General features: G+C 43.7%; 1 protein-coding gene across 12 annotated transcripts; it reads right to left on the bottom strand.

The window, feature by feature from the left end:
• Positions 1-25,006: 25,006 nt before the first annotated feature.
• LRRC3B (leucine rich repeat containing 3B) lies at positions 25,007-107,409 on the bottom strand. 12 transcript variants are annotated; one of them, XM_072951654.1, is made up of 4 exons: positions 106,862-107,409; positions 80,319-80,486; positions 77,714-77,924; positions 25,007-26,274 (listed from the first exon to the last, which is right to left on the bottom strand). In XM_072951654.1, the coding sequence occupies exon 4, from the start codon at positions 26,108-26,110 to the stop codon at positions 25,331-25,333; it is 780 nt and encodes a 259-aa protein (XP_072807755.1). In that variant the 5' UTR covers positions 26,111-26,274; positions 77,714-77,924; positions 80,319-80,486; positions 106,862-107,409; the 3' UTR covers positions 25,007-25,330. The 12 variants fall into 12 exon arrangements, with proteins under 12 accessions (XP_072807755.1, XP_072807777.1, XP_072807740.1 ...); XM_072951676.1 differs by lacking the exon at positions 77,714-77,924; XM_072951639.1 differs by lacking the exons at positions 77,714-77,924; positions 80,319-80,486; positions 106,862-107,409 and adding exons at positions 70,232-70,293; positions 74,925-75,414.
• Between the last annotated feature and the right edge of the window lie 36,770 nt (positions 107,410-144,179).

Raw genomic sequence — 144,179 nt, 5'->3', positions numbered from 1 at the left:
CAGGGAAACCCACGTTTTAAGTCTTAGGAGAGTGAAGTAAAAATAAATTCTTGAAAAAAATATGCTTTGGAAAAATAAATCTGTGTATTTCTTTCAATATGCTTTGATTTAATTAAAATGGTTGCCTTCAGAATTTTTCAAGGTTTACGTCTTTGTTCATTCAGAATATCTTAATGGAGTGGCTGCTATGGGCAGGATGCAGAGTTGAGCAGCCCTTGTCAGAGAAGAGCCCTTTCAAAGAAGGGTGAGACAAAGATCATGTTAGGAAGACAGCAGGTGCCCAGATACTCCTGAAGTTTAGTCCTGGGTCTGTTGCTTGGATGTGATTTTTGCTCTGGCAATGGCAAAAGTTGCTAACTGAACTTTTTCTCGCTGACCCCGAGGACTACCTTGGAAATCTTTACAGCATCCTGCTCCAGATGGAACTTATCAATCACCAAGCACAAAAGCTGAGGCTTATCTGAGGGCCAGATTCACCAAATCTTGTCATCAGATTTGGTAAAGTGGAGACACACTCATAATTACAGAGCTGGACAGTGCTGATTTAGGACTAGAATTTGAATCTCTTGATCTCCATGCTTTTCCCTGGGAAATGTTAAATATTAATAAATAAAAAGTGAATGGTAGTGATACAGGACTTTAGAAGAGGAAAGACAAATGTGGGCCTGGAGATTGAGAAGTTGTCATGAATGGTATAGGGCTTGGAAAAAATGAGAGACAGAGAGAAAGCCATGCCAGGACTCAGAAAGTGCATGAAAATAGGACTGAGAACAATGGCAGAATCTGGGGGATACATGTATATAGGGACCTAGGAAATAAACCTCCAGGTGTCTCAGTAGACTCCCCTATCCTGCAGAAATGTGCTTGCTAACTACTGGTTTCGAAAATCAGCAATTTTAAGCTCTGTGCATCTCCACTTGATGAATAAATGACCCCGGGTGAAGCAGCACATTGAATTCTTCCATTTTACAAGCATTTATTGAGCACTTATAAAGGGCCAAGCTCGGGGCTGGCTTGGGCACTCAATGAAGGGAAAAAAAAAGGCTTCGTTCCTGGTAGGGACTTTGGAGGGGGGCAACAGTCATGTGAACCTCAGAGTGAGTGTGCTCATCGCTCGCCTTCTTTAGCATGAATGGATTGTGCGCTGGGTGTGGGTGGAGGGCAGGACATGAATATAAGTTGGGGTCAGGCTGTTGAGGGCATATCAAGCCAAGATGATAAATTTGAACTTTATTTCATAAACCACAGAAGGAAGACAGGGCTTGTGATAAGGGTCTCCATGACATCTGCTAAGGGAGGAGCCCCCAGCATGATCTTGCCCAAATCTGTGTTTTCAGTGAGGGAGCTACTTCACAGAGGAGGCAATGGCTGCCCGAGGCCATGCTGCTAACCAGTAGCTACAAGTAGGACTCAGGTCCTCTGGTTCCTGGGCTGGCTGATCCTACACCCTCCACATTACTTCCCGAACGTCTGATGGGTTGGTGCTAGGCTTACAGTGAGAAGCAATGTGTCCTAGCCATCGCTGGACCATGGCACCTCGCCATCAGTGTCAGCTTGCATTATTTGCTATCTTTGTTTCATCAGAGCCTTCACTGACTACAGCCAGCACATGGACTGACAAGTGAGCGAGCTGCCAAGGGACTGTCACCGCCACAGGGCGGCCCCTCAAACTCGACCTGCCATTTGCCTCAGAGGACTGTTCGGTGGGCAGCGTGCTGGGCCGGAGCTTGAAGTGATCCCGCGGGAGACACGTGATGACACTGTTTGTCGTTAATATCAAGAAGCTGCTCCCTCCTGGGGGCGGGGAGATGCTGCCCGGCACAGCGGTGCTGCCTTTCGGTGAGAGGGTGGTTCTCAGGGCCTCAGTCATTTCCGCTTGTCTGAAGGAAGACTTCTGTGGCCTGCAGAATGTGAGGTTCTTTCATTTCCCCTGGGGCTCTGGTCCCATGGATCACCCCCTTGAGAAGTGTATCTACTTCAGGAGAATGAATTAGAAACAGAATTTAGTGAAATCCCCACCTGAGACCTTCAGGAAAAATTGATAAATAGAAATGAGACGCAAGCATCTAATTAAAATAATTCAACCCAATTACACATTTCCTCCCTGAAAGAGAAGATTCCATTTTAAAGCGGTAGATGAATACTGATGTATAATTTGCGACCTAAGTATGTGTTAGCTTCAGTGAACTGAGTGTTAGAAGACCAAGAGTGAAGTCCAAATGGAAAGGATCACACTATAATCTTTCAGAACACCTGTCAGTGGCCAGAAGATGCAGGAATGGTGACAAAGGGCTTGATATGAATGGGGCAACTATGGAGTAGGGGGCTGACATCAGAGGGTGGCTTGCTTTTAACTCTGTCGCCATATGGAACCCAGATGTCACCCAGGCCCCATCTTTAAATGGATGGCACCCCTTTTATCCCTTCACAATAAAAAAGTCTCAGTAAGGCTTCCCTCAACTTTATTCCTTTTTTTAGAACCAACCTTTATTCAGAGCCTAGTTTGAGCCAGGCTCTGAGGTCGGCACTGGGGATATAAGAATAAGAGTCGGATTTTTATAGGATTAATGGAAATTCCTGAGGCGAAAGCGAGGGGATATCTCAAAGTGGCAGGATCAATGCGTTTAGTCCTTTACAGTCATGACTTTCGCTTGGTCCACAACACAACTATTCTGTCTTGCAAAGTTTCTTTCAATAATTCAGAAACATATTTGACTATGGAGGTGCCTTCTGGAGGGAGAGTGTGTTTTGATCTTTCTCCCGAAGATGCTTGCCTTGTAAAAGCCATGTCCCTTTGTCCATTAGGAAAGGATTTGTAACCATTAGTACAGATTTCAAGGTACTTGTGTCAAGGCACTGGGACCATTTAATATCTTCTTTCAATCACATGACTTAAAGAAACTGGTCACCTTTCCTCTGGCTGTGGGTCTGGGAAGCAAATGCTTGTAGATTCTTGAATAGTTTTTACGTGTTTTAAGAACCAAACCTACCAGTAAAAGGTTTGGCTTGGTTTGCTGTTTCATACATTTTGGGGCACAATTCATATATTTTCCTCTGTTTCCTGTTTGGTATTTAAGGTTTTTGAAACCAGTATGTTTATCTAGAATTCAAGCCAGCACAAAGCTCGAAAAGAAAATATTGTGTTTTTGTATCTAAAAATCAGGCACACTGATGGCCATGCGGACCTAGATTGTTTTTAAATAAACATCATTTCAAAAATTCTCAGGTGCATTTTCAGTAAACAGTATACGCTGTTTCTAACACTTGGATAAAAGATTTTTACCTTAAAAACACATTAATTTACTTCTTAGTTAGGTACTATAAAGAATTTTGGGAGAGGGGTTTCCCCAAACATCCATTGCCCCTTTTGTCTACCACAGTTACCCTAACCTCTTTTGGAATTCACCCATTCCATATTATGGGGAATGTGGCCCGGATAGATTTGATTATTCCAGACTCCAGAAGGAGGGTTCTGATTGGCCTGTGCTCAACAGCACATCTCATTTCACTACTCACACTTGACTGGTTCAGGGACTGGATGAAAGACTGAAACAGTCGAGGAGACTATCGCTTGGGCTTCTGGATACAGGGGCTTTTTTTTCTATTTCCTGAGAGGTGTTCTTTCTTTTTCAGAATACTATGTGTTAGTGTAGGAGGCTGCGGAGTTGCTGCACTCATTTGATGCCACAGCTGGAACGGAAGCTGTACCATGAAAGGCAGAGCGAAGAGACAAGGAAGCCAGGTGCTTGAAGACCAGATCAAGCTTCACCTGCAGCCAGATCTATTTGTAGATTGTTCAGATTTTCTTTATTTACACCAATTTGAGTTGCATTTTTCACTACTTGCCACATTAAAAAAAAAAGCCTAATTCATGCCAGTGTTTCCTACATACTTATTATGTGGCCACAAAGATAGATGTAACACTGTCTTTAATTTCAAATAGTGAGCCGCTAGTTGAAGGGGAGAGAAAAAAAGGTGGAGTGATGCTTACAATACAATGCTGTAATTGCTGGTGGAGAATTAATGTGTAATAGTTAGAAATACCTGGTTAATGTATTTATTTGACCAGAATAATTTCTTCCTATATGGTTCTGTAAAGCAGAGAGACTGGCTGTATCTTGACCCTGAACTGAGCTATGTAGTTCTTGACTAAATTGATGACAAAATGCCAGGTTCCATCTTGACGAGTCTCCCTGGAGCTGACCACTTGTTTTTCCTGGTGAATGACTCCAGTTGAGTTATGGCAATCTCCATCCTTTGGATACCCAGTCATTCTCCCAGAAGAATGCTGTAAGGATTCTAGAAACCTCTCATATGAAAGCAATTTGTTCTTGAAAGGACATATTTCTACAAGATTATCACAATTGCTGTAGATTTTTTTTTCTTTAGAAAGGAAGTGGATCAATCTTTGTCCTCCTTAAACTTTTAAAGTGATAAAAAAAAAGTCATCGACAAGCAGAGCTGTCAACTGAAACTTTCACAGATAAAAATAGAAACCTACCCGACAGTCACCAGCCTCCTTTCTCCCCCTTCGTCTCCAGATCCAAAGAGGCTGAGAAGCCTGGAAGCTGTCTTATAACCCAGACGCACGTTCCATTGCAAAAGAAGTAGGATTGCATAGAAGGAATCTGTCTCTTTGAAAATTCATGGAAAAACAGATACTTCTGTAGAAATTTCACTTGGACTATATGCTAGGTTGGCTCTGCACTGGGAAGCAAAGGGAGTAAAGGAAGGAAAGGCTGATGGAACAGAAAGTGAAGAATAAGAACAGAAAACAAAAAAGAAATGATAAGGACAAAGAAGGGAAGTAGGAGTGTAAGTAATTATAGGGATACGAAAATTTTTCAAACTGCACATACCTGTTATTTTTGCGACACCTTCCTTGATTGCGACACGATACCTTGATCTTATTTTTTAATGCAGCAATATTTTAAACAGGATAAAAACCACTTTAAATCATGTAGCGTGCTAGGCGTCTTCACAGAAGGCTTGCTTTTTGAGGAAGAGGCAGCAAAACATTTTGTGGCAAGGTGATGCTTTTATGAAAGATTTTCTTCGTGTTGATTGGGGTTTTGCAAGTCTGCCCCTAACAGAAGGATTTGCAATCGGATTATCCAGATCAACTCGCTGAACCAAGGAATGGTTTCTTATTTTATCCTGATTATTATTATTATTATTATTATTATTATTATTATTATTATTATTTTTGGTAGTCTACCTAATGTTTAAACCCAAATCCTAGAAAGTTCAAATAAAGTTTGTTGACTGGTGAGATAAGGAGAATTCAATCCTAGGACACAAAACTGGGCTCTAGGAAGGATTAAAAAAGGTTGGTGGAATGGGTGAGGGGTTCATTATTAATTCTAGCGAAAATAGTGCTGTTTCCAGAATAGTTTTAGAAAATTCCAAAGAAAGTAACTTTTTGCAAATGGTTCACAGCATCAGTAGAGACCCACATGTAATAATAATGAGAACTTAATAGGGAGTCGTTAGGAAACTAAACCTGAACTTCGCTTGTACAGACTGAGCGAAATGAGAAAATGACAGACAGGATGTTAAAGTTTAAAGCCCTTTCCCTTTTTGGGTCAGCAAGGGTGCTATTAATAAGACAAGGTATTTTAGAAATATGAGAAACCCTGCTTCCCCTTTCTCGCCCAGGCCAGTGCTGAGTGCTGTCCACTCTGGAGCCCACTGGCTGCGTGTGCGCTCTGGCTATCAGCCCAGGTGGTCAGGCTGAGATTCAGCAGGCCTGTGATTAACTAAAGGAGGGGCTCGCTGCAACTCGACACGATCCATGTCCTGGAAGGAGAGTCGGGAAACCAGTTGGTCACCTTTTCATGGAGCTGAAGCCCAGCGGGTAGGCCCAGGATCTGGGCTAAGGCAATGTGCCTGTTTTGCCAGAACCAGTGGGCATCTTTAAACACATGACTGGTAGCACATAAAGATGCCTGTGAAACTCTTAAGATTTCCCCAGTCTGATCCAAGTCATTTACCCGAATCCATCTTCCACACATCCTCATTTTCCAGTCTATTGATGCAGGGGGGACTGATCGTGTTTCCAAGGTGTTATTTTTGCCTCTTGTATTTTATTTTTCAACACTCACATGTGTCATAAATCTTACTTCCTATCGTCCTGCCTGCGATCATTTCCTGTCAGTGTGCTCTAAATGTCCAATGGGACACTTAGCCTCTAAGCCTCTTGTGAACCACTGCCAGTTGTACCCCAGTCTCCATTTGGGACCTTGAGCACGTTCAGACCCCGCCTCCTTTTAGATGTGCAGCTTTATAACCAAAAGAGGGTCTGAGAAATTTGAAGGCAACTTCAGATTATTCTTTTCATCGCAGGCAAGACAACGACCATGTAGCCCATGATGCACTCAAGAGTTTTCAGATTTGGGAGTTTCCTGAGCCTGTCGTCCTGTGCTCCTACCCACGGCTGATATCCTCCCTAGATCCTCCCTGACGAAGTGTCCTCTAGTGCCTGTGCACGGGCCCTGAGGGACGGGCACCCGCTCTGCACAGCGAGCACTCAGCGCGTGTGCGGCGCTCTCTGAGCAGGGCGCCCCCTCTGGTTCTGCTCTTTTCTGAGCCAGATCTGCTGCCTAGTAAGTAACACCCACTGGCGCTGAGCCAGCTTTCCAGAGCTTGACAAAATAAACTCCAATCCACTTGTCAATAATCACTCTTCCCGTATTTGAAAATCATAGCAAAATTTCTCCCAGGGTCCCCTGTTTTTCAAACATAGCTGTGTTTGTAGACTTGTTCTAATGACAGCCTCCGAAAGGCATGTGCTTTTGTCAATGTTCCTCTTACGTCATCTGTCGCAGAGATGAACATGCACCAGGTGAAAAGAAGAAATGGGCAAAGGTGGTTTTGATTCAACACTGTACTTATTTCTGCAGCCAATTACCTCAGCTACAACTTTCTCACCGCTAGATTATGCATTGATGAAGGCCAGAGAGCCTGTCTGACTTTCTGTATGCGTAAGGTTTAGCACTGGACATGACCTAGATTTTTTTGAATAATTGAATGAATAAGTGACAGCAACCTTAATTGACTTAATTTGTACTTGCGCTCAGATAAAATATGTACATATTTTGTATTCATTACTCCTATCATTTCAGATCTCCCCAATCACAACTTGTAAGTCAATTTCTTGGACCGAAGGTGTGGAATATTCCATTTATTATAATGCTGTTTATCATTTTAGATTTGATCTAATGCACTATGTGTCTTTTGGATCCAAATTCTCTAACACTTTTCAAATGGCTGGACAATTGTGAACCAGCTAATTTATGGTGTTCCTTTTCCCGCTCTCCCGTGGAAGGAAGCGGGACGTGATGTAGGTTATACTGGAGTGTGTTCCTGGGGAGCTCTGACAAATGCGGAACCTTGGATTGCCTTTTATTTTATTTTATTGACCACGTCTCCACTCTTGGGAATCCCACCCTTCCCTTGTGCTTTCTACGTGCACCGACAAACAGCGCCTTAAAGATGACTTGCAAACTCACGTCTCAGAGTTGTATGGTCGTGCAAAGGGAGACAGTTGCTCCCTTGGCCACTGCATAACTAGCAAAAGTGGTACCTAATACAAAAACGTCACAGGGACATGGACCACAAAATTGTGAGCATATTTTATCTCCTGTGAGCAGGGAATTTAGACTTGGTTATGAAAGAATGCGATATTACGAGGGTGCACAATTTCTTTCTCCAGTTTTACTGAGATATAATTGACGTATAACTTTGTCATAAAGTGTGCAACTTAATGGTTTTATAATGTGTATGTTGCAAAATGATAAGTTTCTGGTTTTTCTTCTCTCTCTCTCTCTCTCCTTCCCTCCCTCTGATCATTGGCAAGAGAACTGGGGCTCCTCTGAAACTCCTAAGGCAGCTGCTGATCTATATTTATGTCTCTGGTCGCTTTCTGAAGAGAAAATGGACTAAAGTCTTGCTACTCCACGTGTCATCCATGGGCCAGCAGCATCGGCATCACCGAGCTTGTTAGAAAGTTCTCATCCAGACTTACTCAGTCTTAGTCTTCATTTTATCAACATCCACTGGTGATTTCTCTGCATATAAAACTAAGAAACATTTGCAATATAGAAATGGGACTTGAAATAACCCTAGAAAGTAAAGAAATACTGATACATGTGTTCTGACCTATAAAATTCTGACTTAATTCATCTGGACTGTGACCTGGGCAGTACGATTAAAAAAAAAAATTTCACCAGGTGATGCTACTGTGCAGCTAAGTTTGAGAACCACTGTAGTCAACAGCATAGTTTCTGTAGATCTGCATGTTACCACGAGGGGTTCCCCAAACTGCCAAGCTGCTGGAATTGAATCTGTGCTTCCTGGTATCTTCCTGACATGAAAATGTACCATGATCTTGGCTGCACGTTGGAATCACCAGGGAAGCTTAAAAAAATTCTGATGCCTGGGTGCCACCCATCAAGCTGCTAAGCTAGTTGGTCCAGGCATGAACACCGGGACTTTTAAGGTTCCCTGGGGCAATTCTAATGTGCAGCCAAGACTGGGAATCTCCAGACCAGATTCTAAAGACCACAGAGCTCACATCATGCTGTCCTAGCTGCTCCTCCCTTCCTCCCTCTTACTCATCTCCATTCCTTGCTAAATTTTTGCAGGGGCTGCCATGACAAACCTGACTGAGGAAACTGCTACAGACTTTGTCTCCATCTGGAGCAAGCTGAGCGCCCGCTCTTCGAGACCTCGGCTCATGGGACGGGACGTGAGGCACCAGCTGCTGGGTGTGGATTTCCACCGGTTGGTTGACTTGTTGGTCATCCTACATATTGTGCCCAAATTGATTTTCTTTATTTACTCTTTCATGGTGACACCATCAGTTCCATAACCGCAAAACATAACTGGAATAATATAACCGAAGGAGAAACCCCTTCTCGCTCCTGATTTCCCTGCTTTTCTGCTCGCGGGCTGGCTCTCTAGCTGTGAGCTGTGGGATAAGGTGGCAGATTGCAGGGAGTCAATGTCCATGTGTTTCCCGCCAGGTAGTGGGTCTCAGATGCATGCTTCTCCTTGCCCTTTGTGTTGTTTGTCTAGGATGTTACGTTGGCCCATCAGGGGTCAGGAAGAAAAGGAGCATCTTCTTAACTCACTAGATTACTCAGAGGGCTTTCAAAGTCCTTAAGTGAAGGGGCTTGGGCGACTACCCCAAAGGAGCAGGGCACTTAGGTAAGAAGATGGAGTTAATGGCGACCCATCCGGTCCCCACTTCCAGGTGATGCGTGTGAAACAGGTATATCCTGGAAGGAAGTGTCAAGCATGACCTCTTTGTTACTTGTTTGCTTATATCTTCCTACTTCCTCAACTTTTCTCTCTAAACTTTTCCCACATTTTTTAATCCAAGTTGTTCATTTTTTTCTTTTCCGAACTACCAGATTCCAACAGATCATAGTCTCCGTCTGTCTCTTCTAACATCCTATACTTTAAAAAAAATTTTTTTACTGAAGTGTAGCTGATTTCCAATGTTAGTTTCAGGTGTACAGCAAAGTGATTTAATTATACATATACATACATATATATATGTTTTTTTCTTTTCATATTGTTTTCCATTGTGTTATAAGAAATTGAATGTGTGCTCTACAGTAGGTCCTTGTTGTTTATTTTGTATATAGTAATGTGTGGCTGTTAATCCTCAACCCCTCGTTTATCCTATACATTTTCGTAATCTTGGGCATCGATCGGCAGTGCAGTCCTTTTTAGTCTCTGCCTAGTTGTGCTGCTCTGGTCTTGGTGTCCAAGACTCGCACAGGAAGGGAGTTGGTCTAGGCTCCCATGCATTCTGGATGGGGAATTAGGGAAGTGGGGAGGGAAAGAATGAAAAGGATGTTCTCCAAGAAGTGGACGGTTCTCTCCAGGAATATCTAAATCCAAGCACATCACAGTGCTGCAAAATTTCATTTCCTTCCTGGATTCTCAAGTCTGGACAACCTGAAAAAAGCTATTCTTCGTATTAATTTAACTTTGACTTTCTTTCTTATGAGCTAATAGCTTGGCCTTATAATTACAAAGAAACCATTCACCACTTTCCCTGAGTTATATCAGAAGTATCTCACATCACCAGGTCAATGAGACTCTCTAAACCTAAATCACAAATCCCTAATCCCTGGAAAATGCTCAGGCAACACCACGCAATGTTAGTCATCTCGAGTTTCTAACTACAAGAAGGAATTACATGCTTCGGACTATTTGGAAATTGTGATATTGTGACAGAAACATATCAGGCATAAACAGATAGCATTGTCAGTTTGGCTTAAAAATGAAATTTCTATTCCAAAATAATAACTGAGGAACTCTGTGTGTGCATGTTAAAAATTGACACACAGAAGTTATTTACATCAGCCATAAAACATTTAAAAAGTATCAGTAAGTGGCCCATATCTTTTCTATCTACAATGGAGTTGGGATACTATCTCAGACTATAACCATTTATTTTACTTGAAATGTTAGCTGCTCTTTTTTGGTTGGTAATATGATTTTTGTTCATTAATCCAGCCTTTGAAGACTGTATTTCAACTTATAATTCTAATATTTTGACATAGAACCACACTCCTAGAGTAGCAGAGTAAGAATTTGGCTTGAAGTCTTTCCCTAAGAACATGACTCCTGGTTTCCTATTTCTATAATGGGACTTTGGGGGGCAAGTTGGAAGGTGCCATTATTTTCCTTTAGTGATAGCATTTTATGTCACATTTCCATTTCCACGCCTTAGATATTTGTCACATCAACATTGCTTTGTCAAATCTTCATTACACCATGGCTCCCTTTTTATTCTGTAGATAATGAAAAAAAAAATCAAGGGAAAACTGACACTTTTCATAAGTTTATTCTGAGGTGGGAATACATTTACATCATATCAACGATATTTTAGTGGTACACTGGGTACACTACATTTCAGATGAGAACATTCAAAATTGGTAATGTTGCTGTTCATAGAAAAGCCAAATGGGACGAAATTTCTGTGTCTTCCTTTTCACAAGAAATCCTTTGATTTAATTTGCATAACTTTGAGATGATGATTTGTTTGAAAGGTTCACAGGCATTTCCTGCAGCACAACACGTGCCTATTCAGCCACATTCTTGCTTCCTTCTGGAAACAGGGGGCAAGAGACAAGGAGGCCAGCCTCCAATGGGACAGCACAGGTGTCTATGCACCTGCCCATCTCCTGCTGCCTTCTGGTTTCTTATTCTCTTTTCAGACTCAGTTTTAATTCCCCGCCTTCTTCAAGGAGCCATCACCAACGCTTCCTTCCCACGGTGAGTTCCTCCTTGCTCTGCATGTTTCTGGTTATTGTCTTGTCAAATATACAGTGTCTCCTTCCGTTTAGGGACCTTGTTTTATAATTCTTATATTCTTATGGTGTATTAGGTACATAGTAAATTTAGTTGACTTTTAAATTCACTAATCAATAATTCATTCAACACGTGTTTGAGGAGAGTCCTCAAAATGTGAGCCATTACTCTAAGTGCAGCAAAGGCAACAGTGACCAACACGGTCGCTACACCTTATGTAATATAAAAAGAAGTATCCTTCAGGAAGTGGTAGCAACGAGCCACAGAGGATGTGCTAGCTCCACTTCTGTCCTCACGAGAACCCTCAGAGGTCCTGTTTACACTCCAGCCTCACTGCGGGCACAAGTCCAGGCTCGCAGGCCAGGAAGCTCCCGGGTTCTGAGACAGAGCCAGTGGCTCTGGGTGCCCTGGGGCGAACCTGTCAGGTCACAGTGGGGCCAGACACCCTAGAAACGTTGAGAGATTATAGTGGCTACAGAACCTGGCTTTTTATTCCTGTTTCCTTTACATTCTGGGTCACACCGAGGAGAAATCAATTGAGCAGATCCCTTGGTTTCTCCCCATTGGTGGTCCTCACTCCTCTCCCTTGTTCCCACATGTCAGCTCTGGGTAACAAAAGACAGAGGATGAACACCTGTACCTTAGGGAAAGGCAACTTTATTAAAGGGATTTCTAAGAGGCTGGAGAGCAATTTGTCTTGAAAATTATGACATCATTTACCGTTTATTATTTTCCATGTGCTCGGTATTTATTTTGAGCATCCCTCTTTACCACATTGTAGAGAGACGTTCCTGCATTATAGGGATGGCCACATAGAAGACATTCAACACTGGATGGATAAGATGGACAGCCATTTATTAGTTACCTAGACTCACAGCCCAGGGGAGAACACTGCAGGCCACACAGAGTTACCCAGGGGTGGCACTGAAGAACAGAGGGGGACAACAAGCTGGGGGAGACAGGCTTTGTCGTCCTGAGAGTGCACGGTAACTCCTGATTCCCAGAGGAGGATGTGATTGGCTTGTTTGGATAGTTCTGTGGGCTGGCAGGAAACTGAAGCCTGCTGTTCAGGGGTAAGCAAGGGCGGTGACTGGTCCCAGGAGGGATTGTGGACGGCTATTTGGCTGGGGAACTTACCCATCGGAGCAGAGTGGTGGGGAGGGGAATTCGTGGTTAACCCATTCATGCACCTCCCAATCTCACCAGATGTCCAAACAGCACATAATACTGTACGTACTCTTAGATCCTGTATCCAAGTGTCGCAGCATGGACTTGACACACAATACCTCACTGAACCTTTAAAATAATCCCAGGAAATAGTTATCATTACTTTGTTGTAAAGAAACTTAAGTCACTTCAGGTGACATCTCAGGAAATGAAAAATCCGAGATTCAGTGCTGAGCACCCCAGACAGTGGACAGAGCTTTGAGGGATTCTTTGCAAATAACACGAGGCCGCACTTCCAACCAACAATGCATTTTGACGCCAGGATGTGAACTGAAAACGTGAAGTGGAAATTCCTGATGCTTCTGCCACCTACATGATATCACCTCAGTGAGCAGCAGCTCCACTGATGGGAAGCCCACGGGCACAGTGAGCACCTTGGTCCTTAAGCGAAGTACTAATTGTCTTACAAAACCTCCACTCCAGTCCCCATGGACTGTGAGTCCATTGAGTCCCGTGAAGTTTTCAGGCCAACCTCAGGGAAACACTTTAAATTAAGATGTAGACACATGACTTGGACTGGCTCTAATCAATCTTATCTATGATGAATTTTGGACATGAGCTAAATATTCATACCTACAGTCATTTGTCTTTTTGTGAGAGTCAGGTTGGACACATGAGAGTGGCATTTTGGTATTGGTGAAGGGTTTGCCTGGAGGATTTTACAAAATAAGGCATGGGTGGTTTCTAGGTACGTCACATACATAGTTTATTTCCTCTTGAAATGAAGTGTTCCCTCTGGACTTCGAAAGCAAGAGCACTGATCTGTTTCTCCCCACTGGTCTTGGGGACCATTCACTTCTAGCAGCAGGTAGAATCCTTGAGGGCAAATTTGCTCATCCTTTACCTTCTGGTGTAGTTTTAGGGTCATTCTTATGGATTGTAATAGTCAGCTGTAGTGCCATGACACTGCATAACAAACAACCTGAACATCTCAATGCCTTAAAGGAGTGTTATGGGCTGAATTGTGTCCCCTTAAAATCCATGTGTAGAAACCCTAACCCTAACCTCTTGATGATATTGGGAGGTAGAGCCTTTGGGAAAAGATTAGGAGTAGATGGGAACACGAGGGCCAAGCCTTTGTGAATAGGATGAGTGCTGTTATAAGGATCCTGGGGATCCTGTTTCTCTCTGCTCTCTGCCCTCTGCCATGTGGGGATACAATGAGAAGACAGCTATCTGTGAACCAGGAAGGGGCTCCCACCAACACTGAACCTGCCAGCACCTCGATCTTGGACTTCCCAGACTCCAGAACTGTGAGAAATAAAGATCTGTCATTGCAGCCAACCTGTCTATGGTACTCTGTTAGAATAGCCCGAACAGACTAAGACAAGGAGAAAACCTCTCTTTCTCTTGCTCACAGTTCTGACAGTCAGCTGGGGTGACTACTTCAAGTACCAGATGATCTGTTTCAGGAAGGTGAGGAAGTTTGCTTCAGGACTCTGTCATCTTCCTCAGACCAGTGGCTACCTGAGCTATGTTCTTCTCATGACGAACAGCAGGAGCACAGGAGGGTGAGTGGAAGCATTTGACGCCTTGGATGAAATCTCTGCTGTACCTTGGAGAAGGTGTGACCTCAGGGAGGTGACTGCCCTCTCTGTGCTGCAGTTCCCTCATCTATAAAATGTGAACCATGATAGCATCTATTTCAGGAGGTTGCTCTAGAAAGCAACCAAGGAAAGCAGGAACGTGCTTAGCAGGATACCTAGCACATAGTAATTGCTTAATAAATGTTACCAGTTGACAGTGATTGTGTTGTTTTATGGCAGATGTTAAATTTCTACAACACAAAAGGGTCCCAGAGGGTCTCAATTTTAATGATATTGAGTCTTAAAAACATTGCACTTAATCTTATTTTTGACAACTAGACGTTAATCCTTTATAACATAACATTTTTGATGGGCCTTTTAGACTCCAAGCGATGGCGTTTGAGTGGCATGGGCTCAGATATTCCAGCTGTTCCCATCCACTCTAAAGAACATCTCCTTTTGTGAGCTCAAGGTCCAGGCATGTCACAGCCTAATCTCCTGAATGAAAGTACAGAGGTTGCCCAGGCCTCCAAAGAAACAGGTCCCCTCATGGGTGGAGATGTGGGAGGAGCTTTCAGACAGAGATTCCAGCTGATTCCAGGTCTCAGGGCAAGCATCAGGCGAGAAACTTAATGAGCTGCATTAACGTGGGCTCAGTCATCTCCCTGCACAGTGACAAGCAGTTAAAGTTTTTGATTTAAAGTTTTCATTAAAAACGGTCTTCGAATAAAATGAACTTCATCCTTTCATGACAACCAGAAGGGAAAATGTAAGACCATTTAATCTGTGATGCAGTTTAAATCAAACTTATCTGGGGCTACATCAGATTGAACTTGACAGTGAAATCATGTTGCCTGGCTGGAATAATTAGGTTGGTTTTATGAAGCCTCTTTATTGATCCTGATTTCCACGTATAGTCATTCAACTTTCGGGGTGGAACACCACCCCAACAATAGCAGCTGGGTCATGACGGTGACGACGAGGATGCTAGCAGCATCTACCACGTGTCTGATCGCATCTCCCAACTTCTCTCCAATTCACTTATGTTCCACGTCCACTGCCACCATCTCTGCCCAAGCCACCAGCTTTTCCCACCTGAGCTGGGGGCTCCTCATCTCCCATCATCCCCCTGGTCCTGGAGATTCATTCTGACCACTCCTGCCAGTTACCTTTCAGAAATGTGAAGCTGACTACACTCTCATCTCAGCCTGGAACTCTCCAAAGGACCCCAGGAGAGGCAGTGGGAGTTTCCAGGAACTTCAAGAGAGGAGAGGCAGACATCTGGTGAATGTGGGGGCTATAGAGGCAAGAGACCATTCTGGACAACTGGACAGAGTTGGTCAGGAAGGGACATGGTAGCCTGAAGGGGCCTGGCCTTGCCATTATTGGAGGGGAACAGGGAGTCATTAAATGTATCTGAACAATAGGCATATAATTAAAATAAATGAACAAACCAACCAACCAACCTAATTACCTCCCCCCAAAATAAAAATTTAAAACAAAAACAAAAACAAAAAAGATAGCATGTTCCTTTTATACGTGTGTGAACGGGGAGACAGGTCTACCAGAAAGCTGAACACACTAGCAGTAGTTCTGAGTGGTGGGGTTTGGAATAACTCACACTTTTTTCTTCATGTTCTTTAATATCACCCTCATTTTCTTCATGACTTTGTATTCGCCTATGTTTAAACCCAACCTATTTTGACTTTGTAATCCAAAGAAAACAAATCCTGTGCTCTTGTTTCTACACCACCAGCCACATTCGAACACTGCGCTCGCCGGACCCCTTTGCGCTCCTGACGCACAGGACCTGACTCTGTGGCACAACCGACTGTTTCCTCCTGAGTTTCCCAGTGTCTCTGGCTTCTAAATTTATCTTCTCTAGAAAAGTCTTTTGAATGTCTTAGCCGAGGGGAGCCAGCCGTGTGCACCATTCACCAAATGGCAGCCAGCCCTAGGGACAGCGTTCGCCTCGCTCTGCGCGAAGTTAGCATCCAGAGTCACCGCGGGGGAGTGCTGGCCGGGTTTCACAGCCCCGCCTCAGAGAAGTGCTCATCCAGGTTGTAAACTGAGCCAATGCACTGCGAGAATTGCTGGAAAAGAACTGATAAATAAAACCTTTCCATTTTAGTGTCCCTGCTCTCAAGGACGACTGTTTTCGTGGAGTGGTTGGGCTTCTCAGCTCTGAGGAAAACGCTTAATGAGGCTGGGCCAAGAGGAGGGCTGGGAATTCAGAGGCGATGAAACATGGCGCACCCAGATAATTATAGCATTCTTCCAATGAAGATGTTTTATTACCAAGGGCCATTCTCCCCTTTAAAAATAGTCTTTGTTTCCTAGAAATGAAACCAGCACAACCGGATCACTTACTCATTCTCTCTCCTGCTCTCAATACGGCTACACAGAAGTCTCATTTCTTGATTTTACTTACTTTTCAACCCTGGGGGATTTCCAGAGGACAGAGGTAGGTCCATTTCAAAACCAAAATTGTCCCTGAAAACTAAGGCTTTCACACAGAAAGATCCAGATATGTGATGGCATTAGTTAATTACTTGCATTTCCTGAAATGTTCTCATATTGCTTCTCAAGCAAACTTTCTAAAACACTCCATGGGAATCAAAGTTTAACATGATGTATTATCTGTGAGGGCTGCCATAACAAAAGATCACAGGCAGGGTGGCTTGGACAACAGATATATTTTCTCACAGCTCTGCAAGCCTAACTAATATCAAGATGCCAACAGGTTGGTTTCCTCTGACACCTCTCCTTGGCTGTAGCCAGTCACCATCTCGCCACGACCTCCTGTGGTCTTTCTCGGGGCACTGGCGTCCCTGGTGTCTCTGTGTGGTGCGCTCTAATCTCTTTTTCTTATAAGGACACCAGTCATACCGGGTTAGGACCCACCCTAAAGGCTTCATTTTAACTTAACTATATCTTTAAAGGCCCATCTCCAAATGCAGTCCCATTCTGAGATACTGGAGGTTAGGGTTTCAACACAAAACCTTTAAGGGGGCTACAACTCAGCTGATAACATATGGCATCAGTTAGAAAGAGCAAATGAAAAAAAAACAATAAAGGATTGAAGGTTTGCTTATCATCTTAGAATATCAGCAACAATAACTATGATCTGCCAGCTTTGAGTAGAGACGAATTTGGGATTTTTTTCCAACCCCCTCCCCAAAGCCAAGTATTCTCTCGAACCAGATCATTACCCTTCTCCTTCAAATGTGTTCATACTTCACAAATGAGAGGTGGATGGAGCTGGAGCTTTGGTGTCGTGGGAGCATCCTGCAAGTCCCGGCTCTCACCTATTACCTGGAGATGCCTTGGTGGGTCACTTAGCATCTCTGGATCTTGGTTCTCTCATTTGGAAAGTGATGCTCTCATACCCACTACCTCCTTCTTTCCAGGGAGGGTGAGGGACTCACATGAGCAAAATCCATTTGCGGGCTGTGGGACTGTGAGCCTTAAACTTGTGTTTGGTTCTGAATCTTATTGATTCAGGCATATGTAGTTTCACAGCAAAGGATGACTGGATATGAAATGTTTTTGGAACATGAAAGCTAGGGAAAAGAAATGGTAAGACCGCAGAACTTAAGCAAGACAGAATAAGAGATGAATCTAAAACAATCTATCCATTTGAGGGAAACATAAAAGTCAGCAAATAAACATAAATGTTTTCCCTGTTCAGTTACATAAAGGGTTTGAAGTATTACAAGAAAATATTTATAATAAAATAGAAACATGCAAATAATAAAAATCAGATTAACTGACAACTTATAGGAAACAACAGGTCAAAAGTAAAGGAAATGAAATGGTACTAAGATGGAGATCATATACAGTTACTAAATTAAACACATAGATTTTTTTTCCCCTTAATTTCCTGGCACGCGAAGTCGGAAGGGAAACTCTTATTATGAGCTCCTTTGATGCTCGCTCTCCATGAGAGGACCGTTCACTTGTTTATGGAAGCAAAGGTTTGCCAAGCTCAATGTTCGAGATGAAGTTTCTAGTACAAGCTGTCCTCTGAGTCAGCGTTACCACCCCGACTGATCTCCCTACATCTCCACGGAAGAAGGGAGTTGTCAGAAAATGCAGAGGAGCGACCCTGACTTCCAGGACTCCACTCGAGCAATTCTGGGTCAGCCAAAGGTATTCATATTGTTCAAGAGCTGTCTCAATCTGTCTGATCACAGCCAGATTTGGAAAGCACCGATGGGGGGACATACTCAGTTATCTTAGTGGGTTATTCCCATAAGCAGACTCTGAGACAAAGACCTGAGTGCAAAGTGTTTACTGGGAAGTAAGGAAACACCGGTACAGGAGTGGAAACGAGACAAGGGAGGGAGGCAGCAAAATTAGGGTCGTACTAAGCCTGTTGTCACAGGAGGCGACTGGAGGTTCATGGAGGGGGGGTGAGGAAACTCTGCAACCCAGAGCGGGTCCCAGCTGGGTTTGCACACCAAGTCCCAGGAGTCCTGGACTGCTGGCTGCTCCTGGAGGCTGGCCGCTCTTTGGTATCCCCAACCTACCTTCTGTGCAAGCGCACAGTACGCTGTGGAAGGCAGAGGACCCTGGGGGGAATGCATGCGGGAGCTGCCAGGGAACTTGAAGGGTGTGGACAGAAAGGGTAGGCCTGAGGGCAGATGTGGGTCCAGAAAGCAGTGCCCTGAGCACCACCCTCACCACCACCCCGGGCGCAGCTGTGGAACTGAGGTCAGGTTCCCAGGACTGAGAGCTACACATACATCTTTCCCACCAAGAACATGATTTGCTTTATGTGTGCAGGGAGTTTCAGGGCCAGCATAGTGGGATGGGTGTCAAAAGGGGAAGAACAGGTGTGGTCCTGGAACACGGGCTCTGCTAACTGGCTGAGTGAGCTAAAGCTTGTTTTCCTTCTTTTGAACTTCATTTCTCCTTTATGCAAATTAAAAAAAATATCTGGCTCTGTTCTCCTTTATTCACGTCATGAGCCTAAGATGAGACTTCAGAAAAGGGAAGGATGAAGCAAAACGAGGCGGCGTCGCTTAGGTGGAGCAAAGGCCTTTGCAGATGCTAGACCTGGGCTTCACTGTTGCACATCAGCCTTGTGATCCTGGGTCATGCTGGATCTTAGTCTCCCCATCTGTAAAATGGGAACACTGCTAATATGTCCTTGGCCAGACTGTTGTGAGAACTAGGGAAGGTACAAACAGAACCTGGTCCTTAGCCAGGTGAACGGTAACTGTATTGAGGGAAAAGCATCAAATACTCATTTGATGAAAGGTTCTTCTATTTTATAAAAGATTCTTTATCTGTGACTTACACACAGGGATTCCTTCATCCTTGTTTTAGTATTGTTACCCCAAAAGGTAAAGACTCCAGTTGTTGCATACCTGAAAGATAAGTTTACAGTCGGGAGACAGTGCGTTTTGTAGTGAAAGATTTTAAAAACTTTATTTTAAAGAAAGGAAAAGTACGGCTCCAAGAATGGGAAGCGGGCTGATCGAAGGGAGGAAAAGCAGCAGTTCTTGTCTCCCCTTTCTCTTAGACCCTCGCTTAGAGGTGGTCTCTTGATTGACAGCCCTTGTCCCTGGAGTGCTTAGTCATGTTTGTCCCCTTTGTGCACGTCCTTACCCATGATGCACACATAAAATCCCATGAAGGGGTGAGGGGAAGTGAGCCTGGGAGCCAGAAGCCTACCCAGTCCTCATTTGGAAGGGGCACCTGCGAAATCAAAGGCTCTTTTCAGAGCCACCCACCCTTTCAAATAAAGAGTTGTTGCAGTAGCAAACAATTAAAAAAAAAACCCCTAAACTGTAATGTTAATTATAATACAACGAGCATTGGTCCTGTCTGGTTAAGTCTTTGCGGCCACCGGGTTTTAACCGGTTTCTTGCTGCCACTCATTTAGAAGAAGTAAAGCCCCTTTATGCCGGAGGCGGGCATACTGCCATCTTCCGGACCATCCTCCCTCTCCTCCACCTTATCTGCCCTGGCCCCCATTTACTTAAGTACCTAACAATATGAAGATAAAAACGTCTTGTCAACAATCAATGGTCAATGTCAATTTTAGTTTGTTTCCCCAAAGCCTTGCTCCCGAGCATCACTTTCCGGAGCTTTTCTTCATTTCTCCTTCTCGTCACTGCTCGCTTCTCAGAGGATGAAAGACGGAGAGCAGATGAGCATCCTTCCCGTATCTTTCTGCCAGAAGAAATGCGGACAATCCTAAGGAAGCCGGATTTGTGTAAATTAGCGCCATGTTACTACCTAAGGATTATTTTATTTTAAAATCTATTCAACAAGCGATGCCATTAGTTCAATGGCCAGCTTGTTAATCTTTAGACCAACAGCCAGGTTTTAAATTGCCTTACATTTCTCCAAACACTTCTCTGAGGAAAAACATTAATGAAATATAAAAGAAAAAATGGAATTTTGGTCCCAACCCCAGAGAAATCCACCATGTATGCATTTCAGGCCCGTTTTCAAGATCAGATCTAGAAAACTTATGTCGGGTGGGAGCTCAAACAACCACAGGCAAAGGTACATGCATTGATTCTTGTTTGGAAGTAGTGAGCAAAATGCAGACTATCTGTCAGCAGCCAGAGAAAGATCACGGCTCCCAAACCTGATGGACTTGGTTGCCTTCATCACAAGTGTAGCTGTTCTCATTGAACTCGGGGACAGACCTGAAAATATATCTAATAATTTCTGAAAAACCCAAACCTGGGCCATCTCTAGACCAAATTACTGACAAATAGATTTTGTTTTCACTGTTCCCACCATCTCTTTTCCTGATGCTTTCAGGACCCAGTTCCCTGTATTACCCCAATGTGCATGTAGACACACACACACACACACACACACACACACACACACACACACACTTCTTAAACGATTCGCACTAGCTTCTGGTTCTTTTAATAGTGGAGAAGTTAGAGCCATAAAGAGAGATGGCTTTCCATTTACTGTCACTCATTCACAAAGCCCCTGCAAGGCAGGGCTCTATGTGGCCCTATGAAGTCTTGCAGCCTTACGGTAATAATTTCCCTGGGTGGGAAGGAAAAAGTCTGGGACCTTGAGTACTGCCCCTGCTGGGCCTATGGGACCCACTAGGCCATTTGGGACTATCCATGTAACGAGTAGGGGCAAATGTGGGATGAGGAAGTCAGACCTTCCTTTCCCCTAAATTCTGATTCCCCTATTTGGATTTAGAAAAGGGTTGGGGAGGACATTTACAGCTGTGTGAGAATCGAGTTTGCCTCCAGTTGGCTTTGTCTGGGTCCCATCCAGCCAATTTGATGAATGAGTGACAGCACGTTGGGAAGCCAGGCTGACGAGAGCTCTGGAAGCTAAGAACATCCTGTAAAGGCAGTCACTGCCCCCCAGCCCACAGGGTGGGTGGTCCTTGGCCCCTCAGGGTTCATGCTGCGACTCAAAGAAACAAATTCTCATCGTCTCTCCCTCCCCAGGACGTTGCATGGAGATCATTTCCTCCCTCTCTCCACCGGGAAGTCAGATCACACACAGCACTGAGCGTGCTACCAAGGGGCTATTTGTGAAAGGAAAACGAATCCTCCCATCACGTCTTGAAGGAACAAGCAGCTTTTTAGAATCATAGATATTCTTTATTACAACTCTGTGACAATGTAGGAACCTTAAGTGCCTTCTGAATCCTCAAAGAAACTGCTGCTGACAGCCAGCGCTGTTTTCATAGTGTATATTGTTACGTTGTTCAGTCTCTTTGAAGAAACTGGGCAACAGTTTCTCAGGAGAGGCAGCCTGTGTCCTATAAGGGACCCTGGATGGGGGGTGGAGCATGAGTGCTCATCGCCCAGCTCCCAAGGCTTTCAGTGCCAACACGTGACAGATCAGTGGATGAGATCACCTCTAGGACTCTCCCATCCCCGACATTCCAGGGGTCCACCTGAACCTGGAAGCAAGCAGCATTTGCCATTCTCCAACTGTGCCAGCCAGGTCAGAGGACTCACTGTATGAATCAAAAGTCTTGCGCCAGTAAGAAAAACCTACCCACATCCCAGACTGCCTTACGCTGGCTGATGTCAGAACAAGAATTATGGGGAAACAGAGAAGGACGTAAGAAAGAACAATGGCAGAGTTTGCAGATCAGTTCATTACAATTCGCCCAAGTGTTCTTGAAAGTTAGACCTTCCATTATGTAACTTCTTAAAATCACTTTCTTAAAGGTGTTCCAGCTGAGTTGGCATGTTTCATGATTTGCCTTGCTGCAGAGGTAAGTCCGTGGTCAACAATGAGACTACATTTTCCTGGTATTTTTTAACTTAAAAAGTTGAGGTTAGAAGAATGATACCAAAGAAAGAGAGTTGAGCAAAGAAGCTGTCATTTAGAGACTATTTAGAAGGTAAGAGGGGACGTGCCTCAGACAACAGTTAATTTCAAAAACCCTTACAGCCCTAAAATGGGTAGCTCTCCACGTATGTGAACGTGTGCAAGGGTTTGGGAAACGAAGTCGTGTGCCGGGACCAAAGCCAGGGCACGCACATTGAGCCTTCTTCTGTACAGCGAGCTGTGAGCTTCGGGAAGCTCTCCCCGCTCCCTGGCATCACGCTCGGTTGGTCTAGTGGGTGGAACAGCCCTATAAGTTGACGGGAAGAGCATTTCCTTTCAGTTCTGGTCATGAAGGGGTCCTGGAGCCTGTTTGTTTAAAAGCAAAAGAATTATTTTTCTCCTCCAGTGATTTATATACTCCAACTCATGACAATTTTAAAAGTTTTTTTTTTTCTTTTGAATTCACTTAAGGCACTATTAACTGAAAAATCTACAGGCAGGGAAAGCAATTAACCTAGGATGCAGGCTTAACTCTATGTGTGTGGAGGATTAGAAACTAAAATGTGGGTATTTACCTTTGATACATCTGAACAACCCTCTTTAGAGGTCTGTCCTTGGCAGTTACTTTCACTTGACTAATGTAATTGGTCTGCAGGAAAATAAACTCTTACTAGGAAGCATATAAAGATGATTTTGGAAGAAGCAACCGGAAATGGATTATATGATTTGTGAAAGCTTTTCTAAAAGGAACGTGACTCACACAGTCAAATAAACACACTCAATTTATTTAATATTTTAAAGGGTCATCTTAGCAAAGACTTGATTTCCATATTCTTTAGCGGGGGGGTGGGGGGGGGAAGTGTATTCAGTCAGGCATCTTTCTATGGTAATACTTACAGAGATACATTACAGCGTTGTCCTCCAGGGGGTGTTCAATCTTCAGCAGAGCTCCAGCACTGCCGAAAGGCATTCAAATCCAGTTAGCAGAACAGACAATCTGGCCTCCTCCTCCCTTGGATGCCCGAGTGCTCGGGCTCATATCCTGAATTTCACATCTCAGGCTCTTAGACTAGACCTTACACTTTTTAGTTAAGACCAACCGTTGCTCTGAATGCCCGATCACAAGTCTTGAGTTGGCTGACCCTCAGGGCTCACGTGGAACCCTTTTAGAGGCTATGGGTATGGCTAGGAACTGCAGTGCTTCCCAAGGGCAGAAATGTGAGTCCTGGAGGCCCAGAGATAACCCAGTACTTAACTGGAGATGGCTGTGTGGGGCGAAATAGCAAAGGATCCCTCTTTCCTACCTAAGGCCCCCAAAGGGCTGTTTTTTTGCTGTTATTTCTTAATGAAGCCATCACTTAGGAATCTGCAAACCTCTAGGTCTGGGGAACCAGCAACTTTAGGTGGTGAAGTCTACAACCGCAAAGCATATAGTCTGGCGGCCAAGAGGTCCAGAGTGACTCACTGGGTTTTGGCATCTGCTGTACTTCTTGTTAACTCCTGAATTAGTTGCTTAAACTCCTGTGTCTGATTCCTCATTCACAAAAGACTATCTCATAGGGGTAGCTGGAGGGTTAATTAAGACAACCCAAAGGAAGCACGTGGTCTTCAGTACGTGTTCCATAAACGTTATTAGTTACTTTTGTTCCTGAGTCTGGAGTCCAGGTCCCTGTGATGTGGCTCCAGCCTCGTCTCTCGCTTCCCCTTTATCCTACACACCTCCGTATACTTTTGTCCCTTTGTTCCCTGTTTTCTCCACCTTCCTTACCTACATCACCATCTAATGAGATCCCACCCAAGTTTCAGAGATGCCCTGTAACTGCAGCTGAAAACCAGAGAAACACAACTGCCCACTCCAAGAACCACGTGAGCCTTCTCCTATCTCTGAACAGTATCAGGGACACACTATCTTGATACACAGGTGCAGGCACTTGTCAAATGTATAGAGCTATCACTTAACATGCGGGGATTTTTAATATGTAAATTGTACTCTATAAGCCAACCCAGTAAGAATGCAATGAGAAGACTGATCAGTCTTTGGAGACCGGAAGCCTTGGTTCATTCAGATTTGCGTTCTGATACTTTCTACCTAGACCTTCATGCACAGCTTCCTCCTCTGCAGGTGAGGTGTCTGTCGCATTCTCCACTGGGAGGGAGCATTTGGAGACACAGTAATAGTACCCAAAGGGCTTGCACACAGTTGATGCCGTATGATTACTGGGACCTGCTTTTTGGCATAGCGACATCTATATTTGTCACACATCTCTGTCCACCAGCAGGTGATCTTGAGGACAGAATATGGGCTGTTTTTCTTTTCCATGTGTCTAATATAGAGTAGAAGTGGCGTGTTTAGCTGAACACACCGACTTCCGGATGGCAAACACCTAGAGGCAGCCCAGCTTCAGCCTCTGCGGGATGCCACACCATGTGTATCACCTGCGTTTGCTAAGGCTTAGTATTCTGAAGTCTGACAGATCTTTAACCTGGCTGGTAATCCAGCCACGGCTCCCCAGTGTACAGTAGAGCTTAATAACATCTTTCATTGTGATAGCTGTTAGGTTCACAAGGGTCATCTGTTCCTCTGTAAAGCAATGGAATGACCGTACTGTTCTCTTGACCAATAAGTCACTCTGTTTTCCATGGTTCAAAGTTAAGCTTTTATTTGGTTTCAAATTAAAAAAATAAATTTCATTATTAAATAGTGAGATGGATCTAACTAACGTCGAGAGAGAGTAGCTTACTCAGGAATATACCACCAGGGGTACAATTAAGGGGTGGGTCACCTAAACTAAAATGATTTGTTAGGTTGTCATGTTTGTTAAAAGTTCAACAGTGGCATAATTCGGAAGAAACCGAGAGACAAAGTTTTAAATGTTTACAATGGATGAGAGAATTAAACCACTTATTCTACTGCAGTTGCAAAGGGATTTCTTGGTCAGTGCCAGTCGGTGTGGACACTACACCACGGTGCTAATGTCATCGGGTTCATCTGCCTTCTTTTGCCTGCTCGGCAGGGATTTCAAGTACTCAAGGTGTCTTCGTGCATCCTCCTGGTTTTGCCTCACGTAATACACCACGTAGGAGATCACCATGGTGAACCAGCCAAACATGGTGACCAGCATGGCATAATCAGTCGTTTTTTTAGGGAGGTTACAGAGGTCAGCATCATTGGCAGCATTGAGGAATGGTCTGCCGGCGTGCTCGTCCAGCACGGAAGTCTTGCAGATCACGTTATGGGCGGTCTCGTGGTTGGACGCCATGCTCCTCAGAACCTGCTGCAGGGTACAGTCACAGTGCCAGGGGTTGTTAGCGATTCGGGCCCTGGCCTTCAAGTTATTGAAGGCATTTTTGTGCACGCTCTGAATCCGGTTGTCAGACAAGTCCAGAGTCTGCAGAGTTTCGGCGACTCCTTTGAAGGCGTGCTCGTCAATAAACTCAATGCCGTTCTTGGACAGGTTGAGAACCCTTAGCTGATGGAGGTCCTTAAAAATCTCATTGGGGATAGATGTGATCTGATTGGAGTCCAGATACAGTAAGACTGTTTCAGGAGGAAGATCTCTAGGTATTTCCTTGAGATTTGCATTGCTACAGGTGACATTTAAACCCCCAGAGGAAGAACAAAGACAGCCCTTGGGACACATACTGGCAGAATGGAAGCACAGTATCATAAGAACAAAACTTTGGAGGAGGAGACACATGGAGAGGGAACGGGTTAACCACAGGTCTACCAGATTCATGCTGGAATGTCAGCATAATCACAAGCCCATTCCTCATTTATTCCAACAGGCAAGCGTGGTGACGGCCCCAGCTCTGTCCACACTGTTGACTTCCTTCCCGCGTAGTTCACAGGGCTGCAGCTAACACACGCATCCCTTCATTATTCCTGTCCTCGCTTGGGTACCTAAAGGAAAGGGAAGCAGACGCAATCAGCTCTTTTGCAAAGGGAGGCACAGTGCAATTAAAAATGCTCTCAGGTATCTGGCATTGTGTGTGGGCAGGAGAGTTGGTTATGCAGGTAATTTCCACCCAAACCACTGGGAGTTACCTGTGCAATGGGAGTCTCCTGCTCAAATCCCAGATGTTGGAAGAGTGTCAATAAATGACAACATTTCCAAATTACGCCGCCTTGTTTTCAGTTGGGCAGAATTAGAGCAAAGAGTCTAGATTTCTCTTGTCTCTACTGGCCGTCGCCACATTCTGAACCCTTTATCTAAATTCTACAATAATAAAATGTAACTACCCTTCTTTCCTTCTTCCTACAATAACAGGCCCGTCAATGCAAGTGAGCCCTGCACTTGGGCAGCAATGAGAAATAATACTGATGCTTCACAGGTAATGGACCATGGATAACAGTATCTTTCCTAGCTTTTGAATGGATGTTCAATTTGGAGTACCTTCTCTAAAGAAATATCTTACTTGAATTGCAGAATAAATGAGCGCATTCCAACCTTCACAACAAAATGTTCTTGGGACCTACAGCCTGGAATCTCCAAGAGCGCTGCCTCCCTTGTGAAGTCTTGAGAGTACATTGTACCTGGAAGGATGTCCTTAACTGAGTGTCCAAAGGATTCTCTCCATTTTCTAAACAATGCATCATGTCCCCAGTAGGTCTTCAAGTAGGACATGCAGCTCCAAGCCATTTTTAAAAAAATATAATAGAGAATTTAGAAATACTAGCCTCTAAGACTTCCTCAATATCCTCTTTTTTCTTTCCAATCATAGACATATTATTAGTGTTGGAAACAGCCCCAGAAATTGCAAAAAATTAGTGACATGAGCAAGGTTATAAACTTACCCCAAAATAGAGATGTGAATATAAGTTAACATTCAAAACTACTCTCTCATACAAAAAGGACAGGCATCCTCACAGGCTAGGTGAGTGGATCTCAGAGAGATTAAGTGACTTGCCCAAGGTCAAGTAGCTTGTAGGTGGCAGAGGCAGGAACCAAGCCAAAGGCTTTGCTCTGACTCATTAATGCCATAACTCTTTCCACTACCGGACAGCTCTTTCCCAATTTCATCTGCTCCACTAGGACAGTCAGGGTCCAGGCACTGCTGTGACTTCTGATGCTGCTGTGTGGCAGATCAGTCCCAAACTGAGGACCCCATGGAGTCCAGTGAGGGGGCTCTCTGCACTGTGGAGGGAATCCATGCCTGACTTCAGAGGATTCTCTCTCAGGATCTGAGAAACAAGGAAAACATTATCCTCTTGCAGCAGTGAGCAACAGACTCACTCTTTGCGAACTTTTCTTTTCTAAAGATCTCAGATGGGCAAATACAGAGGAAAAATGACTCCAAGTGTTACCAAACTCACAGAAAAGATTAATGTGAGCTGAAAACATAATGAACAGGTTGTTGATCATGGAAAAAAAAAATAAGATTAGCAACAGCAGAATGAAGTGGATGTGCTTTTGGAATCTCGAGTCTCTCAAATGCCAGAGATGCTACAGAAGGACCCTAGGCTTACGAAGCCATCCATCAACAGCTCATTCCATCGGCAGTGAACGTTTACCTCCCTTTCATGTTTTCCTTCAAAACTTCATTGATGGCATTTGAGGACTGTAGACATTGTCTAGGTGGGAGAGAAAAAAATAAACAGGCGTGGAGGGGAGGACTCTCAGAGAAGAAGAAGGGCAGCAGAGGAACAAAGAAAAGGTTGCTTCAGAGGAGGACATAAGAAGGACATAGGAGATGGGAGAAATAAATGGATTAGAGAAAATACAGGAAGTCCATGTCCTCAAGCAACTGCCACTGGCTGAGTCTGTGCCAGCTGCCCGAGTCCTGCTGGGAGGTGGAAAGCCTTCTCGGGAGGACACTCCACTTCTCCAGAGGTGGATTCTGAGTCTGCCTGAAGAAAAGTGTTCTCTAAGTTAGACGATGAGCTCTGTGAAGGCAGGGAGTTGCTTCTGCCTCATGCAGAAACAACAGCAAACAATTAAGAAGTGGAAAGTACACTGGGTTTTATCTCAGCTTTAATCCCCATTAGCAGTGTGCTCCTAGGCAGCCTTACACCCCCTCATCTTCATACAGCGATGACAAAAGCACCAGGGACAATGCTGACTTGAGAATTACATGAAGATGCATGTCGGGTCTGTAGCACAATGCCTAATAGGTCGTAAGCACCCGATACGTGTTAGCGATGGCTGCTATGACTTTGCCAGATATATGCCCAACTCCTACCCTAGTGCTTGACATGTAGTAAGGACTAAGTAAGTATCTCTTGTATGAAGGAACCAATGAAGTATTGAAGAATCTAGCTACGCTTTTCCTTCTCTATGGTAATTATTTTTATTATGTTGAACATAAACATTGATTCATCAAATGCGTCTTGATTTTACACATCAAAATGGTGGCCTTTGAGAAAATCATGAGTGCAGACTCCTAGTTCATAGAAAGAAGAATAGAACGTCTTCTCAATACACATCTCTAGACTTAATCATTGTTTGTCCAGAATGATCAGTCCAAAGGTCATGGTCACAGATAAGAAGTGCTTAGGACACACGTTGAGTTTTCAACATCAGAGTGCAGTTTCTCTGGAGAGGAAATCCCACGCCCCAAACGGTCCGCTTATACACTGGATGGAATGCCCATTGGGAGCACAAACACTGAGTGGTCCTTGTACTCAAAGATGTTGGATTCAAATGAACTATTTCATTTTCTCTCTGAGATTGATAAAAAGGGAACAAAATCTCCCGGGACTGGCTAGATCGCTGGGCTGCTATGACTCAAACACTGGAGCCTCCACGCAGTCCAGGACAATGTGACAAAAGATGTAGAGATACGAGCCCTTGGATGTCCAAAGACATCACGCCGTGGTTACCTTCAGCAGGGAGGGGAGGAGAGCTGCCTCTCCACTCTGTTGTGCTGAGTTACTATTTTCCGAAGGGTTTATCAGCTTGGCAAAGCCTTAAACTACTGGATAGGTAAACAGTGGCTCCCAGAAAAGCAAGCCAGAGGGAGATGTGCCTCAGAGGCAAAAAAATGAGCATTCCTCTGACATCAGTTATCACCCAGCAGGGTACAGAGCTAAAGAGGAGACCGTAAACTTAAACTATTTCCTGCTCTGTTCCCAGTCAGGTCTACCCACAAATTCAAAGTAGCAAATAAGCCATCTTGCTAGGGAAAAAAAAAAGCCACCTTACTAACGTCAGGATGAGTGTGTAGAACACAAAGGCTTGGGGTCCCACTGGTGATGGCAATGACGACAGCAGCAGTCACTGTCTGTCCTCCTGATAAGGAGTAAGACCCACCGAAGGGACAGACCAAATTAAACAGCATCCTTCCTACCTGCTAACTCCCCGTCTGCAATTCTCAACCCATGAGACTCATTCCCTTTAAATGTGTCTGGCAATCAGGAAGCTACAGTGTTTCCAGATAGGCTGTTCTGGCCTGAGCTGTGCCCCCAAAGAGGATCAGTTTTCCCCTGTACCTATGCCTTGCTCACATTTTCCTTTCACAGAAGTTTCTGAGCTACACCAAGTAATGCTGAGATTAGGTGGCAAACATCAAACACTGTTTCCAGAAGAAAAGCAGAAATGCACTTCGCAGCCTGCCTGAGAAGACAGTTTTTTCAGTGGCTGATTTAAAAACTCTTATCTCGCTTCCTGTTTCTTTCTTATCATCATTAGGGGATACGCAGGGACACTCAGGGCTTCATGAACTCTTCTGAGATAACTGAACGCTCCAATTCAGAGAGAAACATCAGCCACAGCAACCTTCCAATTACATCCCGTGCAACGCTGCTACCAAACAGAAGGATTTGATTAAAACACACACAAAAAAATAGCAAAACAGGAAAGGCTTCCAATTCAGGACATAAAATTCAAATCAATACGACAAAAGATACATATAAGTACTTAAAATGAAGACTTCCGTACGGCAAACTTACAAAATGAAAGGGCCGATGATAAAATAAAGGGATGTTTTCTCTAATACACAAGGTCTTACAGAGGAGTAAGAACATGATTCAATAGTAAAATGGGCAGAAAAACAATATATATATATACATGGCCAACAAATTATATGAAAAGATTCTCGATCTCACTTATGGTGAAATAAATTCAAGTTTAAGTACCTCTCATCTTGGTTAAAATTAGGAAGAATGTCCAGTGTCAATGAAAGGGTGAAGCACGCAGCACTCTCAAACCCTGGGTGAGAGGATAGATGGGACACTTTTTTCTGAGGGAGAAATTTAGAATCACCTATTAAAAATTTAAAATTTAAGACGGGTTAGATTGACTATTGTAAAGATCTCCAAAGATGACCCCAAAAGCAGCTTGAAAAGAGAGTTAAAAAGGGATTATAGAGTAATGCTGATACAAGAAAATGTGGGGAGAGGATGGCCATGTCCCAGGGGTTGGTTGGGTCCCTGGGAGGCGCCCCACCAAGTGTGGGTCCTTGGCTTCACGCAGGAAAGAAGTCAAGAGCGAGCCACAGTTGAGTAAAGGTAGATTTATTCAGAGAGATACATACTCCATAGACAGAGTAGAGACTGTTTCAAAGGCAAGAGAAAGGCTAAGAGATGTGGGGGTTGGGTGCTCAGCTTAAAGTAAAAGTAGATACACCTTCCATAGACAGAGTGCGGGAGAGTGGCCATGAGGTGTGGGGGTTGTGAGCTTTTATGGGCTGGGTGACTTCATATGCTAACAAGTGGGAAGGCTATTCCAACTCCTTTGGGGAGGGGGCCTGGATTCCCAGGAACGGGGCCATCACTCCCCTCTGACCTTTCATGGTCAGCCTTGAAACTGTCCTGGCGCCTGTGGGAGGACCACTTAGCAGCTACTGTATTTCAGCGTGGGTATATTGAAGCTCAAGGTCTACTGGGAGCTGAACCTCCTACCATCTTGGTGCTAATTGCTGTGTCATTCTTTTAATGTCTGTGCCCTGCCCCCTTCCCTCCTGTCTCAAAACTACAAGGTGTAGTTTGCAGGCCCAAATTATCCAGGTCTTGATCGATAACTGCCAGCTTTCCCGCTTCCAATTTAGGACCAACCTGAGAAAACCGAATCTGCTGCTATAACCCATCACGTAGGAAGCCTGGGTTCCAGGGAGCCTGCCTCCAGCTTCCCCACGCCAAGGGCCTCCAGTCAAGGCATATTTGAAGCCTTTCTTTTTTCCCACTTTTTAAAGCTTTTACACACCCCTGCCTGCATTTGAATTTTTGCCAAACGCAAGGGATGGTGGCTAACTCCCTTGCTATAGAAAGCTTTGAATAAATAGCCTTTGCCTGTTCTTATTTGGGTAGTTTTCATTTATTTCCACAAAGACTGAAGTTTGGTGCATGATCTCTTCAATGCAATATTTACAAAATTAGCTTTACAGCCGATTACAGAAATGATATCCTGATTGCTCTACTTGCTCAGGTTTCCTATAAACTAAGTGTGGGTTGCATAAGCCATCAATCTGTATAATTCCTGACCAGAAAATTAGGGAAAAAGAACTGGGACCTGAGTAATTCAAGTGAATGAACTGTAGCGGTAATTTTCTCTGCTGGTGCTCTTTGAGATCATGCTTGTCAGTGCAACTCCTTAATTCCCATCTTTAGCACTGAGCCCTGCCGTGGATTTTACTTCTACGTTTTCATGCACAACCTCTGATCCCCAAGATTCCACCAGGGCTTCCAACCACGCATACCTAAAAGCAAGGTCATTTTCACCCTTCAGCCCCAGCCAGCCACCTTCCTCCTCTACCACAAACCACCTGCTCTTCCCTCCTGATTTCCTGAAAAGTTTTCCTTTTCATTCTCCCTTGTCTCTCTCTCTTCCTTTGCATTCCCACTGCCTCTTTGCCACTCAAACCTCCAACATCTTGCTCTGAAAGAAAGCAAAAGCCTCATTCCTGGGCTGGCTGTGCACAGTCTCTCTCTGCTTCCACTCTTCTCCGAATGTCTAGTTAAAGTAACTGACCCTGTCATCTCACTGGTCAAAAAGCTTTACTGACTCCCTGTTGCTGCTCGTAACGATCTTTCGTTTCCCATCTCATCTCCTCCCACACTTCCTTACACGGACACACAAAGCTGAACTCAATGAACATAGATCAATGGTTAGAAAGATATTGGTGAATGTCACTTCATCCCACACATATGAGATTTATCAGGAACCATCCCAACGGAAGACCTCCACAGCTTGGAATAGCTTTCCCGTTGGTTTCAATTCTGACTATGAAGATCTGGGCCCATGAGTCATTTAGCTGGTCCATTAATAACAGCAGCTATGCTCACTTAGCTAAGAATATGAGCTGGTAAGACAGACACAGGAAGAATTGGGAACGCTTATATTTAAAAGGAGTATGTTCCGCTTGCACATCCAGAATTCCGTGGTTCAGGGAGCTCCCGAAATCTCCAAACTCTCCCTTCTCTGGTATCCTAGCCTCTGCTACGTTATTTAGTATTTTCAACTCAAAGTTATTTATCTTAACTACTGCTTCTCTTAACTACTAGACCATGAGCCTTCAGCGTGTTGGTTGGGGTCTTACCCATTTTAACAACCTCATGCTGCCCATAGGGAGAAGGAGGGGCGAGGAGAAAAAAACCAAGCTGCCTACCACACTCCCTCCCTTCCCTTTCCCTTTGAGCATGAAACAAGGAAGGGAGGAAAATAACTGACTATGTAACGAAATTCAGAGTAATGATTGCTTTCTTGGACTAGATATTTAAATGATCACATTTACTTTTTACTGTGGCTTAAATTAATTGAGTTGGTGACTTAAAGTAATAGTAGGACAACCTAAACTAAGCGCAAGTTCTGGGGCTGACGGATGTTTTCATTCAGGGTCTAGAGGGCGATCACCTGCACAGAACAGGGATTAAAGGACTGGTGGGGGCAAAAAAGCAGCTGCATTTTATCCTGGATACACATGTATCACCTTATACAATCCTCACTACAACCCTGAGAGGGACCAATTACGACCTTTGTACAGATGAGCAAATTGAGGCATAAAGAGGTTATGTAACCTGCCTACTGTCCTAGCTGCTTAGCGATAGGGGCAAGATCTGGACTCACGTCCTTTGGCTTCCGGAGTCGGTGTGGTCAAACATGGCACCACACCCCCCTTTACAGATAAACTATCCATCATGATGATACAGGAAAAATGGGGCATGAGAGGACGGCCACGTCCCAGGTCCCAGATGAGTCCCTGGGGCGGGCCCCATCAAGTGAGGGCCCTTGGCTTTGCCCAGGAGAAAATTCAAGAGTGGGCCAGAGTAGCAGGAAGGTAGATTTATTCAGAGAGATGCATGCTCCATAGACAGAGTGTAGGTCGTCTCAGAGGCCAGAGAGTCCACGAGGCATGGGGGTGGTTAAAGCAAAAGTAGATTGACACACTCCATAGACAGAGTGCAGGCCATCTCAAAAGGCAAGAAAAAGACCTAGGAGATACTCCACAGATGGAATGTGGGCCCTTCTCAAAAGGGAAGAGGAAGGCAGAGAGAGAGAGCCCTCCAGCCCCTGGATGTGGAGTTGTGAACTTTTATGGGCTGGGTAGCTTCATATGCTACTAAGTGGGAGGGTTGTTCCAACTACTCTGGGGAAGAGGCTGGGGTTCCCAGGAACTGGGCCATCACTCACCCTTCGACCTTTCATGATCAGCCTGGAAACTGTCCTGGCGCCTGTGGAAGAGTCATTTAGCAGCTGCTGCATTACAATAAGGGTGTACTGAAGCTCAAGGTCTACTGGGAGCTGAATCTTCCACCATCGTGGTGCTAACTGCTGTGTCATTCTTTTAATGGTTCTGCCCTGCCTCCTTCCCTCCTGTCTCAGTAATTTTTTTTTTCTCTTTCTCAGCTGACTTCACTAAGATAAGGAACAAGGACCATGATGGATTTTACACTGAGGGGACAGCTGAGTGCTGCAAAGAAAGACTGGCAGGATGTGGGGAGGCCGGGAGAGAGGCTGAAGCCTCTTTTTCTAAGCCAAAAGCTCTAAAATTATACAATTGTCTTACATTTTTGAACTGTGATTAGATGCTTGTGGGGCAAGGCTATGGATGTACTTTCATTTAGTTACCCCTGAACAGCCCTGTGAGATTCACATGATGGACATCACTAGTCCTGCTTCAGTACTGCTGAGATCTCAGTGAATGGGGGCTGCTGGCAGGCACACAGCAGGTCAGTTGAAGGACAGAACGTGGGTCCCAGATGCTCAGCAGAACAGATCCCAGTCAACACCCATTAATTACATAGCTCCTCTACCAGCCACTTTTTGATATGGAGAATCTGTAAATACAAGTGCTGAGTTTCAAATGCTGAACCAGCCTTCTGTTGACCACTTCCTAACAAAGTTTGGGAAAGTCAATAACAGGAGAGGAAACTCTCTTTTCCCCTAAGGATCTCTTGAAGGCCATTTAGAAACAAAACTTTTATCAGAATGACATGAAATCCATTTGTTCCAATGTGTCAGTTCAGGCACTGCTTTTCCTCTTTTGAAACTTATTTCACAAAGTAAATTTCTAAGTAAACCTTTAGTTTATTGGGGCAAAAACTCCAAAAAACCGAAAACCTCTTTTGAATTCATTGCATCTTTCCTACATCATCTAATACCTGAAGATCTCCAGACAGGTTTTAAACCTTCTTCCCACCCATGAACCCACTGTAAAAACTAATGTAGACAAAAAAATTGTTGCCTGCCATTTTAGTAAACAAAGAATACTGTCTGCCGTCAGGCCATCAGCCAGTGCACCCACCCCCTGAAAAACCCCTAAAGGTGTGCCTTGAGGGAATTCAGGGAGGAGAGAAACAGGATACTGGTTCTACATAGTTCAGATTCACCTCTAAGGAATCACTTCAATGAGCCCAGGCTCTTGCATCTTCCCATACAAAGAAAAGCACTAAAATCACTAATCTGAGATGTCTGCTTTTCTGTGATTAGCAGTAAGCTTTCCATGTTGAACTACCTACTTGCTTCTCTTGTTGTTGTTGTTGTTTGTTGTTGTTTTTTTTCCCCAGCAAAAACTCCTCTGTCTCTTGGTTCTTCCCTTCCCTCCTTGGAGGAACTCCTCAGAGCTATCTGAGAGGCTGTCTCTCCTGGGCTATAGTCCTCAGTAAGGTCTCTGAAAAAAAACTTAACGGCAAACTTTCAGGTTGTGCATTTTTGTTCAGCCGACACTAACAAATAAACAACACCTTTATTTGGAACCTAGCATCCCTCCCTCTCTGGGTACTAAACAAAGAATAAAGATAAGATTGTGTCTTTGCGAACATCTGTATTTATTATTCAAAATGCTGCAAGTTTATAGAAAGACTAAGTGGGAACCCATCCATCTCAGTTTCTTTCTGCTTCTCTATTATTATTTCCTAGTAAGTGCCTATGGCATCTACAACAGTGAGAGCCTGGCAAACTCTTAACACATAATCTATACAAACGTAGGCTCCCAAAGACTCTCCAGGGTCCAGAGGCAACCTGAAAGCTGCTTTTAGAAAGCACTAATTTATGCTGAATTCAGTTGTACTTCTGAGTGGGATGAATGACTGTTACCATTTATTTTTTTAAACTTATCCTACTTAACCCTAGCCATTGACTTGGTGGGAAGTGTACAGGATTCAGATCCAAAATGAAGGTCCAGAAATTGGAATTTGAACTCCAGTTTCCTTGAATTCCAAGGAATTTAGCAAATCAATTACACTTCCATGCCTTCGTTGCCCTAGGACTGTGACCAATAATACCCACCTCCTTGGTCTCATGAGGATAAAATGAAATGAATATATATGAAATGTGCTTCAGAAACTGTCAATGACTTTTCAAAGATTATGCTCTATTATGGGTTTTAGCATTTAGTTGTTTTTTCTAAAATAGCAGACATTCTTTCTCCAGAACCTCACATTTCTTTTTAATCAACCATGAAATAGTTCTCACATCACCTATACAGTATTCATGCGAAAATACATTTAACCTGAATCTAGAACTTGAGACATTGTACAGGGTGATTAATCAGGACTCTTTAGCGTGCTTTAAGGAAAAAAAAAACAAGTAAACAAACAAACAGAAAGCAAAATCAAACAAGAACAAGCTGAAGAACTATTCTAGATTAAAAATAAGAGAAGTGACAACCAAAGATGTCACCAAATTTGTTGTCTGGAACCGCGCCGGGGTCTTAGCCCAGGCCAAGACCCCTTGTCTCAGCCCTGGAAGTTCTTTTTTCCATTGGATTCACACAGACAGGAACAAAACCAATGCTGAGGCTGGAACAGCAAAGGCTTTATTCATTGGCCAAGGAATGGAGAAGCAGGAACTTAGTTCATAAATCAACTTCTCAACCCAATGTGAATGGAAACACCATAGATGGGGAAGTAGGAGATAGGTAGGGTCAAGGTAAAAGGAGGGATTTGGAAAGAGTGGGAGGAATGTTGATGACTTATTCAAGAACAGAGGTGTGGTTTGGACCCAGAATTGAGGCAGTACTCCTTTTCAGTCCTTGTATGGGCTTTTCTGATTGTTGTTATGGCAATTGTCAACTGTCATGGTGGTGGTAAGCGTGTCATTTAGCATGCTAATGTATTACAGTGAGTGTACAATGAGGCTCAAGGTCCACTGGAAGTCAAGTCTTCTGCCATCTTGAGCCTAGCTGTTTCTAACCAGTTCTCATTTTCCTCTTTGCAGTCTCCTCCTGAAACTTAGGTGAGAATGATTGGTTTCCATTTGAAGGAGGGGCAGAAGGATGATTCTGGGGCAACATCCAAAAGTAATATGAAAGATTGATTTCTGGATTTGTAAAAAAAGATGCTAGAAAAGGGCATAACTGAAACAACTGGAGGGAATTTTGAATATAAAGTGAACATTAGATATTGTATCAAAGTTAAATTTATTGGGTTTTATTATGGTACAAATAGAAAGGAGATAGTCTTTGTTCTTTGAAAGTACAAGATTTGGGGGTAAAGTATCATGACAACTGCAACTTTCAGATTGTCCAGGGGAAAAAAAAAACTTTATCTATTTATTTGTATGTAGAAAGAGAGAGATAAAAGTGACAAAGATTAACAATTGGGTAAATAGAAAGTGATGAGATAAAAGTGTTCATTGTATCAATTTTTCAACTTATCTGAACATTTCAAATTTTTTCAAATGAAAATTTGGAGAGGGAACTCTACGTTTTAAAAATAAACAACAACAACAAATAACTTCAAGAATAGAAGAAATCCCTAGCTGGTAAAAGCAGAAGAACCTTAGGAATGCTGGTCAGAGTATGGCTTATCTCCTCAGAGATACACAAAATGGAAACCCAAGGTGAAATGAGCCATGGTTCTTTAAAATTGCATTTCATGAGCATCAAGACTAGAAAAAGGACTGGCACATTGACTTAGGACACACGTGTAAGGTGGACCTAGTTTGAATGGAACAATGTGGAGACCATGACTTGGCCCCTTGCTAATTATGTAACCTTTCTATCCCACAGTTAAGGGGGATATATTCAAAATATATAAAGATTTCATACAACTCAATGTCAAAAACAAGCAAATAAAAAATGGGAAGGAGACTTGAATAGACATTTTGCCAAAGGAGACATACAGATGGCCAACAGAGACATGGAAGGATGCTCAGAGTAACTAATCATCAGGGAAATGCAAATCAAAACTATAGTGAGATATCACTTCACACCTGTCAGAATGGCTGTTGTCAAAAAGACAACAAATAATAAATGTTGGCAAGGCTATAGAGAAAAGAAACCCTAGTACATTGTTGGGAATGTAAATTGGTGCAGCCACTATGGAGAACAGTATGGAGGTTCCTCACTTAACTAAAAACAGAATTAACACATGGTCCAGCAATTCCACTCCTGGGTGTATATTGGAAGAAAACAAAAACCCTAGTTCAAAAAGACACATGTATCCCAATGTTCACAGCAACATTATTTACAATAGACAAAGTATGGTAGCAACCTAAGTGTCCATAACAGATGAATGGATAAAGAAAATGCGATGTGTGGAGAGAGACAGAGAGAGAGAGGGAGGGAGACAGAGAGAGAATGGAATATTATTCAGCTATAAAAAGAATGAAATCTTGTCTTTTCCAACAACATAGATGGACCTGGAGGATATTATGATTAGTGAAGTAAGTCAGAGAAAAGACAAATACTTTATGTTTTCATTTATATGTGCAATCTAAAAAATTAAAACAAACAAATGAGTATAATAAAATGGAAACAGTATTACAGACACAGAAAACAAACTAGTGATTAACGGTGGGGAGAGGATTGGGGCAAAGGTTAAAACGGGAGAGTGGGATTAAGAGGTAACAAACTAGTAGGTATTAAAAAGTAAGATACGAGGAGTGATGTACAGCACGGGGATATAGCCAATATTTTATAATAACATTAATGGAATATAATCTATAAAAATGTAGCATCACTATATTGTATACCTGAAACTAGTATAATATTGTAAATCAACTAATTGTAACTACATGTGGTGATGGATGTTAACTAGACTTATTGCAGCAATTTTTTTGCAATATATACAAATATCAAATCAATGTTGTACACCTGAAACTAATATAAATGTTATACTTCAATTATATTTTTAATAAAAAGGATGTCAATTATATCTGAAGTGAAAAATGTACATATATGATCCCATTTGTGTAAGACAAAGAGAAGGATCTACACACACACACACACAGTTGTGTAAGTAAAAAGTAAGGGAAGAGCAATGGAAAATGGATCATAGTCTCACATTCAGAATATGGTTCTGGAGCTGTTGTTATGAAGGAGAATTTCTACTTTTTACCTTACACTCTTCTCCACTATTGCAACTTTTGCCGTGAGCATGATTGTAATACTTACTAGGTAATAAACAAATGGCCTGGCTAGTAGGCATTGACTGATAACCTATTTTCTGTTAGGAGCTACAGAGATTACAAAAGCATACAAGACGTGGTGTCTCTCTGACCAGCTGAGTCATCCTAAGAGATCACTTAAACTTTCTGAATCTCAGCAAAGTGTGCAAGAAACACCATGGGCCTGGAGTTAGACAAAACAAGGTCTGACTCTCAGCTGTGGTACCAGCTCGGGGATCTTGGCCAAAAATGGAACTGCTCTGAGTCTCAGTTTCCTCAACTGTAAGCAAGAATCATACCTATTTCATGGATTTCTGATATGGTTTCTAACATTGCCTCCCTCACAGCGGACGCCTGACAAACAATATTGACTCCAACTATACTTTCAAAGGGATCAGAATCAAGTTCAGATTTCCCAAGGCTTCTAGGAGCCTGAGAATTTCACCAAATGAATATTCTGCAATTACATAAATCGAAGAAACACCTTCTTTGAGGGTCACGATAGTCATCAGCTTATTAAAGATTCTGAAAAATCGCAGCCAAGTAACCTGTTAACTCAGAATTTCCCAAAGATAATTGGTCCCCCTGCCAAAGGCCTCCTCCTGCCCCATTATATTTATAGCATAACCACCCACAGACGATGGCATTTGCTAAATTCAGATCCAGGATGAAGAAGCTATAAGAAAAACGATAAAGAAGCTTTAATACTACCTCTACTACTGCAATTACTATTACCACTCTACTACTATTCCTCCTCCTCCTACTATTACGTTGCCCAGATATTCTGAAGGGATATGGTAACAGGCTTCGCAAATGAGAATTCTATATGCCGCTGATCCCTCCCGGGTCATATACTATTACCATACAGAAATATCCAACACCAATTAGTGTCTGTTGCAGGTAGAGATGAAAAAATGAATAATCCAGAGTGATCACTGAGGATCATTTTGTTTAATGAAAGAAATGTCCCTTGATTAAAATATTCATGCCTATAAATAAATTGCAAAGAATGGGCTATTATTATGTTTGAATTTCATCCTCTTCTATTGCCTCATCCTCAGAAATCATTTTCATGTTTGAAAAGATCATTAATAGTGTACTCTTTTATGGGAATGTAAATTAGTGAAGCCACTGTGGAAAACAGTAAGGAAGTTCCTTAGAAAAGTTCCTTAGAAGTTCCTTCCATATAAAAAGGAAAAAATCCCACTCCTGGGCATGTATCTGGAAAAGACAAAAACTCTTAATTCAAAAAGATACTCACATTCTGTTTTAGAAGCACTACTTACAATAGCCAAGACATGGAAGCAAACTAAGTGCTCATCAACAGTTGAATAGATTAAGAAGGTGTTGTGTATGCAATGGAATATTATTCAGCCATAAAAAGGAATGGAATAATGCCATTTGCTTCAACACGGGTAGACTTAGAGATCATCATACTAAGTGAAGTAAGTCAAACAGAGAAAGACAGCTATTATATGACATCACTTATATGTGGAATCTAAAAAATATATTACAAATGAACTTATTCACAAAACAGAAATAGACTCACAGACATAGAAAATGAACTTAAGTTTACCAATGGGGGAGGGATAAATTAGGAGTACAGGATTAACAGATAAACACTAACATACATAAAATAGATAAACAACAAGAATTGACTATATAGCACAGGGAACTATATTCAATATCTTGTTATAACCTATAATGGAAAAGAATCTGAAAAGTTTTTATATATATAGATACATATACATATATATATATATATATATATGTATATATATAACTGAATCACCTTGCTGTGCCCTGAAACTAACACAAGATTGTCGATCTACTATAATTCCATATAAAAAGGAAAAAAAAAACCAAACATGACCCTTAAAGGCCTTGAAAACCTTATGGAGTGGTATTTCAAAGAAAGAGCTTTGGAGTTCGACATACTTAAGCTTGTCTAACTTTGTCATTACTAATTAGTGCTAGTAACTTACTACTTATTAGTTTTATGATTCTGGGTCTTGTTATGTAGCAAAGAACCTCAACTTCTTCACCTATAAAATGGGTACGATAATACTCATTTTTCATGGTGTGGTAGATTGTTTTCAAAAATGTCTTCCATTATTCACCATCTTGTATTATCCATGCTTTTATGTAATGTAACCTTCAAGTTCCTCCCATCAAGAGGTGGAGTCTATTTCCCCACCACCCGAATCTAGGCTGGCTTTAGGATTTGCTTTGACCACAGATGAGGCAGAAGTTACATTATGCCAGTTCTAAGCTTAGGCCTTTTCAAGAGTCCAGACATGTTCTTGTTTTTGCTCTTGGAATCTCCCCAGCCACCGTATGAACAATCCCTAGCTATTTCGCTGATAATTAATGACCATAAAAGGAAGCCAGTTGTCCCAGCTGAGGCACTCCAGCCTAGAGCCAGCCACGCTCCCAACATGTGAGAAAGTCCAACCCGATCATCAGAGCCAGCTGCCTGACCCGTCGCTGACCATAGACTCATGAGTGAGCCCAGCCAAGACCAGAACCACCCAGCTAGTCGTGAGCTTGTAAGCAATAATAAATGCCACTGAGTTTGGGGACATTGTTACATAGCAAAAGCTAGCTGATGCACATGACCGTTTTAACAATTTAAGAAATTAATACATTTATGCTAATTATCACAAGGCCTCATTGATACTTGTTTACCATATTTACACTAACAATGAATAGAAAAGTATGCTTTTTAGTAAAGTATAATGGAGACCTCATTCAAGAATGCTGTAATTGCTCAGTGCTGAAGGACACCAGCAGTTACGTTATCTGTAGAAACCAAATTATTTAATTCTATCTGCTGACCATGATGGTCAATAATGTTCCAAATTCTTACGCTATCCTCCAAGTAGCCCAGAAAAAATGATACATAGATGACAGATACCCACGCGATTCCAAGGTCAGATCTGAATAATCTATTACATACTGGTTGCTCCCATGTCCCTCGTGCCTGGTGGAGTGCGCAGCCCGGGGTCAGGGCTCTGTCAGTGGAGCCCAGTGGCGAGGAGCGAGGGCTCAGGAGTCAGACTGTCGGGGGCTGAATCCCAGTTCTGTCCGTAACTTTGCCTTGCCTCAGCGCCCTGCCTTGTAAGTGAGGGTAACAGCAGTGCTTACTGCTTCTCTTTGTAGTAAGGACCAAGTGAGATCATGCAGGTAAAGGGCTTAAAACAGCACCTGCACAAAGTCAGTGTGCGGTAAATGCTAGTTATTTCTTTGTGGAGTGATGTTTGTTTTCAACATACTCTTGGGAACGAAGCCTGTGTGGTAGTTCTGGGCACAAGGAGACAGCCCTCCAGTGCTTGCCAGCTCTCTCAGGCTTTGGAAGATATCATGCCAACACAGAGACAAACATCAAAGACACAACTACAAAGAAAGTGAGGTTTCTAGAGGTTCAGTGATGAATTTAAATGTCAGGTCTTAGCAATCGTTATGAAAGAGAACTGAAATAAACAACATCTTATTAATTCAGAAGCTATTGTCAGCATGTAGATACTCGGAGGTTCTCATTTATTGCTCTGTTGGAAAAAGGTTCCCATCAAATGAAACCCACACCCCATTACATAGCCCTGAAAGTAGAACACCAAAGGACTGCTTTCTCCAATTTCATTTTGGCCATTAACCCGCCATCAAGCCCGCCCAGACCTACGACTTCATACAAGTTGTCACTGTATAATCCAGGCTGATAACCTGAGGCTGACACCTGGACTCTGATTTCAATTAAAGGTGAATAGATAACTCATTTGCACTCAGATTATCCTTCCTTCTAGAACCTCATAAATTTTCCTTTCCAGAACGACTGCCTGTCAAACCAAGTAAAATTGCTACCCCTCCAATCTGTTAGCAGAAACCAAGTGGTACTTAAATCATCCTCAATCTTCATGTGATTTGCCTTTGATTTCAGACTTAGATTCTTCATTCTGTTAAGTGCCCTAATGTACACTTTACAATTTCATCTTCTCAGTGATCACATGGGGGATCATATAAGATCAAAGTTTTCCTCGTTAATTTTATCCCGTGGCATACGTTTTTCAAAAAACTTAAGCCCTCCTTAAAGACGAAGTTAGAATGGAAAAACCAACCAATATCTGTAGAACTATAAAGTCATTCAAAGAACTTGCTTGGATGCTACAGATGACAATTTAATTCTAACAGAAGGATCATCAGACAGGCTGCCTCCTGTTTGTGAAATTATGCCAGTGGATGAATGAGGCAGCCCTTTTTAGATCAATGGGTTGGATACAGTCTAGAAATGTTCTTATCTTTTCCTGTTCTCCACGAGTCCTTTACCGTCTCAGTTAAACATAGGCTTCCCCCAAATACAAAAAAAGAAAAGAAAGAAAGAAAAAAAACTTCCTTTCAAAATAAGGAAACTCCAGAAAACAAACAAAAAAAAAGGAAATCAGAACTGAGTTCACTGAAGTTTCATAGGGAAATGTGGGGCCCTGTGTTGGCTCCTTTTCCCTCTGTGAATCACCGGAAAAATTAACAGCTACCCAGGGACTTAGGTTTTGTCAACAACAAACCAAATAAAACTTTCCAAACTCATTTAATTGTCTGCAGGATGCAATAAGATTTCCTCATCTCCTCAGATGTAAGATGTTAGTTTAAATAAAACTAAATTAGTATTCTCCACCCTACATTTTCTCTATCTTGGTGAACCAACCAGCCAGGTAAGAGAAGTAAAAAGGTAAGAATCCATCCAGGTGAAGATAAGAAAGAGAAAAGCATTCCCAGAAAAAGGTGAACTCCCGTCTTGTCTCCTCTAAATGTTTGTCCAATTTAAAAAATGTAAACCATCACAATATTAAGATGCAGGCACAAACCCCATTGCTTATAAGATGGTTTCAGGAATTATGACCAAATTACTATGCATTAAACCAAGCTTGATACCTATTCAGTTCAAATAATGTTTGGTCAGGTGACAGTGTGTTATTTCTACTCCACCTGTGGCTTTTTGCTTTTGTATGGTCTCAGGATGTGAGAATAGGAGGGAGGTGAGGCTGGGCTGGTCTCCCCGACTCCCTGATTCAGTTAACACTTGATCTAAGCATGAGTGTGCTCCCCCCCCACCCCAAGCACTTCTCTCCTTTTTGCTCTTTCCACTACAGCCATTCTTAAAGTAAATCCCACCTGCTGGTGGGACAGTTGGACAGAGCAGAGCAAAACACCCATGCATGGGGGTGGGGGTATGGCCATCCCTAGAGCTGTCTTGGGGTCAACGACACAGTCGGTGCTCAGGACCTGTTTGCTCAATGAAGGGCTGAATGGCTGCAAACAAAGTGGAAGCTTCCGAAGGACTTAAGAGCCTGACAGGGTAGGGGCTGGAGTCTTGGGAGTGAGTCCCCATTGCTGCCAGTGCGGACTTCCCCTCCCTCCCCCAGAGGGACATCCACGTGGAAATGCAGGATGAGAGAGAGAGCTACTAATTGGGAGCTGCTTCTCTTGTAAGCAGGCTCCAAATAAAAACACACTGCCTCTCCCACTGGGGGGAAACGGAAAAGGCAGCGTCCAATGCATGAAAAGCAACACCTAGAAAGATCAGGACGACACCCCGGGATGGCCACAGTCACAGGAGGTCGGGCTCTGGGAGGGTTCACCATTGTTTAACACATCGAGATGGTTCCTGGTCTCCCAGACGCATTGTCATGGAGCCTGTGACGCCAGCCTGGCATACAAGTTTCAGAAAAGTATCGTCAAAACATGAAGGTAAAATTTTTATGGGGAGCCGGTGACAGATAGACCCTGAATCTGTAGCAAGTGGATTCTTCACTTTAAATTTGCAGCATTTCCCTCTTTGCCTGCACTTTGTCTCAGCTCGGCATCAGCCCTTAGGGAGATGGAGCGTCTATGAGTCTGCAAGGCCTCTTTGTGCTCAGCTGCTGGCAACTCCCCGGAGTCAAGACAAGCTCAGCAGGACTCAGACACCAAGTTCTCTCCAGCTGCAGGAACAGATGGCACGCATCCCGTGACGGGGAAACCGAGGCCTTGGCCACGTGAAGAACTGATTCTTCTACTGTCCAGGTAGTAGGTTCTTAACTATCTGGGGATACAGGTAGGTCTGTTCCAATGGGACAGGTGGGGATCATACCTTTCTGTAGCCAGAACTAGGAAGGAGTGGCTTAAAAGCATACTCTAAGTAGTGATCACGCAGGGTGATATGGAAAAGGACATTATCCTCTACTGATCTGTGCTGGCAAATACCCCTTGACTGGGCTGAACTTCTTCCCTTCACACAAAGCAGCGGCAAGCACTAGTCTTCCTGTGGTCCTTTATTTAAAATGTGTGTCTGTTCTCCTCCTCAGGGGAACATTACTCTTTTCGTAATTGAAGTAGAGTCAATTTACAATGTTGTGTCAATTTCTGACGTTCAGCGTAATGTTTCACCATATATATATATATATATATATATATATATATATATTTCTTTTCATAGTCTTTTTCATCATAGGTCACTACAAGATATTGACTATAGTTCCCTGGGCTGTACAGTAGGATCTTGTTGCTTATCTATTTTACAGACGGTAGTTAGTATATGCAAACCTCCAATTCCTAATTTATCCCTTCCCACCCCTCTTCCCCCTTATCTGCTGACCTGAGAAGGGCAGAAGCCTGCGTGTCTGGTTGTGGACATATTTTTAAAGATCTTTTTTCTATTGATCTGTCATCATAAAATGTCCATGTTATACCTTCTCGGGTGCACCTGGGGCACCCGAGCCTCCTTCTGAGATGACCAAGATGGGAGCTTCAATAAGATGCCGTAATAGTGTCAACAAAGGAAGAATCTGATAGAAAGCTTTCCAGAGGCCACTTTGGGAATGTCTCCTTATTTGGTGGCTCTGCCCGTGGCCACAGAGTGTTACAGCCGTGGGAGGTGGAGGAACCAAGGCTAATGCTTGATTAGTCAAGCTATGGATTCTCTCAGCCCCTGGGTTCTCTCTCGCTTTCATCTCCCTCCTGGGTCCCGGGTCATTTTCACTGCTCATTATCACCAGCACCAGAGGGAAGGCGGAGGAAATAATGGGAGATGAAATTCAAATGAATCAATTCTGCCACTTGTTAGCAGCTCAGTTTGCAAGTATACAAGGGGGAGGAGGCTGCAGCTCTTCTGTGGGTCTCCATTCTCCTCGCTATTCCCGTCCCCCCTTGCTGCCAGGCAATACTGAGTGGGCTGAATGGAAATGATCTGTGGGAGGAAAGACGAGAATGGGAGCAGGGAGCTCACTCCAAGAGCAGCTTCTTCAAAGAGAAGGAAAAGGATGCCACCCAGAGTAGCCCAGGTTTTATTAAGCAAGTTCATGTTTGGAATTATCTTATCCCCTCAGAACTAGAGGAAAAAGGATGCTGAGATCATATTTAGAGCAATTATAATGCAGAAGATGCACTGATTGTCATAGCAACAAAAGAAAAGTCTTCTTAAAAGATTATACCAAGGACAGTAACAGCAGAAACAAGGACTGCATGCAAACCTTAAAGAATAATGAAAAGTCAGAAAAACACAGTAAGTAAGACCTTTAAGCCCACTATCATCAACATAGGCGGCCTGGCAGGAGAGGATGGAACACTGGAGCAGCAGGAAATGTCCTCTTCTCTCTGAGCTTATAATATAGGAAGGGACTGAGCTATGGTGACCAATGTCCTGTCCTGCTCTGTAGTGGACACTGTGATCTGCCACCCACATGGCCCTTCAGTGAAGGGCTTGTCCTAGCTACCAGGAGTGCTGCTGGAGAGGAGGATCCCCTTCGGGCACTGTCTCCACAGCAGTCACTTGGCCTTCCAGGAACAGCCTGCATCCAATGACTGACCAATGTAGGGGATACAGTTGTGGCCATATTGGCTCAATCTGGGACAACTCTGAGCTGCCATGGGGTTGGCTGAGGCCATCACTGGGTCTGCATCACAGTTTAACTTCTCCCTCTCTTCAGCCCATCCATCTCATCCATAAATGTTGATCCCAAGAGTTCTTGCTAATGAACTTCTCACACGCGAAGTCCCATCTCCAGTTTTCTCCCTGGAAAGCTCGACAAGCAATGGCCCCATCCTGCCTGGGATGTAAAGCTGATCGTTTTTTCTGAGCTGGAGATTTACTTCTGTGTATGCTATCGGTATATACAAGAGAAGCTATAAAACGCTCCAAAGAAGAAAAATAAGTTGGGGAGGTGGGGGATGGAGGAGTCAGAAAGGCTATGCATGAGCCATCCGAGACTAGAATGACGAGACTGGGCTTCAAATGAAATATTAAAAGAAGCAGTGTTGACGGAACCATAAGGAATATGGGGCACTAAGCAATCAGAGCTACATCATTCAGGAAATGTTTATGGCACATGTATCATGTCCAGGCACTGCGAGGAGAAGAGCGAAGGGGACAAGCATGGTGGTCACCGGGTGAAGGCAAGGCGTATAGTCTATGTGAACCCTATAGCAGAGCTGAGTCCATTAATGGAAAGTAACCATTTGGGACTAAACCTAAGAACACGGTGCTTTCTATTTGGGGGAACTCTGGGCAATACAATCTTAAGAGAATGTTTGTCACCAGATGAAGATGTTACAACAGAGAGACTGGACTAAATTATCAGTAGATCTGGACAAATGCTTCCCCACTGAATGGCATTAGACACAAACTTTAGACACTCCTTCTGAGGATGTACAGCAGGAAATAGCTCAACGAATGGAGATTCATGAAACCAAGATATTCTTGTATTATAGGAAGTTTCAATCAATTGAACTGCATAAGAAAATTAAGATACGGCCAAAAAATAGAATAGTGTGCAGCTATTTTTAAAAGCAAGATGAATACACACACATGGGCACGTATATATACACAGAAATATACATATGAAGTCTACCACATCTTAACATTAAAAGAAAAATGCCAGTTGTATAATTCCATCTGAATAAGCAAATATGTATATGGCATCAGGTACGACATCTGATAATTTCATGGTCACTAACATGTAACATGCATAACCACCTTGAAGGAACTTACAATACTGTCCCCATTTTCCAGGTGAAGAAATTAAGGCCCAGAGAAGTTAATCAATTTCCCCAAGGTCACAGGGTAGGTAACTGATTAAGGCAGGGCTTGAACTGATGCAGAATCCATGCAAACCACTTCTCTCTCTCTCATCTGTGTGTGTGTGTGTGTGTGTGTGCACTGACTCATGCATGTTCTGTCTGTCTCGTCACCAAACTGAGGCTGGCCCATGCAAAGAGGAAGAATAGTGACATCACCTGCCATCTGTATGATACCCCAGGGTTTACCAGGCGCCTTGACGGAGGTGTGGCTGTCATCACAGTGCTTCAAAAAATCATCAGTGCACTTCCTCACCCTCTTTGAAGTTGGGTGTGACCATATGATCTCTTTGGCTAATGAATTCAGAGCAGAACTTCAGTGAGTTTTAAGGACTCCCTCATCCCCACCTCCGCCTTCCTGGGTCAGTGAGTAACTAGGAAAAGCAGATCCCCTTACTGACTCATGCTGGACACAGCATGAATGAGAAACGTTTATCATTTTAAGCCACTGAGATGTGGGGAATCATTGATTACTGCAGCTTTAGCAAGCCCACTCTCACCATTAAAGAGCTTATCTTCCTTCCACAGCTGAAGAAACTAAGGTTCAGAGGAGTTTACCGACTGGTCCATGGGCACAGGCTAGGAAGATGAGAAGCCCTTTGACATGCAGGGGTTGAGGAGATGGATCACATTAGGAAGCAAAACACACACACACACACACACACACACACACACACACACACAAACTCCAGTGAAGTCAAGAAGGCTAAAGAGTACATTTAAGCAATTGTAAACATTCCAGTGTGTGGGAATGGAGAGCTGCTGACTGGGGCAAAATCAAAGTTCTGAATTCCACCTGAATCTCAAGTTCACTTTGAACTATTAAATATGTTTCTAGAGAGTCAGTAGGAAAGTTGGAGCAAAGCACTGGAAATTCTCAGAAAAGAGGTAGAAAGGTGTAAACACAGATGCAACACATATTGTGGTCAAGGCCAGGGCACCATCGAGATGTTCCTACCAACGTGCCCAATTCCTAACACTGCCCGGTCCTTTAAATGCCCCCTAGATTGATTCTTGGACTTGATGTCATGGGAACCAGCTCTCCTGACCAGCTCCATGCAATCTGCTTTTGCCTTTGGTTCCTTGGCCACTATCAGGAAATGCAGAGCCTTCACAGAGAGGGCTGGAACTTTCTCAACTTTGTTCTTGACAAGGGAGGAAAGAGAAAGTTTTCAAGGGAATTGTTCATCCAGCTTTGATCCTGACTGAATAGGCCTGGCAGACTATCTAAACTGGCTGAGTCATCAGCAGAAATGGGACAAGGCGACGGCAGACAGTTCAGATGGGAGGATCCTTGGAAACTATTGAGAGAAGCAAGCCCTGTAGACTGAGGACCAGCCTTGGTCAGATACCACTATGCCTCATGCTCAGAAAAGAGCCCAAAGAGCTGGTGCCAAGATTTGTCTGGAAAAGTGTTGTAAGGTAAGAATAGAGGCTTATTCCCGGGAAATTCAGATGCAGGTGTTTCAGGAAAAGTGGCACCCCAGCTCTGTTAAATAAGATATAAAACTGGAAGCCTGGTGTGGCTGTTCTCTTGGACTGGAAGAATTGATGACCACTGGGCTGGAGAGAGCGGTGGAAGCATCCTGCAGAATTTTAGGAGTGCAATCTGGGATTCCCTTCTCTGTTTCAGGAGGGCAGAACCCTCAGGCACCGAGGAGTCCATAAAGCCACAGTCCTTCCATGTTGGACTCGTCTTTTGAAAATGGTTTTGCTTTCCTTCTTCATCTGCATTCTACAAACCCTGGTGGGGTCCTGCCAGGAACCTCCCTGTTCCTTGGGGCTCCGAACCCCTGCCTATCCTCGTCAATCCTCTTCTTCAATTCTCTAGAACTTGCTAGAGCTCATGCTGGGTCTAAACCCCTAGGTCTCCCCAGGAACTGTGATGCTGTGATTGCTCAAATCTGGCTTTGCTAATGGTTGAGATTCCAGCTGCTGCTGCTCCAATTTACCCATCAGACAAGACAGGTGTGGTATTAATGCCACACTGTATCAAACCATGCACCTGACGTTCTGATTTGAACTGCATCCCCTTCGTGGATGGGGCGAGGAAAGCCTGAATGCCTCATTAGTTTCTCTTTCCTAGATCTAGATCTTTCCTAACCTCTCCTTCCATTCCCAGAAGGTGCTGCTGAATCCCTAGCATGCCTTGGGACTCTGCCTGACCGGAATATTAAAGATCTCAGACTTGTGTTGCCCGGGTTTCACTGGTACAGGAAAATGCAGACAGAATTGTTTCAGTGAGCCGTTCTTCGTACATGCTGCAGAATGCCTGTGTTGGAGAAACACGGGGTGTAAATTAGGAAATCTCAGCTCTTGTATTGTTTTGAGTAAACACAATGGAAAAGTAAAATAGGAAATAATTGATGTAGAAGAAGGAAAAACAGCAATCTTTTGACGCTAGTGTTCTGGGGGCGAACACCATGTGCAACAAGCAACGGGAAGAGAGAGAGCCATCCCACTGGGGTAACGATGCTCCTGGTGTGAGTGCCCTGAGTGGGGATGCTGAATGGGTCCAGGGGTGCTTCAGACTGAACAATGCCACCACCAAAGGGAGCGTTTCATTTTTCTCCAGACAGGGGACTGTCCTGGCGGCACTTAGGCAGGAAGCATATTTTCCCATCTCAACAACCTGACTTCCTGGGGGAAAATAAACAGCTCTTCCCACCAGGAACAAAAGCAAAAGGAAATTTAGTCAGACAGGAAACCAGGTGATGAGACAGCAACCAAAGAAGTTCTCTTCCGCAGGAGACAAATGTGTGGATGCATGGGGCGTGGGAGCAAAGGAGAAAGGGAGGATGAACTTAAGAGTTTGCGAGGGAAAGGTGGCGCTAACTGGACACAGGTAATGTGTAGAGGGGTCTAAACTCTAGGCAGCATATGAGAGAAACAAAGTGAGCATAAAGTAAATGGGCTGGACACAGAGGAAGGAGTGGCTGCAAAATTCTTGCCAAGTCTTGAGTGAGAAGGGATGGGGGGTTAATTGTGTAACCTGGCTAGAGCGTAAAATGGGGCTGGTTAACTGCTAAATGTGGTAAACACCTTGTACATACTGGTTTATTGAATGGGTCATTTTGTTTAGATTTCCAGTTCAAGAGTCTTTGCCCATTTCAGAAATACTTTTATTCATCCCAGGCTCATCAACCATCTGGTTGCTACTCCAGTACCAGACAGTGATTGACATGAATGATAACACAGTGGTGAGAATGATGATTATAACTGCAGTGGTTGACACTTTTTTAGCCTTTACTTTGGACCAAATGCTTTACACACATCGCATCCTCCTATTCCACCCTCAGCGCTATCCAGAAAGGTGCGAATCACCAGCGTTCCCTTTCACAGATGAAGGAATGAAGACCCAGAGAAACTTGCTTGAGTTGGTGGCACAGCCTGGATTTGGACCCAGATCTGCTAATTCAGAATCCCAGGTTCATAAACGTTATGGAATATCATCTCCTGCTGAGTGAGACTGATGGGGTTTACATCTATTCCTGCCTATGAGACTGTGAGGAAGAGAGATTTCACATGTTGTCAGTATTGTCTCCTAAGTATATTTAATTCATCCTTGGTTTTGAAGTTGGTTTCCCTGTTATAACTAGATATTCAATATTATGTCTTTTAGCCATAAAATCAACACCTGTAATTATGTTTGTTAACATGATTTACTGTGATCTCAAAGGGCTGACATTAGATTAATTCCTAAAAGAACTTCTGTAAACACAAAAGAACAATAAAAAAGAAAAGTAAATGCCAATGAGAACAGAAACCATATATTAACTGTCTCATCGTCTAACCTTTCTCTGCTTCTTTCTTATTCCCTTAAATGCTATTTAAAAAAGAGCCTGACCCAGACTACAGTATTTAAACTGTCTTGTGCAAGAACTAGGGAAAAAAATTTTAATTTGTATGGAAATGCAAAAGACCCCAAATAGCCAAAACAATCTTGGAAAAAAACAGAGCTGGAGGAATCACACTCCCTGACTTCTGACTGTATTTCAATGCTTCAGTCATCAAAACAGTATGGTACTGGTACAAAAACAGACACACAGATCAACAGAACAGGATAGAAAGCCCAGAAGTAGACCCACACACTATGGTCAATTAATCTACGACAAAGGAGGCAAGGAACACAATGAAGGAAAAACAGTCTGATAAATGGGGCTGGGAAAAACTGGACAGCTACATGTAAAAAAATGGAATTAGAACATTCTCTAACACCATAAACAAAAATAAACTCAAAATGGATTAAAGACCTAAATGTAAGACCAGATACTATAAAACTTCTAGATGAAAACACAGGCAGGACACAATTTGATACAAATTACAGCAGTATTTTTTTTAGATCTGTCTCCTACTAGAGTAATGGAAACAAAACCAGGAATAAACAAATGTGACCTAATTAAACTTAAAAGCTTTTGCACAGCAAAGGAAACCATAAACAAAATGAAAAGACAACCTATGGAACGGGAGAAAAATATTTGCAAATGATGTGACTGGCAAGGGATTAATTTCCAAAATATACAAACAACTCAAACAGCTCAATATTAAAAAAAAAAAAGCACAAACAAATAAAACAATGGGCACAAGTCCTAAATAGACATTTCTCCAAAGAAGACATACAGATGGCCAACAAGCACATGAAAAGAATTGCAACACTGCTAATTATTAGAGAAATGCAAATCAAGACCACAATGAGGTATCACTTCACACCAGTTAGAATGACCATCATCAGAAAGTATACAAATTATAAGTGCTGGAGAGGATGTGGAGAAAAAGGAGCCCTACTACACTGTTGGTGGGAATGTAAATTGGTGCAGACACTACGGAGAACAGTATGGAGGTTCCTTAAAAAATCAAAAATAGAGTTACCATATGATCCAGCAATCCCACTCCTGGGCCTATATTTGGAGAAAACTCTAACTCAAAAAGACACATGCACCCTGATGTTCAAAGCAGTACTACTCACAATAGCCAAGACATAGAAGCAACCAAAGCATTCATCAACAGATGATTGGCTAAAGAAGATGTGAGATATATATATATATATATATGTGTATATATATATATATATATATATATATATATATATGCAATGGAATATTACTCAGCCATAAAAAGAATGAAATAATGCCACTTAGAGCAACATAGATGGACCTAGAGATTATTATACTAAGCTAAATCAAACAGAGAGAGACAAATATAATACGATATCACTTATATGTGGAATCTAAAAAAAATGATTCAAATGAACTTATACAAAACAGAAACAGACTCACAGACATAGAAAACAAACTTACAGTTATCAAAAGGGAATAGGGGAGGGATAAATTAGGAATCTGGAATTATGCTACTATATATAAAATAGATAAATAACAAGGACCTACTGTATAGCACAGGGAACTATATTCAATATAATAACCTATAATGAAAAAGAATCTGAAAAGAATATATATATATATATATGTATTTGTTTAACACTGTATATATATATATATATATATATATATATATATATGTTTAACACTGTAAATCAACTACACTTCAATAAAAAAGAAAACTAAACTGTTTTGTATAGTATGTAAGTGACAAAAATATATTTTTGAGAGAACAAAAGAACAAGTTTTCTCTCCTCTGTCCAATGTTACCTTTGGGTTTTAGCTTCCAAAAGAAAATTCTATGATTAATAATGAAATAGGAAAGATAAAGCCATTTTTCTAGATTAGGCTACTTGTCTGAAATATTTGGACATCTATGTTTTCAGATATGTCAAAATAGGTTCTCTCTCTGGGCTGGAACATACTTTGATCCTTTTGATCACAGGGAAACGAAAGGTCCTGGAGACTACAGTTTCCTCTACCAAATGCAACTCCCAGACAATATTTGCATATTACCCATCGGCTTTCGGCAGGCATTCTTTTTGAAGATGTGAAAGATCAATTGTTTGAACAACTCTGGGCTGCAGAGTAGAAACTGAACATTTTTGAGTTGGGGAGACAGACGTTTCAGGAAACTAAAGAAGCACTTTATGTGTGACATTTCTGATATACCCTTCCAGCAAATGGATAAAATGTAAAATCCTATTTCCCAAATCCATTGGGAAATTTATAGTCTCTGTCTGTGGCATTAGACCTCATCCAGGAGAAATTCCGTCAGAACTTCCTTTTATTTTTTATTTGTGAAATAAAGACACAGTCAATTTCTACATAGATTCAGAAGACATATAGTTCAAAATGCAACTTAAGATTCCTAAACATAGGAACTTCAAAAAGAGCATTTATGCATGTAATTTTTGTCTTCCCTCAGTGAATATTTTTACTGAGAAAGTTCTTGAAACTTTGGGACAATAATCATAATTTATTGATACTTTTGGATTAATATTAGGAGAAACTATTCTGACATGACAAGAACCAGGAGATCCAGATTCCTATGGACACATGCTGAGGCTCTCCTATAAATTTCCGTTAATAATAAGGCTCTGTGTATCCCTTTCTCAATTAAAAAAAATAGGCTACTTAAACATATTTGACATTTCTTCCACAAAAACAGTTGCCATCCTAGGCTTGAATTTGCTAGTTATCAAATGTGTAACTTTCAGCAAGTTATTTTAACTTCTCTGCACCTCAGTTTTCATATCTGTAAAACGGGGGCAACAATTGTCCCTATCTCAAGATTTACATATGTGCTTCGATGGCATTCTGCTAACTCTTTTTTGTTTTTATTTTTTGAAGTACAGTCAGTCACAATGTGTCAATTTCTGATATACAGCACAACGTCCCAGTCATGCATGTAAGTACACATACTCATTTTCATATTCTTTGTCCTTAAAGGTTATTACAAGATATTGAATATAGTTCCCTGTGCTATACAGAAGAAACCTGTTTTTTCTTTTTTTTAATCTATGCTTGTAATTTGACTCTTAAGTGGAGTAGTAAGGACAGGTGATCCAAGCCTGCAGGTGAAATGGAAGAGAATCTCATGCAAGCCTGGTCACTTCTGATACCGCTGTAATGGTAGTTAGTGCTCCAAATACCCCTCTCACAGAACAACAACAACAACCACCTTGCAATGAAATGGATCCCCCAGGCAGCTATTTTTTTCTGCAGCCCACCAAACATCACATGGACATTACATGCATTAATCTAATAATGTATCCTTGAGGCTATAAAATGATGGATTCCCATGCTGAATTCTAACAGGTAGGTGGTGAGCAGATGTCTGGGCTTTAAAGTACAGCTTTCATTCACAAAGTGGGCCTCTGGGCTGGGCCTTGCATCTCTTCTGTGTATGGGGCTGGAGAGAGGTAGTGGTAAGAGGAAGGGCCGAGCTTTTTATTAAGGGATGCTGGATGAGGATGCCGGGGGTGCCTCTGTGCCTCTCGGGTTGAGGGGGAGTGGGGTGGGAAGGAGAATAAACCCTGAGAGTACAAGAAGGATGTGAAACACTACAAGGGAAAAAATCATGACCAGTGAAGCATACCCACGGTGTGTCCTAGTCTCTTCTTAGCATACAGGTTTTGCAACTTGTGAGTCAGGTTCCTAAGTTTCCATAGAATGGAATACTCATCTTAGCAAATAGCACTTGGCATTCATTCATTCAGCAACTATTTACTGAGGGTTTACTATATGCTAGGCACCAGTTAAGGAGCTATGAAGGCTGAAATAAACATAACGAAGTGAGCCCCCGCCTTCATATCAAGGACTACAAGACATCACAAAAGAAAGATGGGTACCACCTCCCTATTTGTCAAACAGCTTCTACGTCTAAATTTCAGTGACAACAAGGCATCACAGGGAGGCAGGAAAAGCTCAAGGCTGATGGACACGCAGTCCGGGTTCAGCAGTGCGGTTCCGGGCTGATGACCTAACCAATCTGAGATTCTCCGAACTTATTCACAAAACGAAAAGAAGACCATACGGTCTCTTGCATATCTTTCATAGTCTTTTCATGCAAATCATAAATGAAACACAGAGAGGAGCTACTTTCTTGTTCTGGCAAGAAAATCTTCAGGAGGACTATCGACAAAGGATCTTCAACTCTGTCCAACATACAATTCTCATTTCCTAGAAGAAAAGATTACTCACCATCACGTTTCAGTGGCTAACCCAGGACTTTGAGCTGTTCAAGAAATTATGCGATCATGCTAACACAGTTCATCACCAGACTGTCCCAGCAGGTGCCTTTTTCCACTACCAGTAGAAATAGAGTGAAAAGGACAAAGAACCCTTTATAAACTGATATCAAAATGCATTAAGGAACTATCCAAATAAAAAACTCTTATGTTATTTTGACTCCTTAGCAAAGATCAGACACATGGAAATTGAAATTATGTGATTTTAAGGGAGGAGGGGACCCAGGACAAACTTATTATTTCGCCTTGAAATGCAAAGCAACACCTGGGAACACAAGTTTTATCTGAATAAATACAGTCGAAAAATCGTAAACCCCAGAATACCAGGTAGTCCGAGTTTTGGTATTTTTTTAGTTTCTTTGCCCTTTAATAACTTTCTTAAAAATAAAAAAACAGCATGAACTAGAGCCTCAGATGAAGAGATGTGGGGGATTTGTCTGAAATGCTGGTGACAAGCTGATTCACAGCCTCCTCAGGTTCTCCCCGCTGCCTTTCACGCTGCCTTTCACGGATCAGGCTGAGATCACCTGGGCTGAGACCACAGGTGGGGCCGGGCGGGGGCGGGGCCTCGCGGGGGCAGGGGCGGGGCTTCGTTACCTCCTTTTCCTCTGGCCGGTGGACCCGCAGCGTGGGCATCACCTTCGAGATTCTTAGAAAAGCACAATCTCGGGCCCCACCCAGCCCTACTACGTAAGGATCCACATTTCCACAAAATCCAGATTTTTTTGCAGGAGGAGGTTTGGAATCGCGCTAGACCCCGGCTGCGGGCTGGCGGGGGGCGGGAGTGAGCACTGTCAAGGGGAGGGCAGTGGCCAGTGAAGGAGGAAGCTCGGGGCTTCCCGACTCGCCTTTATGCGCCCTTCCTTGGCTTCTTCCCCACCGCAGTCCTTGTATCACTCTGCTTTCATTCACTCATTTCCTCGTTCGGTGAATGTTTTCTTACGAGCCCGCTGTAGGCCAGGCACTGTTCCCCGGGCTGACGGTAGGCAGTGAACACGACAGACCAAGTGGTGGGGGATGGATGGGGTGGCCAGGAGGCAAATACATAAAGAAACCACATACTATCAAGGAGTAACAACATGAATAATAATAAAGCAGAATAAAAGGAGCACGTTGGGGTGCGATGGTGCTACTTCAGATAGAACAGTTGGTAGAAGCTTCTCCAAGGAGGTAACTTTTTAAGCAGAGAACTGACTGAAGTGAGGAAATGACTGATGAAGATAGTAGAGGGAACAGTGTTCCAGGCAGAAGGAACAGCATGTGCCAAGACTCTGAGGAAGCATGAGAAGTGCCATGCGTGCGCCTGGAGCGAAGCGGGCAGGAACACAACGGTAGAGGTAGGTTTGGGGAAGGCAGGAGGGGCCAGACCATGGAGGTCCTAAAAAACATTGTGGGGGTGCTGGGTTTTATTTTAAGCATAAGAAGCCTTTGGAGGATTGTAAGCAGAAGAGCAAGATGGTCTGATTAATACATTAGAAAATCACTCTGGTGGTTGTGATCGCACCGAGGCTACCACCTGCCATCACTTCTCCTACAAATACCTCCAAAGACACAGCGTGTCCATCCTTGAGGACTCTGTGCCTTCCTGATCAAACATCTGATGACTGAATAAATAACTGAATGAATGTATAATGAATGGCTCTAGCTGTCCAGATTATGGCTCCCCAAGGCAAATAATCTTGTGCTTATTTCATATTCATTAAAAGCTTTCCTCATCAAATCTGTCTGGACTTGTAGGCCAGCAGACGTGTTGTCAACAGAAAGTCCACCCAAATATTTATGGAAGATCTACACATCTGAGGAGAATTCTGGTTTTCACTTTGTTTGTAATGGGAGATAACAAGAAAAATACACATTTTTCTCATTCAGGATTTAAGAAAGAAGTTCATAATCCTTCCTCCCAGAAAGCTCTTCTTCCCTCTTTACCCCCCGAGGTTTCATGCTGAGCTTCAGCAGAATGTGAACTGGGTACTGGATGACCTCCAAAGCCATTTTTTATCTCTGGTTCTAGGAATCTGTGATTTTATGTCCTCTTATTGTGGTGCTTTTTCCAACTTCTTTTCGAGAGGAAGTGTCAAGAACTAGCATCACGTGTGGCTGTGAGGGGCCCGGGGTGCCTCAGGCTCCAAGCCTAACTGATAATCCCGCTGCTTCTCCAGATGATCACCGGGAAGTTTCACCAGGAAGGCCTCTCTGGGGCTTTCATATTTACTGAAAACATTTTTTTTTTTTTAAATCCCAATTGGCTACTCATCATACTGGCAGCTCCGTTTTAACTAACAGTGAGACTGTGTTATATGTGTACAACGTGTTTCTTTGGGGTTACAGGATTATTGTCCTTGCCCACCTTGAATATCCTTCAAATACCTATGGCCTTGACACATGGGTGCTCCCAGTATCCCTCAGCCAACTGGCCAGTCTGCTCTGACTCACACAGACTCTCCCTTCTTCACATACAAGCCGGCCAGTCCCCTCCCCCGACCCCACCGTGGCCAGGACTATGGTGGAGGAGCCGGTCCCGCTGGCAGTGCTAGCTCCCAGACAGGCGAGTGCCCACCTTCCAGTCACCCGCCTAGCAGGGCCCCCCTCAGCTTCACCCTCCTGTGAAAGATGACAGGAAGTGTGGTCTCTGTGGCACATGGCACTGGGGGTTAAATATTTTCAATAGCACCCCACACATCCCCACTTCCCCAGAGGAAAACATGGCTTCCTTGTGTGATGGATGCCTTATTTTTGTAGAGTAGCATGCAGCTTTCAAAGTGCTTCATGCACATCACTTTCTTTGACTGTTCAGCATATGAGGAAAGGGGACATGGTCTATACCTCCATTTTGCAGATGAGGAGGTGGATGACTCATGTTAAAGACCAGTCTGATGGACCTAGAATGAGAATCCATGCTCTCTCACCCCTAGACCAGCGTCATTTCTATTCTGCTCTGATGCCTGACCCAACTCCTACTTAATACTGTGGCTCTGAATTGCAAATATTTTCGTTCTACACATCCATTCAGGGAGTGCCTGCAGGGAAGCCTAGACTCCCAAAACCATGCTTGTAGACCAGTGTTCACAGGCATGCAAGATTTGAAAATGAAACAGACCAAGGATGGAGAGAGGGTTGCCCCATGTTGTTGCACCAGCTACCACCATTATCTCATTAAAGAAGTGACATGTTCACCATAAAAATAGGAAGGGAAGTACTTTAGAATCAGGGCTTAGCCTTTCCTAAGAAACAACCATTATTTGGCTATTGTAAATAATGCTGCTATGAACATTGGGGTGCAGGTGTCATCCAAAACATGGAAACATCCTAAATGTCCATCAACAGGTGACTGGATAAAGAAGATGTGGTATATTTATACAATGGAATACTACTCAGCCATAAAAACTGACAACATAATGCCATTTGCAGCAACATGGATGCTCCTAGAGAATGTCATTCTAAGTGAAGTAAGCCAGAAAGAGAAAGAAAAATACCTTATGAGATCACTCATATGTGGAATCTAAAAAACAAAAACAAAAATAAACAAACAAACAAAAACAAAGAGTAAATACAGGACAGAAATAGCCTCATAGACAGAGAATACAGACTTGTGGTTGCCAGGGGGGTGGAGGGTGGGAAGGGATAGACTGGGATTTCAAAATTGTAGAATAGATAAACAAGATTACACTGTATAGCACAGGGAAATATACACAAAATGTTAAGATAACTCATAGAGAAAAAAATGTGACAATGAGTGTGTATATGTCCATGAATGAAAAATTGTGCTGAACATTGGAATTTGACACAACATTGTAAAGTGATTATAAATCAATAAAAAATATCAAAAAAAAAAGAAACAACCATTAAAGCAGTTTAGGTCATTCCATTTTTTAAAATATAATTATATTTTTCAATTTAAATGCAGAAACATTTAAATAATTTTCCTTTATGCTTTGTATATAATTATTAATTGACACAAGTTTGTTGATCTGAGTTCATATATATATATATATATATATACATACACACGCACACACACACAAATACATATGTAAATATATATTCAACAATGTAGGGAAAAAACATTACTCCAATTAACTTCATTTTGATCAATATCATTATCAAATCTCCAGGTTCATACATTGTTTGGAAATGACACTCTCTGGCGCTTCCTCACGCAGCTTTTTTGACTATTCTGGGCAAAGAAAGAAGTTGGGAATTAATTGTTTCCACGCCACCAGCTGCTTTTCTGACCGTCTCTCTCTCTGGAGCGCCAGGAAGGCAGTGGGTAGTTGGCAGAGCGTGTGTCTGGCCGTCAGTACCAAGTGCTGAAGGAAGGGGGATGTGGCACCTGGAGCCACGGCAAAGACCCAGGGCTGAGGGCATGGCCCTGACGCACAGCCCCACCGCCTCGTCAGCTGCAAGTCGTCGGTCACCGTATCGCAATGCAGACCCAACTGTAAGAATCACTGGCTTTGTTTACGTGCTATGCCTGAAAGACTCTATTTTGTTTTAAGAAAATGACACAAGCAAGTTTCTGCCTGTACTGTCTCTGTCAGCCCCTACAGAGATCTGCTTATATGCAAGAGAAATCGGGGAGAACGCTGTGCGGAAGACGTTCTACTAAAGCACACAGAAAACATACATGACACACTAGAAAAGACTGAGAGAAGGATTCTTGTCCTTTCTGCCTGTGATACCTCAGGGTGTTTCTAGTTATTTCAAGGCAAGTCATGGAGCATCAACACAATAAACAGCCAATACAAAACTACTTTGAATCCATTTTAAATTGGACTTGAGCACATGCTCTTCTATACATAGTCAGGAGGGACTATGGACAGGACTTGGTCCATATGGACACCCAGGTATTGGATCTGGTGAGAAGGTTGGGGAGGACATCGTCCCGGGACTGAAGCAGGCATGGGAACACTGCCGGGTACTGGCAGGCGGGACCTCACAGGGCCTATGACACAGTAGAAGGAAGACCAGCCAGAGAGATGGAAATCAGGAAGCAAGGCTGAGGGCACTGCCTCTGTGTCATCCCACGCCGGGGGAACTGGGAACACTGGGTTTCTCTCTCCCGTCGGTGTCATGGATTGGGGACAGGCCAGCACTCACTAGTAGGCATGTGCATCCACCCTACCCCATCGCACTGCCCCACTGTCTCAAACCCGCTCCCTCCCAGCTGAGAAAACCTTAGAGAAGTACATTGTCATTGTACTGTGGCTCAACGCGGGTGCCAAGTTTTCCTTTCCATCTACAAATTCCACAGTTGCCCCTCCACACAGCTGGGCTGTCACCTCACACAGGGCACATCTAACGGCACAGCACTACGGTCACTGCCTGAAATGAAAACCTTAGCGTAAGAGAAATAAAAGACTGAGTAAACTCTTTTTACATACTTCATGGTCGTTTGCTTAAAGTTATGATTTCTAGAAAACAATGAAGTGAGCCAGAAAGAAAAAGATATGACATCAATCATACGTGGAATCAAAAAAAAAAAGAAAAAGAGGACCCTGATGAACTCACCTATGAAACAAAAACAGACTCACAGACTTAGTAAACAATCTTATGGTTACTAGGGGAAAAGGGGTGGGAAGGGATAAATTAAGGAGTTTGAGATTTGTGAATGTTAGCCACTATCTATGAAAATAGGTAAAAAACAAACAAGTTTCTTCTGTATAGCACAGGGAACTATAAGTCAATATCTTGTAACCTTTAATGAAAAAGAATATGAAAATGAATATATGTATATATATGCATGACTGGGACATTGTGCTGTACACCACAAATTGACACAGTGTAACTGACTGTACTTCAATTTAAAAAATAAATGAAAGCAATCTTTGAACATTTTTTTTGAGTTGATATTTGTATAAAAGAGATTGCTCACCAATACAGCAGACCTTTGTTTGGACAACTCAAGAGCGATCTCTAAGGTTGATTTCACATGGCAGCATCTCCATATGCTGAGGCTAGAACTGGAATTCCCAAGTGCTAGGAGGCTGGGCGAGTGGAACTTTTGAACAGTGAGCATCACTACCCCGCATCCGGCACCCTCACCTCACGTGCGGTTCTCCCAACCCCACACTGAACTCTATGCGGGTGGTTGCTTTCCACTCTCCTAACCTAACAAGGTGGTAACGATGGTCATCTCAATTCTATGCTTGGGGAAACTGAGACACAAAGAGGTCAAGTCACTAGTCTAAGGCCACGTAGTTAGCGAGTGGGACAGGGACTCTGTACCTGGACTCATTAGCTCCTTCCACAATAAAGAAACCAGTAAGAAACAAACGGCTTTTGCCTTCAGCTTGTTAATAAAATTTTTGATGCAGTAATAATTCCTGATCTTTTTATTGCACATGTGATATTTCATGACCCAAATAGCCTGGGAATAGCATTAGCTCCACTTTATAGATTAAAACTCTCAAAGCTCAGAAAGCAGAAACAATGTGCCCAAGGATATAAGTAACAGAATGAAAAGGAATTCATAATAATAACATGAAAATTCCCTTGCATCACCCACCGCGAACTTTTAGCAAGCAGAGGAGTAGGAAGGAGCGGAGAGGACTCAAAACCAAATCTTTTTAGTTATTTTGGGGTACACATGACTTATTGTAGCTCCGTATTCCAGAAGACCGCTTCCCCTGTCCCTCATTACTGAAAGGCAAAGTGATGAAACTGCTTCTCTTCAGAACTGAGCATCCACCAGTAGATGTACATCCTTTCCCAAACCACCCCCACTGCTCCTGTGATGAAAGTAACTCTAACAGCACACACTGGATAAAAATGAATGGGGCAGAGGAGAGAGAAATAATTAGGAAGAGACACTAAGCTGATGACAAACTCAGGTACAGGGATAGTTGGGAATATTAACTCAAATAATTTACAAAGAGAAAGCTAAGTAAGGTGAGGGTGGGGAGAGCATTTTATTAAACTCAAAAAAATGTGGTTAAAGTTGGAATTTACTGGAGTGGATGAGGATGGCTCGATCTTTCACTCTGGAAGCCAGTTTCCAACCCTAGGTGACAGAACTGAACCAAACCAGACTGAAACAAAATAAAATAAAATAATTGGCTGGGACAGAGTATCTTTGAACACAACCTGCTTATGGAAAATCCAAGAAATGATCTTTCACCAGCAACTGTATGACTTTAAGTAAGATTCAACTTTGGGGAAAGAAAAGTAATGAAGCGTGAAACAGTTTTTTTCTTTAGAATGGCAAATAGGAAGCCTCTTTTATTTTTCAAGTTATTGGTTTGCTGTCTTTAAATAAGAGATTTTACTAAGAGAGTAAACCTTAAAGAGTAAGTATCAAGTAAGAAGTAAAACTTGAGGTTCAGCTTTAGGACCCTTGGGATCATTGTGGGATAAAAATCACCACCTCTTTATTTTAGAAATACTAGTATATTTAGATAATATTTTTGCTCCAATAATCAAATCTTTCATTTTCTGGATCTAGCTAAGCCAGTTAAAGTTTGTGAATCCAACTATGGAAGAAGGACCACCCAACAATGTGAGAAATTTGCTCGCCCTTAATGAAAGAAGCTAAATGGGAAAATCAAAGGCAAAGGAGGTGTTCTGGACACACTGACATAATATGGTGGAAACAGCAGTGACTCTGCAAGGCACTCATCCCCTCATCACATTTTTGTTTTCATCTTTAAAAGCGTTAAGAACCCCTTTGGAATATCAGCACACCCGCGGACCTTCCGCAAAATAGTTGCACATTTTAAAATATTCATTGACTGAAAAAAAATAACTAATGGCGGCAAGCTACTCTAAATTTGGTAGCGCTTTTGAATAAATTTGCATTTATGCATCTCAATGAATAGCATATTTGTATGTTTCCCCAGTGGATGAACGTGTGTGTGTGACATATTACTTTGTTCAATCTACAGACAATGTTTGATGAGCTTGCGATTTTGAAGACCCTTATAAGTAATGCATGGCTCCCAAGGATTCCTCAGCTGCCAGATGGGAGCTACTGAACATTTTTTCTTCTACTAAAGACTCTGTGGTCTAAAAATAGATTTTTGGAAGGTATTCCAGCACATTGTCCTGCAAAGATTCGCAGTCTCTATGCATTGATAAGGAGCCAGAGTATCATACACTGAAATAAACAATGTCCATTGCTGAACAAAATAGTTTAGGAAGGTTTATTTCATAAAATTTGCTTTTCTGTGATTTTCCAAAATTTCAGCAATAATTATTCATCCCTTTTGTAGTAAAAACAAACAACATTGCTAAAATTTATGCTGGTGGGAAAGTAGTTTGGTGTAGCCATTATAGAAAACAGCATAGGGTTTCCTCAAAAAACTAAAAATAGGTCTACTTACCATATGATCCAGAATCCCACTCCTGGGCATATATCCAGAAGGAACTATAATTCAAAAAGATACATGCACCCCCAATGTTCACAGCAGCACTATATACAATAGCCAAGACATGGAAACAACCTAAATGTCCATCAACAGGTGACTGGATAAAGAAGCTGTGGTATATTTATACAATGAAATACTATTCAGCCATAAAAAATAATAAAATAATGCCATTTGCAGCAACATGGATGGACCTGGAGATCGTCATTCTAAGTGCAGTAAGCCAGAAAGAGAAAGAAAAAACCATATGATATCTCTCATATGTGGAATCTAAAAAAAAAAAGAAAAGGACCTTTTCATTGCAAAAATCATCCTGTCTTGCTTCTGCTTAAGTCCTTCTCCTCATTGACTGTTATGGTAACATCATGGTCCCTAAAACTGTCTGATGCTGCATACTAAACTCTTTAGCCTCATATCTAACCACTGTGTTGAGTGACCAATGCTAGATCTGTCATGGCCCTTTAGAACCATCTTGCTTGCTACTTCTTAGAGGAGTCTACTTTTTCCCGGAGCACATGCTCTGGACAAAGGCTCCCTAATTCTTCTAACAGGGTGTATTCACACAGGGAGAAGGGAAGCTGTCTTGCATCCCCAAGACAAATTACAAAGCCAGCAAATCCATTTTCTTTAGAATTGAACTGCCACCCAGATATGTTCTCATCATCTAGTTCTGTGAAAAGTACAGGTTCAAAATACCGTTTAGGCAGAAATTTAGGATAGGTCCAAAACAACGTCAAGTCCACAAACTGCACACTGCTGGCACACTGCAAACTGTTAGTAATCCGATTATCTGTGTGTATGCGTGCATGAGGGGATGCACAGCACCGCCAAGGGTGGCAGTGACCACTATTATCTCCCAGTTTCCAGTCTCATCTTCCTCCTGGTGAGAGATAATCCGTTTTGCAGGGCAGATGACCCCAATAACAAGAATCATACACCTCGGCCTCCTTGGTGGTTGGGAGTGTCCGTGTGACCAAGTTTTGGTTAAAGAGCTCTAAAGAGGCAGCGTGGTGTGTGTCCGTCTTCTTACGAAAGAACACACCCTTCTCTTGCTGCGTTCTGTTACATGGGATGCGGATGTGATGACCAGAGTATTATCAGCACTTCTGGACCATAAGGATGTGGATGACAGAACAGTGAGCTCAGAGGGGCCGAGGTCCCCAAATGAGTAATTTCTGTAGCTTCCATTCCAGCTCTGGATTGCCTACTCTGAACTGTTTCTAGGCAAGAAAAGGCTAAATATTTACATTCTTTAAGTCTCTGTATTTGCAGGCCAATTTTTTTTTCCCGTCTCTGTACTTTTAGCCAAACCTAATCTTACAGGATATACGGAGCTTTGCGTGACAACCAAGCATTTTAGCAGAATACAGAATTAGAACCTATAATAAACTTAAGAACACACTAAGTTAAGTTAGTGACTGTCAACCATTAGTGATCTTTAAGAATTCATTTAGAAGGTTAGCATCCTCTTTGAGCCTCCCAAGGGCTTAAAGGCCATGGGATTGGGTATTCCTGTTTAAACTAAGGCTTTTTTTTTTTCTTTTTCTTGGGAATTGGCCTTTAGTAACAGTGAAAAAAAAACTCACAGGAGGAGAATTCTCAGAATTCAAGGCACCCAGTTATTGCTACAAAACTGTCCAGTCTTAGTTTTAAATGTTGCTGCTAGCAAACATTATTAGTGATAACTTTCTCAGCTGGAATTTCTATCTTTGACGAAAATGTTATAGTTGATATATTTCTATTAAACTAGCAATTGTTAGCCCATGAAATACCTAATCAGCTGTCTTTATTTTTTTGGCAGGGGGTAGGTAATTAGGTTTATTTATTTTTAGAGGAGGTACTGGGGATCGAACCCAGGACTCTGAGCATGCTAAGCATGTCCTCTACTACTTGAGCTACACCCTTCTCCCCCTAATCAGTTGTCTATAAAACTGTTAAGGTCATGAAAAACAAGGAAGGATTGAGTTACTGTCACAGACCAGAAGGGATGAGGTGGCGTGACAGCAGAAGGCAGTCTGGGTCCTGGACTGGACTCTGGAAAGGAAAAGCACATAGTGGAAGACTGGTGGCACCCAAATAAAGTCAGGAATGTGGCTGACAATGATGTGCCAATATTGGAGATGCAACAGTGACAAATAAAAAGAACTAATGGAAGATGTGAACAGCAGGGGGAACTGGATGATGGTATACAGAAAAATCTCTGCTCCATCTTTACAAGGGTTTTGTATGTCTAAAATTATTCTAAATTTTAAATTGTTTATAAAACAGCAATATCTATTGCTAAGTAGCCAGGACGATTTGTGGAGATAATAGGTAGAAAGGCTTGTAGAAGGAAGCCAATCAATGTCAATATACTTTCTCCCAAGGAAACCTTTAAAATCCACTCCCCCCACCCTGTGCCTTCTTTTATCAGATAAATTCTGTGACAGGTACTTCTGTCTGGGCGTGGCTGAAAAATTTAACCTCTTGCCATAAACTTTTGTGAATCTGAAGATGGCTGTATGTTTTCCTGCCCTTTCTTGAAGGCTTTTTTCTCTGTAGTCTTCTCCATTTCTACACATATGACTAGATTTAGGATCCAAATCGTAGGAACTGCTCTCACGAAGGCATCGCACGGTAAGCTTCTTAAAGACAAAGTTCCCCTTTTCCCCATGACTCTCCCTCCTCCTCTCTCTCCCCCAAGGTTTTAAACTGAGTAGGTTCTCAGGTTGTCTCTGTTAAATTGATTTAAATTAATGAACACAAAGCATACTGTAAGGACTGTTTCATGATTTTTGAATCATTTATTACCTTTGCAAGCACTCCAGCATGATGTCAGATTTAATTACAACACTAACCTTTTGGCGCTGTCATATTTATTTCAAAGCACCAAGTCAGACAGGTTTTCCAGTATATGAGCTACTCTTATGAACACCAGGTGCCTCCGGGGGTTCTGTGAACTCCTTCAATCAACCAGGATAAAACAGCAAAGGAAGTCCTCTCTTAGTAAAATTAAAGCATGCCTTAGTTTTAACCGTAATTCCCACAACTGCCAAAAGATTCCTCACAATTTCCAAAGAATGTCTGGCAAATCAACAAAATGCTTTTTTTTTTTTTAAATTCTAGGTTCTTTCTTGCTCATTTAGCCAATTTTAGCATCTTGTTATTTATTTTTTACATCATACTTTTTTTATGATTTATTGCCTCAACTCTCTTTCTATACTTATTAGTACTGAACTCTACTCTTTTCTAATAAAAACATTTTGAAGTTCAGGTAAATTATAATAAAATAACACACAAAGGGTCAGTTGGGAAGAAAAACACATCAAAAAGACAAAGCAATGGCACATCCAGGAAATATTTTTAGCAGAACTGGAGAGAGGAAGGAAAAAAGGTAACTAAAGATGGTAAGAAGAAATAGTTTGGCAAGTGTGATTTTCAATCACAGCAAAGCGAAGCTCGGTTTAAAGTTCACACTCAGACAAGTCAGTCCTTCATGAGAGCAGCGTGCTTGGAAGCACAGAGAAGGATTCTCCTGGCTGAATTAAGACGGGCAATTCCATAGCAGGGAGACGAAGTCAAAGACTACAGTGGCAGACTAAGCAAGATATAACAAGGGCCCGAAATTTATGGAACCCCGAAATATTTAGGAGGTGAAACTGGCAGAACTTTGACGGAATAAATGTAGTAATGACAGGGACCAGTGAGGCGAGGACCAAAACAGGCTTCTGGCTCGAGTGATGCTTAACTTAGAGTCATAAGCATTTCCATTTTGCCAGTCTAGAGTTAGGCTAAAAATAATCATGCTGAGAATGGCTCCTCCACCTTGGGAAAGTTAAATACAAGGAATATTTTAAGTCAATACTGTTGGTCTGATTAGCGCTGGTACAGAGTCACCTAGTTAACACAAACACAAGGCACAATTAATATTCGAGTCCTTCTGGTTAAACGCAATTTAGGCATGATTACTTTAAATAGAAAGTTTATAAAATTTCCCAGTATTTAAGTCATTAATAAAATTCTAAGTCTTGATAAGAGTAGACATAGAGACATGGGAAAGTTTACTAGACGAGGAAACAGTAAAATGAACAGTAATGTAGGGGAAGCAAAAACAGAATCAGTGTGATCCATCAACCAGCAAACTGCAAAATGAGTCCCACACACTATTATCTGGACAGAAGCAAACACAACACCTAACTCTGGTTCATGAATACTAACTGTTAAATGTTCCCCTCTCCCAGAAGCAGAACTCAATCAGGCCAAATGCTGCCTGCAAAAAGGGAGAAGCCTGTGGAAATGGCTTGGAAGAGGTTTTGGACTGATGTCATTGTGCCTGTGTGGGGGGTGGAGGGCTACAATACAACCCAATCTAGACCCATCCTCTTGCACCTGATGTACCGGGGGCAAAAATGACAGAATGGCAGAGCCAGCGCAAGCACTCAGTTGCCCTTCTGGCCAAGTGTTCAGTCTCTTGACTCTCAGAAAGCCCCCTGAGTGACAAAGATGCACACGCTCACGTCCCTCCTCCTTTCTGCTCTGTGTGACTTCAACAACTTGGTATGCAACGTGAAAGAAACAGCAACAGGCAAGATCAGTTTCAGGCTCTCCTAAAAATAGTGGAGACGTTAATTGGCCTCATCATCCCACCATCAATCTGAGGAAAGACTTCCGCTAAAGAATTGGGTAAGAGCAGGAAGCAGTGGGAGAAATCAAGTGATCCACTAAGGTTAGCTGCATGCTCTCCAAGGAATCTATAGTTACAGACTCAGATGCCAATTTGAAAAAAGCAAAGGGTGGCATTCACACACGCATGCACGCACGCATGCACACACGTACACACATCTGTCTGTCTTAAGACATAGACAGAAACCAACCAGCATGGACACTGCCACAGATGCAGCAGAGTTGAGGAGGTGGATGGTCGAGAAATTCCACAGGAGGGGCTGGGGCTGCCAGGGTATGGCGGGAGTGGGAGGAAGTTAGGGGTGAATGGGGGCCCTTTAAGGGGACCTAGTGGCAGAAAGTATTCATTAATTAGTACCAATGCATTTCAGCATTTCAGCAATTGGTATGCTGGTCCCATGCCTATCAGATGAATATCAGTCCTAGCAAACAAGGGTATTTTTCTGGTATTAAACTCCCCAAATCCTAGAATGTGGATCACAAGTAGGGCATGGCAGAGTTTAAGAACAGTAATGAATTATATTGACCACAATGATGTAGAGGAGGGAAAAAAAAAGACAGGAAAGGCTAGCTTTAATATAAACTAGACTAAATGACTTAATTATCCAACTCAAGAGAGGCTAAAGGAAGACTTTCACTGAAAAACCTGAAATTTTTACTTCTTTCAAGGATGACATGACGGGTTTTCTGGAACAGATTAGGGAATGCTGGGGGGATAATGTTAAGGACAAAAGCATTTCTCCAAAGGAGCCACAGGATCCTCAGATAATCACTAGGAGTTTCTGAGGGGTCACAGGGGTCTGGAGTTTTAATTCCAAGAAGATAGTTACCAGCACAACTTACCCGAGTAGGATGAGTACCCTCTCTCTTTTCTGAACCTTTTTGCACTTTCCTGACTTTCCAACCTTTAAAAAAGCACAGAGACATCAGAGACCAACTTTGCACTCTGATCCTGAGCCCGAGGACTCTAACAACATCAGGAAATGCAGGGTGAGAAACTGACGGTGGTTCCATCAACCAAGCTCCAACTCTAACAGCTTTCACAGTTTGGCACACACAGGCCGTGGATGACCACTGACATAAACAACATAAAATCAGTGTGTACAAAGGTGTTCATGGCAGCAGTGTGCATAACAGCAAAGAACTGGGGAAGCATAAATGTTTACTTTAGCGAGTCTGTTATCTAATCAACCTCACATCCATTCAGTGTGAGGTTACACAACCATTAAGATGATGTTTGTAAAAAACATTGTAATCATATACACATATTATATATATATAAGGGAGAATATATAATTATCTGCATAGTATGATCATAACTAACAACAAAAAATTACCTACAGTCATAAAAAATCACCACAATACTAACAATATTTGTGGGTGGGAATTGAGATTTTGAGTGTCCTTTCGTCATCCTCCTATTTATTGGTATTTTTCCAACTTACTTTAAATAAGCATGTATTAACAAAATGAATTAAAATCAGTAGTGTGTTTTGGACAAAGTGCAGGGGCTTACACTAATTCTGTAGGTAGTAAATGTGGTCTTCAGAGAGAAAATACTCTTTTGGCTCCATATTAGAAGCCATAACACTTTGCATGCTCTTCCCGTAAGACCTTCCTCTAAACAAAGGCCAATCTGTGTGTGTGTGTGTGTGTGTGTGTGTATAGAGAGGAGATTTCAACTAAAGATGCACACAGTTCTGGGGTCAGCATCTCTATGGGCTGGTTTGAAAGACACTCATAATCTATTCAGAGTGTTTTTGAAAGTGTCCAAATGTCTATGAAGATTTATTGGAGCTACTGGGACCCCATATGGATTAATAGTAGGTCAAAAAAAAAAATTATATCAAAATTAGCTCTTATCTTAACTATCTTATTACTTTTTGAGAAATACATGATTTGCTACACATTGTGATATTATGCCCCCCTCCCACAATGCCCCGAGCTCAGTGACGTTATCATCTCCATCGTAAGGATGAGGAAACAGAGGCTTAGGCAACATGAGTAAGTCACTCAGGGTCACACAGCTAAGAATTCTAAGTGAAGTAAGTCAGAAAGAAAAAGAAGAATACCATATGATATCACTTACATGTGGAATCTAAAAAATTTTTTAAAAAGACAAATTAACTTATTTACAAAACAGACACACAGACATAGAAAACAAACTTATGATTACCAGAAGGGAGAAGAGGGCAGGAAAGGATAAATTGGGAGCTGGAGATTTGCAGATACTAACTACTATATATAAGTAGATAAACAACAAGTTTATACTGCAGAGCACAGGGAACTCTATTCAATATCATATAGTAGCCTATAATGAGAAAGAATAAGTAAATGAATATACGTATGTCTATGTATGACTGAAACATAATGCTGTACACCAGAAACTGACACATTGTAAACTGACTAAACTTCAGTTAAGGAAAAAAAAAAAAGAGGAAGAAATGCAAAAACCAGGATTTGAACTGCATACTCTCTGACCTCAGTGTCTGCGTCTCTGACCACTATTCTATATTGTCTGCACAGTTTGACACCAATAATACACACCTACATGTCTTGGAAGTAGGTAGTCCTCACAGACCATCCTTCCCTACCAATGTCGGCTCTAGACAAGCCTGGAGAAGGCAAGCCAGGTTCTGGAAGACACACACATATTAACTAGCCACTTCAGAAACCTAAGTGAACCCTATCTTGGAAACCACAGTTCAAAGAAAAGGATGATGCAACTGTCTGATGGTTCTGCTTCTATTAAATCAGCGTTAGAATGTTACCTATTTGCATCCATAAAATTCACTCCATCTTTGTTCTGTTTTGAATTTGCTAATTTATTTAAGAGAGCTAATTGTATCTAGCGCTAACATTTACTCTGAAAGACTCATCATGATCTGTTGCCGAAAAGGACATAGATTCTGATCTGGCTAAATTAAATGAAACAATAAAGTTCTGGTTTAAAATTCACTGGCTTTGCAGCCATGGACTTCTGACACAAAGAAAAGAAAACTAATCTCTAATTATGATTTTTATGATTTAATAATCAGGAGGCACCGATAGATCATCGGTACCCAGGAACCAAAAACATAAGAAATCCTGGCCCCAGCAACACAAGCAAGACCCCGGTCATCCTTCTGTCTCACAATTCTGGATTCTCATGTCCCCTAAACTCTTGGGCTGAGGAGGAATGGAGTAGTATAATTAGGAGGGAAACTCTCTATTAACTCCCGCTAAAATTCAGAAGGAGAAAAATGCATGCAGCTGGAACATGAAAACTCTAAGAAAAGTGAGGGCTTTGAGGAATGATAAATAGGCTGGGATGAGGCCACATAACAAGAATAATCACGGTCTAAATCCAAGTGCAAAATTCTATGGTGAAACTGATGTCACCACGGAACACCTTTCCAAATGAAGAGCTAAATGTAAGAGGCGTCGGAAAATCATTTCAACCCAGATGGGCTGACACTTCAGAGAACGACCTGTGGGAAATCATATCACAAAACAGGAATGAATGAAATCAGCTGATGGGTCGTCTACTAGTTTTTAGCTTCAACAGAATAGTCTATTTTCAAAAAGCCTAAAGAAAACAAATCCAAAAAGGTATTTTTGTCTTTTGTTTGTGTCCAAGCACAACTAGTTCTTCCTGAGGAAGCAGCAGACGTATAAAAATAGAGACTAAAGAAACATAAACTGGCTATTTACACAATACTATTCAAAATTTAACAATGGTAATAGAATGCATCTTTCTAATCTTTGCATCTGTCTGTACAGTTCTATGTAATCTATAAAATTTCACATGCATCATCTCATTTCAACTTCCCAACAGTCCTGGGAGGTTCCCAGGGCAGCATTAGACCCATTTCACAAAGGATGGAATTCAGACAGAAAGACTAGAGGGCTTATGGCAGAATCTGAACTTGAACCCACGTGTCCTTGCTGCATGTGGGTCCAGCAGAAGCATGATGCGAGAGAATGCTCAGCGGCCAGCCTGCCTGGATTCAAAATCCGAAGACTGCTGATTTGGAAAATGTACTTAACCTTTCTAGGACTCAGTTTCTTTATCCATAAAGTGGAGACAATAATAGCACCGACTTCATAAGGCTGATGTCAGGATAAAATGAGTGGATATTTGCAAAGCGCTTGGCACCCAGTAGGCATTATACATGGGGCTGTTATACCATAAGTAGGGATGTTTCATTCCACCTCCCCTTTTAAACATACAAATATTTTGTAAAGTCATGTTCCCAATAGTTATAATTGGGTATCTCAAAATTCCCAATGTACTACGCAAAATTATTAGCAAGTTAGCGTCTGATCCCAACCCAGAGCCTTAATTTTCTCTTTAAAGGAGGGGCCATTTAAAGAATGCCATTCTGCTAGCTGTCCCGTGGGAGGGTAAAGTCAAGATTAGCGTAAATTTGATAATCAGTACTATGATACGCTCTAGAACTAAAGGTAGCCCCTCTCTTCCTGATTTTCTTTAATGTCTCATTACTTACGAAAGCTCAAAAAAGGAGATGCAGCCTTACCTGCAACAACCCATAAAAATGAAAGCGTGAGTCATCCCACTCCGCGATCAGAAGAGCAGGCTCTGCCTGTCGATTCATAGCTGAGTGAGCCCAGAAATGAATGAAAAGTCAGGCCAGATGATCATCGCTCTGCACAACTCGGCCCAGAAGGCAACCTGGAACTTAATGAGTGCCTTGGCTGGAATTAGGAAGTATCAAGAGACTCCAACAAGAAAAAATAAAAGAGGAAAAGGAAAGTAACTTAATGAATCACTCTAATTCTGGAACTACTCAGCGCAGAAAGAAAGTACGAGTCTGTTTAAGTGACTAACACCATCCATTCAGAGAAGTGACTTAGCAAATAATGAAGTTGGAATGTGACCATTCAGGATAAACCTGACCTTCAGCGAGAGAATGGCAGCTACACGACGTGGCATTACGTGCCAGAGTCACTGACCAGCACTGTGCCGGCCCCCTGGTCACTTAGTCTGTGGCCAGAAAGTATATTTTAAAATTGAATGTAATTCAGAAAGCCTCAATCAGGCAGTGACTATACCTGGCGTGATGGAAATTTCAAACATGGAGGTGATGCAGGCTGTTCCCTGGGGAGTGTATAGTCACACGTGGTGTGTGCTGAGATTGTAAACATCTATTTCAAATTTTTTGAAAAAAAAATTTTTTTCATGCCTAAATATCCTACTTCATTAAGTCAAGAGAGGACAAAGCAGGGAGTTTGGGGTTCAGAAAGCACTGTCCAGGTAACAGTCCCCAGTGATATCAAAAACAAAACTTTGACCTTTAATGGTTTTCTAGCACTCTCACAAAGGCTACTGATTTGTATATGCTCCAGATCCCTATAAAGAAGGTACAAAGAAGGTAAGGTTCTGCAGCTCAGAGACCTCAGATGAGGGGGCCACGCTTGCACAGGTAGGAAGTAGCAGAAACAGAACTTGAACTTCGACTCTATATCCCAGTCTATGGCTTTGTCTACTCTCCCATGCCAAGTCCCCAGGTGTTTACAAAGCACAGCCACATACCTTACTCCAGGCTCATTTGGATCTTCAGTTACCCTCTGGAGTGGAAAACAGCAGGAGACGGAGATTCTGATTTTCAGACGAGAAACTTGCCAAGTAGCTCTGTGACGGGTTATCAACACCGAAATCTCAGTCTCTGGATTCCTAGACGGGGAAGCTTTCTTCTGCTTCCCTGATGAGAGTTCTCTCTAAAATCTATGTCCCCTTCTTCCTGGATATCTGGCTTGACTATATTTCACAGCCTTCTTTGCAATTAGGTATAGCCATAGGACTGAATTCTAGCCAATGAAATGGGAGTGTAAGGCGTGTACGCCTCTCCGAAGGCTTGGTCTCAGGTACACACCTCTAAGCCTGCTCCATCCTGGCTGACTGGAATGGAGATAACAATGACAAACCAGTGCCACCGCCAACCGAGGTCCCTGGGTGACTACACAGAGCGAAGTCCCCTTCCTCTCCCACGTCACCATCAACACCTCATTGGACAATCATGTGATTAAGAAATAAACTTGTGTTGGGTCATGCCATGTTTGGGTGGATCTGTTGTTGGATCTGCTTGGCTATGACACATGCCAGCTCATTCGGGGCAGCAGCAGCACCAGGCCCTTGCTCTGCTTCGCAGAGACTCCAAATCCACCCCTGCAGGGATGCTCCTGGGCTCTCACAGCTCACTGCACCAAAATAACGAGGGGAGCTGGGCAAGCTGGCACAGACATTCGGAGGCAGGGCAGAGCAGCAGATGAGACGAGGCTCTGAAGTCCGGCTCTATCATCTGCTAGCTAGCTGCTAGATGCTCCCTCAGCCTCTCTGCTTTCCTCATCTGTACCACAGTGATCATAAAGTGCAATAACGTTGTGGTGAATTTTAAGCTATATCACAACTGAAGTGATATGCTTGGCATAGACCATGGCACATGGAGGACCCTTGGTAACCAGGAGGCATCATTCATCTTTAGCTTGTGCACTGCTGAGCCCTCCTGTCACCACAACACAAGGAGAATTACAGCCGAAGGTGATATCGATGGTCTGCAATGGGGAAGTAGAGACAGGAGCTCTGCATTTGGCATTCTAAAGAGGACACAGCTGGGAAAGACAGTTAAGATGATTAAAAAGATAAAGGTAAGTGCCATTGATGCAAATGGGACAGATGAGTAAGTGAAATGAACAGAAACGTACTTGTCTCCAGTACTACTGGCTTTCACTAATAATCCTGGGTCAGCTGTCAAGTAAGATCCACTTGTCAGCAAACGCCTTAGTCATGCAATCGTAGGAGGCTCTAGATTGGGTTTTACTAACCATCTACATAAACAAAGACGCCTGTAGCCCAAATACAGACATGATTATGCCTCTTGTAGGCTCTGAGAGAACCCCAGAGGGTTACAGAGAATTTTATGCACTGGTCACTGACTCTAAAGATAGGGTCGTACCATTTGCTCCATGACTGCAGGCTCACGCCTTCCATTACTTTCTCTGCTTAGTGATCTTAAAGCTTTACTTTGGGAAGTTCTCATTTCACATGGTGCTTAGTAAACATAACACAGACACACACACACACACACACACACACACACACACACACACACACACACACACACACACACATATGGACACTGTAATTTTCTCATCGCTTCAATACCAAACACCAAAATAAAATGTGCCCACATAAAATTATAGCCATGCAGAACATTATTTTCAAATTCCATGGTATTCCAAATTCTCATGTTATTCAGTATTGCATTTTAAAAATGATAATCTCTAAAGCCAAGTCTATTTAGTTAAATTGTATGTTACCAGTTAAGTTCATTCACACTGAGAACAAGAGTCTTCTTCCCGTGGCTATCAAACCATCAGGAGCTGCCTCTTCTGCAGGCAGGATAAAAGGAAACGATTAGCTACGAGAGTGCCTTCCAAAGTTTGTTGTTGTGATTTTTGCCGTGCTTCTCCACCAATTCCTTCTAGGCATCTCAGCATCCACCTGACACATGGCAGACCCTGAGGGTATTCTCTGAGAAAACACCGACAGCATGCCCAGCACCCCGTGCAGATCCAACAAGGGCCGCTGGTCAAAGACCGGGCGTGTCCGTCCCTGAGCTGGCTCGTTCCCAGTACCTCTCCTCCATCCTCCCGGCCGCCGCCCTACTCAGCGCTACTCTGTCTTACACACCACTTGCCAGCGTCCTCTTCTCACAAAGGGACCAGGCCTCAAACTCAGAATTACTGGCCGGTGAGAGTGTCTAACAAGAAGCACCTTGTTTTATTTTTATGGTATTGGTTCCTAGGGTTGAGCTTCTATTTATGAAAAGTGATACCCGTCTCCCACTAAGATTTCATCAACCTGGCGTCCAAGCCCCGACACAGCATGTTCAGATACTCTCTGGTAGCCTCCCCTGCTCCTCTTTTATGGCAGCCAAAAAGAGCTTTACACTGTCCCCCTGCACGCTTTCTTACCTCTGTTTTTTGGCCTGTGTTTTTCCCTGGCCTAGAACACCCTCCTTACTCCCTGTCAAAGAAGCCTTTGCTATTTCTCTTTTCTCAGACGTACTCCCAGAGCAATCTGCCTTTCTTATTTTACAGTCGTGTAGCAGAACTACCTGGGAGATTTTTCACACTGCTGATGCCTTAGCCCCAGCTTTAGAAATCCTGGTTTAACGTGTATAGGGTGTAGCCTAGGCCTTGGAGGACTGTAGAAAATCTCCCGGAGTTTCCGGTCTGCAGCGAAGTTTGAGAACCATTGCCATAGACACTTGTGACCTCCCCTAGGTGCCCACTCCTGGACAGTTTCTTGTCTTTGCTCACCTTGGTAGAGACGGAATGGCAATGAGAAAGACTCGAGCATCCGTCTCAGCATCGTGGACTATCTGGGCCTGCTCTGGTTCCAGGACACCCAAATCTCTGATGGATTTTCAGTCACGACTCTATTACGTTATAGCGCCGGTTATTAGAAACAGACAATCGGGAACAGGAAGGCATCATGACAGCTCAGCCAAGCTTTGGGCTGCTTCCACATCTAGGAAATGCATCATGCAGACTATTTTAGATTGTTGATTAAACATGGGTAAAAAAATAGCCATCTGGTGCCACAAAGTATGAGCACCATAAACTTTTTTCTCCCATAGCCACATGATGTAATTCACCTCTACAAACCAAATGCTCTCAATTAGATGAACCATTGTTTTCAATATGGCGTCTTTCAGTACGGCTCTGCCTAACTGCTATATGGCACACACGTGGGTATGGTCTGTTCTCAGAAATAAACAGTTCAGAGTGCGCTGAAATGCATGACATTATAATTCATAGAAAAATCTCATACCTGGCTACGAGCTATAATAAGAGAAAAATTTAAGAGCCTTAAACACCCAACATGATCAAGAACTCTCCAAAATCTCTGCTAGACTTTAGGTTAGCTTCCTGGTGTTTAAAAGACACTATAGGCCTTCTTTCCTGTGAATTCTTCCGTCTTGACAGTTTACATGTTTTGTTTTATACTCCCATCTCTCTCAGCCTCCCAGGTTCTGAAATCGGTAAGAAATGACATGTCAGTTTCTCCTAAAACATGATTAATGACAGATCAATTTCTGAACTCACGTGTATACCTAAGTCCATCCTTGAGAATATTTTGAATCAGTCTTTTTGCCATCCTTGTTACTCTGCCTGGAGAAAAATGACAGAAATCCCAGACTTCATGGAGAAACTGTCCAGATATAAGCTGTGGTTAACACAGGGCAGTCGAACTGAGTGTCAGGAAGATGCAAGTCATTTTCCGTTCATTAATTCCCACGAGTATCTTCTTCTTCCCTCATTGTTCTGTCCCCACCTACGTTCAAGGTTTTTCAGCCAGTCTTTTAGGCACATTTGTTCTCTCTTCCTTAGTATATTCTCTGATATCTCCTTTGTTCTTTTATCTCACAAGCTTAGCCTCTGGTTTTGCGCTGACCTCTCCCTAAATGTGAATCTACTGGGGGCACAGTCATCCCTCCCCCCACTCCTTGACCCTGACAACCTTGCTTGCGTTGGCTGCAGTGGAAGCAAATCCTTCTGGAAACAGATTCTCTCACATTAACGATACAGGTGTATGCCGTGATAAAAACAGGCATGCCTGTGGACAAGACTGGGAAGGGGAAGGATCCAGAAAGACCAATGGAATCTACTTTGTGTACTGTGATATTTATGGAGATGCTTTGTTTACTTTCCCTAGTGTTATTATAACTTTGTTATGTTGTTATAATTTGTCAGTAGAATTGTAAACTTTTGAATAAAAAAAGCATGCAACTTTTTTAAAAAGTTGACTTAACAGCTCTAAAACATGTGTCGATTTTTTTTTAAACTCTTTGAATTGAGTGAGACAGAAAATAATGAGTAAGTTTGCAGAGATGGACTTAACTTGCTACATGGACATCTGAAGCTGGCCCGTCCACCTTGTGCACAATTGAGTCTGTGGACTAGAGGCTTCTCACACATCCTTCCCCGGGGCGGGGGGGCATCTTTATTCTTGCAGAATCTGAGCCGACACCGCTCCCCCACCTCTCCGGAGCCCTGCGTTAGGTTCCCCAGCTCTTCTGTGCTATTCCTTTTTCTCTTCCGCCCTACTTCACAGCTGTGCGGTGACATCCAACACTTCCCGGCAGCATATGCTGGCAGGAGCAGGTGCCAGAGCAGCAGAGAGGGTGAGAAATGGAGAGGATCCCACGAAGGGCTGGGCTCTGCCTCGCAGGCCCCAGCTCTCCTTCCTTCCTCACCCCGGGGACCAGGCGGGCCCAGGTGATCACACTGCTGCTGTCATTTTCGCATCTATAAAATAGCTTTCTGAGAATCCATATTGAGATAATCCATATTCAAGGGCCTAACTATAGTCAATTCTCACTATATGGTAAGCTTTTACTACCCTGCCACCTTCTGAGTTAGGCTTGCGGGTTAAAGTGATGGGTAGGGAAGTTGGGACAATGTTCCCTTTACTTCAAGAAAACCACATTTTTAAGATAGGCAAAAGTTACTTCTGTAACCCATCTGAAGGTCTGTTCATTCTCCCCACTTCAGATAAGCTCCAGAGAGAAGAAACGAAATGAAAGGTCTCTGTGGGATTTATTCTGATGCTTCTGTCATTCATTCATTCCTTCATTCATTCACTCAACAAATACTTGTTGAGCATCAACCACATGCCAGATGATCTGACAGGTGCCCAGGATACAGCATCAAAAAAGTGCATTTCCTGACCCCATGGAACCTGAGACTAGCAGAGGGGACACATTCTAACAAGGGAACACACACACCACCACCACACACACACACACACACACACACGCTCATGTATAATATATCAGGACGTGATAAACTCAATGGAGAAAAACTAACTGGGGTCAGAATGATGCAGAGCGGGGCAGGAGGAGGGAGGGGAGCGATTAACCTTGCAGGTGGCCGATGGAAAAGGCCTCTCTGGTGCAGTGGCATCTGTGCAGACCCTTCTCTGGAGACCTTCTTGGAAACTGTTCTTCAGGAAAACAAGCTCACTCATGCACAGGCATCCTTAGCATCGATGACTCTCCGGGTAAGTTGGTTTTAACATACCCCTCTGCTAGATGAAGAAAGGATGTTCAGTGATAATCACGAAACGGAACAAATCTATTTCATGTGTAATCTAAAATGTGCCCTCATCAAACAAAATCGTGTGCTTGAAGTACCCAAATGTTAAACACAAATAAAAGCTGTAAGCGGTCGCAGCGTATGACAGAAATACTGTACTTCAAGGTGTGTTCATTTTTACCACCATTGTGTTCTTGTTGTTTATTCCAAATCTATCATTTAAATGCAGCCATATCACAGGTGCTGGAGACATGAGCTGTGCCTGAAGCAAGAGAAGGGTCCCAGGACAGCTCTGCCCTTGCGGAGCAGATGACTGAGGTCCTGTGAGCCGTCGGCATACCTGGGACTTCTCCAGACTGACCTCCAAGTAGAATACAGCGTTTATTAAATAGTGATAATAATGTGTTAATTGGGAACTTATGAATATCAATAAAATTTAACAGTAACCATAGCAACACCTATTTTGGAGAGAAAAAAAGTATTTTATCACTGACATTATTTAGAAGTGCCAGTGTTTGGTGATAATTACAAGCAGAACAATTCTAAGATCATTTTACAATAGTTTAAAATTCTTGGTGTGTCTGCTTTCGCCTGCCCCACCGCCCCCCAAGAAATGCCACTGACAGGCTGAGGTGGGTGACCCCTCTCCCCTCATTTCCAGATCTAGCATGATCCCTTCTTTCAAATATGTTTCACACTGTCATTCATGGACCTTTCAGAACCCGGAATACAACAGCTCATATCCTGAAAGTAAAGTGATCAGACACCATTGCTGAAGCTCAACAGAAAAGCTCATTTGACTCCTTAGAAACGGAAGCCACTCAGCCTTTTTGTTTATTAGAAAGAACATCATCCCACTTTTGAGAGCAATTAACAGACATTACTAATACCTGAGATGTGGAAGCGGGCAAGCTAGGCAGTGACCAGGGGGTACACAGAGTTATCAGACGTGGTCTGGGACCTTAAGACATATAGTCTTGGATACAGCTTATAAAAGACGAAAAACAGAGCAAATTAATTCAAGAGATAGAAGTTTACTTTAAAAAGGAGAGATTACTTTAATCAGGAGTGGTCAAGGAAAACTTCTGCTTGAGTATTTGACCCAGCTTTCAAAAGGATGCAGTAACACTGGGTAAGAAAAGAGGAAGAGGACAGAGAAAATGTACAGTGTGCTGAAGGGTCAACCAACAGCTCGGACGACGGCACAACATGACACTGAGATGCACCACGACACAGATCAGGAGTAGAACGGGCCTTGGGCGGCCTTGAACGCCTGGTGAAGGAATTTGACTTTATAAATAGCTGAGGGTCGCCAACTGCTCTAAGGGAAGAGCTAACCCACTCAAAGTGGTATTTTCAAAACATGAATCTGGTGGCAATATAAAGTAAGAACTGACGTAGAAGAAGGGGTTTGTAAAGAAGGAACAAATCTGGGTGCATAAAGGCAAAAAAATGATAAAGACCTGAGCTGCAGAAATTCTCCTTCAGATACAATGGAAATGTACGACGTGAGACAAGGGGTCAAACACCACAAAGTTAAAACTCTAGAGTCTGACTTTATTTTCACTTGGAGAATATAAAGATAAGAGCATGGGGAAAACAGTCACACAGCTGGCCTCTAGGAAAGCTGTCTTCAGTGGAATGTCGTAGTCTTCTGAATCGAAGATGAAATACTCTGAACTGAAGAGTCCGGAAGCAGCAGCATAGAGAAGTCAGAGGAACGCGGAATTCTCTTTGAACGTTAGAGCTCAAATGTTAGTTTCTCCACAAGAGCCAACACAAGCTCTCCATCCTCCAAAACAAGAAAACAAGTAAAAAGAGTCACTTGTATAATGTTCAGGAGCATTCTGTGTGGTGGTGCCCCCCCACCTCCCTGGGACATCCTGGCCTGGAGTCAGACGCTGCAAAGTGAAACCCTGGGGCCCCTTCATAGGATCTGCCTTCTCTTTCAAACTCTTTTCTTGAACACGTAAGCAACTTCAATTGAAAAAAAATTTTTAAAGACACTAATGAACACCTACAAAACATCAGGCATAGTAAACAATCTTAACGATTATTTGGGGGAAAGGGGGTGAGAAGGGATAAGTTGGAAGTTTGAGATTTGCAGATACTAACTAGCATATATAAAATAGATAAACAACAAGTTTATACTGTAGAGCACAGGGAAATATAATCAATATCTTGTAGTGACCTATAATGCAAAAGAGTATGAAATCGAATATATGTGTGTGTATGCATGGCTGAAACATTTTGCTGTACACCAGAAATTGATATATTGTAACTGACTATACTTTAATACAAAAATTTAAATTTAAAAAAAAAGAAAAAAGAGTTGCATTTTAATCCTCTGAGTGAGCTGTATTTCTCTTGTGCTAATTAATTCATCTCTCCTCTTTAAAGCTTCCTACAAGAACCCCTGAGGTCTCCAGAAAAGAAAAGTGCCCTGTTCTTATTTGTGAGTTGACTTAAGGGATAAGTGCAAGTCTAAGAGAGTTTATCCAGTCAATATATTTATCCTTATTACAGATAATTTGTTGATTTTAAGGCATAGTCCATATTAGAAATTTGGTGTTCCAATTTTCATCCTTTAAGTCATTCAAATTAAAAATTAAAAAGTATATAATTAAAACATTCTTGCACCAAGCATCAAAATCCTTGTACTATATACTTTTATTTTCAGTGAATGTGAGCATTTATGTGAGGGTTTCTCTGTAGGTTTGAGAAAGAGGCCCCCCTGTCCCAGGCAGCGGACAGGGGAGTGGAACAGAATGGTTGCTCATTTTCTGACTCAGGTTACTAAAATCATTACTAAAGAGAGAGACTATCCATTTTGAGAGCCACAGGTAAAGTAATTTTTCCCAAATCCAAGATTTGGTTTTATTTTCTTCAACTAGAGATTTCAGTTTCCACTGAAACTTGATCCCCTTTTAAGGGCGTTCACCCTCTGAGACCAGCGCCGTTCATTGCCTGATTCAGTCTCTCTCAGGGTGATTTTCACGCTTCTGAAAAAACACATCTTGCCAAACATGCATAATGGACTGAGATTCTTGAAACTCCCTTCCTGTCCCTCCACAATTCAAATCAAGCTCTTTCAAAGCCAACATACTGCATCTTGATTGAAGCCTGGAAAGGTTACCAATAGTAAAGGTGGAAAAGTTTCCACAAAAACAGGTAGATGGAAGAAACAACCCTTACACGGCACCCAAGATGCGCCGCGCACAACCCTTACCAGACGCGCTCAGGGGCTCATTTTGGCCCTGCCCTCCTTGACCACAGCTCTGCTGTCTTGAAGGGACACAAGCTGTGATCACCTCTGAGCCGAACCCCCCACATTTATGTCCACCTCCCCCCAAAGCCAGGCACGTGATGTCATTTTCTTTAAGCCAGACTTGGCACAGGGAAGCGGTGTGTAGCTTGAATACTGGGCATCGCTGAAATGCCGCCTGCTCTGTGGGCTCTCAGCCCTGAAGCCGCACCTGTGAATGGCTTGCTGACCACCGATTTCCAAGTGAGAGTATTTTCCCTCTTGCTTTGAATCTCTCCAAGTTTCATTTGAAACTCCTGCTAATGAGATGTATCATGTTAAGTCACATGTCAGAAATGCCAGATCTCCACAGAACAGTCTATAGTCATAGAGAATATACTGATGCTCTGCAAGAATTATGAAGAGGATGCCTTGGTCTAGGGCAACAGGAAAGGAGTGCTTCACGGACGAGGTAGGAAAGACTTAATGATGTGTTATTTGCATAGGGTTTACAGTTTCCAAAATACTCTCAGAAACCTGGTATCGCCTCATCTTCAGAACAGCCCTGGGAAGCCCTTCCATCTCTAGTGGAGTTCCGGCAACTTCCATGCAACAAATACTTGTGGAGCAACGAGTATGTACCAGGAACTAGTTCACCCACAATAGTCAAGGCCTCTGCGCCCACGAAGCTCAGGGTGGACAGGACACAAAATGAAAACAAACAAAGCCATCATCAAGGTAACTCGGGACAGTGAGAGAAGCCATGGGGAAGACGATCAGGGCAATGTGTCACAATGACCAAGACGCAGGGCTGCCCGGGAGTGGTGACATCTGAGCTGAGCACAGGAAGTGGTGAGCAGCAAGCCATGGGGTGATCTGTGGGAGGGCCACCCCGAGCAGCAGCAAGTGCATGATCAGCAGCTTTGAAGCAGGAATGTGCTTCCCCGTGCTCTGCAAACAGAACGAGGGCCAGCACGACTGACTGCAGCTGAGGGGAGGCTGGCGCGCAACCAAGATTAAAGCAACAAGATGAGGGAGAAGCAGGGGGCGGGGCTCTTGTCTGCTGAGTGTTTACTCTGGGCCAGGCCTTGAGCCAAGATCACAGTTGTAAGTGGCGGGGCTGGGACTCAAACCAGGTTCTCTGACTCGAAACCCCTTATGTGTTATCTATCATACACCATGCTGCCTGGCCCACACCCTGCCATCTGGAAGGCCGGCTTTGGTTCACCTCGGTGGGATCAGGGGAAATAAAAGGAACACTGATATTTTGAAACCTACATAGGATCCTTTACACCTGCCGGCCCATCTCCTGAGTGAGTTTATGTGAGCGGCTTCATTTTGGCCTGAATTTTGAAAATTGGAATTTCTCTAATGCTAAGCAATGCTGTCTTTCCTGCATATCCTTGGTGGCCTCTGGGCTGGACAATCAGCTGACTGGTTCTACACTCTGGGATAAATTCAAGCACTGCAGATAGAATACAATTATCAGATGAAACTGAAAAGGTGACTGAAAAAGAAAAAATAAAACATGTTTAATGCCTCCAGGAAATGAATCTAAATGGATCCTGATCGGTGTTACAAGGAAGACATAATAGAAGTTCTTTCCCCCACCCTCCTTTAAGCAAGTTTGAATATTCTCTGTGTCCCTGCTTTTACACGAACTCAGATTGCTTTAGAAACCTGTCATAGTGAATTAGCAAAAGCAGCTAGTAACTCAGAGGGGTGCCGGGGGGCATTACTGAAAATCGCTGGTTGGAAGGCTCCCTGCAGCATCATTCAGGGACGGTAACTCAGTTTCATCACCATGTGTCAGTGTGAGCAAACGATGGGCTTGCTCTGGTTTTGGGGTTTAACTTTCTTAAAAGTCCACCATAAAGATGAAAAGGGGCACAGAGAATGTCTACCTTCATCACCAAGAGGGTGAGGACAGGTGCGCACCCAGTCTCGGCCCCGCCCTGGGGTCGCTTGGCGTGGATGAACCAGAAGCACCAGACCCGCGGCAGCCCAACAGAACAGTCAGGTTTCAGAGGATCCTTGACCTTGACGTCAGGGGAAACTCAAAGGCTGCGAGAATCAGGGATAAATAACAGAAACATGGAAAAAAAATATTCTTCCCCGAGATGTTAATGATCGGTCATCTCCTTGGAGAAGCCACCCTATTGCCTCATCATCCTCTGTCTCATGTTACCCTCATAAACCTTCCTTTACAAGACTTAGCAAGTTTTGAAATTACCCCATCATCTCATTACCTGCTTAGCTGCTTCTATCCCTCCCACTCCAGAACATAATCTCCATGAGAAGCGGGATCTCAACTGTCTTCCATCAGCTCCTAAGAACAATGGCCGGAGGACAGTGGGCACTCAACGAAGATTTACTAAAGGACTTCTGTATTCACAACAATCTTCTTACACCAGAGCAGAGGCTATTCTGTGTGGAACAGTATTGTCTCTAACAGCTGTAACAGTAAAGCCTGGGCAAACTCGAATCAAGGCAGCCACCCTGGACCACCCTTGGCTCTGCTGACCAGAGACCGGCTTTATGTCCAGTGGTTACGTGGAGGAGGGGATCTTAGCTGCGGAGCAACTGCAGGTCTCTGTGCAAGGTAAGGATGCTCCTTAGTCAGGCCAAGAAGAAAATGTAATCCAAATTCTCCACACTTACTTCTTGATCTACATGATGAAAGGCTTAGATTATCTCTCAGATTTCTCTACTTTACAAGTTAATTTTTTCTGCAACCTTTTATTTTGAAACATTTTAAGTCTGAGTCTACCAAAAGGGTGCAAGAATTGCACAACAGGCCCTCTGACTTGACCAGCGGTTAATACTCTGTCACATTTGCTTTCCCTCTCCTTGTACTTATGTAACTATGTGTGCATGTGCATGTATGGGTCGATGTGTGTCTGTGTACACGGGCATGTATGCCTGCGTGTCTACGCATTTGCATGTTTTGTGTGCGTATATATCTGTGTGTGTATGCGGGCACTATGTGTGTGTATGAGTGTATGTGAACAGATGTATATTTGGGCTTGAACTATTTGAGAGTTAGTTGTAGACACCAATGTATTTCATCCATAAATACTTCACCCTGAGTCTTAAGACCAAGAACAGTCCCCTATATGACAATTATCACGCTCAGAAAATTTAAAATTGGTAACTCCATCATTGTCTAATAAGCAGTTGGTTTTCAAATTTCTCTAAGTGTCACAACATGTCCTTTATAGCTTCTTATTTTTGAGCCAGGTTCCAATCAAGGATCACACACATTATATTTAGTTGCTAGACCACTTTAGTCTCCTTTAACCTAGAATGGGTCTCCAGCCTTGTTGTTTTATTTTGTTTTGTTTTGTTTTTTGGTGTTTTATGATATTGACATTTTTGTAAAATACAGGACTAGCTGTTTTCTAGAACTTCTCTTCATTTTAATTTGCCTAATTACTTCCCCCTAGTTTAAATCCAGGTTAAAGTCTAACCTTTTAAGTGCCTCACGTGGCCAATATAAAGTAGATATAAAATACTCAGGTCCCAATAAAGAATTTTTTAGGATGAAATACCAAACCCATGAAGAATAAAAACATTTCTGGCGTAAGTATCAGGTAATACCTGATAAAAAAGTCTCCCTTTCTGAATGTGTTAAAAGCCTCATCAACACAATTAAGTCAGAGTTGCCCTCATGTTAGTCATTCATACTACTTGCAAGAATGTTGCTACTTTCAAGCTTTATCTGTATTAGCATTTATGCACTTTTTTAAAAATTCAAGATTACTTAATATCAGTATAAATGATTTAGCTATGCTTACTTTTTTTCTATACTGTCAAAGGATACAAACAACCAAAAAAAAAAGTATGCTCATCTAAAACTACCTCCCTTAGCACACTGGGGTACTTGGGGACACACTGTAGAATGGGGTCAAACTGGTCTATGGGCTTGTGCGCATGTGTGTGTAAGTACAGAGTTAGAGCAAAGGGCTTTCCCTAGAACTAAGGAAACAAGAAGGTGCCAGGGTTGCCAGGCCAAGCTGGGGACAACCTCCAAACAAGTGACAAGATCTGCAGCTCCTGAGAGACACAGCTGCTGTCCCTTGACATCAGGCTGATTGCCTCTATTCATTTCCCAGTCCTTCAGCAAAGACTGAAAATGGGGCCAGGAAAACGCTGCTCAGCAAACTCTGACACTGATGGAACCACTGTGTCTTCCAAAATATCACTCTTTGAGGTCTACAAAATACATGCCTTAGGTCGCATGATTCCTGATGTTTCACACCGTCTGCGTTTCCCGGATGAGGAGACCGAGGCTCAGAGATACTTGGTAGGTTCTCCAAGGTCAGGCTGGTGGAAACCAGGAACTTCACCCACAGCTTCAGATGTCAGTTCACTCCATTCCCCATGCTGAGGCCACAGCCTCCCAGCTATTTAGATTTAAAACCACCTACATATACACCATCCACATACAGAAACCGTATTTGTACACACGTAGGTAACATACACATACCCACATGCACGGCCACACTTGCATTATGTACAACCACGCTCTGACTTTCTGAGCGCTTCCTGAATGCTCTTTCACCACCAGTGTGTCCAGTCCCAAAGAGAAGGGCGCCCTCCAAACCTCACTGCTCGTCACTTTGCTTCTCCCCAAACAGCCACCTCCCCCTGTATCCCCACATGTGTGGACCGTGCAGCCTGGAGCGGTTTCAGGAACTCCATCCGTCCTATTTCCTGCCGACGTATATCCATGCATTATACATTGCTTTAGACCTTCCGACACTTACTCCAGAGCTGAACCTGCCACCTCCTTTCTACCTCAGCTATGACCCCGTGGACCAAGGATGCATGCTGGGTTGAGGAACAGCCCACAACTGCACCAGCAGCTGGGGGCGACCCAGCTCTCCACTGACCCAGGGCATTCCCAAGGGCGCTCCTCTCTTTCATCCCCACATCCAGTCGGTTACTAAGTTCTGTGGCATCTTGTCTCCTCAGCATCCATCCGCCCCTATCTTCCCGCCTCCTTTCCGGCTGATACACCTTGGTACCGGCCCTCATCTCCCCTTCTACCCTGTTACAAGGTCTCCTCTCCAGTATCCTGGTGACAGTGCCTGCCCACCAGGCTACCCTCCTCACCAATGGCTCTCAAAGTGTCATCCAGGGACTTCTGCGGGGGACTCTGAGGCCCTTCCTGGGGATTAATGAGGGTGAGGCTCTTTGCATAATCCTGTTATACACATGATATAGTCTCTTTCCATAACCCTCCAGACACAGTACCAAAGACATGATTTGTCTTTTTCTACTCTTAATATATCACACGTGTACTGCGGGGTTTTCCAAAGGCTTTCTGATGTGGGAAACGACAACAGAGTGAATGCAGGAGCAGATAGAGGAATCAGACATGAAAGCGATGTGCAGAAGTGCCAAATCATGCCACTCTTCTCTCTGAATTTTTGTTTGGGGAAATAAATAACTTTTCATGAAAATGCTTTATGTTAACACGTTGTTATTTTACTGACTTAGCAAACATTTTACAAGTTACTGTTTTAACTTCGAATTTGGTAAATATAGGTAATATAACACACATAAACAGCTTCTTTGGGATCCGCAGTAACTGCTGAGAGTCAGAAAGGTTTCTGACACTAGGAAGTCTGAGGACCACTGCTTGAGTTTTCCTATTGAAGAAAATTCATGTATCATGTTACTCATCCCTCCAGTGTGTAAGCCACTGCTATTAAGAGATAAGGTCCTTAAGGATTCAGCAAGGCCGTCAAGGTCACCCACAACAGCTGTGTCTCCTCCGACGGCTCACATTCCATCTTCCCGCCTCACTGCCCTCCCCATCCCCCGTGGAGCCACTCCCAGCACAGGTTTCCTAAGCCAACTGTGGTGGCTTTGCATCGTGTTGACTGTGCTTCATGGGGCCACATTTGCCGGTGTTCCGTTCTCTGTGGGGCCACAATAGAGATTGTGTGACATTTGGAAGCAGAAGTGAAACCGCAGCATTAGACTGGAACCCATGTCCCAGGTCCCAGGCATCAGCGCTGCTGGGCTGGCTGACCTCATGGTGAGGGGAGAGGGGGACCCACGGTTCACCCACTCCCACCAGGCTTCCCCTGTCAGTTCTGAGTCGTGTGCTCAGCTCCTCCGGCTCCTCTGGCAGGCACAGCCTCCGCTCCATCCTCCCCGGTTCCAGCTGCCCTCTCTTCCCTCACTTCAGCCCTCATCGTTCCCCTGTGAGCCCTGCAGACCTACCTTCTGTAGATCTCACCAGCTCCCTCCGTGGTCCCTGAGCAGGGACTTTGCTCTGCTCCTCCACCTGTGCCCTTGCGGACCTCTGCATCCTGAGTACCTCCCAACTCTGTAAGGTCTGATTTCTACAATAAATCCATTGTGCTGTGTCATTCATAATGGCTCTGCTCCCCTTCCCACAACCTAATTCATCCTGAGTCTTCAGGTGTCCTTCCCTTCCCCTGTCTGATGGAATATCAACAGTCACTTTCCTGAATCAACTCTGGGTCTCTGAGGCTCCTTTTTTAAAGCCATTCTCATCAATTCAAGACCCAGGTGCATATAACTCAAGTCTTCTTTGTGACCTCAGGGCACACAGCACTCCACCTGTGGTGCTCAATGACCTCAGTTTCCCGTAGATCTGGCTCTCCCTCCTATGTACTACAAGCTCTCACCGGTCAGAGACGGAATCCCATGATCTATATTTCTGTGTCCCCAGTCCCTGGGACAAATGCATACTTGTTAAATAACCTGAACCCAGAGGAGGCAGAATAAATATGGCATGTGGATTTCTAAATGTCAGGCATGGGGTGGGGGAAGGGAGGCATAAGAAAAGATGGAATTGAAGAATTGCATATTTCTAAGCTGGAGGGGCTGCATAAAGGTTAAAGTCTTTACAGTTCACCAGGCATAAGAATTACTTAAGGACTATGTTAAAAATGCAGATTCCTAACGCCACACTTTCAGACACTCTGATTTAGCTGGTCTGGGGCAGGGCCTGCAACTCTCCAGGTTAATGAGACACAGGATGTTGGATCTTCAGAACAAATATGACAAACCTCTAGCAAAAAGAATACAGTCAGCAGAAGGATGCTTAGGTCAGTAGTTCTTAAATTAAACCTCTCTGAATCACTTAGTGGGGAGAGAGAGGGAAAGCAAGGAAGACTTCATAAAAATGCGATTTCCTGCGCCCTACCCCAAATTTTCAGAATCAGAACCGGAGGTACTTGGAGAGAGGTGGGCAACCAGTGGGGCTTAGAGTCAAGACACTCTACTCCTGTGGTCTGACCACTCGGTCATCAGAACCTGGGGCAGAGGCACGAGCTTCCTGTCCCCACCGAATCTACCCTGTCCCCAGACCTTCCCTCCCGGAAGCAGAGACACAGGATGCCCCTGGATGCAGATGGTCGACAGTCATAAGCAGAAGCCCTAAGGGGGTTTGCATGAAAGATTCTAAAGAAGGGATACGGAGCTTTTGGAAAAATACTGGATTAACGAGAAGACTAAAAGAACTGATTCACAAAAAGGAAAAACAACTGGAAGGCCAAGCCTCTCTCCTTCATTTTTCCAGTTTCACTGTCCACACTGTGCCTCGGGACCCCTCTCCAACTGTTGCCCCATATAACCTTGACCTGCACCATCCAATATGGTGACCACCAGTCACATGTGGCCACCAAGCACCTGAAATGTGGCTAGCGAGACTGAGGAGCTAAAGGTTGGATTTTCAATGGGATTTATTTACATTTAAACTTAAAAATGAACATTCAGTGTAGTTATTGGAAAACATTTAAGTATATCTGAAACAGCCTGGATGTGTGAGTCTGATTTTTCAACAGTAAATTTTATGAAATCTAAATACAGGTCAAGTGTCTCCGAGGAAAATTCGGTGTCCAAAGTGCAAGGTGCTGTAGGTATGAAACACACACTAGATCTCAAAGACTCAGTGTGAAAGAAAATTTAATAAATTTTAAGTTGCTTATATGTTTAAATGATAATTTTGGATATATTGGGTTAAGTAAAATACATTATTAAAACAAATTTCAACTTTTTCTTTTTACACATGTAGTGTGACTATTGGGAGATTTTAAATCACCTAAGAACCTAGCATTGAATGTCTACAGGACAATGCAGTTCTACTCAAGACCGCACAGACTGTGATCCTGGCTATTGTCACTGAATATGTTGAAGCCATCTTGGACTGTGACTTTACAGGGTGACATGAGTGTATAAAGTTGTCACCCCAGAGAACTAGAGACTGACTCCAAGGATGCTATCATTTCGGAAATGTAGTCTTTTCTGGATCTCATCCCTACCCCACCTCCACCGTGATGGAGCATCCTTCAGGGGTGTGGACCAGTCCCTTCTGAAAAGAAGCCTGGGGCTTCTCAAGTCCAATCTGATGTCTCCACACCCTGATCACCCTCTGTATTCAGCAGCCTTATAAGCCAATGGCTTTGGCTTATTTCAAAACACCAGACCCACCCCGAAACACTTTAAGAATTAACATTGATGAATATATTCAAAATATTATACTACTGGCTCTCAAAGAAGATCCAGCACTATTTTGAATAAAGTCGACGGCATCTCTCTCCAAAGGGACCAGTTATGAAGCCAACCTCAGTCTGTAGGTTAAATTCTGGCATGTTTGTGAAATAAACTACCAAACAGAAAATGACGTTCTTCTATAATCCCTTCTAACGGGTCTCGTCCATCTGAAAACCGCTTTGGCTATTCTCAGGTGTTCACTCACACCTTGAGACGGAGATTTTTAACTCAAGGTCCACGCCCACGGTGTGGCCATGGCTAAAATACGGAGGACCACAACAGTGGAAGGTCTTTTCTGATTTTTTTCTCCACTGATCTCCACCTGGATTTTAGCATTTCCTTCCATTTTAAAGGCCAGCAACAAAGTACTTTATTATTATCGGTACCTATGATGTCACCACAGCTTTTTCTTTTTCACATGAAAACACCGTTGTTCCAGAAATCCTGAAAATATCATTTATGCACATCATGACTTTAAAATCATGACAGTTAATTCTTCCTGACCATAGCCCTTCATAATATACAGAGGAAACTCTTGGTCAGTTTCTAATGTGGTAGTCATTCAACGCATTCTCTACCTAGTGATCCAGACTTCTAGGATGATTTATGGTCTTACCTATCTACACCTGCTTCTCCTTCATGGACACGTGGGAAAAAGTCAACCATTTAAATTATTTGTTACAGTTTTGCAAGCACGGACAGTTCAAATGAGAATGCTGGATTACTTATAAGTTAACACTGTCTTTGGAAATATGATAGGCATGTGAGTTACAAGTCTATACCAGGCAAGGTTCAAGCACATCTGATGAGTAAGCTAACTATTAAAGTGTGTTATTCAAAGTCACTTTTAAAATACTGATGACAGATTGGACAGAGATAGAGGTCGTGCATAATGTTAACTTCTGTGAAAGTCAGTGTATCTGTGTATTTTTTTGTTGTTCTTTGTAATTCTGTGTACTTTTTACATTGAAAGATGTTTTTACACTTTATTTAAATAAATTAAAAAAATGAATTTTACATAAAAAATAAGAAGGGATACATAGGTTTCACTAGACGGCCAAAAGGATACATATCAAGAAAAATGGTTAAAACCCCCAACCTAAGCATTCTATTCCTAATCCAGGGCCCCAAATAGCCACGTGTTCTTGACTGAAGACACCTGCTACTTGTAGACTCCACACTGTTACCTAGAGCCGCACATGGTCAGGCTCACACTGCTTACGCCACCCACCACCAAGTATAAGAAAGTTTCTCTGTACTCCTCCTCTGTTACAGTCAGCACAAAGAAACGGTAGAGAAAGGAAGATGACTTTTTAAAGAAGCGATGGTACACAGCTTCACCCAAGAAAGCCCTGGAAGCTGGTGATGACAGAGATTTTAGAGCCTGGGAAGCAAACAGCAACTTCCTAGCGACTCAATCAAATACCATTAATTTCTCTTGGAACCCAGTTGGCTCCTCCACCTTCAACATGAAAAGTGATTAAAGTTTTGCCTGTTATTACTGAAGCTATTTCCCTCCATCAGTTGAGTCCCATATGGATGTATATTTAGAAACTCCCCAGCACCTTCCAGTTCAGAAGGAAGTTTAGCAGGGCTGACATAGGAAAACCAGGCAAGGGAGAACAAAGTGATGCGTATTGGAGGCCTGCATTTCTCAGCACTGTTGGCCCAACATTGAGAAACACCCCTGGCATAAAAACAATGCGTTTAGAAATTTTATTCTTTTTTTTTTTAAACGCCAAAACCAAGATTCAGCCCACAGTTTAATATTGTCGATACATGTTCCTCATCACACAACCGGCACGCCAACTGCTACCTAAGCCGTTCAAGCTCCTCAAATCCCACACCCACACACGCTGAACTCATCTGCTCCCAGATATGAATAAAGATGAAGAGCATCTTGAGGAAATAGCTCCTTCATTCTCAAATGGCAAAAGCCATGGAGCAAACTGCTCACAGCGTCTGCGGAATTTCTCAGAGGAAGGAAAGACCCCCTAAAGCCACCATTTTGTCAGAAAAGACATCACATCTTTCTCTGGCCACCTGCCCACTGGATATTTTAAATTAAAAAGGACCTCAGAAGTCCTTTCCCATGTTGCGGTTCTATGATTCTCTCATAAAGAAATGATTTTTCTTTGCTATTTTACTAAACTTAGGTTTTGGGAGGTCAGCAGCCCAGCGCGGCATCTCTTTACAGAGAAGGGTTCTAGGAGACCCTACGAGGTGTGAGTTGGTAAACAGTGCAAGCTATTAACAGCTTCTTTTCTAAAAGAATTTATTTTTCCTTCATCTCAAACCACAATTGAAGGAAATCTCCAACACTCAAATGAACTTTCCAAATGCTTGTTTATAAATTGGAGCTTTTCCACTCCATGCATTAGTATTTATTCATTCTTTCATTCAATAAGTAGCTACTGAGGGCCTACTGTGTGCCAGGTTGGTGGCGACCATCAGATACGGCGGAATGAAAAAGGTGGATCTCTGCTCAGAGATGTTGCACAAGGTGGCTAGGTGCCTGGCTAAGCTATAGCGACTTCCTGTCTTGGTCGGCTCAGGCTGCCATAACAAAATACCATAGACGGAGTGCAACAGGAATTAATTTCTCCTAGTTCTGGTGACTGGAGGTTCAAGATCAAAGTGACAGCATGGTCAGTGTCTGGTGAGGGCCCTCTCCTTGGGTTGCCGAAGGCCGTGCGCTTGCTGGATCCTCACATGGCCTTCCGATGGGGTGTGTGGGAGAAACAAGAGGAGGCAAGCTTTCTGCTGTCGGCCCCACCCTCCTGACCTCACCCCAACCTAATCACCTCCCAAAAGCCCCATCTCCAAACACCATCACACCTCCTTCACAGCAAATGTGCTATTGTACCTCGTTAATTCAACAGACCTAACTGCTTCAAATCCACCTCAGAAGAGTAGGTCGTTGGCTTCTCTGGGGCTCGGCTCCTGCAGTGGGTTGGCAGGGGAGGGGGGGTGGTCAGGGTCCCAGACACCAGCAGGAGTGAGAGCTCTTGCAGCATCTCACAGCTCAGTCCTGCGGGCCCAAGAGGCTGAGGGCTTGGAGGAGAGTGAAATGGCCTCTGACACCCAGGTCAGCTCCTGCAGCAGGGATCCCCGTAGTGAAGCCAAAATCCAGGTAAGTCACAAATCCTTCCTTCAAGGCCTGTCTGCGGTTCTAATGCTTCTCAAGATCAAGTTCAATCAGGCAATACAACGAAACAAAAATAACACAAAATCAGAATAATACCCAGATTCACTGTATTATAATAAGCCTGAGATGTTCACAAAGCTGCAATTACAGAGTGCTTTCAACCAGGCCTGATGAAGTAGGCTGGGTGCTCCTCCACCTCTCGGCTGTAGAAGCCAGCATCCACCAAGCTCAACCCCTCAACTGGAAATAATTCAGCTCTTCCAAGGTCTGATCACTTCTTAAAAGCCTGCACAATCGCAGGCAGCCTGGAATGGAAAGGGATTAGAAGAGGGGAAATTTCACCAATGTAAGTGCCAATCTAGATATGACCCCAACTAACACCCAGGGCGACTGACCTATCAGAGAATTACCCCCCACCCCCCGCCAAGCAAACAATCAACACACACACCACATGGAGGCTGGGTGCACCGTTTCCCCTGGATCTTGAATCCATGCAGAAGCAATCAATAGCTCTTAGCTGGGTCTGTGACATCCAGACTTCCACAACGGAATGTCAAGCTCCTAGTGATGTTTTTAACAGAACGAAGGGGGAGAACACACTCCTACATGTCTCTTCCCCCATCTATTGTTAAAATTGAAGAGGCAAGTGAGGACATTCAGGTATCTCTGGGTGACTGAAATCAGGCTGGGGCTGTCCTGAGTACGGCTTGGCCACAGCACGCAGGGCCTAGGGACAACTCGAATTGGTTCTTTGCGAAGGCTTTTAGCTCCTTACAGCAAGGTATGTAGTACAGGGAACAGGAGAGCCATCTGGCAGACAGCCAGGGCTCAGAGCCCTTGGGTGACTCTCACGGTGGCCACACGGAGACTGGCCGGATCACATTCGAAATCAGGAATTCCAACTGCAGGCTTTAGCTTGGCACAACTTGGGGATGGAGAGTCCCACTCTCCTGCAGGAGCCTGGAGACAGCCTCTGGATGTGCTTTGTTTTGTTTATTTTTTAAATTGAATTAGCTGTACCATTAAACATTAGGAGCTTTCATAGAAAAACCTGAATTTCTGACTTTTGGGGGAAAATCCAAAGCTCAGACCTGCAGCGCTTGTGCAGGCAACAGGAAGGCAGAGCTAGCAGGACCCTGAGCTCGCTTCCCCGGGGATCTTGTGCCACCTGAATATGATCAAGGACTCCTCTCCCTCCATGATCTCATGCCCGGCTACACAAAACCCCAAGAGAGCATGCCGGTCCCTCTTCTGGGCCTGAGATGCCACCATCTGGCTTGCGCCTTTGGTGGGTATATGTAATCAGTCTTTTGAGATTCAGTTCAAATGCCCCTGGCTCCAAGAAATCAGTTCTGATAACCTTGCGAGAACTAACCAGGCTTTGTTCAAGACTCTTAAACATTATCTTGTGCTTGTTTTACTGAACCTCTTTTCATATGCGCTGGGGACATAATAAGCAATCAATAATGTTGTGATCAATACTAATAACAAATACTAAAATAGTGGTAAAATAAGATTGTGCCAGACACTATTCAAAGCACCTTATACATATGGTAAGCCTCATTTAAGCCTCACAATGACCCATTATTATACCCATTTTACACAGAGAAAACTGAGGCGTATTAAAAGTTAAGAAATTTCCCCAGATTCACTCACTCAGCTATCAAGGGGCAGAAGAGGAATGAGAATAGTCTGGCTACCTTTGGATGAGTTGGAGGATGTAGAGTAAGACAGAACGAAGGGAGAGACAGAAGAAGGGAAAGCGAGAGAGAAGGAGAGAGTTCATTTGTCTGATGAACTGTCAGGACTCAAGAATGGCAAACGGGGCAGGGGCAGCGGTGTGTGCTAGTAAATTTTAACAAGAGACACTCCGGGGGAAAAAAAGGTATTGCTTTATAACGTCTGTCAGTTTCTGCGGTGTAAATGCTGCTACCATATCGGATTTCAAGCTACAATATGATATCACTGAGCGCAGAGCTGAGAGAAGACACGTGAACCCTCTCAGTGCTGGCCAGTACTAACACACCAGCTCTCACACATCGGGGCGTAGGTGTGCCAAGGAAAACGTCAGATGGAGAGACAGGTGGGACAGGGCGATGAAGGACCTATTAACCCGTAATAAGGATGTAATCCTCTGAGATGCAACTAGGAGTCACTTGGAAGTTTTTAGGAGGGAGTGACATGATTATATGGTTTTAAGGAGTTAGACACAGATGAGCACACAGTCGAAATGTTCGGAACTCCTCCTCCATCTTTCCTACGCCCTTCCTGAGTGATGGTCATTGCTGCGAGGAAAGTTATAGAGTGTTCCACTCCTTTCCTACTCTGTCCCTTGGCCTGCTGGCTGTAATCCCTTCCACCTCTCCACTCCCACCCCCTGACTCTAGTCACAGAGCCTCGGGATTGTGAAGTGTCTCCATCTATCCTTCTTGGATCTGTGGTACATAAGGGCTGGAAGGCCTAAGCAAAGAAGTCAGTACCAGCTTGAAGAGAAAAACCATCATCTGGAGCATAAATAAAACAATGCCTCTGGAAGCCACCACACTGGGAGGGGCTGTAGAAACCATCTGGCTTCCAGTCATCTACTCTCTGGGGAAGTCATCTTAGCCAGTCCAAAGACACAGAGCTGGTTAGGGCCAAAGCTGGAACTAGAACCCAGGGGCTTGGCTCCCAATCAAATATTCGATATATATTTCTGAGAGGCTGCATCCCCCTTGCAAAGTCAAAAGCTTTCCTGGAAGAGCCTTTTATTCTACTAAGCAAGTTCCACATCACCCATAGAACAGAAAGAAACACCGTGATCTCCAGGAGCAGGGATGCCCTGTCACCTTCCCCCAACACGGGACAACACGAGCCACGTGCGTAGGGAACACTCCAGGCCCTCAGGCCCTCAGGCCCTCGCCATCACTCAAGGCCTTGCTATCCAGTTTAACCATTCTCCGGATCCTGGTCTTTTCCAGTGGGTCTCCCTCCATCTGCCTGCACTGAGGCCACTTTCTGATCAGTAGGAACTGGGCAGAGAAAGGAAGGAAAACTTTCAAAGCTATTGTGGGAGCTCTGCTTTAAAAAAAACAAAAATTGAAAAGAAAAGAAATAAAAATGTTGGAGAAGCTGAAACTTTCGGCTGAAGTGCCGTGTAGTCTCATAATTCAACCTCACTTGAGGCTGAAGTTGGCCAAAGCGCCAGGACACCCGGCCAAGGCGGCCACTGGGAACTGAAACGCCGGCCAGCGTTCACCCAGCCAGGAGCCAGAGGCCGCGGCCGCTCCAAGGAAGCGCACCTCCCAGCTCTTACAACGGCGTCCCTCGGCCTGGAGGGGGCCCTAATGTGTGACTTCTTTCAGCGAAAGTTGGTGTCCACTTCCCCAAGCCCATCAGTATCCACGGCCATGACACCTAAGAACAGGGCGGATGACGCCAACTCTTCGCACCAGGGAAGCGAAAACTGATCCGGGGAAAGAGACCCCAGAGAGGTGACAGCGGCGGAGAGGGCCTTACGTTCCAATTTGCCAGGCCCGTCCCAGTTCACACCCACTTCTTAGAGTGACAACCCCACTCCCTTTCATTCTCAACAGTACCCCGATTAGGGACGACACATTCCCCTAGTCACACGTGTCTATCAACAGGATTCAAGGAATCCGTGAACTTGAACGGAAAAAAAAAGCCACAAATCAGATTTCTAACACTGCACTACAATTTAGCATTTAATTCTATTGCAAATGCAGGCCACAACGCTTATACGCCAAGAGCAGTACCGGTGACGGTGTCACCAACCCAAATTGGACATTTTCCTGTCACAGCGCGGGTCTGCAGGCACCTCGCAGCGGCATTAAGCTCATCCCTGTTTCAAAACGGCGGTGCCCACCGGCTGGAGCTTGTTGGGCACCCATGAGGTCACAGTGGCTTACATACTACATATAATTATCTCAATAAGGTTTCTGTTATAATCTAATGTATTGCAATTTATACATTTAAACACATCCTTCTAGGGTCTCTAAACTTGTCAGACTGGCAAAGGGTGCCAGGGCATAATTCAGGTTAAGAGCCCTTGGTCTGGTGATTGAGAAGCCGCACTAACCAGGGGCAGGGAATGTGGGAAAGCACGCCTGCCCGCTGGCTGAGGGCTGAGCCTGCCTTTGAGGTGAGCTAGACCTTGAGGAATGATTTAGGTGCATTATTTTTAACTTGGACGCCTCTCCTTCAGGCCCCTATCACTCCCATTAGCTCTCTCCGTCTTCTCTTATTTTTATGCCTTTTTGTCTTATCTTTTGAGATTGGCTTATACCAAATATGCCTTAGTCTTCCCAGGCTAACTGCTGGGTCTTCTTCCTTTGGGTGGGCTTGTAATAGAGGAGAACAAATCTGACTCCATATATTGGATCTGTTCCTTTCGTTTTGACCACTGTGCCCTGTTTTCTAGGCTCAGTCTTGCTGGCTCTGCACCTTTTGTAAAACAATGTTGCCTTTAGCCTGAAATACACAGGAGAGCCTATTCTCGGGGCTCTGACCTTTAAGGATGTTAGCATTTCTGCACTTATGCAGAGATGGCAAGTTGCGAAACAGAGAATAACCTTTGTTTTGTTGGAGGTTTACAGTAACACCATGGCCTGACCCACGTGGATGGCTGCAAGAGCAAAGAATCCCTGCAGCAAGAAGTTTGCAACAAGCAACCATACGCCCTCCCCTGTTTTTTTTGTATAAAAGGAGCCTGTATTCTGACTTGAGTAGGATGGTTCTCCAAGACATTAGTCTGACATTCTCTTGGTCTGCTGGCTTTCCGAATAAAGTCGCTATTCCTTGCCCCAACACCTCATCTCCCGATTTACTGGCCTGTCGTGCGGCGAGCAAAAAAGAGCCTGGACTCAGTAGCCGTCCGTTTGCCCTGACAGCTTGCCCCTCTTGCCCCCTCTTCCTGCCTGCCTCCACCTCCACTGCTTCTCTGCTGCCTCTCTCTTGGGCCTCTGACCTGGCTGGCTACCCGCCATCCCTCTTTCATGGGTCTTGAAGCCGATGCTTCGGGCACCAAGAGTCTACACCATACCTTCCACTAGGGGAGCATATTAATTTTGTTTATAGGAAGTGATTTTGAGAAGCAACTAAAAAACAGACGGACTGACCACCCAAATAAACGACCACGAAACACTCCGTGGAAAGAGACTACACCACTTTGCCAACCCAGGCTTAAATAGAATTTGTAGGAAGGATGAAAAACATTCCTGCTTGATAATCCCTCATGAGCAGACGGCTGAGGAAGGTCAGCAGACTGGGCCGGGATTCTTCTCAGAGCATAAATCCCCAGGGTAGCCAAGGCTAGTAGAATGCTTAGTCACCGCTAACAGGGTGAGCCCTCTGTAGGCAGGCCCGAGCAAGGGCTGCCTTCCCAAACCAGAGCTGAGGCTGGAGCCCAAGGGGAGAAGCCAGTGCGACTTCATGACCTTTGTGCTTTAGCTCCGGACAAATAAATACTGTTCTTTCTCCCTGCCTTCACCAGGGGAGATATTTGTACTGAAACAGCTCTCTCCCAGCAAGGTACTGATGACTTACATGCAGACTGAAAATTCTATCAATGACCTAAAAAAGAAAGGAAGAAAGAAAGAAGAGATTTTTAAAAAAAGGAAAGAAAAGAAAAGAAAAGAAAGAAAAAAAGGAAATCAAATTGAATTTGAAAACATACTTAGTTTTGTCAAGAATTACTCCATGCTTAAGAATGACTCACAATATTTTATTTTTTTATGCTTGTCTCCATTTTACTTCTAACAAAAGGCACAAATGCTTTTTCAAAAACTGTCTGAAAGTGTAGTGACCCTTGCACTAGACAAGTGTTACCATAAAAAGCAGCCAAGAGAGCTTAGGATAAATTTGAAACCATAAATTTTATAAGCTTAATTAATTGTTCATTTATCTGCTTGAAGAAAAAAAAATCTTGTTTTCATCAGGGTGGTTCTTTTTCACTATTTATTCATTTGTTTATTTTAATTGAATTTTACAGCCACTACTATTAATTTCGCCACTTTGGGAAAATACGTTCCAAGTCTTGAGAAGGCTGAAGACTTCATTTTTACATACAATGGGCATTTCTTACGTCATGCATTAATTCACTAAGTTTTTATAAAGAATATATAGATATATACTAGTCTGTCAGATAGAAGAGCATCAACCACTTGTAGAATACAGCTCATCAAAGCCACAGTCTGAAGATAAAATACTAAATTTATTAATCTTATGGGTTAATCTATTTAAATTTCAAAATAGATTAAGATATTATATTTTTATTTAAAATAAAATCCATGAGGGAAAAGCATCTCAGGTTTTACTTGGTAATATCTTCTTTTTCTTTTTCCCCCTGCCCTCTTCTTCAAATTCCACAGATCCTTACTATTTGGCTTCTCCTGTTATTAAAAGTAGGTCAAGATCAGATGCTCTGGTTCTTGATGATTTTTTATTTTTAAATCTCTAACCAAAACTGAGAATTTTAATTCATACGATGTATTGCATAAAAATATTTATTCCTTGTATTCTGAATATAAAGGCTTCATTTTTTCATAACCTTTTCCCAGACCATGTTTCTTAACAGTAATTGTTATTCTGTCAACAAACTCGTATTTATATGATTTACGATAAATACACCACCAAAGAATTGTCCCAGCGGAAGTGCTGTGCGGGCCCTTTAACGCTACACCACATGGGAAAAGGGAAGTAAGTGGAGGCTACAGACCACATACGTGGGGTAAGGGTACAGCTAACTCCACTATCACCCCTGCAAAGCTAGCAATTGGGAACCAGAACATCTGCCCAGGTGGAAACGGGTTTTCCTTCATTTGGTCCCTCACAGAAGACCATTTCTCTCGGCTGCTGCACACCTGATTTCAGTGTCACGTCCTTTATTCTCTGACACTGCTGCAGTCCGGCTAACGCAGACCCTCTGCCTCAGAAGATCACCCTTTTGGGATGATCTGATGTTTAGGGCTCTCCCTGAGGAGTGGGGCAGCTGTCCGTATTTTTTCCTCTACTTACATAAACACAATATGTATTTCTAATGAATTCTCTAGAAAGCGAATGTTTCCCTTGAGATAACTCAGATTCAGATCGGTCAGCCCAACATGGGTAGCAAGACTGAAGAGGCAGGTAAGAGAGGAAGGGGGAAGACGGCATCTCTCAGGGCACTCTCTCCTGGGCCATCTCAGCCACACCAAAGCCCTTTGTCAGCCAAGCCCCCACCCCATGCCTCACCCTCACCCCCTTCCTCCTTCACTACCCCTCCCCCACCACCGCCTGGGGGCCTCTGGCCTGGCCTGTCACAGCATCAGGGATAGAAATCCTGTTCCAGGTGACAGCAAAGGCAACAAGTCTCCACCACCTGCCTGGAACTCCCACCCATCCTGCCACGATGTGATTCTGAGAAACAGGCTTTTCGAAGTTCTCCCCCTCTGTTTCCTCTAGCTGACTTTTTGTTGGTTCAACTCCAGTGGGGTACATGTAGTACTGTGGCTACAGAGACAAGATAGAGAATGTTCTTAGAAATCAGAATTCTGTCCTACGAGAACGCCTAGGGGCACATGGAATCCCTAAACTGCCAGACCAAGTCTCCCCTGTAAAGGGGCTCAGTGAGTGAGATGGTGAAGAACTATTACTCCCCTTTCTGGGCCCCAAGTATGTCCACTAAGAAAGATGTTGTCTCGCCTCAGATTTATATCAGCCTAAACTTTAACCCAACGGTCAGAAGCCAGAAGAAATAATCCCGAATCATTTCATTGTATTCGAAAGGATTTTTCCCTCTGACGCAGTACATTTTTTCTGATTTTCACAAATACTTGGGAGTGGGGCAGGACAGCGCCTCTCAACTTGACAGGGGGACTTGGCTGAAATGGTTCAGAATCCATTTCATTTCATTTAGAGTAATCTAAAGGGTTGCACAGTTAATTTTTTATTCGAAGGTTTATAAATATTCTGCTGTAATTTTTTTCAAAATAGGCACATACTTGTGGTGGTTCATCCACTGTATGATCGTCACCTTTTCTGGTTATGCTGAACAAGGCATTTATGAAAAATGAGCAAAATCGTCTATTTTTTTAAATAAACAAGTTTTTCCCTAATTAATTTTCCTTAATTAATTTTAAGAGCCTGAAAAGAAGCCACAGTGAACATAATCCATTTTTGCATAAATATTGGTTTGTTTGACCAAGGGTCAGAAGACAGTGGTTCTAGCACCAGTGATGCTAGGAACACGGAGTAGCCTTGAGCACATCACTCAGTCTCCTCCCCACTTCTGGACTGGAAGGGGTGATATCTGAGATCACTCTAGCTCTAACAGTCTGTGATTCAGTCACTAGAAAGAGATGCATTTGCAGAATAGTTTCCACAGTTTCTGTCCTAGGAGCACATCTCTGCTCACATTCGGATCCCCTCTTTCATTTCTCCTCACATTTAAAAAGGGAACGTCCACGAAAAGATTCAGAATAGAAGTCCAATGCCAGCTGCCAGTTCCCTAAATCTGCTCCCAGTCCCAGGATCCCATCCTCCCAAGGTGCACCCCATCGGGCTCTAAGCAGGGGAAATATGCACCATCAGTCTCCCCAGTTCCACAGCCACAGGGGCTCCCAGGCAAGGACTGGCACTGACAGCATGCCCCCGGGGTTTGAGTGGAAGACTGGCGTCCCCACCCACCCTTCCTGTGGACAAAGGATCTTTGGTACCAAGTGGGGTTGAAAGCATGGGACACACCACTTCTCTATCAACAAGTCCCACCACTGATTGGTTGGATGACAATGAGCAAACAAATTAATTTCTCCATGGTTTAGTTTCCTTACCAACAAAATGGGAAAAATAATTGTCTTCCAGGGTTGTCATAAGGATTAAAACCCAAACTGCACGTGAAACATCTAGAGCCTGGCACAAAGTAAGAGCTCAATAAACGCCAGGGCTGACTACCATCATGACTCCCTGCCTCCCCGGAACAGCTCAGCAACCTGACAAAACACCATGGTGTGCATTTGAAGTCTTGCTTCAAGAGTTGCCAAGGGACATGTTCCAACCTGTTTCTACAAGCAAAGAGAACCAGCCTGAGCACAGAACCAAGCAATAAGCATCCAGAAAGAACCAGGCCTTGGGGCGCCGAAAGTTCAACCTGGTGGAGTAAAGAATTGAATTCTGGAATCCTAACTCAGTTATCCAGGTAATTCAGAAGAAGCCAAAGCTCTATCTCCCTCCACGCCTGGCCTGTGAGGATGTGGCCTTGCGCTCAGGAGCTGCACCCAAGCCTGTTCCAAGGGAATCCCCGGTTCCCTCCTTGGGGCTCTGAAGCTGGCGGTGGGGAGGCAGGGAGCTCGCTGCTTCAGGGGTGGCCCGGAGGGGAGTGACTCAACTCAGGATTCCTTCTGGAGCCCTGGCCAGTCGACGTGTCTTTCAGAAGGGTCTGGCCAAGGCGGCGGGCCCAGAAAATGGGACTGCGCTGTGCTCCGCTTTCTCCCAGCTCTGGTCCAGGGAGCCGGGGATGTTGTCTGCAGGGCAACCGCAGAGACGGTTTGCGGCCCTAAAAGCCTGCACGTGGGAGATCTGAACAGGGAAGACCAGGGCGCTTTGCAGGGATCCGGACCCACGCAACCCCCAAATTCCTCTTCTCTGGAGCCTGCAGGATTGGATTCTCAGCTCAAGGCACCACTTTGAGAGGGGCTTGCACCTCCTCAGACAGAGAAGGGTTAAATGAGGTGCTTCCAGGCCTGTGACAGCCCAGTGTGTCCCCCAGCAAGATAAATGGAGCCTGGGGACTGCCCCTTCTTCGCCATAGCAGGCGAGATCCCCTCGCATAAATGGCCCTCCTTTCCAGGTTGCTGGGGTGCAAAGGAGGAAAGCGCCTAGCCTTCTGGCATCCGCCAAAGCGTCTCTAACAGCCGAAAGGATATACCTGGGGGCCGAGAGAGGTGGACGGACCCACTTCTGCCCGGGGCTCCGAGTCTGGGAGCCGGGCCTCCCGTCACCCGATGCTCACACCCCCTTGGCCCTGCGTTTCGCTGCACGCCCTCCAGGTCTGCGCTCCCGAGCCTCCCCGGCGGCTCGGGGCTCCCCCCACTCCCTTGCTCCGCCCAGGTGCGATGTGCAGAGGGGCGGCGGGGGGGCGGGGGGGGTGGCTCCCACTGCAGCCTCCGCCCCTGCGCTCTCCTCCAACCGGTTGGGACACCGGTTTACTCGCCAGGCTCTGGGGACTCCCCCCTACCCGGCACACAAGCCTCTCCCTCGAGTCCCGGAATCCCCTTCCCACCCTGCGGCTGTGGAAACATCCCTGACTCCCGAGTTCCTGGCAGGGAAGGTGGGTCTGCCGACCCGGTTGCGGAGGTGGAGGGGTATAGAAGCGGGTGTGGGGGAAACAAGGGAACCCTGATCCTCTTCCAGCTAGGAAAAGCTTCCCTGGTCCATGACCTGACCACTCAATCGCCGCCCAAGACGCCAACGTACTCTGAATCGAGCGGTTTGTTTCCCCTGGAGAAGAAGATCGCCCCATCCCAGGCATCCAGAAGCCTGCCTTCCCCTGTCCCCCTGGGCCCCAGCATTCCGGGGCTCCAATCTGCCTCTCTGCGCCTCCCCAGGTGCCCAACCCTTCCCCCATCTCTATTTACACACCCGGGCCAGCGCCCTCCAGACTCAAATTCCTTTTCCTCCGCGTCAGAAGACGGCTCTGGGCTGGCCCCTCGCCCACTTTAGCAGAGCCTTTTGGTCCCCCCTCAGCCAGATCTATCCCCACCCTCAGCTTCCTCCCCCACCCCACCAGCAACCTTTCCCTCACCAAACCACTTACTTCACCCACCCGGATCTGCACTTGCCTTCCCACGGCGCACAGCCGCAAGCCACTCCAAGGGTTTCATTACCGAGTTGGGGGTGGCCTACGTAAGAACGGACCGACTCCCGCCGCGCTGGACAGAGCCCCCGGGGTGGGGGCAGCCTTCCCCCTTGTCCCACCTATCTTATTTCACCATCTCGGCTCCTACCCAACCCCTACAGGCAGGATAAGCACTGCTGGGTCCCAAACCCTCGCCTCTCTAGCGGGAGCTGCAGGGAGTGAAAAGTCGACTGGCAAGAACACACAGTGAGAAATGGGCAGATGCATACGGCAAGAGAGGGGGGGGTGGGTACTGGGGGAAGGGAGCAAACGACAACTAGACGTGCAACTTGCACCGCACTGGGTGAGCACCGCGCAGGGAGGGGGCACAAAAGTTTGCAGACTATTGCACTGCAGCCAAGCTGCACGCCAGCAAAGCGGGTGGACCCCCGCCCTCGCCAGGAGGGATCTCTCCAAGGATCTACTCCAGGGAAACAGGGGGATTGGATACGGCTCAGAAATGGGGTGATAGTTCTCCTCTGCCTGTTCTGGGAAGGGTGCCCTAGGCACCCGGGCAGAGGGGACGATACCGCGCTTTGCGAAAAGCAACAGGCGGCTGCACCTTACCTTGCGCCAGTCCCGGGCCGGGGTGCCTGCTACATCCTCGTGGCGCAGGGATGAGGCGTGGGGTGCGTCTGCCTGGCGCCCTGTGCGCGCTGCCAGACCCGCAGCGGCCGCTATCCCCACCCGACTACTAGCTGGGCTGCCTGCCTCGGAGCGGGCCGGCCGGGTGGGCTAGTTCCCCGGCCGCGGCGGCCGCGGCGTTGCTTCGCGGCGGCTGGAGCGCCGGACGCCGGCGGTGCGTGGCCAGGCTGGCGTCCTCCGGCGCCTCCACCGAGCGAGGGCGCGGCCCCGCGCGGCCGCGCGAGGCACCGCTTGGCTCCCGCTGCTGCGGCGGCCGCTGCAGACCCTGCGCCGGGCCCCGGAGCCTCGCAGGAGGAGGAGACAAAGACCGGAGGGAGGCGAAGCGCCGCTCGCCCAGATACGTTCGGCTCAGTCACTAGAGGGGAATCGCCTCCAAACCCGGGCCGGGGAGGAGGGAGGAGGAGCGAGGAGGCTGGAGACTGGAAAAGCAGCAGGGAACGAACGTGACCGCCTGAGCCCGGCTACTGCCTCGCGGGCGCGGCCCTCACGCCTCCCGGGTGGGGGGTCCGGAATGGAGAGAGGGGGCGGGGGCTGAGCGATTGCTGCAGGAGGAGGTGAGCCGAGGTGGGACTGTTAGCTCTCCCTGCCGCCCTCGCCCTCCTTCCTCCCAACCCCTCGCATAGCTCCACTTTCAGGATGCTATGGCCCGATTCTTTCTCCTGTTTTTCTAACTATTGAAATCAGAGCTGAATTCCGCTGGCAGAAGAAGCACAACGTGGTGTTGAGTTGATTGTCCTCTAATGGACAATCAGACGCCAGTGCATTTAAGGCGATTGCATAAAATCCATTCCATACACGATTACCTACTGGGGGCCAAGTATTGCACTAGGTTGCATTTCGGGAAGGTGAAAAAGTGGGATGTCTCTCACCCCCAGGACTCCAAGATTAGATCCCAGAATGGTCCCCTGCAGTTCCTGAAGCCCAGAGTTTTGGGGTTGATTTCTGGGCCCTGGGCCCTACCCCCAAACCGTCGTTTCCCAAAGCAGAATATGTTAGAAATTTCAGTTTTTCCTTCCCTTTCCAGGGATGACTTTGAATGTGCAGCCGAAATAGTGCCTATCTGTCCCTTAAGAAAGTAGGTGTAAAATTAAAGCAAATTGGCTTAATAATACTATTTCACGATTTAAATTATTCATCACATATGCACCAAATAAAAGGGGGCGTTCAGAGGACCCTGCTTCCTAATGCCTTCGATTACCACCCAGATACCACCTTCTTTCACACGCCTAGCCTCATCCTCACCCCAGGCAGAATTAATCTTTGCCTGCTCTTTGCTTTCACAGTTGTGTTTGGCAATCACTTGCAGAATTTACATTTTTATAGTTTTTTTAAAATAGATTTCTATTGCTTCACTTACCTGCATTACCTTTCTTGCCCCATACCCCCACCAATATCAACTGCAATATCCAGCAATGTTTTGTATCTAAAGGGCATGGTACTTAAGGAAAGCTTAACCAGTGGAAGGTCACTTTCTCCTTCAAACATAGCTAAATCCCAGTGTCTCTAGAATTAAAGGAACTCGCAGTTAAACTTTTTTGAGTTTAGGGGGAAGAGAAGCCACAAAAAGTTAAATTCACAGTCTCTATGACCTAGAAATGTAAAATCATTTAATTCATTTTTGTTTCTGAACAATCTGCTCCCACCGACCGCCCCACCTGTGTGCTGAATTCCCAAAGGCAAAGAAAACCAAGCTGTTGCACAACTGCATAGAGCAAGAGGTATGTGTTCAGCTTCCAACACTTAAAGCAAACCCACTTCAGGTGGAGAAGGACCAGAAAATCTTTATCATTTTGTGACCTGTGTCAAGTATGTTGAAAGCCTGACAGGATTGCCTCATTTCCAATGGGGCTCTCTGATTCTGGATGCATTTTAGAACTGTTTGAACAGGATTGCACTGCTGAGAGTCTGTGTTTTATGGTTTAGGGATATCTTAAATTGTTCTTTATTTTCTGTCCCCACTTTCTATGAATTATAGCATAGATACTCCAGATCAGGAATGCTCTATAAAAAGGGTCCATAATGTGTAGGAGATTAGAAAGAAATGATTCCGAAGGTATCTTCTATTTCTAAGATGATACTGTGATTGGAAAAGTAGTTTGAAGTTTTGTATATTTATTTTGTTTTGGTTTTGTTTTGTAAATGTGATCGCAGGTACATATGGATGACAGATGTGTAATTTGTTATAATTTTTCTGAAGGGAAATTTGTCATTACTACTGAAAGAGTAAAATGTTTGCATGACATCGTCCCGATGACTCTGTTTCTAGAAGTTCATCCTCAGGAAATAATTAAGGATCTACAACAAGTTTTATCTACAAGGATATTCATTGCTGTTTTGTTTATATTAGTAGAAAACTGAAAACAAACAAAACCAAATTCGAATGTCTAACAAGAGAGGAACGGTGAAATATTTTGAAAAAAATGTAAGTAAGATACTAGTCCGTCATTAAACTGTTACTGTAAATAGACAGGTGAATATCATCATGAATCATGGTTATAATATAATTTTATTGAAAAACTCAGTTACATGAGGTGAGAGAATAGTCAAAATTAAAATCTGAAATTGACAGATCTCGGTTTGGAGCCAGACATTTCTGCTGCTACCTGCGATCTTGATCTCCAATACCTCAGTTGTATAATTGGGTTTATATTATTTACCTCATAGTGGTAGTGTGCTTTAAATGAAATAGTATTTATGAAGAATTTAATACAGTGCCTAAGGCATAGTAAAATCTCAATATGCTTTTCTTTGGGCAATCATTAAATGTTTAAAGCTGAGTTTGAGGTATAATACACTTTTGGTTACATATATGCATTTAGATTCATGTCTAGAGTGATATACACTCCGGTATTAACAGGGATAAACAGTGTTAATACTGGGATTATGGTTTCTTTTTAAAAATTCATGTAGTAATCAAAAGCAGTGGAATTAGTTTTGCTTTAATTAAAACAAACAGTTTCTAACTGTGGACACGGGAAATCTCTAGACTAGGATGCTTTCTGCTCTAGTTGATTCACGTAATCAACAAGACTTGCTGACTATTGGTGTCACCCATGCTATAAAAAGGATAAATGACAGGGCATGGAGTTTGTCACCTTCGATATAAACTTAGATTTGTTTTGTAGCAACCAGGAGTCAAGTCCAGCTCAGCAAAATATGCTATTAAATATGAAGAGCTGATTGGTTGCTAGCCCTGCCTTGTCTTGAAGGCCAATTAAAAAAAGAAGAGGCAAGAGAAGGGATCAGAAGCTATACTTTAACTTTTGATTAATGAATTAGAGAAGAAGGCCTAGCACTGAAGGGCCATGAAGGTCCATGACCTTCACATTGACAGTAGTGACCCCTCTGGGCTAGAGGTGGCGCTTTGGTAAAACTTGTCCGTGTATATTATAAATGTTACAGAAAAATGAAGGCAAATATCATTTACTGGTGGTTTCAGTTTGACATTTTTAGAAGTAGGGATCAATTGTTTCAAAATCAATGTTTCAGTAATTTTGCATGTAAAGGAAATTCCTTGACTTTTGAATGGCAGTCTCCCTTTGAGACCCTCAGCGGAAATGGAAATGCACTTTTCTGAGCCTTTCTGAAATCTGAATAGTTGCCGTGCCTAAAACTCTGCTGTCTAGTGAATGAAGGGGAAACCAAAGCAAAAAGAGTTACTGTCATGAAATCTTTGCGGAAGGTGTTCCAATTAACTATCTTTAATAAACGAACCAGCCTAGAACTTGGCTTCAAATAACAATCTTTTGTTATCCTGAATCTGGAATTTGGACAAGGCTCAGGGAGGAAGGCTCACTTTTGGCCCACGCAGTGTCAGCTTAGGCCCTCTGAACTCAGAACTGAAAGTTTTGCTTCCCAAATGGCTCACTCATGTGCCTGGAAGGCTGTGCCAGGCTCTTGGCATTCAACAGGGGCTAGGGCCACGGCCCACACTTTCTCCCCACATTGACCTCTCCACGTGTGTCCCCTCCACGATTTCTCATAAATTTCCTCACGTCATGGCAATTTGGTTCACACAGACAGCCCCAAGGGGAATCAGACCTTCCCCGGATAATGAAAACCTGAACGAAGTGTTGCCCATTATACAGACAATCCAGCCTTCATCAATATTACAAATTTTAGTCCAGAGGTCATCAGGTAAAGTGAACTATTGAACTAGCTAATCATATGACTGATTTAGGCAACGGGATCGAATTTTCTTCCATTTTTTGAGATTACTTCGTTAAAAATTGGAGGACTAGCTAGGAGTATAAGTTGGTACAGCCACTATAGAAAATAGTATGGATTCCTAAAAAAAAAAATTAAAAATAGAGCTACCATACGATCCAGTCATCCCACTTCTGGGTATTTATTTGAAGAAAACAAAAATCACGGTCTTCAAAAGATACCTACACCACCACGTCCTTTGTGGCATTATGTATAATAAGCAAGATTTGGAAACAACTGAAGTGTCCGTCAACAGAATAGATAAAGAAAATGTAGTGTATGTATGCACAATGGAATATTATTCTGCTATAAAAAGGAGACCCTGCCATTTGTGACAACTTGGATGGACCTTGAGGGCATTTTGTTAAGTGAAATAAGTTACCAGAGAAAGACAATGTTTGAGCTCACTCATATGTGGAATCCAAAAAAAAAAAAAAAAAAAACAAAAAACCCAACTCATATAAACATAGAACAGATTGGTGGTTGACAGAAGTAAGGGTTGGTGGGATGGGAAAAATGAGTTTATTATTTAATGCAAAACAAATTTATTTTACACAACATTGTAAAATGATTATAAATCAATAAAAAATGTTTAAAAAAACAAATTTAAGGCTAGCATTTAAAAGAAATGTAAATGAATCTGTAGTAATTTCTATATTTATATTTTAATTTTAATGATGACTCCACATAGGGAAAGACGAAATTCCTAATTTTCATGAGCCTCTGCAATTTAACTTTCTCCCGGCCCTTTCTCATAACCTCCTCTAGCTTCTGATGTTTATTTATACTATCTGGGACATACATTTTGATTTGTGTTAGAGTACCTGTTGACAAGTTTACCTCCCCTACTAGACTGCAAGTTCCTTGAAAGCAAAGACTTTATTTCAGTTAGTTTATGCCCCCCAAACCCTAAGACCAGAGCCATACACGGAGTGGGTGCTTGATACACACTTATGGCAAAGATGAATACTTTAACACCCCTTGCCTTTCCAACTCCATCATTCTATCTCCAGAATGGCAATACCGCTCGTGAGCTGCTCCACAGGGGAGCTAATTAATTCTCTGAAACTGGAAAATGTTTTCAAGTTCCTTAGTCCTTTGGAAGCACTCAAGAACAGTAATCTGTGCAATAAAGACATTATTATTACTTCCCTGACACATAAATGGTGAGTAATCTCTTTTTAATGTGTTTGTTTTGAACATACTAGACCAATTTGCAGAAAGTAATGTATTGTTGGCTCAGATCTGCTGATGGACACCTTGTGTGAACTGAGTAAGTGGTGGCCTCTTCTAGCTCTGTCGTTCGTTCATTTCTCCAGCTTTCAGACCTCCTGCTTCTATATGCTTCCTGCCAGAAAGGTGGCCATGCTGTATGAATCAGCCTTCTGGGGGTTCTATGTCTCGACAGGTAGTTTGGGCACCTCTGGGATGCTAGGGGTGCCCTCTTAATCCCCCAGCCCTACAATTACTATGAGAAATGTCATGTAACTACAAAGCTGACGACCCAATAGAGAATCCTTGTTCCAAGGTGGAATTATCAGAAGTTTGGACCAGAAAACTGGGAGGGTTGGGTTGGTATCTCTGGCGGCTAACGCGACGTGATGTAAATCGTGGAAGCCATGGGCGGGAACGCTGTCTGCCAGGCGGAGGAAGCCACCCTGCAGTGCGAGATGGAGCTGGCGCACAGGGACAGGTGTGGGAGGGAAAGCAGCTGAGTCCCTGGCTCCAGCTGTTGGGAGGGCCGGCCACAGCTTCTTATCCATCCTCTCCTTTCCATAAATTTACCTCTTTGCTTAAACTAGTTCAAATTTGGTTGCTATCACCTGGGACCAAAAAATTTCCAACTAATGTAACATCAAAGAAATATCTGAGAAATGCTTCTCAGAATACATTTGATTGAAGGTTGGAGAGTGAACACGTGGGGACACTTTGATGCGAAGCTTATGTTTTGAGACATTAAAAGCCCAGTGAGTCACATAAATTGAACCTTATTTTTCTAGGCAATAAAGATAGGACCTGACATGTAGAAATGGGATCCTAGTGTTGGTGATTTATTAGAATGGTGGCTTCATGATAACGATAGGATTTTGCACATAGTAGGGGTTTAATAAATATTTTTGAACGAGTTAACGTATTTCTTTTTTTTTTTTGAGTTAATATATTTTTGTTGCATTTCTTCCTTACTCACAGTAAGAAATATGGAAAACGACTATTATTGAACTCACATTATAAACTAGCTACTGTTTATAATAATAATAAGCATCATGAAACATCGCGGGTAAGTTGTTACCAGACTTTGTAGAGGAGGTGACGGGCAACTTTAGGTTGAGAGAACTGAAACTGTTTGCTTAAACAGTTTGCACACAGATTTTATATATATAATAGGGGTCAAGATTTGAACCCAGGAACATCAGTTTCCAAACTGTGTGGTCTCTCTGTACCACAATCACATATTAACCTCTGCATCTGTAGGGCAGAAATGTCTTCTGGGGTAGTAAGCTGAAAGAGGGTTTGGTTGGGCTGGAATATTGCTTCACACATGACTTTTCAGCTCTAATTTTCAAGGATTTAGTGAACAAAGAATTATCCGCATTTTGTAGACGCCTAAGTGCAGGTCTGACGCGCTGCTCGCTGTGTTCACTAATCAGCGTCTCCTTGGAAAGTCTCATTACCAGGATTTCCCAAACCTCTAATGGGACTTTCTAAATAAACTATGTGAACTCTCGCTTTTATCTCAAGGGTCTGCCTCTGGGGTAACCCGAGCTACGTCCTCCCTCTGGCCCCTTCACTACTGATCCCTAAAAGAGAGGGTCAGATTACCTGATTGATGAGTTTGAAAGAAGCAGCTAAGCATTGTCCATTACAATCCTCTCTTTCGGTGATCGTAAGTCCATAGGGCAAGCATGTTTGGACTGCCCTCTTCCATGTGTTTAAGGGCTTTCCCTCAAGGGAAGGTCTTTAATTAGCAACTTGATGAATAAGTCAGTTTAATTCAGGAGTGATATTTTGGGACACCCTCGAAGTCCTAATAGAGCTCAGATCATGCTCTCCAATCAGCTTTATTAGCAATATAGTGAACATTTTGATTCTATCTAGAATAGGCCCCCATGATTTATAAAAGCCAATAGGTGGAAACAATGCAAATATACATCAAGAGAAAAAACAGACAAAGTATGTTATATCCATACGTGTGGAATATTATTTGGCCGTTAAAAGAAATGAAGTACTGATACATGGATGGACCTTGAAAACATTATGGCAATATGTGGTCACAGAAGACCACATATTATATGATCATATTCATATGCAATGTCCAGGAGGTCTACAGAGACAGAAAATAGATTACTGGTTGCTTAGGGTTGGGGTGAGGGAGAAGGAAGGGAAGTGAGAGCTAAAAAGTATGGGGTTTCTTTTTGAGGTCATGAAAACATTCTAAAATTGACTGGAGTGATGGTTGCCTACATCTATTAATGTACTAAAAACCATTGAAAAGTACACTTTAAATAGGTGAATTATATGGTATGTGAATTACGCCTCAACAAACCTGTTAAAGTTAGCATTTCGTGGTGACGCTAAATGTTAAGATTAGGGGAAGCTGGTTAAAATGTGTATGAGAATGCTCTGTACAACCTTAACTCTTCTATAAATGTAAAACTATTTCAAAATAGTGTTTTAAAGTGGTTCTAAACTTAAGAAGGTCCAAACTTGGGGAGGTTGAAAACCTCTCAGACTCAGTTTTCTTACTTATAAGGGAAAAAGATACTCTAATAGTCAACCCACAAGGTGGTTGTAAGAATAAGTAAGATAGTGTATGTGACATCAGTGTATCTGGCAAATTCTGTCTCTCTCATTTGAACTAAAATCATAAGGACCTATGTGTATGAGACAGAGTCACCACTGCATCTCATTCTTTTTCTTTAATTTATTTTGTTTGTTGTTTTAGGTTTTTTTTTAACCTCTTTTCGGGGGGTGGGGAGAGTAATTGGGTTTATTTATTTATTTAGTTATTTTAATGGAGGTGCTGGAGATGAAACCCAAGACCTTGTGCATGCTAACCATGCCCTCTGACCACTGAGCTATACACTCCCCCCTCCATGTCCCATTTCTTAGTAAGATCTCCCTTAACCCTCCATGTCTCCCTATTACTTTTCTAATATAAGATTTGGCCTGACAAGGTGTAGTCAGAGTTCCAACAGTGAGGTTAATATTTTTATTACTACAATTTAATAGATGCCATGAGCCAGCTCAGTTTGCAATGCCAGAGGTCTGGAGGGGGCGGGGAGGAGGGGAATCAGAGTACCATTAACAATTGATGCCGAAGTGGCCCTCCTTAGCAATTAGGTGTTCTTGTTCCTCTTGCGTTCCATCGCAGCTATTTTTGTGATTATTTGTGTTTTATGAAGATGGTATCATCCCATCAGACCCACGTGTGAGTCTCTAGTTGCTGACGCAGGCTTTCTTTTCCTCCTTCTGTAACACTTAGGGAAGCCGGCACAAGATTTCTGCTGGTTGGTCTGGAGTCAGTTCTGTATCTAATTATGGGGTTGATTTTCTTCTTCTTTTGTATTCCAGTTTTCTCCACCCTCTGGGGGAGTTAGGGATTTGACACAGAAGCCTTTCCTAGCATCCCTGTTTCGTTGTAAGAAGCCAAGGGCGCAGGGGAAATGCCCTTGTTGGAGTGGAGGCTGGGCTTTGAGTTTTCCCTCTAAACTTCAGAGACAGAAAGGAAGTCATGGCAAGTCATTTGATCCCTCAGGCTTCTGTGTTTTCCTCTGTAAAATGAGAAGATTGGCCTAAATCATCTGCAAAGTTCCTCATAGACCTGCCATTTTCCAAAACACAAGTATTTTCCTGAAGTTCACTGACAAGTAGTTGCCAAACACCAGAGGAGTGAGGAAATGTTGTTAGCTAATATTATTTCTCATCTGTCTGCAGCATCTCAATGGGAACTCATCGCTGGGAGCAGCTCTGCTCCTGGAAAAAGGTTAGAGAACACAGGCAGAGGGGATTATGGAGAGAGCTGGGCCCTCCATTGTGGACAGGGATGGTGCTGTCTTGTTTTGATGCTGACACAGACACAGAGAAGCCAGCGGAAGGCTGGTCTCAGTGCCTGGAAGATGAGCATTACATAAGTGCAATTTTACTTTCTGCGTTAATCTTTGCTGAGGTAATTGCCTTCATTCTATTTTCAGTGTGTTGTTGGCAATGCTGCATGGTCTACTGACAGTTGTTCAATAAAAATAGAGATCATACCCGAGAGGAAAAGTGCAATAGTCACATGTGGCTAATGTTCCGCTTCTATGAGCGGCGGTGTTCAATTCCTGAAGGGTTAAAATGGGAGAGGCGTTTGCTAGTGAGTTTCACCAGGAGTCAAGGCTGAGTTACACTCGCAGGCTGTCGGGTCCGTCTGGCACACACCTTGGGACACAAAAAGCCAGGCATCGATTTCAGCAAGGGGGTGGGGGAGCGGTCTTTTCAAAATGAAGGAACCCGGAAGTCATATATATTCTCTCTACCCACCACGTATTTACTCTCAAGTCACATTCACTTCCTCTCCATATGCATCACCTAATAGAGCCAATTGTGCCTCCCAAGTGGCTCTCCAATGGTCCACAGCACATTCTCAAGCCCCCTCCACTGCTGTCTTGATTCAGAACACCATCATTTCTCATCTGAACACCAAACTCCCTCCTGAGAGGCTCACTCCCCGAGCCCCAGCCACCTCCAGGCTTCCTCCCTTCTCAGCTCAGCAACTGGGGTGACCCTCTAGCCTGCCCGTGTGACTGAGACATGCTGCGCTTAAAATTTTTCAGTGGGACGGGAGGGTATAGCACAAGTGGTAGAGCATATGCTTAGCACACACAGGTCCTGGGTTCAATCCGCAGTACTTTCTCTAAAAATAAATAAATAAACTGAATTGCCTTCCCCCTTAAAATCAATCAATCAATGCAACACATTTGAAAAAAATTGTTTTCCAGTGGTTCATGATAAAAATCTTCACTCCCCTACTCAGCCTACAAGTCTCGTTATAATCTCTGCTGCCCATTTCACTGGCCTTACCTGGTGCCACTCCTCCTTCTTCTGGGGTCCAGCCAAGCTTAGCTGCTCATGGTTCTCTCAAATTCTCCATACTCTTGTGCCTCCCCCTGGGATACTGCCTGGCATTGCCAAGTTCTCCTTGCTTTTGGGTTTCTAACATCAACACCCTCTCCAAATTGTCCTTCCTAACTCACCAGGAAGGCCTAAGGATTATTTCCTCCCCATTTCCAATGTTCCATGTACATGCTTTCAATAGGGCAATAATCAAACTAACATTGTCGTGGAGAATGGTGTGATCTTCTGAAGGCTGGGACCATGTGTTGGATCTTCAACCCCCAGCACCAGACCAGATAGGAGAAGTTCAATCAATTCCTAAGAAAGGAAGGAAAAAAAATTTACTAGGCACCCAAAAATGTGACAGGCTCCATGCTAGATTTGGTGGTGGGGTGGGCAGTGAGGGACATGAAGGGAAAGAAAGCTGTCTATGATCCACATCTGGCAGAACCATAAAAGTAATGAGAAGATGAGCAGAGACATCAATAATAATAATAAAAAAATGCATGTTGAAAAGTCAGTAAGGTAGAAAGTCTTCTAGTCTTGGGTAGAACTTAATAAATCATAGAAGGGAAGTCAAACTAAAGGTAATGTTAAGGAAATAAGAACTTTGACTTCAAATGACTCCTGCTCCCTCAGTGAACAGAAAGGCTCTGGAATCCTCACTTTAAAGCCTCCTGGCATATTTGAAGATGACCTTGATAGTTAAACATCTAGCATGTGAAGTAGATCAGAAAATGTAGATGTTCCAAATCAGGGGAATTCCAGTAACCACTTTTTATGACCTGCAGAGATATTGAAAGGAATTCTTAAGTAGGTGAGTTTATACCCATGGAATTTAATCATTGGTCCTAATAAAATTATTATTCTCTTTAACATTGAAGGCTTTGACTTTTAATGGGGAGTGCTGGGAGGTGAAGCAGGACCAGTAGTAGTGAGGAAATTCTAATGAGACTCGAAGACTATACTATGGAGTTAATATTTCATCATGAAGGATACAGGAACTGTTAAAGAATTTTGAACAAGATATAGCACAGTCATATTTGCAGACTAGAAATCTCTGACTCTCTCTGCAGGGTGGATGAGAGGTGTAACTGAGAGGATGGGATAGTGAGATCATTTAGGACTCTATCACAATACTCTAGGTGAGAGATGTTAGTGTCCCAGATCAAGGCAATAGAAGGCATGCACCTATAGAGGGAGATGGCTCCAAGATAAATTAAGGCATCTGACAATATCTAAGTGACACATGATATGATGGATTCCAATCTTCCCTTCCCTATGCTAACTCAGTTGGGTGCTCCTAGACCCTCAAGACTTCCATGGCCAAGAGAATCCCAACCCTACTGTGGCAGATGCAGGTGGCTGCTCAATCAAATGACCATTCTCCTCCCCACCATTCTTCCAAGAGAGCCCAGATCTCACTGGAGAGGCTGAACACCTGCTTTCCCATCAGACTTTGTAGTGAAGGAAGGGCATCAGACATGATTTTACTCAATGGAAACAAAGGGGAAGTTTGCTGCTGGAACTTTTTTAGTAAAAGCCTTTCTTCTTAAAAGAAGAATCACAAGAGGAACAACATTCCTCTTCTACTACTCACGAAATTTGTCATACCAGCGTGTGATGCCTAGAACCCTGGCAGCAATCTTGAGACCTTGAGGAAAAAGCCTGAAGACAGAGCCATTATGCTGAGAACAGGGGAGAAGAATGGAAAGCACCCGGATCCTTACTGAGGTTGCTTGAGGTTTTCAATCAGCCCTGAAATCACCTGCTTCCCTCCAGACTTCTGTTATACCAGGTAAACAAAATCTTGTTTTAGAAGTTCTTGCTGCTCAAAGGGTGGTCAGTGGACCAAGTATATCAACATGACCTAGAACTTACTAAAACTGCAGAATCTGGGGCACAACCCGACACACACTGAAACAGAATCTGCATTTTAGCAAGATCCCCAGCACTAGTTTAAGCCACTTTTAATTGGGTACAGTATCCTGTCACTTGCGTTGAAACATCCTAATTAATATACTCACTAGATACAGCTCCTTTTATAATTAGAATTAATTGCACTTTTTTGTGTTATTCTGCAATATTTGACCACCTCTCTCACAGTATGCATTTTATTTTGTCACATATGTGTAGTACAGTTAGAATTGTCCATGGCAGTCTGATCCGTAAAACCTCATAAGTTCCTTAAGAGTAGGCTATACTTCCTATTGACTTTTGGCTTCCCATTTATGCCTAGCGTTAAGCTTTGTGACAACAAATATTCAAATATTTATTGAATGAAAGAATAAAGGGAGTAATCATTTCTTTGCAATTCCTCTGGCCAGTGAAAATTTTAGAATGTCCAAGAAGTAGACATAATGGCTTCTAAGGCATGCTGCTGCCCTGCCTTGCATTGTAAGTGTATTCTGTTTTCTTATTCAACCACTCTTCCAGATAGAACCCTGCTTGACAGAGCTCTTCAGAGGCAAGATGCTCAGTAACTATTGGGCTTTCTTCATGGTGGACCTCACCACTGCCATCTCCATAAAAGCTTAGCTGCTTTATTGTCACTGGAATAATGAAAGTCATCTCAAGGTTTCCAGGGTCAAAATCACCAGCTTCAGCCCTCTTGGGACCACTCTGTGCATATGCTGCTTAATATAAAATAATCAATGCCACAGATCAATCTACCAGTTAGCATTGAGCACTGACCACTCAGTGTGGCCAGGAAGGGAATCTGTAGCCATCTAAAATTCAGGAAAAGCCAAAAAGGGTAGGTCTATTCAGCTAGCTCTGCTTTCCTTAAAAATATCTGGCAGTGGCCAAGCTTAGAGAAGTTAGAATGCAGGGCTTAAATATAGAAAATTGATTTCTCTTTTTCATTTAATAAAAAGCATCCATAGATTTCATAGCATGGAAACCGTGCATGTAGGTCATCCCAATAGAGGACACACACACACGCACACACACATACACAGAATAGCTTTCAGCCATCTTACAACACACACACACACACAAATACATCACAATGTGGTTTGACTCTGTTGTATCCACGGTTTTGTAAATGTACCTTCATAGCCCACAGCAAATCCGTGTGCTGACCTGCTTCCTCAACATCTGGCAAAAGAGCAGACATTGCAGGTGTGCTGAGCAAAGTCTAGACCTCAGGTGAGGAGACCAGGGCTTTGGTTCCAGCTCCACCCTGCTTAGAGGGGAGACATGAGCCCATCTCAGCCTCGGTGACTCCAATCTTTTTGATTATGAACACTCTCAATCTCAAACTTTAGGGTAAATAAGAAAACACATACAGTTATTACCAACAGCTCTGATTAGGCAAAGAAACAGACATGATGTAGCTGTACAGTCCCTAGCAGGCCTTGCCATAATTCTATATTGTCAATCAAAAGCTAAATGTTATTAGACCAAATTGCCCAGTAAGGACCACGGACAACCACACATGGACAGCTATGGTTACAAGTCCTTAGTTGTCCTTTGCAAACAGGGAAATTGCAGATGCTTTTTCAGAATGCCTATTAGCAAATTTTGCCTTTTCAAATTTGGCTTACATTGAGAAAATCAGTCCTATAATTAGTGGGGGCATTTTTTTTTATGTTTATATTAGGATAGTTTTGAGACATTCTTCATCTGAAATTCAGTGGAAGTTAACTCCTCAGAAAGACAGTTGATTAACTAATTTACATCGTTTCCAACTTGGGTTACCAAACATCTTACTTACACTTATGATAATCATACAGGGAAAAATAGAGCCCTGAGAGGTCGGGAGCTTGCCCCAGGTCACTGCATTAGGGGCAGAGCCATGATCACAGCCTCTGTGTGGCTTTTGCCACTCAACTGATGGCGGTTTTGCTCCTCAAGAGAAATTGGACAGTGTCTGTAGACCCTTTTGGTTGTCACATTAGGAGGAAGGTACTGATCTCTTACACTTGGTGTGTGAAGGCCAGGGATGTTTTGAAACATCCTATAATTTACAAAACAGTTCTCTATCAGCACAGTAGTGTCGAGGCTTAGAGACCCAGGGATAGAAGTGACATTCAAATGCAAAGGCTTGCACACTCACACACATGACCGAAAGAGGATAAAGTAACTGTCTATTTCTAACACTTTCTTCTAAGAAAAACAAAAACAACCACAGCAGCGAAACTGTAACATTCTCCATGACATTTCTCTCTCACTCACTTCTCTTCCAAGATCAGGATATTTTTCTAGAACTTCAGGAATCATGGAAGAAAAGGGTAACATTCCATTAGCTCTATTCCCATAAGACATGATTAGTAGTATTACTAAGGGATGCAGTTTCATGGACTGTTTTGGGCTGATAATCTTAAATGTAGAAATTGAATAGGAATGATGAAGTAAGACTTTGTCTGCATTAACTTTGATGGGAGCTGGGTGTCTGGCAAAGCTCCGATTGCCTTGAGGCCTGGTTTCAGGCCAAAGAGACAGGGAAAGGTTTGAGTTTGGAGACAGGCTCCCAGCAGTCCTTTGCTCAGTGGGCAGAGCTTGTCATCCTCCTGGACCACACCATTCTGAGCACTGACTGCCCCCTGTGTCTCCTTCAGGCCGGCCTGAAGCAGAGTGAGGAGAGTGTGCCGTGGAGAAGGAGGCACCTGGCGTCCTCATCGTCGCTGGGATTTGCTGCCCCATCTGTTTTGGGCCAGGTGCCACAGATCCAGAGCCTCAGTGGGTATTTTTTGTGAAAGTGATTTACTGGGGGCCACTCTCAGGAGACGGGGAGTGTAGGTATAGAATAGAACAGGGGGAGAAATTGAAGCCAAATCTCAGCTGGAGTCCAGCTTCAACCTGATCACATGGAGGGCTCTGGAGTGTGAAGTGCACCATGGAGTTGATTTCCCTTAAGGTAAGGGGACCCTCCTTTCGTACCCCTTTGTCCGTCCATCTTGGGGCCTTTCCTCAGTGGGTTGGGGTATGACCTCACTGGCTGGGGGCAGCTGTGGCCCCATAGCTGTCAACAGTCACAGCACTGGGCCCCCGATCCTGCAAGAGGACTTAGATGAAGCACCAACAGCATTTGCTTCTTGTCTGCCAGAGTCCGGAATCACAGCTTTAAAAAAAATACCCCAAAGCACTTTCTCAAGTAGCACTGCTTGCCACAGCAGTGTTCTCTGTGGCCCTGAGCATCGCCATGTCTGGCGTCTTGAGTTTCTTCCAGGGGAGTTGTCCTAAAGGAGGGCAATGTCCACATTTTATCTGCAGTGTAGAAAGGCATCTCATTCTCTCCTTGAAATGCTCCAAGCATTTTACAAAAAGCCATGTTAACAAGTCTCAGAGAACAGTGGAAGAGGTTAAAAATAGATGTTAAATCATCTAAGTTAAAGATTTCAAAAAGGAGTCCCATTTTATCAGCAACTTTTGAATAATAATCAATTGAAACCATTTCAGCAAGTTCTTTAGAAATCTTATTGGCGTGTATTTTCTTTCCACTTATTTTCTTTAAACAAAACAAACAAAACTATCTCTGGAGAAGCTTAATAGAGCCCAGGGTTCTCAAACTCAGCCTCATTTACATTTGGGGCAGGTAATTGGAGGCTGTTCTAGGCATTGTAGAATGTTTACAGCATCCCTGCCCTCTGCCTACTGGAGGTTTTGGTACCCCTGCTCCACCTCCACCCTCTCACATTGACAGATGTCCCCTAGAGAGAAAAATTGCTCCCGATTGAGAACCATCCAAGAAACCGAGGATAGCCTGTGGACCCAGGGCGGGGCCGCTGACTAGCTGCGTGTCTTGAGCAAGCTAACAAGCTGGTCTCAACCTGGGTTTAATCCAACGTGAAGTAGGGGTGATGCCAACACAACTATCCTACCCTGCAGGATAGTTGTGTTGATTTGGGTAGAGGGCACTGAGGTAGCGTAGATCCTGGCGCATGAGTCCGCGTTGGTCACTGCTCTTCCTCCTTCTGGACTAAAGTACTTTCAAAAGTGGTTTGCATTCTTACGGGAAAAAGAGTGATTAAAGGACCATTTTATACAAATTAAGACAGGCAGCGTGGTTTAACTTCAAAGATCTAAGATTGATAGAGAAAAAAACTAATTCCTTCTAATTGGAAAGGATGTCACTCCTCCTTGTCCCCTTTCAGTTTTTACTAAATATTCTTTAGGGAAAATAGGATGGAAATTTACCCAGGCATTTAAAGTAACATTTTCTGAACACTTAAATGTGTACCAGATAACTGTTCCAGGCACTTAACGTGGATTATCTGCTGAGTAGGTACAACCATCTCCAATTCATAGATGAGGAATTGGAAGCAGAGAGAGTTTAAGTAATTTCCCCCAAGTAACAGAAAATGATGGGGCTGGAATTTATATTGAAGGGGTCTATTGGAAAACAGACAAGCCAGGTCAGCTTCTACAAAGACAGCTGGTGGTTTGGGAAGAGGAATAAACCTAGAGAAATAGCCACAATGAACTGACAGCCCTTTGTTGGCCTGCCTGTAAAGTCCAGTCCTAGAGATACAATTTTGCCTCAAATTAAGACATTATTGGCCCTAAGTATGGGAGATTTGCCCCACGTGCCATATGCAGTTCAAATTAAAACGATAAACCACATGAAATCAATGTAAGAAATCCCGAGAAAGTCCTAGTGGTTCCCATGATGAATATAGAGATAATCTTTTGGAATCAAATATCACATTTTTTCAAAAATATTTTCCCCGTATGTAGTTTGTCTGTTGGGTATGCAGTGCTGATATCTCTGAGCTCCTCATCCTCCTGCAAATGTCTTGATATTGAATCAATTATCTTGACCTTGATCTTGGAGTGAAGGGTTTATGAGCTTGGATCAGGGAACATAGCTTCACTCTCTTAACTTTGATTCAGATCAGGCATCAACAGACTTCTGTAAAGGGCCAGAAAGTAAGTATATTAGGCTTCGAGGGCCATTTGGTCGTTGTCACAGAGACTCAGGTCTGTCACTGTAGTTCAAAAGCAGCCATAGAGAAGATATAAGCAATATATTAAACAGTTCCAGTAATATTATATTCACAAAATAGGCAATGATCTAGATTTGGCCTGTGGACCATAGTTTGCCAGCCTCTGATCAAGGGCCCTCTTATGCAAGATGATGCAAAATTACACATAAAAACAATAGGGCTTATAGGGAAAAAGGTAGGGTTAAGGGGACAGCAACCCCAAATTCCATTAGTGACACAGAGAAAAAGATAGGAACCTAATCAAAGTGATGTTACAATTTACACACGTTAAATGGTTAGGGAGTACGCAATGCTACAATAAATACAGCACTTTACCTTGAAAAAGACCTGAAGTTCCCCGGTAGAAATGTGCCTTGGAACCATCGTGCCTTGTGAGCTCCTGGGAAGTGGCAGAAAGAGGGTGAAGTGAGATCACTGAGAAACTTGCAGCACTAGACGTGCATGCATGTGGCTCATAACACGTGTGATGACCTGAGGTAGCTGGTGGATGTGTGTGTGTGTGAGTGTGTGTAGGTAGGTGTGGGTGTGTGTTTATATTCCTGCGTGGCTCCATCCAACTCCGCGCAGCTTTCTGCTCTCACCCAGTGCTTCTTGTGGCTGAAATCACACATGAGCAAGCACAAAATTCTGTTACCCTCAAACTGTTCCTTAATATATTAATAACATTGGAACAAATCTGAGGTTTCAAAACAAGTGTTATAGCAGAACCAATGCCTCACAGATGTCTCAGTGCCAACACATCACACTATGGTATGCCCAACTATTTTTCTTTGCAACGTCTTGCTTTCTCCATAAATCTGTTGATACCATCAACAGCTACCCAGCTGCCTCAAGAGAAACCTGGACGTGATTTTCAACCACCTCTCTCTCCCTCACTGCATCCAACTAGTCATCAGCTATTGTGTCTTGAATTCATCCTCTCTTCTCCATTGTGGGAACTGTGCATGTTCAAACTTACTATCTCTTGCCAAGACTCTCGCAAGAGTCTCCCACCTGGTTTTCCTGTCTCTGTTTCCAGTTCCCTACGCCTGATTTCTGGACAACCATCATAGAGAACACTTCCTTGCAGCCAGGCTCTCTAAGAGCAAAGGCACTGTTCCCACTGTCGGTATGAGCTTGGGCAACTTACCTAAGCTTCCCACCCCTCAGCGTCCTCATCTAGAAAATGGGAATGATAATAAATCTTGTGAAATAGGACTGTTGAGAGAATAAAATGTGTTAAGTGCTGAGCAAAGCATCCAGTAAATCACAGGTGCTCGGTGAATGGTGGTTATGATCAATATCATCACTATAGCTGTCAATGTTGTTATATTATAATCATTGTTACTGCCATCATCCGAATATCATCATTCCAGGAGGATTTCCCCAAGCTGAAAAACTGGGCTTTATTCTTCATGTCTTTCTTATTTTTAATTTTTGCATTTTTTTAATTTACAATGTTATATTAGTTTCTGGTGTGCAGCCTCGTGATTGAATTATATATATATATATATATATATATATATATATATATAATTGAATATATATATATATATACACACACACACACATTCTTTTTCATATTTGTTTTCATTATAGGTTACAACAAGCCCTTGAATATAGCTGCCTATAAACTGGAGTGCTTGAGAACAGCCTAGGGGCAGAAAAGGAATAGCCAGGAATAGGAAATGATATTTTAAAAAATCATTGTTTTTTTTTTAGGAGGAAGAGTATACGCAGAGAAGAGGATGTTGTGCACAGACTTTCCAAACCAGTGGCAGCCAAGACCATCCTGCTATAGGGAGCCTCCGTGGGTAATGGTGTCGGACTGACCTACCGGGCTACCTGCCCCCGTCCCAGGGAGCACCCCGCAGCCCACAGCAGCCCGAGCCAGAGTGGGCAAAGCCGACTCTCATACATCCTGCTTTCTTGTGTTTTACGCTATCGTGAAGGAGATGTAACCCAGCCTGCTTGAGCCGAGGCACCATAATGTCAGCCTCACGTTTCATTCAGCGAAACCACTCCCAGTGTGACTCAACCCCAGAGCATTTCTGAAAATGCATTTGGCATTAGCAACTGCAAGTCCAGTCTCTGGGATGTGCTTGCCACACAGATGCGACCTGCAAACAGCACATGGGAGAGACCCACTAAAGACAGGTTGTTCATCCTGAAAGCCTGGGGGAGGCTGTCTGGGTCACGTAGGTGTCAGCATGGGTCAGGCAGGGTCAGGCACCATGTCTCCATTTGGCAGACCAGGTAGGGATAGGCTCGGTGCAGCATTGCCTTATTGGGGATGGGGATGGAGAGGCTACGGATGGAGAGGCAATGGCCCGAGGGCACTGTCCTTTCCCAGAACTTGCTCAAACTGCTTTCTGCTACAGCAGAGGGTGTGTGGCTAAGAGCTGACAAAATGCACTAACACCTAGTTCCTAACCTGGGGAGATCGGTGCTTTAACTATTAGTCACCAAGCACTGAAATACGACAGGAAAGAGAGATGTTGGCAGCATTTCTCCCTCACATTGGAGAGAATGCAACCAATATCCTGTGACTGATGGAGACTTGGCAGTTGAACACCACCCAGCATCCCTGCCCTGTGCAGAGATGGCTCTGAGGTTCCCTGCGATGTCTCCAGGGTCCCTGAAAGGCTGAGCCCCAGGCACCTGCCTCAGGACCCTGGTAGATAATAAGACAGCTTCTCCTGGTGGCTGTGTTCCCCCTGCCTCACCCCTGCCACCCTAACCTTGCTCTCAGGTGCCACCTGTCAAGTAAAACACTTGCCCTCCATCTCTGTCTCACTCCTTTGGAAGGAATTGCCTGCTACAACCAGGGTCAACTTGAAGAATAAAATCTGGCCATGGAAACTTTTTTCAAAGGGCAGGCAGAAGGTTTCAGACATTTATCAAAAACTTAACAGGAGCCAGGTTCTCTGCCTGGCGCCTGCCCTGGGGCAGGCCTGGGACCGCGCTGTCTGCCTGCCCTCAGTGCTCGCCCCTGCACATGGAGCTGCTCACTGCAGATCCCTCCAGCTCCTGCTCACAACTGAATGATCGAGAAGCAACTCTCAACGGCACTGGATGGCAACCAGGGGATGAGTAAATCCCTCAGCCTCCAGAGACACGGCTTTCAGGCACGTCTTACCCTGTTTCCCAAAGGGCCCCAGAGGTCTGAGTCTCCAGTCCCCACAGACGTACCCTGACCGCTAGACCACACCTGGGAGCCGCCTGCGCCCCCCTCTTCCACTTCCTAAGCCCCCAGCAGTGCGCTTGGGACCACCTCCCAGACAACGGTTCACATTCAAATTCTTGCCGCAGGATCTACTTCTGAGGGAGGCACACACATGACAAATTATACCACTCATTTGATGCTAATGATAAACAGCCAAGTCAGGTAATATAATATTGATAATGATTACTTCCTCTTCTAAGAGCTTTTTACGTATTAGCTCATCTCATTCTCATATCACCATAATGATCTGGGTGTTGATATTATCTCCATTAAAGATAAATTGTACAGCAAGACATAAAACTTCAACTGTCTTGCCCAAAGTCACACAACTGGCTAGGAGAGGAACCAGGATTCTCAGTCAGGCAGCCTGGCTATTTTTTCCTATAAGGAATCAAGGTTCAGAGAAGTTAATTAACTTGCCAGAGGTCACACAGATGGCAAGCAACAAGCCTGAGATCAGAACCCATGGCTGTCGGCAACCGCTGCATTTTGCCTGCTGTAATTAACAAAATTCTCCTGCAGGCCCCTGAATGCATTCAGCCTGGTTCTCTGGGGGAACAAGACTGGTCATGTCAGCTGGAGCCCCACTCAGTGACAGTTTGCTTCCTTCCACCCAGAATCCTGTGCAGAGAAGAAAATCAACCCTGTGGGTAGAATTGGAGGGAATCCCCCGGCCACCGCGGAGCCTGACACTGCCCACACTCCCACCAGGATGTTTTCCGAAACGTGAAATTCCTCAACAAGAAATAAAAGAAGATTTTGCTTTGAACGTTTCTGACCCTTGATCCCTACCAGAATGCATGCTGTTTGATGAATTTATTCTTCTTCCAAAGAAAGGGGAAAAAGAATAAGGCTTGGGCTTTAAGAAAACATCAAAGCCTTCTTTGAAAAGCATCAAAGGTTTTTCAGAATTCTTCTCTGCATCTCCCCTGTTACCACTAACCACAAGTGTAAGAAGAAAACACTCGAGTGCTAGCACAAGGCAGCGGGATGCTCTGGCATTTCTCAGCTGCGCGGATTTAGGAAAATCCCTTCACCTCTCAGCCTGACTCTTCGCAAAGTGAGGGCCGTAATAGTGAAACTGAGCAGCACCCTCTGGGGCCTTCCTGGGGCAGCCCCCCACGGCCTCTGCCTGCCTCTTGTTTGTAGATAAGTTTTGGTCTCTCAGGCCTCCTCTGAGTCACAAAAGTCTGGCTCAAGAATTAATGATTGAAAGGATGTGAACATACAGTGACAAAAGCAGCAGCTGGGCCAGGAGAACTGGTGACAATTGAAGCAGTAAATCGGCCATATAGCACTCACAGAATCTTTAGTTCCTCCTTGAAGGACACAGATAGTGTCTGAGGCATATTTCTGAGTTGTTTTGCAGATACTAAAACCCCCACCAAATGGAAGAAGTTAACTGCATGATGACCATGAGCATGTAGCCCCCAGACTGCCAGAGCCTGAGGACTGAGGATGTTAACCCCTGTGACACCCCTCTGTTATCTCCCCATCAACCAATCAGAGAAATGTGCACTAGCTGATCATGCACCCTGCGACCATCTCCCTCACTTTGCCTTCAAAAACGCTCCCCTGAAACCCACCGGGGAGTTGGGTCTCTTGAGCATGAGGCAACTGTGCTCCTTGCTCAGCTCCTGAAACAAACACTGCACTTTCCTTCACCGCTGCCTGGTGTCAGTAGGTTGGCTTTATGGCGCGCAGGTGAGTGGATCCAAGTTTGGTTTGGTGACAGGAGAGCTGGCCCTGGCAGCCTAAGGTGAGGATCATAACGGGGCAAGGCGTAGGAAAGATTTGGCAAACATGATGCTGTAACATACTAGGGAATTGCAATATTGCAAAGCAAGTTGTGTGCACCTCCTCTTAATTCTGCCAGAATTAATTAATGCAACAAATATTTATGGAGTATATGTGAGATGCTGGACAGCGTTCTAGGCACTGAGGACATGGGGTAAATATAACAATTTCTTGCCACACACCCTATTATAGACAAAATAAGTAAATATTCAGTTTGTTAGAGGTGATAAGTCCTGAGGGGAAAAGAAAAGAAGAAAGGCTAGAAGTATTGGGGGCAATAGTTGCATTTTTAGATAAAGCGGCTCAGATCTCACTGAGAGGATGACATTTGGGTAAAACCTTAAGGAGGTGAGAGTACAGACCATGAAGGAACAGTTTGGGCAGGAGGTCAGGCAGTCTGGGGTTCCAAGAAGCACACTTTGGTAAGCACTGCCCTGGTGACCAGCCCCAGCTCCTCACACCTTCTCTCTCCGTGACTCTGGTCCTTGGGAGCAAGCGGAGAGTGTCCCTGTCCAACAAAGAGAAAAGTGACCTTCGCCGACCCTGATTCTGAGAATGCTGTAACTTATGGGGTCCAGGACATGCTACCCCAATATTAATACCTTGAGCATATTAATATCTTCAGCTGAAGGACTTTGTTTAAATGGCAGAAGCCAAAATATCACTCTGGCCCACCCCTCACCCTTCTTTCAAGAATGCAGGAGATACGTCTCCCCTGTGAAGGGTGCCTGGCCCCCAAGACATTCTTACCAGCAGAGGCAGGGAATCTGGGGCAGAGAAATCTGTGCAAATAACCCTTATGCTCCTGGTTACTTCTTCTTTTATGACCTCCAGCCCCAATCTTTTTGCAGTTCTTTAACAAATGTATTGTTTCTTTGTCTAAAAGCAAAAACCTTCCTGCTCTGGTTACTCCTTTGGGTCTTCATTCTCTTGTGAAGACTCCCATGCGCATGTGAAAATTCAAGGAAATGTGCATGTTTTTCTCCTAATCTGTCTTTGTCAGTTTAATTTTCAGACCCAGCGAGGGACCCTAAGAGAACTGAGGGAAACCATTCCATCCCTTAGATAAGCTACTTGCAATCTAACAGTTTCTCTTATGTGGAACCCCAGTCTGAGAAACCTGAGAAAACAAATGAAAAAGTGTGCGTGAAACTGGCAGATTGACAGAACCATTCTGCAAAACCTGCTACCATCGCAAGACTCTTGAACTCCCGTTAGGACTGTAGTCACCACGCAGAGGGCCAAGTGTGGAGCTGGGAGCCCTCCCCAGCATGGTCTGCACAGGGAAACCCTGCTTTCCAGCAAGCTGCTTCTGACCACGGGGAAGTCAGTGCTGTAGGAGCCATGAGCAGCTCCGCGGCGTCCTGTGCATCACAGAGCCACGAGGAGGGCAGCCTGTCCCCAACAGCACAGAAGCATCAGGATGTCATTAGCAACCCCAGATGATGGAGCTGGCCTAAGACCGCATCTGCACCCCCTGAGGGTCACCTAGATGCAGATCGTTCATCCTCAGGAGCTCTGCTGGACTGCAGTTTGTACGTGGAGACCGAGAAGCAGAGCATGAGCAGAAGTCCCAGGGGATGCATCTGGCCTGAGTTTTACCTACTAAGCACTGGGCGCAAGTTGCTCTGCTGCGCTTTATAATCTTTTTCCTTCCAGTGAAGCAAGAATAAGGGATTAAATGTGTCTTTGCTATTCTGGGATGTGTCCTTGCAGCTCAGAGATGAGGAAAGATGCAGAGTAGGACCAGGCTTCTAACCCCATGCACGTCTAGCCAGAGGGCAAACTCTCTGTGCTTCAGTGTTTCTCTCTGTACAATGGGAAGCTATGTCCTCATCTCTAATAAAAATATTCTTGAGGATAAACCGTCTATGTTTTAAGTAATGATTATGTTATTTAAAATTAGACTTTTTTGACAGTCAGGTGCAGACACAAAATAACACGAGAGAGGTGTAAGAAAGAGAGACATTTACTACACTTGCAGGACCTAGCGGAGGAAGGCAGCGCACACACGGTGCAGGGGCCACATGGCAGGAGGGACCTGGCAGGAGGCTCAACCCAACAGGTGGGGAGCCAGGGGAGAGCGAGGGCCTGTGGGCAAGTGCCTTTACTGGGGCTTAGGGTGGAGGCAGGAGCAAAGACGGGAGGGAACTTCACTGGTGCATTTGAATGTCACTAGGTCACAGCAGGGGAGGGCAGGAGGGGAACTTGCGGCAGGGACCAGCCCTCTGACACTAGCGCATCTGGTCCCTGGGAGAGGTGCTCGCAGCCTGCTTGTGGAGGTGCCTTGGCTACAGGTAAATAGGAGGTTTTTAAAATTTACAACCCAACATCCTTAAGGAGAAAAGATGTTTTCCATGTTTACCTGAGCAGGACATCCCTCTAAGGTATGGGCTGTCATGCAAAAACTTTCCAGGTCCTGCTGGAAAGCTGAAAAATCTCTCCAAAAAATCCACACCAAATGTAGATTAAGAGGTATTTTTAAAGCTATTTAGATTAATATCTGGTGTTCCTTTAAATTAATTAAGAATTAACGAGCACTGAAGTATCACTAACCCTCGGCAATCCCAGTATTAAGTGTGCCACACAGTTTCCCCCCATTTAATCCTATCTCTATGAGGTAGGAATTATGAGATAAAATTGAAATTTTTAAATGAGAAAGCTGCAGCTCAGAAAGGAAAGGAGCCCACAGAGGTCACACTGCAAGAAAGTGACAATGCCAGCCCCGTCTGTTTAATTTCAACTTCCCAATCTAACTGCAAGGCTGTACTAGTTAACTCTTTCTGCATTAAAAAAAATTCCTCCCAAACTTAGCAGTTTAAAATAACCAACATGGATGATCTCACTCAGCTTCTGAGGGTTAGGAGTCGGGGAGAGCCTCAGATGGGTGGTTCTGGTTGAGAATCTCTCTAGATGCTGCAGTTAGAATGCTTCCCAGGGCTGGAGTCAACCCACTGCTTCACTGGATTAGAAGATCCAAACTCACTCAACACGGGTTCTGGCAGGAAACTTCAGCTCCTCACTGTCCATGGAGCTGCTTGCAATCAATGTGACAGCTGCCTTCTTCAGAGCGAATGATCTGAGAGAGAGAAGCTGACCAAGATGAACGCTCTAGGGCATCTCTAATCTAATCTCAGAAGTGACAGTCATTTTTGTCATAAAATGTTGCTGCTCGCAGAGATAGAACATGAGGGTGCTGCAGTGGGGTGTGCCTCCCAGGAGGCAGACAGGCTCGTGGGCTGCCTTGGATGTTGGGTTTAATTGCATACCAGAGCTTGATGTCATCACTGGAAAGGGGACCCAGCAGCCACTGTGACTTGAGGTGTCCCTACAGCTTCATATCAGCCTGAAGAATGTGAGGGAAGGCTTTTCCAGGCATCTTAATAAGACACCAGGAAAAAGGGGAAGAGAAGGGTTACCTAAAATTGGTTCTTTTCACATCATTCACAGTGCCTCTGATAACATTAATTGGGTGCGATACGTTGAGAGTAGTTAATCCTTCTCGGGACACACACGCCCATTTCTGACAAGAGGTAGAAAGAGACAGAAGAGAAAGCGAGAACTTACATTTCCCTGGACACAGACTCGCCATCACATTTAGTACAGCTTTTCTCATAACATGGAGGACATGATCCAGCCTGGGACTGAGGAAACCAGTGAAAGAGAGGGAGAAATGAACCCTGGGTGCTGGAATTATTCCACAGCATCAACAAATGATAAACTCCCGCTGCTCCTCACACAGATCAGTAACCACAACTGCACTCAGCCCCTTAAAGATGGCAGTTGGAGTTGAGAGTGTGTCTAGGAGAGTCATCTTCATTTTGAAACATGAATAAGCTACACAAATGGAGCCTGCGGGGGCTAAAGCATCAGATGAACGAGCCTCGGAGCCAGGGCGGAGTGTATCAGGGGTTCCAAGAAATCATTTATTTATTCACTTCTTCAACCAGCTCTTAGGTAGTGTTGAATATGAGACAGCTGCTAAGCATTTGGGGGCATATTAAAATATATTAAAGCACAAACCCTTCTTTTCAGAAGTGGAATATTATTGATTCCCTTAGATATACCAGACAGACGTCACTCAATCACTTATTTGTTCATTCCACAAACACTTCTATATCAGGCACTGTGCTAGACGCTGGTGTGGCAAAGATAAATCAGTTATTCTCCTGAGTTCACAGTCTTGTGAAGGATTAGAATTGAAGTGGATCCAGAATGATAAGGAAAAAAAAAAAGAAAGAAAGAAAAAAGGAGGTACAAAATTCAGTCTGAGAAAGAGGAGAGAGGGATGAGTTTCAAGAGGAAGTGAACCTACAGCTGAGTCTTAAAGAGAGAGTTTAAATCACTTTTTAGATACACATCTATATAACTGACTTTCCATCTATCTGTCCATTAAGAGATGTGTCCATTAAGGAATGTGTCCATTATTGATTAAGGTTACACTCAGGGGGGCTCTTGTTTGAATCCCAGCTCTGCCACTCATTAGCTGTGCAACCATGGGCAAGTGAGTCTCTTGCTGCCTCATTTCCTCATCTGTAAAATGGGGATAATAAGAGAAATGAGTCACTGTGGTCATTATGAGAATTAAATGGCTGAGTATCTGCAAAATGCTCAAAAGAATGCCTAGCATAAATAAGCTCTAATTGAGAATTAGTTACTTCCATCTACAGAGAGAGTAAAATTTTCCATCGGAACGCCTCACAGTTCTGTTCCTGGGTCTTGGGAATTAAAATCAGGGTGTATGAAAGGGGAAGTGCAAGACGCCGGTGTTGAGGGGGTCTGCGGGGATGACGTGAGGAGTCTTTATTGCCAATCAGTGGGAAAAGCCAGAGCTGCGAGCTTTTGTCCAGAAGCAGGAACAAGAGCCAAGCATCTCAGATCTTCACGGTATCAGAAGCTTTGAGAAGGAAGCTGTTGTACCGATCAGTTTAGGGAAGCTCCGGCTTCAGTGGCTGCAGCCTGGAGGTGCGGGAGCGCCTTTTCAGTCCACAGCAGCCTTCTCCTGGGCAGAAGATGGCAAATAACACCTGCGCTGGCTGAGTCTCCATATGTTCATCATTTTCCCCTTTCTCACCCTCTCCCTGTAGGTGACCCAGAGGCTGCACCCCCAGGGAAACTGAGGTTGCAATCGGTGTAGCCAGGTAGCCAAGTAACCGCTCTACAAAGGATGAAGTGGGAAATCCGATTTGTAGCAAAAGAGATGAAGCAAATTGTTATGGCGCCGTGTCTACCATGTGGTATCATGCTACATGTGTCTCATTCCACATCACTTCGCTCCCAACCAGCCTCCCGAGGAAGCTATTATTGTGATTCCTATTCTAGGATGAATGAAGAGATATTCAGACCAGTTAATAACTTTCCCAATGTTATTGTTAGCAATGGGAAGAACTGGATTTTGAGCCTAGATCTACATGACTCTGAAGCAAGTGCTTGTAATGACTGTGATGTGTGGTAGCAGAACTAAGGAGTTATAAAATTTCAGAAATGGGATAGAGGGAGAAACGGTGAGAACTTCCCCAGAGAGGGGTGATCTGAGTTGAGTATTAAAGATGGGCAGGGTTTTACATGTGGAAAAGATAAAGCAGATCATTTGAGACCAAGAAATGTTAAAGTCTCTAAAGGGTACTGGAGCCTTGAACTTCCCAGGGAAATGGGGAGGGGTCTGATGTGGCTAAATCTTGGGGAGGTGGTGGGAGACAAAGGTGGATAGAGTCAAGGTCAAGAAGGGTCATCTTCAACCTGACGGAAATGCCAGCCCATCTCTAGGGGCAGTGGTGGGCCGGGAGGATGGAGAAAGTCCTAGGATGCACCTCACATAGGAAACGTTCCACCACATCAGCCTTTTGCCCATAGTTTGATGCTGAGTTCCTGCATCACTGTCTGAAGACAGGGACATGGAAGTGTAGACACCACAAGGGGCACAACCACTGGGGTGCGAGGATGGGAAATGGGCAGCAGGGGAGAACACAGGGAGGGGCTGAACCTCAGACTTGAGCCTGGTGGCTCAAGAGGCAGAGAGGGGACTGGCTCTGCCAGGAAGGCATCCCTTCCCGCTCCTGTGGGCAACACAGATGATGCCCCACAGCGAGGCCAGTCTGGACACAGCCATTCCATAGACAGCCTGAGTTTTACTGAGTTCATGAAGGTATCAAGGGTAGCATTTTTCTTCCCGCTATATATTTTATTTTTTTAATTGAAGTACAGTGAGTTACAATGCGTCAATTTCTGGTGTATAGCACAATGTCCCAGTCATGCATGCAGATACATGCATATATTGATTTTCATGTTTTTTCATTAAAGGTTATTATAAGATATTAAGCATAGTTTCCTGTGGTATACAGAGGAAACATTTTTAAATCTATGTTCTATATATAGTGGCTAACATTTGTAAATCTCAAACTCCTAAATTTATCCCTTCCCACCCCTTTCTCCGGTAACCAATAAGAGGGTTTAGTATGCCTGCGAGTCTGTTTCTGCTTTGTAGATGAGTTTATATTGTCTTTTTTTTTTTTAAGATTCCACATATGAATGACATCATATGGTATTTTTCTTTCTCTTTATGGCTTACTTCACTTAGAATGACGTCTGGGTTCATCCATGTTTCTCCACACCCTCCCTCCCAGACTAGAAATCATCCCCAACCAGCTGGCAATGTCATTATCAGAAGTAACATGAATCCAAACCAACAAAACTCTTACCTCTTCATTATGGGAGCATAGGAAAGAAAGAAAGAAAAAAAGAAAGAAAGAAAGAAAGAAAGAAAGAAAGAAAGAAAGAAAGAAAGAAAGAAAGAAAGAAAGAAAGAAAGAAAGAAAGAAAGAAAGAAAGAAAGAAAGAAAGAAAGGAAGGAAGGAAGGAAGGAAGGAAGGAAGGAAGGAAGGAAGGAAGGAAGGAAGAAAAGAGAGAAAGAAAGGAGAGAAAGAAAGAAAAGAGAGAGAGTGAGAAAGAGAGAAAGGAAAGAAAGAGAGAAAGGAAGAAAGGGAGGAAGGAAGAAAGGGAGGAAGGAAGGGAGGGAGGGAGGAAGGGAGGGAGGGAGGAAGGAAGGAAGGAAGGAAGGAAGGAAGGAAGGAAGGAAGAAAGGAAGAAAGAAAGAAAGAGGAAGGAAGGAAGGAAGAAAGAAAGAAAGAAAGAAAGAAAGAAAGAAAGAAAGAAAGAAAGAAAGAAAGAAAGAAAGAAAGAAAAGAGAGAAAGAAAGAAAGAAAGAAAAGAAGAGAGAGTGAGAAAGAGAGAAAGGAAGAAAGGGAGGAAGGAAGGAAGGGAGGGAGGAAGGAAGGGAGGGAGGAAGAAAGGGAGGGAGGGAGGGAGGAAGGAAGGAAGGAAGAAAGAAAAGGTTTTGTAACCAACAACTCAGATTTAAGCCCCAGCTCTTTGCATTAAGCAGTTCTACGATCTTAGACAAAGCACTTACCTTCCCTGAACCTCAGTTCTCAGAACGGTAAGATGGGCTAAGAAAGCACAGCTTGCAGGGGGAGTGTGAGCAGAAAGGAGATGATATGCAGGGAAACACACTGCTATTTTAAAGCAGTGAGCTTTTAGACTACACGAGAGATCACAGTGTCACTTTAGAATCTCAGAAAAATGCAATCGGCTTCTACCACCGTGACCCCTGAGGGGTCCAGTTGGGATGCTTCACAGACGCTATTCTGTGCGTTCCTCCACCTCGTTCCTCCACAAGTCCAGGGCAGAAGAGAAGTGCTTCAGGCACTGCTGACTCCAGCCTCCGGCAAGGTCTCTGATCTCCTTTGTGTCCCTCTGTGTCCTAGCAAATGTTAGAGACAGAGACCTAGCCAGGTGCACAGACGGACCTGTAAACGTGCCCTGAGCCAATCGCACACATCCAAAAATATCCCACGCCACTGCCGCCCTGGTACCGTTAGTTACTGTTGGTGATTCTGTGGCCCTGAGAAAGTTACTTAAAATACTGTATATAAGCTGGATGTCTGGCACATGATACACACTCAATAAATATTGCTTAGCTACTAGCATATTGTAACTGTAAACTGCTGTTGGCATAGCGGTTACTGCCCTACAGGGCAATCCTATCATTCCTTCTCACGGGGGTCTCAGCCCCACCAGCTGTGTCTTCCATGGGGGCAGAGCAGGGGCAGGGGGTCTGCCTTAGAGTAGATGAAGAATAAAAAAGCCCAGAAAGGCCAGCTGTCCTAGTGGACAGGAGTCAGGGGAAGCAGAGCAGGGCAGGAGAAATACTTTGAGAAGCAGAAGAACGCAGAAGTCATTGCTAGGTAAGGAGTGGCCAGAACCCCCACTCCAGGCAGGGGCCGCGTGCCCCAGGATGAGGTGGTTCTCAGCGTGGCTGGAGACCTTGGGTGGCGAGGTGACCGGCGTGGACTACGTCCCCCGGGGTCAGTGTTTTCTGAACTTCAGTCAGTTTCACCTTCACAATCTTTGCCAGATCCGAGTGATGCAGTATCTCTGACTCAAACTTATCTCATATTTTCTTTAAATTGATTTGCTTTTATTAACTTGAAACAAAACTTACTTTATAAAAGAGCTTTATTATTGTTGTAAGTAATAACCCGTATCTTTTGCCCTAAATATAACGGGGGAACAAGTAGAGGGAACACAAAGAGCTTTAGTAAACCCTTGCTGGATACTCTTGCCTGCAAAGGCTCTGAGCCCACTGTCTCTTGGCTAAAAAGGGAAATCAGTAGGTTTTAGAAGAGTGTGAAAGCCATCAGGCACATATGGCAAACTTTTCGCTTAGAAGGATGGAAATGAAGCTGGAAAGGGAATGGGCTTGGTGATGTAGAATCTTGCGAGGTGATGCTGTCACCACGAGGGTCTAAAAGGATCCTCAGAGCTGCTGGTGGCAAGGGTCTCACAATTAGGGAAACTTTTGGGGGTTGATAGGAACATATTTTAAGGGTTTGAGGGAAGAGCAATTACCTTTTTAGAGCATCTTTCTGGCTATGTTGTGAGGTGTGGGTTCACGGGGACCGGGACTAGTGGCCAGGAGACCAGGTAGAAGACTGCCCCAGCCCAGGGGAGAGGCGATGCAGGCTGCCTGAGAAGTGCCGTGAAGCTGCGGAGGAGGGAAGCCGTTGATGGAACGTGGATTGTGCTTGGTGACTGACGGCACAGAGGAAGCAGCTCAGGTGCCTTCCAAAGGTCCAGCTTGGGTGAGAAGGAAAATGATGGCCCCACAGTGACAGAGAGAAATCTCTGTCTGCAGGTGATGTTCCCACTGCTCTTTTCTGAATATGTCTATCTTCTCCCAGGCTCTCAGCCTCTTCCTCTGACTTTCAGGTGCCCGGACCTTGAAGATGTCCCCAGTCAGACCTGGCGAAGAGATTGACAGTCCAAACCCCTCCCCCAGCCCAGGACTGCCTCACACTTCACTCTACATCTCACTCTCCCCACTTCACGACTACCGAACAGTTGAAAATCAGTTAAAGAGACAATTAAGCACAGGAAGAAAAGACCTTCAAAATTCACCCAGAGAATGCTGGGAATCCAGGTGTGGATTTTAAAAACATAGCAATTTTCTTTTTCTAGCTCGCAGCTAAGGGGCGTAGACAAAGAGGCTGAGGGTATGCCTTTGCATCTCAGACAATTTCTTACTGCTGCTGGAAGAACAACTTCCTTGGCCCCAGGCTGCCTTACATCATTGCTACTTCAGACAGAAGTCTTTAATTGCTACAGAGGAATTCCTGTCCTTTCCCCAAGGGACCAGTGGTCTTCAGAGCAATTTGCTATCCTGGAGATGACACTATCCATCTCATTCTCTCTGATCCAAATGAAAATAACAGCTGGCAGTCACAGCAGAAAGTGGCTAATGAACTAGCTCACACTATGGTGTAAATGACTATGAATAGGTTTAACTGTCTAACATTCAGCAACAAATTAATGCAGAGGAACGAATATCTTAGGGGGAGTTTCAGATCCATGGAGGCTTTATTTTGAAGTGGAAAATACATCTTTTCCTTTCTGTGGGGCCAGCCTAAGTCAACGGAAACCAAGGCAAAAAAAAATTCCATTGATTGGGCTAAGAGTGGTCTGTAAAAGACACTCCCCAAAGTGTCACTGGCAGTGTATTTTCAAGTCCAGGCATAGGTGTCATCTAAGTTCCGAAAAAAACCCTCCTATTTCTAAGGATAATCACGACTATTTCAAAGGGAATACTCCTCATTTGGTGGTGGTTTACATCGAAAACACGCTAAAGGTAGTTACAGAAATGCACAAAAGCCCCCTGTGAAAGATCAAAGTGTTTCCACGTAGCTTTGTCAGTGACGGACTAATGACGTCACCTGACATATTAGATGGAAATTCAGTATCTTATCTGAATAGGAAACACGGAAAGGAGCACAGGAGGAAGCGACAAACATTCCAGGGATTACAGGGGACTTAGGACGGCGTTCACTATTTTGAGAAAGTACTGGTTTCTCTTTCCCTCATTTTAAAGGTCTCAGTGTCCTTGAATTTGTCCTTATTGACAGATTTCCTCCTTGAAACTTTCCCACTTGTTGATTCAATTTTGAACCTTTCTTACTTGAAAAGACTGAAAAGGATGTTTGTAATTAGGTTTAAATTACTTCCTAGCTCTGAGATGGGAGGTCAGTAGGTGTTGCAAATTGTGGCCACTCAGAATCCAATGTCAGCCAACAGGTCTGTTTCCTTTAACTTTCGGAGGGGAATAGCTTAAACGTACAGCTGTTTTACAGTCCATTCTGAGGGAAAATAAACTTTAATGATATGGGCTACAGAACATATTCTTTCACCACCAAGTCATGTGTTTCTGGCCCAGAATTACCTTCTTCGACATAGTATTGACATAGTACTTGGTTTGCTCAGTCAAACCGTGGACTCCTAAGACAGAAAGGAACCTAAACGTGTATTTGCCCCATGCTATTACACCTAAAAATGACGGTTTCCAGCTCTGAATGTTCATCAAAATTCTCTGGGGAGCTTTCTTTTTTTTAAAAATACACATGCCTGAGCCCCACCCTCAAGCTAAAATCATTATCTGTGGCTGTCTGGGCCCGGGTACCAGTGCCTTTGAAAGCTTCCCTCCACTCTGTGACTGTGATGAACAGCCGGAGTTCGGAATCACTGATCTGGAAATTAAACTTACTTCTACCATTGATACCCTGCTTCTAAGTGGTCAAATTCAAGCAACACTTGACTCATATAAGAGATTTAACTTGTAAAATGAGGCCTGATGCAGTATTTAATTTGTTTTCGTCTTTCCATAAACAGCTTGATTTTTCCATTTCTTCTATAGTCAGGAGAAAAGAGCTTGACTGACTAAGTGAGGCTGAGATTTCGGTTGAGTGGGGAGAGAGGAGTGGACGCAAGGTCCTCTCCACCAGCCATTTCCTGGAGAGGACAGCCAGTTTCCTTCTCTTCTTCAAGGTTCCACAAGCGACAATCCCACTAAGCCAGCTAGGGTCTGAGCAGAGACTACGGAGCTAGCCCGCTGCATCCTGTGCAGCCTGGAATTTGTGTCTGCTGGCTGCCACACCCCTGACCTGGGCAATGATATATTTTTGCCCGGGGAGTGGGCTACCAGGGTCCCTCTCCGCCTATGAGCCCTGAGGCAATGCTTCAGTTATAATAGTTACAAAGGCCGACACAAGAAGTTAGTGACTAGAACTTGTATACATTAAAACTTAATCTACAGCCTAAGATATTGGTATAATACACTGGTTTATTGACCTCTACAATATGTACTCCCTTCTTTCAAAAATGAGAATTTAACATTTAAACTTACTGAGTCGGGACCCAAGCAGAACCCTGCAGGGCTCCCCCTCTCCCACCCTGGAACAAAACCAGACTGTTCATGATTAGGACAATAGAGTCAGACTCGGTGTCTGATGCATATACCTGAATTATTTTTACAGATGTTATAACTGTCCCCAGAGGAAAAAGGCTAACTGTATCAGGTGACTAGGCTGCAACCATGACATAAGCTGCTCCATCTTGAGCAGCACTGAATCTATGTTTAGCACAACTCCAAGGACTGGCCTTAAGAGGATGGGATGAACACTATTGCTTATCATAATCCGTGTCTTTGTTGGCATCAAAATAGTCATAGCTTGCTCTGCCTGTATATGTAAGTGGGCAACTAAAATTGTCAGCAAAGAGATGCTACAGACGCATGTCAACATCTTCCACTCTGAGAACATGGTACCCTATGTCAGCATGAAGAAATTACAGAAGATGAGTCTTTGTGCCTAATCCCATAGAAATGGTATGGTGTTTGACAGTGGGGTATTGAAAGCAGCTCTTTGCCCCTTTCCTGCTTGCCCATTTCTGTCCCCCTCTAACCTTAAAAGAAGCTAATTATAGGAATGAGATCACTAAGCAATCGAAACTAATTCCTGACTTATGTCTCCTGATGCACGCCATACCTTGTTTAACCCGCTGATTCTTTCCCAAGATTAGAAGGAGTAAGCATGAAGAATGAAGTAGCTAAACAATGACTAGCTCTTTACCCTCAACAGCTCCCTTAGCAATCCTACAGGCAGATCATGGGGACAAGATGACATCTGAAGAGAGAGTCAGCCAGTATGTGTGCAGTGGAGGTGATGCAGAGCCCAAACTCCTGCCTTGATGATTCACTGAGATTCTTCCCCTTCCCCTCTCCCGAGCATTATTCCCTTTAAAAACTGTCATGGCTGAGCAGAATCTTTGGAGCTGGTCTCTGGACATAAGTCTACCTTCTCCCCAGATTGCTGGCTTTTCTGATTAAAGCACGTCTCCCTTCTATTGACACGTGCCTCTTGATTATTGGCTTTTGAGTGATGGCTAACAGCCGAAACTGATTTCAGTAATAAGTCAGTGAATAATTGTGGAATTTCTACTATGTGTAACACGGACAATTTAGTTAACGGACTTCAGATAACATCTGTTTTGTGCACCTGTGGGAACTAATAAAAAAAACTGAGTTGAAAGAGCTGTGATCTCTGGGACTTTGGACATTGGACAAATATAGAGAGTACACGTAACAGAATAAGAAGAATAGAATTGACCAAAATAGGAACTTATTAGGAAGAGTTTTGAGAATCCAACAAACAAAATTACACTTGGTAAAGGGAGTCACTGGGGGACTGGTTCGGAGGAATGCCTGATGGTGCTGGGAGCAGCAGTACAAGCAGAGAAAGGGGCTGGGCGGAGTGGCCTGAGATGCAGTTGAGTAACTCAAGCAGATGTCATTGCATGACTGTGCGGCAATGGAATCCCATTTTGGATGGAAAAAATTATAAGAATTAGTCTTTGGGGATGGAGAACGATGAAGAAGAATGAGTCAGAGAAGATGCAAAATATCTGGAGTAAAGGAGGCTTTAGACATAGGACAGTGATGTTTCAAAGAAACCCCAAAATTTGCTTCTGAAGACATTGAGTTTGAGGCCATTCAAATAAAAATTCCCAGTTCATAGCTGAAGAAAAGAGGTTACAGTCTGAATAAAAGAGATCCTGAATTTTAGATTAAGAAAACATCAAAGTGATGGAGGTGATGGGGTCTCTAAAACTGAGAACCCAAGGAAAGGGGTACAGAGGGCTGTAGGGTCTGGGGCAGCCTCAAGGGGGACCAGTCAGCAGGGAGCTGTTGCCTGCATAATTTTATTGAGATTGAAATCTCAGACTTTTGCCCAAAGCAACTCCATTTTATGCGATCAGTTCAAAATCTTCCACACGGAATGAAATTCCTTGTGCACATTTTTCTATGTTGACCAATTAGCTCTAACAAGACATTTTGTCAGACATTAAAAAAATGTATACAAAAAAGGGAGAGACGGTTACCTTTGAAAACTGTGACCTTTCATTTTTTATTCATCTTTTTTTTTAGCAGATAAGGTTAACCTCATTGTTATTTAAACTGTATTACTAATTCATTGAATTCACCGGGAAAATCTTGAAACAGTAGTACTAAGAATTTTAAGCATCTTATTTATTTTTAATCAACCAAGTATTATTATTTTTCTCCAAATTGCCAATCTACCATAGTTCCTTTCTATTTCAGATTGTGAAATATGGAGCAATCCAGGAATACTTAGCAGATAATCTATATGTAATGGGATTAAAACAGGAAATTATATAAAATAATAATTATCTCTCTTTGAGATGCTGAGAAATATACCAAACCAGTATCTGGGTCAATTTTACCTCATCTGTAAAATGGGCCTGATGAGAATTGTTTTGCTCATTTAATAGGTTTCTTTGAAGGCTGATCTTAAAAAAGGGAGTAACGTATGAAAAAACTTTCTAAGCCATGAAGCTTACAGGCATGAAGGTTATCACTGTCCTAAGCGTTAAGATTAGAAGATGCTCCTCTCAGTGTAATAATGAGGTTGACAAAGGGGAGCTTTTCGGTGGGCAGGCCACCAAGCTATTCTTGCTGCCAGTGACTGGGTTCTTATCTTGTGGCAGAAAGAATTCAGAGATGAGACAAGGAGGTTAAGAAAGTAAAGTGGGATTTATTAAGGGATGCATGGGACACTCAAGGGGAGAGCGGGCAGGCTCAGGTGAGCAGCTGCCCTGAGTTTCTTTGGCAAGTTGGCTACATTGGGTGTAAAATGAATGGGCGGAATATGCATTGGGGAGGGAAGGGTTTGGGGTCATATTTTCATCCCAACTCCACTTTCCTGAAAGGAGGAGGGATTTATGTCCTGGATAACAAGTGTCATGGCCTCGGTGCATAATACTTCACATCTGCAAGGCTAATTTTATTGAAATGAGCAAAAGTTTACATTTGGACACTGGAGATTCCTGCCTTTTCCTATCTTTCACTGTGGATTTCCAAACCACTTGTCACCCCAAAATGTGTGATCATTTATCTGCCCAGAGTTTCCCGCTTTTGTCTGCCCAGGAGCCCTCGTTTTTTACATGATGTATGGTCTCCTGTATTAGGCGTGTGTCTCTCCTTTTTGTTCAGTTCCTGCCATTTGGCCTGTGCCCCACTTTCTCTGCTTACATCTGGCTATCTGCCTGCTCTTAACATTCTGCAGGATGTGGAATGTGGGTGTGT

This window comes from Vicugna pacos, chromosome 1 (assembly GCF_048564905.1).
Source record: "Vicugna pacos chromosome 1, VicPac4, whole genome shotgun sequence".
Taxonomy (NCBI): Eukaryota; Metazoa; Chordata; class Mammalia; order Artiodactyla; family Camelidae; genus Vicugna; species Vicugna pacos.
Note: the sequence above shows the minus strand (reverse complement) of the source record. Positions and strands in the feature narration are given on the sequence as shown.

Bases quoted from the DNA above. Each gene is read 5' to 3' on its own strand.
- LRRC3B (XM_072951654.1), bottom strand. From the start codon at position 26,110: ATGAATCTGGTAGACCTGTGGTTAACCCGTTCCCTCTCCATGTGTCTC.